Here is a 120959-nt window from a genome sequence, read left to right as displayed (position 1 = left end):
ACAGTTTTATCACAGTTATGATAAAACAATCAAAACAAGGAAGATGAAATAAAATTCAGTTGAATTATATATACATCTGACATATAAAACAATAAATTACACACATATATAAATAAAAAAAAGAAACAATCTCAACAAGATAAAAAAACACGTCAGGGGAAAGCAATGTTAAAAAGATTTGAGGCCCTAAGTCCTTCAGGCAGACTAGAGTCTAGATTGGTTTATTGGTTTATGCGTCTTTTATTTTAAACGACATTGTATTACATTGTTTTTTGTATTTGTGAAGCACTTTGTTGAAAGGAACTAAATAAGTAAAGTCTTTATTGAATGAATTATTAAATAAAGATTTGGATTTTAACAGGGTTTCATCAGGTTTAGTTAAGACCTTTTAAAGGTCAGTGTGTACGATTTAGCTTAAAGAGATCTATTGGCAGAAATAGTTTATGAAATAATCCTTGTAACATTTTCCCTTGTGTGTAATCGTCTAAATTGTACGAATTGTTGTTATCTTTACCCTAGAATGGGTGTTTTATATTTAAATACTTTATATTTACATCAGGAGTGGATCCACGGAGGCCGCCATGTTTTTTACACTATCCCAGACTGGACAAAGTAAACACCTTTAACAACTGAAGGTTACCAAGGGTCGTCTTTCATGTTTGGAAGGCGAGGATGAGGTCAGGGGTATTCAGCTGCAACACGCAACTTCACCACTAGATGTCACTAAATTCTACACACTGAACCTTTAAGACCATAATGACTGAAATTAAAGACCAATATGTCAAGTGTGACACATATGAAGGAATAGCTGATTACTTATCTACTAATTACCACTCTTCATCATCAGTTCCACATTGGTCTTTTTTAACGACTAAACATTGAGACATTAAAACTTTACCCTTCGTACGTACTGAAGCTGAAATACAAACCTGATCAACAGGTGTTTATCGCATCTGTTTGTGAACAAGTTCTGCCCATTGGCCTCTTTTTCTAATAATGACGTTGAGTGCAAAACTCTGGTAAAAGTCCAATCTTTGTTTTATGCCAGAGGTTAATCGACTGTCATATCCTGCATTAGCACTGTAGGAAGCTTGGATCAGTCTGAGTGTGATATAGTTAATCCTTAAAAGCTGCGACCCGAAAAGCAAAGCTCAGCTTCTGGATTTAGGTTTGTCTGAATAATGCGACCAATAACGGATCACATTAGGCCAACAACAAAAAAAAACTTAAGCACGGGCAATAATTCATTCTTCAATCATTTTATAAAATGTTTTATTTTAGTCAAAATCATGATCATGAAATGTTGTAGAACTTTTAATTGCATTTTCTAAACAATAAATGAAACATAACAAATGTTTAAAATATGGCGGCCGCCGTAAATATAAAGTATTAAGATATAAAAGCCCCATTGTAGGGTACAGAAAACCCCAATTTGTACAATTTAGATGAAACACACTTGTGAAAACATAACAAGGATATTTTATATTCACTTTCTGCCAATAGATCTCTCTCACCTAAATCTTACACACTGAACCTTTAAGACCACAAGAAGGTCAGAAAGGCTGTTTCCTCTCAGGGAGACCTCATTACCCAGAGGCCACCTGTTCTGGGCCACTCCCTATCTCAAATGTCACAGGTCGAACCTCCTCTGAATACGCCCTGTCGTCCATACTGAAAAAGGTCACAGGCTATAACAGACGATAATCATTTGCTGCATCCAAAAATATTCTCCTTTTTTTTTCATTATTCAGGCTTGATTTAATCCCAAGTGGAGTGAGCAGGAGTGAGGTGTGTGAGTCTTTGTGTCTGGTACATGTGTGTTTGACCTGTGTAAAGAAAATAACAGTGAAGTTTTATACAGTGGAGTCAAGTAAACACAATCCTGAAAAGATGTTTTTAATCATTTCATGTTTTACTTCACAGCCCTTTTACACTAAATACTATTTAGGGCCCGAGCACCTCCGGTGGGAGGCCCTATTGAAATTGTAAGGATTATTCTGAGCGTAGTGAATGGGCTTTTTGAGGGCTTTCCCATGCTCAAAAACTTTCTAAAGTTTGCAGTAAATTAGTGAGTGGTGAAAATTGACGTATTCTGGAGTCATTTGAAATGGGCGTGGCAAAATAGCTCAACAGCGCCACGTACGGAAAAGCCCCTCATTTAGCATTAACCGAACCTCACGAAAATAAAGACAGTGGTGTATCATGACCAGACGCCCATTTTGGATTTAGTGTCCATTTTGGCCATATTCCATAATTTTACTTTGATGTACTTGTCATAGAGCTTTCATCGGATCAACTTAAAATTTAGATGAGTGTCATCACAACAAGATGGAGATCTAAAGTTATCAAAAAATCAACTTTTCGTCAGAGCGTGTGACCGTGGCCTGGCGTCAAAGTTTGATTAAACGCCATCAAAACACGGGCGTCTGTATCTCGGACATATTTGCTGCCATTAGAGAGATTTGCAGATCAATCAAATAAGTAGATTTAACTCAAATGATGTTGAACTAAAGTGATTTCCAAAAAACAACAAAGCCAGCAAGAAAATCTCATGGTCCTTTAAACACACGTACAACTACTGCACTTCCTGTACATCAGAGAACAGCAGCAATAGTAATGTGTGATTCTAGTTCAGCAGAATTTGACATTTATTTTAAATTTAACACTGCCCCCTGGTGGCATGAGGATGGTATGGATCAGATCTGGGGACACTGACAATAAACCTGCCAAATATCCACACACACCGCACACAGCACAAACTTTCCCCAGTAAAATCTTTACAAACAGAAAAGTCTGAAATCAGAATCATTTCAGGGATGATTTCAGCTCCATGTACATATGTTGGACAGCGACACATGTATATGTGATCCATCTGAGCTCAGTCTGATGAAGGGAGAATCAATGCTATTTATATCATGTGAGCTATAAATACATTGTGCAGTTACCGGATATTACAACAGGAACTCGGCTGGAATTACTAAATATGATAGTTCAGTTAGAGTTATAATAATGAAGGCTTTTTAGGGCATTTTTTTTGTTGCTTTTGTGATATTCTATTTTCCCACCTTTTCTTTAGATGAAATAAATTCGGACACATGCAGTGATATGTAAATAAACTTTGTTCCCTCTTAGAAATAAATCATTAGTCGACCTCAAGGTAACGTTGTAATTCCTACATTTATTGTTTTATTGTACTATTTGTTCCGGTCACACCAAAGTCAGGATGGTCGTTATCTGTGTCTTTCCTCGAGCTGCAGCACCTAAAGCTATTGACCTTATTTAGAGAACAATCCTTCAGTAGATAGACAACTGCAATTATTTGTTTTCAGGATGATGCAATGTTAGGTGAAATGTAACAATGGATAACCTGCATGCATAACCTGCATGCATTATGTATATACCTCAATAAGACAATGCTAACTTTTTATTAATAAAGCAATGATAACAAAGTGCCTTCATCATGGTGTCATTAAAACCACATGGTGATCAATGATTGGTAAATCTATATATATGTAGACCATAGCTCTAATATTATTGTCTATAAAAGTGAATGCATTTGTGCAATATATGCGATATTTTCTGACTTACGGTCGTGAGGTCATGATGATGATTTTAAAAGAGGACATGTCTCTAGTCCAATAGGATACAAAGATACCTGGAAAAAGGAAATTCTGAAATATTACAACCATGACTTCTCCATGACGTCACTGATCATAAGACACCTGACGGGGACATTTCTGATCAATATCAGCTTTAGATCAGGAGAGGTCAGCTCCCAGGTCATTGTTGTCACACAGGACAATGAATTGAAATGAACTGAGGGAAGGAGAGAATGATGGAGAGAGAGAAACAGAGTGAACAAGTGAGAAGAAGCAGCTTATGATCAAGTGACTAATCCTGCAGGATTACATGTCTAAATGGAGAGAGTGAGAGCGAGAGAGAGAGAGAGAGAGAGAGAGAGAGAGAGAGAGAGAGAGAGAGAGAGAGAGGGGACACCATGCAGGAGGCTTATGGGGAGAGAAAAGACATGAAAGACATGAAAGACATGAAAGATGAGAGGTAATTAAATTGTTTTAACATTTATAGATTAGTGATTTCCAACCTGTGGTTCAGGATGAAAAGTTCTGCTTCAGTCGTCATCCCTGTTTTGTTTTAATCTTGAAACCTTGAACCTCTCAGACTTCTGAGGGGGTCGCTTATAGAGACCGCTTCACTATGAACTGAGATAAGTCCGAGAAAGAATGTAAAAAGAAAAGGTAAAAACAAATGGGAGCACGGGACTGAGCATCATGAGAACGCTTTAAATCTGATGTTTTGTCTGAGACTGTTTTGGCCAGCTCTCTCCAACTGGACTTAACTTATACAATAAAGGCTCAAAGTGTCTATACTACATATGAGTTACAGCTGATGATTAAACCACTTAATCTACCAGTTGACGGACTTGTGTACAACCATTTAAACAGGTTGGACTGGTGGAAACGTTTGTCACTTTCTTCTTGCTAAAATCCACCTCTGCCTGAAGCACATTCCAGAACCTTCACAATATTTACATTGAGAACCCTGCGTCTCCCTCCCCCCTCTTCAGATACTGATCATTATTCAGTTATGAAATGGAGCGTTTCCGTGCAGCTGCTTCGGTCGATTATTGTGTTTTGCATCAGCGGCGAAACCTAAATCGAGCTCTTGTTCTTGTTAGACCTCAAAGTTTCAAAACAGACCACAGAGCAAAGCGGCTCCCACTGGTTTGAGGGAAAATAAGAGAGTCTGAGGTCAAGTTGCATCATAAAAACTCTGACTGCTTGAAATCTGATCTGCAGCAAGATCAAAAGAGGATGGGCAAGGGAAAGGTCAAGAAAGAAAGAAGGCGGGCCAGATGTTTAACCTAAACAGTTTGCATATGACGTCTGGTTCATGTGTGATTGTGCACGCTGCAGGATCGGGACAGGAGAGCAGCTCGTGGAGTTTCACTGTTGCTTGCTTTGGTTGCAGGCTTTGAAAGACGTCATCGCTCTCTTCATACAGCCTGCTGTGTGAGTTCAAAGGTTTACTGGAGTTTAGCGAGTGGCGACCTGGGAAGAGATTTGACAGAAAGGTAAGACTTGCAGCCGGCTTGTGCAAATGTTGAGTGGAACTGACTGACCTGTTCATGTATATCTCACTGTGCAGATATTGTGACTTGAACAGAGCAGCACAGGCAGCAGTTAGTGACAAATAACCGACTTTCAAATTGTTTTTGAGTGTTGAGCAATGCACATCTGGGTGACAGATGTGTACAGATGTGCACAACAGTGTCACACTGGCAGCACTAATTGTGCAAAGATTGATATTGAAAAAACAGTTCCATTTATTGTCAGTTTTTTCTTTCATTCAAATTGGAAATGTAAAATGCATTACTCTCCCAATTTAAACAAAAACATTTAACAGAATCTTGTTATAAATCCCAAATAAATTATAAATTATATGAATCAGCAGCATTTGCAGATATAATTAAATTTCTATTAACTATTTAAAACATTGCTGAGAAAAGGGTGTGTGGGGGGGCGCAGTAGCTTCTTCATCAGCATTTGAAAACTCTGGGGGTAAAAGTTTATTTTCTCCTCAGTGATTTACACGTACTGGCTCACATATCAGGCTTCAGTGATTTGATACAGCAACAAATTAATTAACCCTGGGTTGGACATTTTATTAATTTCACCTGTAGCTGTTAAACGTGGGTTCAGGAAGTCGTCTGTGCAGTTACTCACAAATACAAACTGGAGTAACTGCTTTAACCGTGCCTAAACAAAACTCCTGGGAACTGCCAGAACATGTTTGAGACTGAGTCAGCTATTAAATGAAATGACTCACTGACCTGTAATCCCTGACAACCTCTGCACTTGTCACCCTAGTTTCTTAGCAGGAGTCTGGTTTATATGTAGCAGGCTCACATTTTAGACAGGTTAAGATAACTTCACAAATATTAACTTTTGAACTTACAGGCTTGTGCGATATTTCCATGACTGAAAGACAACACAATAATCACCTATCTAATTCTCGGTCAACCAAGTGGACGTTGCGACTGGACTTTGTTTCCTGTAGAATGTGAATTGCTGACCTGCACATTATGGAAACAAAACAACCAGAGCAGAAACAGATGGGATATGAAAGGTTTCTTCAGGTTCTTCATTCCCAACAATCAGAATGGAGAATAAAAGTTGCACTCTTTTTCACATCACAACTTCTCACCATTACTTAAATACTTAAATGTTCAACTTAAACTTAACACAAATTCCCTTTTGCACATTAATGTCCTCTTGCAAGCTTGACTTTTTATCTGTATTGCGTATTCTGTTTATATTATTTCACATGTAAGACTCTTATTGTGAAATTCTCTCAGGCAATTGAAAGTTTAACACTAACAATAGACAGACAGAAAGACAGACAGACGGATAGTTAGATAGATAGATAGACAGACAGACAGACAGAAAGACAGACAGACAGACAGACAGACAGACAGACAGACAGACAGACAGACAGACAGACAGACAGACAGACAGACAGACAGACAGACAGACAGACAGACAGACAGACAGACAGACAGACAGACAGACAGACAGACAGACAGACAGACAGACAGACAGACAGACAGACAGACAGACAGACAGATAATAACACGTCTTCAAGAAACACAAGCATGCCTTATTGCCTATATACACTTGAACAACTCCTGATGAGATTAATCACTTAATAATCTCCTTCTTTTTCTCCGGCTGACAGATGGAGTCTGTGTCTTTACCGCCACTGTCCCGATTTGCCATTTGTGGTGGCACCCACGGAAATGAGTGGACCGGCGTGTATATTTACAGGGAGCTGCAGAAACACAAGGCAAGAGAGGCCGATTCTGTCTCAGTAACCACCGTCCTGTCGAACCCTCGAGCCGTGGAAGCTTGCAGGAGGTACATAGACACAGATCTGAATCGCTGCTTCACAGAAGATTTACTGAGGTAAGTTGAACAACACAATCCTTTGTGGGAGAACTGATTCCCCTGATGGAAGAGAATGTTTATTCATGAGAAAACTCTCTGTCTGGTTTTCAGTTCCCCAGTAACAGATTCGTCAACCTACGAGTTGAGGCGAGCCCAAGAGCTGAATGCTCAGCTCGGGCCCAAAGGAAGTGAAGAGGCCGTGGATCTGGTCTGCGACCTCCACAACACCACTTCCAACATGGGCCTGTGCATCATATTATACTCCTCAGACTGGCTCATCCTGCACATTTACAAATACTTGCAGGTACGATCAGGGACACACGGACCCATGAAAAGATATGAGACCCACACCAGCAACACCAAGTCACTATTTGATGCTTTACTGATGTGGGAATTAATAATAAGGATAAATAATGATTAACTTTCCGTTGCTCCTTTCAAGAGTTACAAGGTGCTTCACAAAATAAAATATAAGAGCAAATTGTAAAAATGCTAGATCATAGTCAGCAATGCAATAAAACAAGACAGATAAAAGAACAACATTAAAACAATAAATAATAACATAAAAAAAATATAAACATAGAAATGCTCTATATAAGTGAATTTTTGAACCGAAGTTCTGATTCTACGAATTTGATGTTGAGGGGGAGTTTTTACAAGTAAAATTTCACTCTAATGGTCAAATTCTTGAATGGACAACTAAAAGTTAACGTTAACAAATAGTATATATTAAATAAAACTTAAATTTACACTAACTGGTTCAATTACTAACTGTTTAAATATTAAGAGAAAGCTATTATTACGTATTCAAATCATCAACAATGTTTAAAAGTATACACACCAAATATATAAACAACCTTAAAAATGTTTTTTGTTTTTTAAATAAATGTTCCTCTCTCTAGTAGACGGTTAGTATTTAAAACCGTTTAATCTTAATATCCATATACCTATATTTAACTGATATAAGATATTAATTTACACTCGAGAAAACACCCACTTTCACGTGTTGGTAAATTATCTGATCTGCAGTTTAAGGGCTGGACTGAACCATTTATATAAATACAGAAGGGGTGGTCAGGTCGGCCGATAAACTGCTTGTCTGGTTGTTTACTTTTGGCCAAACACAATAGAAGAAGAAAACGTTGGAGCCTGTAGACTAAAGAATATTTTGAATGTATGTGAGTTGATAATTTTAGATACGTAGTACATGTGTAGTACGGTGAAGATTGTAATCTTACTTTGAACCGCATCTTCCAGCGAGCGTTGGTGGTATAGTGGTGAGCATAGCTGCCTTCCAAGCAGTTGACCCGGGTTCGATTCCCGGCCAACGCAGTGTTTTTTAATTTTCCCCCAGACTTTTGTGACTCAGATTTTAAAAAGAGATTTGATACTATTAACGAAGATTTAGTGGTGAATGATTCTTTAAAAATCTTTTACCTTTGAATATTTTCAAGTAAAAGTGTCTACAAATGTCAGTATATAATATTTATGTTCATAACAATAATAGGTTATATATATGAAAGATAGACAGATAGATATCAAAACCCTAACCCTTTTCACATCAACACAAATATTTACATCACATTACATATATCTAATAGCTTAAATATCTATTTACTTTTAACTTTTCACTGTATGTATTATTTATTTTCTATTCATCTAACCATATTTTCTTGCATGTATGCATGTTACTTGTTATTACTTCTACTGACCTTTTTTATTTGATCTTATATCATCATATTTTACCTTAAATTTATAAAAAATACTGTAAATGTTAGCATGCTATTATTTAGCAGAACACAAATAGCAGCTCAGGTGTTTGTGTTTGTTTGACCTCCATCATGTAATTATGGTCTCAAGGGGACACAAATCTGTCTCTTTACTTTATCTGCACTTCCACATGTTAAAAGTGTATTGAAACATGCTCTGCTGTAAATAATTGCTGTGTTTGGTTTTCAGAGCAAGATAACCTCAGTGCCTGTGAGAGCCATCCAAATAGATTTACCTCGCTCTCAGGCGTATTCCTTAGATTCCCTCGGCAAACATGGCTTCTGTAAGTGTGTGTATATATATTTGAGTGTTTTTTTCTCTTTGACGGTAATATTTTTTTTCTCTCAATTACTAAAAAACGATTAAAAGACTTTTGGGCTATTTTTGTCATCAGCAATCGAGGTGGGTCCTCAACCCCACGGCGTCCTCAGAGCAGACATCTTTAACGCGATGAAAGAGGCAGTGGATCTCACTATAGAATGGCTGCAGCAGTTCAACTCTGGTAGGAAATTGCCCCTGATGTTTAACATGCTGACATGACTTATCATTACTGACACAGTCCTTTGCCAACAGGGAAAACCTTTGAAGGAGGAGAAGTAGAAACATATACTGCAGACAAGAAACTTGACTACCCGAGGGATCCTACGACCAATGAGATCACTGCCGCCATCCACCCGCAGCTACAGGTACAGGTTATCTGGGGAGAATGCGTCACCTTAAAAGTTTGGGTAGTATGTATATTTTATATCTTTGCAAGAGTTAGATGAATTTATTCAAACCAGTCTAGTGTCAGTTAAGACAAATATGAAGCCAAAGTCAGTTCTTGAGTCTTGGTGTCACTGTAAGGTCGATAGGGACTCTAAAAAAATCCAGAAAATTTTAACTACAAAATGTTACCTCTGTCAAGGTGGCTAGGTCCGTTGGGTTGTTGGTAAACTGGTGGAAGGATGGGACCACAAAAGAACCCGTCAATCCAGGAGCTTATCATTCTTTCCCAGTTTCCTAGGGAATCTTTCATGGATCTTCAAGAAAATAACGATATATATATATAGTGTGGACTGATATCTCTGATAGTGTGAAGTTTAAGGGGACTTTTGGGCCTTGGTGGAGGCATGTGCTCTCCTCAGAGACATTCTTGTTTTTAACAATTGTTCATTAGTCAGCTTTATAGGTGCTGGGAGGTGGATTTCATTACCTGTGAACAGGCAGGCCATTTTTTGGTGAAACAAGACGGACATGAATTATGTCAAACTTCTTATTCAACTATTGGGAATTTTCCCAAACTGTTTAATCATCCCTTTAAACAAGACCAGATTTGCTCTTTTCCCTTGCACGGTTTACACACTGAACCCCACGTTAAATGCCATATTTGCATTAAAAAGCTGCCCTGGTGCATAATGACTCACACTGTTAGTGCTGCCTGTTTTCCTCCAGGATAATGACTTCAAGCTGCTGCGACCTGGCGACCCCATTTTCCTGTCATTTTCTGGGGAGACGGTGAGGCACGAGGGAGAGGAACTCTACCCGTTCTTCGTCAACGAAGGTGCCTACTACGAGAAGGGGACAGCTTTCAATTTAGGTCGCAAAATCACTCAAACAGTCCCGTCCATAAGCCTGAAGAAGGACTGAGGGCAGAGACAGAACGAAGCAGATACTGTTGAGATTTTAAAAGATGGATTAATTTCAATTTAATTTAAACACACACACCAGCTGTATAATGATGTTTTGAATTGTCTCCAAAGATTCATGAACTAATAGACAGAAATAAGCGACGTTTGATTATGCACTGTTCTTCACTAAATGATATTACACAGGTACCAGGGTTACAATCATTTATCCCCTGAATATTGATTAAGTAGGATTATTCTCAGGACATTTGCAATGTGGCCTTAATTCAAAATCAACATGTTGAATAAATGGAAACATGGATCATTTTAAACAGTTGTTGTGTTTTGAGTTGGATCTCTATAAAGTCACAAGCCTTTACAGAAAGTAAATTCTAAGGGACCTGGGGTCTCATTTATGACCGTTGCGTACGCACAAAACAGGGCCTGATTCGTGCGTACACCACTTCTCACGCAAACGTTGGGATTTATAAAAACAAACTTAACAGGAAAATGTGCGTATTTCCACACAAACTCTGACCTGATGCTTACAAACGTTTTGGAGATGGGAAAGTGGCGATGCAGAAGTGAGGTGGTGAACTGAAGCAGATTATTGATCCAATTCATCATTAACATTAAAACCAGCAGCTTAGTTTTGCTCGCACGACATATCTGCTCCACACAAGCCTTTTAATTTAAAAATATATAAAACAAGTACGTTCAGATTTGATTTAAAGGAGACATATTATGCCCATTTACCACAAGTTGATATGGTTCCTTGGGGTCTTAATGAAATGTCTGTTACATATTTTGGTCAAAACACTACAGGGATCATTTAAAACAGCACCCTTTTTACCCTGTCTTAAACAGCCCTCCTCAGATCTGACCTGTTCAGTCTCTCTCTGAACTTATTGAGCAAAGTGTTTTTACAGTCCTTTGAAGTATCCTGAAATGATCTATTTTCTACAGTGAAAATCCAGAAATGATCTATTCCACAGTGAAAATGTGCGACTTTACTTTGTAAAATCTCAAAATCTATCCAGTAAAAATGTTTGCTATTCAGTATGTAGGTAGTCAGAGAGGTCCTGAACACAGGCATATCAGTCTCTCTCTAAACTTATTGAGCAAAGTTTTTTTGCAGTACTTTGAAATATCCAGAAATGATATATTCCAAAGTTGAAATGTTGGACTTTACTTTGAAAAATCTCTTAATCAATTCAGTAAAAATGTTGATCTTCAGTACGTTGAAAGTCAGAGAGGTCCTGAACACAGGCATATCAGTCTCTTTCTGGAATGATTGATCAAAGTGTTTTTACAGTACTTTGAAATATCCAGAAATTAGCTTAAATGTGTGACTTTTATTTTGTAAAATCTCTAAATTAATACAGTAAAAATGCTATTCATAAAAATGACACGTGAGACGATATATACTTCTTGTGAATATAATCCAAACCATTTACTTTTCAATTATGCATTTTGTTTATGCTCCATGTCAACAGTTTATTTTGAAAAAACGCTTTGGATGCGTTTACCATAAATGTCAGTATATGCGCGCAGTAGAATTTCAGTGTCGACTGATGCATGAAGGGGTGGATCTAAGATTAATGTTTCACTTTCCTTGTCTCCTCAGAGAATAACAAATGAATTATGATGAAAAAAACTGGCCCATTAAGGTCTGTCATTCTAGTGTCCTATAATAAGATGACAAATGGTCATACAATGAAGTCAGCAAATTTCAAATTTATTAATACAGAATCCAGAACAGTGTGCATCTGAATACATACAAACATTTACAAAAGCCAGTGTGTACACATTAGATGTGTAACAAAACACTGTGATACAAAAAACATCACAATTTGTCTTCTGCCACTGATACAATGAGTCGTTTTGATATATGATTCACAAAAAAAACAAAGGTAATTTGTTCACTTCCACACACAAACATCCGGGAGTATAAAGTTATAGAATCAGGAGGATTCACACTTGCAAAAGAAGATTTTTGCAGTTGTTCGAAGTCTCAATAAACATTTTAGACTTAACAATTCCTGTAAAACCTGCATTTGTCTGTCGAACCTGGTCAGTTAATTAAAAGTCAAGTAACGGCTGAGACAGCGTGTGTGGGATTAACAGACAAAAGCACTCCATCGATACAAAGGTACAAATGGCAGCAGTTCAGTTTGGGGCTGAAACATTAAAATCTAAATGTTATCTAAGTATCACAGGTTTTTTTTTTCTAGAGTGGCGTCATTTAAATTGTAATCTTTTAAAACGCTAACCGACTTAATAAATATTAGATCTATAAACACGGGTGACAATGGAGGATGAGTGGTTATATTTTTAGTGAGTGACATTTAGTGACATTTAGTCGACGCACACCACAGACAGAAATCGACAAATACCACAGGTGATGGAAATGTCAGCTTTAAAAAGGCATGCACAGCAAAGGCTCCATATTTAACACAATGCTAAATTAGAACAGAACAAAAACCAGCAGAAATAGAAAAAAATAAAAAGTCTGTTATAATATTTTTCATGCACTTTGAGACTAAGATATCCCGACTTATTTAAGAACGGGCGAGTTATTTGTCACAGTGCATGTTATTGTGTTTATTGCTGATATAAGAGCAATGTGGTGAGCAGCGTTAAAATCAATGGCAACTGAAAAGAAGGCAATAAAGTACGGCACAGCAACAACACCAGAAATAACCAATGATCCTCAACTGGGTGTTTAAATACACAGAGCATGCTTTGGGTTCAAATAAAGGTGAGAAAAAAGAACTCATAGATATTACATCCCTATAAAAGACCACTTATGATGATTAGTGGTCTGGTTTACTTTAGGTCTATAAGAAACAGTCAACATCCTTTCTGATATAGACAAAAGAAGTGTAATGACGTCCTCAGACCAGCAGGTTGTGTGAAGGTACTGCACCCTGCTGTTAGAGTAGCCTCACGCTCCTTTATGCGACCCTGTAAGCGGTCATGCGGGTGTAGCTCTTGCGGTGGCTCTTCGCCGCCCACAGGAACAAAGTAGCCGCCATCATCTGAAGAGGGAAGGAGATGAGGGCGAGGTAGAGGGACCAGCCCATCGAGCCCTCTACTCCCTCTGGTGGCACGGACTGCTGGTGGAGCAGATCCATCCCCGCCAAGAAACAGCAGACGGAGCCCAGGGATCCCAGACCTGTACGAGTAGAAGAAGAAACTGCATGACAACCTTCCGCAGGGAGTGATTGTTTGTTTAACCACAATTAGATAAAAAATGAACGGATATTGGCTGAGCCTGCTGGAAGGATGTGGCATAAGAGTCCAAAAAGAACCCATCAGATTTTGGTGCCGATCCGGGTCAGGGGGCTGATCCAGGAACCATGTTCCTTGTTTTCCCAGAGTATGATTCATGGATATTGATGGGAACAATTTTACACTTGGGGAACTGATAACTAGTATGAAATGCAATGCAGATTGGTTAAATTTAAGGAGACTGTTGGGCCTGAGCAAGGTGTCATTCTATTTTTTTATGTTGTGTCAGTTGGATCCAGCAGCACAAACATATAAATAAATAAAAATCTAATTTGCAGCTGGATTCCAAAGAAAGTTTTTATTTTTTAATTACTGTACGTTTCTCTGACTTTCAGTATGATTCCTAAAAAACTACTGAAACAGTTTGCTTGAAAATAAGTGGAGCGGTGGAGCAGATTTGCAAAAATGGACAGATTCAGGAACTTTCTTTCACTTTCTTAAACAAGCCGATATAGGGCATTTGCCTTGGCAGAGGAGTGAGCTCTCCAAAGGGCCCTTAATTACACACTCATTTAATATTAACCACAGACAGGGTCAAACAAATATTAAAAATCTGACAGCACAAATAAGAAATTGTTTGCACTTGCTATCCATTCTATTCTTATTCTCGTTTCTGAGGAGAAGCTGTCACACTATGTGCAGTAATGGTCACTTCTACGTCTTTAGTAATTTATTTGACGAATTACAACGATTAAAAGAAATTCTGTCATTATTATACCAAAGAGCAAACAAAACTCTGCTTCTCTAACACATCCTGTCTGTGATTCCACAATCTTACACATAACTATATGTTTGTAAGGAAGTCTACTGAACTGACAGCTCATTGTGATGGCGGATGTTTGCATAAACCTCGGCACTTTGCCTACATTTGTCTTTACTTGTTTATACAACTGTATAAACTGGGATGAACATCAGGCTAAAACTCAAACAATGGCTGACATGACAACTGACATCTCAATCAATGCTAGTTGAAGGTTTGAATCCTGGATAATAACATGCAGCATTTCTCCCACTCACCTGCGAGGAGATGGAGCACTCCCACTCCAATCGTAGGAGTGAAGCTGCGGCACAGACAAGCGCAGACTCCAACAAGGCCACTGAGGAAAACCAAGCCCAGCGACACCAAAGGCAGGAGAAACTGACATCTCCAGAGATCTGCACAGACAAGACAGTGAGAACCACGGTTTAAAAACATCATCTAATGGTCAAAGATCCTAAAAGACAGTAAAGGGATGAAATGGAGCAAGTGTTCGCCTTTAAGTCTTGTGTAACTGGATGTAAACCAAGATATGATAAACTCAGTGTCTAGGGGGCAGACTCACATGTCCTCAGCAGATCTTCTTCACTGCTGGGGTTTCCAGGGTTTTTGTACTTTGGAGTAAACTGCTGGGGAAGAGTGAAGCTCACACACCGGGTCTCCAACTTGTGTTCTAAAGACAGAGAGCAAAATTTCTAAAGTTAAAAAATGGCTTAATTCAGCCAGTCATTAGTCATTTTCCGATCTTCAGCAGAATTTCAAATAAAATGCTGTGGGAAGAGGAATGTCTGTCAGCACAACAGGACCTTGTAATTACAGCTCATAGGGTCTAAATGATTGAGGATGAGGTTATAACGAATCCATGGATCTCTTTTAAACAATAAATCTTACCAGGTACTTTATACCAGTGAGACGGGCTGGGCACCAGAATGCACCTCCACCACAGGCCCAGGGTGCCGTTCTGCCGGTACATGATGTCACTGTAGGTTTTCTCATCGATCTCTCCATTGCTGAACTCATCTTTGAGCCCAGTGAGGTTGCTGAGCTCTCGTTTCATCGCTGGACTTCTGTACTGGTACCACTGCTGAGTCCCCACCGCCACAGACAGGTACACTGTGGCCAGCAGGCTCAGCACCGTGCCGATCACCAGAGCGGTGGCATATCGGTTATCTACCATAATCGTTTAACAGCAGCTCGTTCTGAGCCTCTCGTCTATAACAGGGAACTGATCGGTGATCTACGAAAAACTAATTTTGCTTGAGTGAAGAAGCCTAGGTGCTGTGGTTAGAAATGATATTTCCTCTTGGTGTGTTGGCACCACGACATGAGTCTGTATCCGGACATTGTACTTTATTCACTCCTTTTGAATTTGGTGCTGCATTTAGAGCCACGTCCCAAACACAGGAGGTCACGACCTGCAGAGAAGAACACACAGACACACGCACACACACACATGTTTAGCTCACATAGACACACATGCTCCACTATAACAGCTTAACTCTACCAACAGCTATTTGATCATTTGATAATTAGCTTCATACAGATACGATCAACAAGCACAGCTTCCTGGTCTGTGACAACGTTAGCATCTTCCCTGCTAGCCGCAGTTAGCCGCAGCTGGCTACGTGCTTACTCAAACATTTAGCTGACAAATAAAGATGAAGTGTTTGAATTAAAGGTCTGTGATTTACCTCATCGCTGGACAACGTGTCCGGACATTAGCGTGGCCAGCTGTGGGGGGGTATAGTGTCCGGACAGCTTCAGCCTCAGCCCCTTTTCCACTGTTGGTAAGTTTCACTCTTCTTCTCGGTTTGATTGACGGTTGGCAGCCCGCCCGCTATGCTCATGACCGCCACCTGCTGGTACAGTGTGGCTCCACCAGATGTCAACTGAATATTGACTTATTTTTATACGTATTTATTTCGTTTAATATGTTTAACTTGTATATTTTCTTTTAGATTATATGTCATTTATTAGTTTTTGCTTTTTTAATTGCATGTTTTTCGCAAAGCACTGAAACAATTGAAATATGAATAAATTAATAAAGCTCTCAACTCTTGACACAAGCAGCTGACACAGTATACATGAGTTTGTTTCTTATATTATGCACGCAGAGGAAATTTAAACCCATTTTACAACTCTTCTGTAGCAATTAAAAAATGATTTTCCATTATTTCTGTCATGTGTCCATTATGTATATTGCTACAAATATGTCCCTCGTAGATTAAATATCAGGAGTATTGCTGACACTTGCTCACTCAATACACTTCATGTTGGTCTAGAAGGTTATGTTTTCATCCTACACAATAGACATAACAGAAATCACAGCATTCATATATATATATATATATATTATTATTTATTAATAACCCCATTTGTGTTATTTCTTAAACCTGCCAGAGTTTAGTCACAAACTAAAATCGTAATAGCCTCCCTGTGAAGTGAAATTTAACTTGATCAAATATTAATCATTTATCTATCTTAAACACAGCACCCACAGACTGAGAGCACCCTGTTTCAAAAAAGGAGGGTTGTGAAGCATCATGAAATACTTTTAGATTTTAATTTCTTTGCTCGTTTCACAATGAATAAATCAGACAGGTAGTAAGAAAAATCTTATCAAATAAAAACATTAGTCCAACAATGCTGCATGATAATAAACTCATTATTTCCCTGATTTGTTTTTCATATAAAAAAATAAAATGTCCTCTGAAACACTGATGGGTGTGTTTTGGCTTGTCTTTGATTGGCAATAATCCCTTTGTGAAGATAAAAAAAAAGAATCAGTAAGTAGAGTAAACTGATTCAGTTTGTTCAGCACTCGGTTCCTCAATCAATCCAGCAAAATCTCTCTAATAAATGGGCCCCAGCGCTGCTTGTAGTGAGCGGGGGCTGTTGCATTTATGATGGGGGTGTCGGTGAACTCCACAGTGCACGGCCCCGAGCTGCAAGGAGCCGCCTCCAGCTCCAGGACCGTCACGTTGTTGGGGGCAGCCGTGCTCAGGAGGCTGGCCGGGACAAAAAGCGTCACCTGGGGGCCTCGGACCGGCCAATAACGTCCCAGGTTGAAGCCGTTAATCCAGATCTGGCCCTGAAAAGACACAAAATTATACAGACAGATTTATTCATTGCTTTACAAGCATGTGCTTTCAGGATACATCATTTTAAATGACAAAACATATCCATTTACATTAAAATTTTAACCATTGGGGGTAACACTAAAGCGTCAGTAGCAGGGTCTTAAAAAGGTCTAAAATTCAATTGTCTGAATTAAAATTGTCTGAATTTAAGATCTTAATAAGTCTTAAATATATTAAGAAGGTCTTGATTTCTTTTGAAATATATGTAGATTGTGTGAGCTGAGACCAAACATCTGCATTGAGTCTGTTTCCATTTTAGAAGCTATAGAACCAGAAAAATATTTATTTTAAACATAAACTGATTCATCAGGAAGATTCCGTCCTCCTGGGACATTACCTTTCTCCATTTGGGCAGTTTGATGTAAGAGTCCTGGGGGAGGTCTGGGATGCCGTCAGGGATGACGAAGCTCCCCCTGTAAAAGGCTGGGAGGGAGAGAGGAGCAGGCGGAGGGGGGGCTGATAGTGGGGGCTCTTTTTCATGGATGAGGTCCTGGTTGATTGCTTCATCTATACTAAGACTGTACATGGTCCAACCAGTAAGGATGTCCTTCCCCAGAGTCAGGTTGGACACCAAACCCTGTGAGAGAAGACAAATAACCCATTCATTCTGATACTTGTACCTCAAACCGACATCCTGAAAACCTTTTACATCACAGACAAATATATAATCAAACTATATAACCATCTTTAGGTAGGCGTTACCAGATGTTCATAAATGATAATTTGTATACGATAATTTTGCCCTCTGTACGACCAGTTATTCCAAAATTGTACAATAATGTAATCATTTAGTGAGAGATTATGAAGATATAACTATCAGCATAGTAAAAAATGGATCTATGTTTACTTTTGACTTTATTCATGAGGCTAGATTTGTAGGCAGTGTCAAATGTTTGTATATCTATAAACTGTGTATGTATTGTTTTCTAAGATATGACTCAATAGTTTCCCCAAACATAAAATAAATATATATAAACCTTGAAATCGTTGATATATCTTCCATAGTTGATTCGTCCCATGTTCTCCACCAGTACGTCCAGCTGACTTCCAGCCTTCCCAGTCACATTGATGCTCAAGACTTTGTCCCTTTCCAGAATCCCAACAGCCACCTGGAGAGGAGATCGGCACAGTTATGAGGACAGACCTTAAAAATTCTAATCACGTATATAACACTTTATCTGTAAAGGATTTTCTATGTGCCTGTGTGTGTGTGTTTGTGCACCTGTGTTAAACTATAGAGTCCAGGCAGACCCACTCACCCCATCGATGGACACATACGCTCGGTCATGGACTCCGTTCAGAGGGGACGACAGGGGAGTGGGTGTGTTGCAGGCGACAGGCAGAGTCGTCCTGTACAGCACAAAGCCAAAAATCTGGAAGGACAGTGCAGAGAAAATGTAAACAAATCAATAAAAGATAAATTATTATTACTGGCTCACACGAAAAGAAAAAGCATTTAAAAAAAAGACACCTTGTTCAGGTCAATGAACGTCAGAGGATAGATGCTTTTGACCGGGCCGGAGAAAGACAGTATTTCTACTGCATCTAGGATCGTCTGGAGCTGCGGTGGGAGAGACAGTTGCTATTATCCGTTCTTGATGTTTTAAACAATGTAGAGAATTGAAATGAACAATATGGAATTTATCGATCAAGTCTTATAACCTCAAATAAGTGGGCACCTACCTTTGTCATTTTAACAGCACCGTATGCATACTTTGGAGTTCTCGGTGGAATCGGTCCGTCTGGTATCTTACGGTACTATTGAGGGAGAACACGTTGTGTCAGCTCAGACATACTCTCTGCTTTTTTTTAAACGTTAAAAGGTGACAAACGCGTAGCTCTGCTCTAGTGAACGCACCATGCTGATGACCTCTCGGATGGCAAAGTACTTGTCCGTGGGGTCTCCTGCCTCTGAGAGCGGGGCGTTGTAGTCGTAGCTGGTGGGCTGCGGGGCGTACGGGGCGTTGGCACCTGACGGCATTGAGAGGCAATTAGAGGATGAGAGAGACACGGGGCGAGTTAGGGGGTGAGTTACTATGAATCAGACCAATGAAGGTAAAACTCACCATTCCAGAATCCGAAAGATGTTCCACCGATGAACATGTACCTGTGAGAGAAGACGTCAACTTCAAACTACAAACAGGAGACACAGGTTTACTTGTTTGTATTTGCTGTGATTACTCCTTATTTTAATTTTGTTGTAAAAAATTATTCTATGTATACAGAGAGATATAACCAAAACAACATATAACACGTGGGAGGTGAGACGGTGGGACACGATCACATGATTACCACAACATGGAGCATCATATTTAGTTACTCTGGAGTAAACCTGAGCTGTAAGGTGAGTCATATTCTCAAAATAATTCAAGCAACAGACTGGAATTACTGCCCCGTGGTTGTATGCCTCCGACAACAAGGGTAGTTTCAGTACAATTTGATTTTTTCCCATACTAATTTTGAGTCTTTGACCTTTAACCATCGGATTTGAATCTATTAATTCATGAGTCTAAGTTAAAATCTATGCCGAATTTGAAAGAATTTTCTCGAGGCGTTCTTAAAATGACATTTTCAGGAAGCCCAAAGGGTTTCACTGGTGCAGAGGCATAAAACGTACAAAGAAAATCATATTCTACTGGAGTGATGGCGTTACAATGTTTTACATCTGGAACTCTTTCCATATATAAGATGTTTTAAAACCTTTATTATCTGTGTTCTAGCAGCATCAAAGAACCAAGTGTAGATCTGCTGATAACAGGATATGGGGAGAGGTTTAAATTCATTTTACTGGTATAAATAGAGTGATATAATGTTCTTGTCCATCTGCAGATATACTGTGTGTTAACTACTAGAGAGTTATTTGTTTTGGATGGGCGGCTGGTACCTAATGCTAGAAGGTAAAACAATACACTCTTCATTACAGTAGCCTACATATTTGTTATTAACTAATGAACTTACAGTGAGAGTCACTGTCTGTTGAGCATGTGTGTCTATCTGTCTGTACAAGAGTTTCTCAACACTCTTCGTGGAATCTCTGTCTGACTCACAGGTTGACGTTTGCTCCCGTGGCCAGGATCTTGTTCAAGTACATGGCCACTCGGGCAGTCGAGACTACGGAGTGCGGGGATCCCCAGTGGTCCAGCCAGCCGGAGTAATACTCAGAGTTCACCTGAGGAACGAGAAGAAGCCCCATAAGCATCTCTTTGTGTTGTTAAAACCAGAGATTACAACCCAGAGTTATTCATTACCAAAGGTCCATGAGGTTCAGCGGATCTCTGTACTTCAAAGGCAGCGGTTACATTTGCACCTAGAAAAAACAAAGACAAACACACATGTATTCATAATATATATAATAATATTTAGACATCACTTATATATACTGTGTAGCATGGAATCCATTACAAGTTTGTCTTTTTTGTAAAAAAAATATGGGTTGGGTTATTTGCTATGAATTGGAGAGAACTGAGCACAAATGAAAATCCTTTGTCAAAGGCAGCTGTCTAGCACAACAGAGCTTCTGACACGTACCAGGCCCAAAGTCCACAGTGGTATACAGTTCTTGTATCGCGCCACATTTCAAATAGGAGACCCCAGCTCCATCTGTGGAGAAGAGCACCACCTCGTTGCCCAGGTGGAAGCGGAACAGCTTAGTCAGGTGACGCAGGTAGTTGTAATCACAAGCGAAGTAACTGCCATATTCATTCTCCACCTACGAAACAAGAGCACGTCAGAAGAGACATGTTACTCCTCACAATAGACTGTTTATATGCATAAATATATGGGTTTTCTTTCATTTATATTTCAGTTACTTTATTGCTTTATATCAGACTTCTTAAAGAAATTAAACAGAACGAATGCGTGAATATAAAGATAGACGACAAATCTACACTTCCTCCCAATATCCAAGAATGAAGCCAAAATATTTCAGATTTGACGATACCATGTTGCTCATTTGGAGCCAGCGTCTGCGCAGTAGTGTTCGGTCCTGAAGCCACGACATCGATATATATACAACCAATCAATCGTGAGTCAGTCTCAGCTGTCAATCATCACGTCTCACTCCATTTTTATACTAAATATGTAAATAGAAACAGACTTTTAAGAACAATGAATACTTGAACAAATATCGTTGTGATAAGAACGACCTAAAAAGGACCAGAGAAAATCATTTTACGTGTACTTTGACGTTTTAGTTTGCTCCCTGTCCCATCCACTAACATGGAGGAGACTGGGTTTATCGAGACACTGTGGCTTCACTTTTGGGGATCCGTCATGTCGTCCATCTTTATATACAGTCTGAATAAAACGCTGCCCTGTTGACCCTCAGTAGCCCCTCACTCACCTGCACAGAGATGATGGGACCACCGTTCTGATACAGATAAGGTTTCATCAGCGGCAGTACCTTCCCCATCCACCGGTCTACTGCTGCGATGTAATCTGAACGCACACAGAAAACAGGGCTGTTCACACTGAGGCACGTAATCCCTGTCACCGTTCATCCTCTTTCACTTTGATTCTCACATGGATCTGAAGACCGCAGCACAATGTCTTTCTTCTTGAGGAGCCAGGCAGGCAGCCCTCCCTGTTGTGAATCACACAAACAATGAGAAGGAAAAGCTACACCACTTTGTCTAAATACAAAATAATCCAAGTTATAATCCAGGTCTGTATATTTAAAATATACAGACCTGTCAGTACTAACATTATACAAAATAAACGTAATGCTCTTTACTGTGTGTTTATTTTTCTGCAGCGTCACTCACCATTTCCCACTCTGCACATATGTATGGCCCCGCCCGGAGGATCACCAGTAAACCAACGTCCTGCGCCACCTTTAGGAAATGTGTCAAATTCCTGTCACCGCTGAAATTGTACTGAAGTGGAGACTCCTCGTGGAAGCCCCACGGAATGTACCTTTAAAACAAACAGCGGTTCAGTGTTATCGTTGATAAAACACAAAACACTGAATGCAGTGACTCTCCGTGCACAATAGGATTTAAACAGAATATTCCACTGCACACCAACATTGGTTTCCTGACAGTTCAGGTTTTATATGTCAAAAACAATAACATAAGTAAGACCCTGCCCAGTGTCCAGAATCCATGGGCTGTAAAGAGAAACGCACCTCTACAAAGACTTCCCTGCTGATCTTGTGTAACCAGTGGGGGTTGCATTTAATTGCTTATGCTAATTGAAGAATTCTGTCTATGATTTACAGTCAATAAAATTAAACATTTACAACAAGTATTTTTGTCTTCTTCATCCTTTATCTCTGATTTAAAAAAAATATAAACTTACATCCTGGTGAATTTCGTTCCTGCAAATACACATGATGCATTTACTGATATTTAATCATCTATGTTTTTAAAGCTCCTCCTTGTCTTTTCTTTTGAAGTCTGTCACGCGATGACACCATCCCAACAGCAGCCTGAGGCTCAAACAACAGACCAGTTCGAGACCTGAGGCAAACCTACGTCTGGACGGCATTCAGCCCCGCCATGTACATCTTGAGCAGCCGATCTTTCCAGTAGACACTGGGAATCCTGGAGTAGTGGATTTCTCCTGATATGTAACGAAACTCCTCCCCATCTTTCCGAAAGCAGTCGTTCTTGTAATCAATGCTGAACGACCGAGGTGCGCTGAGCTGCACGGAAACACAAACAACATGAATCAAAAACTTGATTCTACAGTTCGATAATGTGTCCGTTTATAGAGCGTTTCATTATGTGTTAAGTTTCATTTGTTTTATGGCAAACGGCTGATGCCTCCGTTGATTTGAAGAAGTGACACTTGTTGTAAAATAGACAATCATGGTCCAAAAAAACGTTTTACTTTCACAGCCTGATGCAGTTAATAACACATATACTGTAGAGTCTTACTGACAGGTGAACAATAGCTGCATTAGAAAGTATAGTTAACTCCCACAGAGTTTATTGTGTTGTGTATTTGTCAGTTGGTCTGGATCTGACTGTGGACTCCAATGTTGTGTTTTAAACTATGTATATGGGAGGAGCTTTTAAAAACATTGACTCTACAGCATCGGAAAAATTAGTCATCATGTTTTAATGTCGACGGAATCTGTTTATGGGGGAAAAAAGGACAATGCTATAACTTTTTATTGTAATTACTAATACTTCTACTACCCTACAACTAATAATAATGACAATAATAGAGCACTTTTCAACTCAAAGTAACACAACAACAATACAAATGGATAAAACACACAAAACAAAACAAACAATAGCTGCATATACTATGATTTAGTTACTGTTTGACCTCATATATTTTATATTTGTACTATTTGGTTACTTTCCACACCCTGGGAGGTGCAGCTCTTTGTCTAATTGAGCACATGATGTTTTTGGAACAGCTACATAACAAGAAAAACCCACAAGAGGTCCACTTCCACTTTACTTAAGGGTGTGAGGGGTCGATGATGACAGTTTAAAGATGAATTGTCAGATCATGAAGTTAAAGTTTTGCTGCTGAAACAGTCCTCAAACAATCTGTGTCTGTGCGTTTACATTAAGGAAAAATCAAAAGCATTGAAAAACAAGAAAAACTGGCTCCTTAGACTTTATTAAAAATCGGATGTGCTGCAGAGAAGTGAGGATGGAAAGTGAGAGTCACTCACCGCAGGTCCAAGCAGCAGCAGCAGCAGCAGGAGAGAGGTTCCAGCTCTGAGCAGCGACATGAGGATTCTTCACCTGATCTACAGCCCGAGGAGCAATGTGAGAAAAGCACCTGCCGGTGTTTGTTTCACATGATCAGCTGCGGGACTTCCTGAAAAACACAAACCGTATGGTCACGGGATGCGGAAGTAGAGTCATGTGATGCGGATCTATGTCTGTGGCGCAGAAACGGCTTCTCGTCAGTAGGTGTCAGTGTTGGAGAGTCTGCCAAAGACTTTACATGGAGAATTTATTTGTATTATTTTGTCAATTCTGTGCATGTGAATTTGTTTGGATTTTCATATTTCCTCAATTATTAATAAAATTGGATGACAAAAATTAAGTACTGCCTAATATACATATGTTGTATGACTTAATTTCCCTTTGGGGATGAATAAAGTAATCTATCTATCTATCTATCTATCTATCTATCTATCTATCTATCTATCTATCTATCTATCTATCTATCTAATCTATCTATCTATCTATCTATCTATCTATCTATCTATCTATCTATCTATCTATCTATCTATCTATCTATCTGTAGTAAATGTTTTATATTACACATGCCCACTAAAGCCACCAGATTGTTTTGGGTTTGAAGTGATTTTAGAAAAAACATGAACCTGCTAAATAAATAAAAAAGACACTGCAATGTGTAGGATATAGACTCTTCTTCCTCTTCTATTCATATATTTACGTATATTGTTTTTTTTAAGTGAAATAATGTGGTGCAGATTTTAGAAATACTTTCTCTTGAAATTCATGATTGTCCTCCAAATACTATTAGGATGTTATTAAAATTTTAAAACTAAGACTAGTACAAGTTCAGACTAATACATTTAAGATAAAAGGAAGATACGTTACTTATTTATTAGCCCCACTACAGAGATTGTGTGTCGATGTTACAGCCACAAAGGAATAAACATAAACATTTTTTTTATCATTGGTAAAAATGTAACATGCAATATAAACGCAAAAATAGAAAAAATATATATAGTGCTAAACTGAACAGTGTAAACAAAATTGCACTTGATGTTGAATTCAATCTGTTGTTCAAAATTGCAGACAAGAGAAATTTGTAACTAGTTTTACCTAGTTTAGTGTAATTTATTATTTTCATTTATATTATATTTTTCTTCACATAATAAAAAGATCAGGGCTGAGCTGGATGATCATTTTAACACCTGTGATTCTCCTCCAGACCCGCAGGGGCGGTAGCGAGCTCCACGCGTTGTTTACTATCCGTCGTGACCCGGAAGCAGAGCAGCGCACACATCTCAGGCAGCGGACACACGTGGATCCAGAAGTTTGTTGCGTAGTTGTCAACCTCACTAGACAACATGTCGAGGAGGTTGAGATCTGTTCCCGAAGCTGCCCACACGGAGGTGAAGATGGAGGTAAAAGAGGAGGAGGTGGAGGTGAAGGAGGAGGTGAAGGTGGAGGTGAAGGAGGAAGAGGAGGAAGTCCAGGAGCCGCCGCCGGAGACCAGGAGAACCCGCAGCGGCCGCAGGGTTCGCACTCCGGCCGCCCTGCTGGACTCCGAGGAGCCGCCGAGGACTCCCAGCAGGAGGACCAGGAGGACGGTGCTCCAGGAGCTGCCGGCGGTGGAGGAGACGAACACCGGGGAGCCAGAGCACAAACCCGAGGCTGTGGCCGAGGAGAAGCCCCTCGTTCCCGCTGCCCCGGAGCCCTGCGCCGGGGCAGAAGCAGCCGGAGGAGACGTGCATGTTCCCAGGCCTGCAGCAGCAGCGGAGACGGTCCCAGTCGGCCCAGTGACCGTCCCAGTGACTGTCCCAAAGAAGAAGGCCCCGAGTGTGAAGCAGAATCCGGTCATTCCGCTGGGGAGGCCCAAATCTGGAAGAGTGTGGAAGGACCGCAGCAAACAGAGGTGAAGAGAAACCTGGAGAAAGACTCATCTCACTTCAGATGGTTTTCTTATTTTGGTCTGAGGATTCTGACCAAACTCTTCTGGTTATTACACATTTAAAGGTTGTAGTCTGATAATGGGCACAGATTCAATCAATCGATCGATCAAACTTTATTTAGAAATCACATTCAAACAGGTAAAATGCATTTAAAGTGCTTTATAGGTGATTCAGTATTAAAAAGCAATTAAAATATTCCGATTTGGACACTAACGCATGTGAAACACTGATTAATAGTAACGAAAACAATCAAATAAAGATGAAAGATATAGCAAAATAAAAAATAGGCAGTAAAATAAATTGTACCACATACAATAAATAATAGTGGCTTCATGACTAAAAGCTACTAAACTGCTGCTTATTATTGAATTATTGACTGGTACTGACAGCAGTACAGATCAATAACTTCTATATTGTATTCATTGTAAAGTGCATGTAAGGCAATTTGTGTTACAGCAACACGTGTAGGTTAAAATCAAATTCAAAAAATGTATATACTCATCAAAGTGAGGTAATGTACAATGTATGGATTTAAAACGAATGCATCACTGTCAACTGTAATGACCGTGTCCAGTGAAACGAAGAGAAGATTCTTGCAGCATCAGTTAAAATGGCAGATGTGATTTTATGTTCCTGTTTTCTTTGCCTCCAGGTTCTCTGCGTTGCTCAGGGACAAGCCGCTGTGCACCTCTTGGAAGAGGAAGATGCAGAACAAGCAAGATAAGGACATGGTGAAAAAGTTTACTACGCAGCTCAAAGACGACAAGGCCAAACAGAAGGAGGTGAGCGACATCTGTGTGACGATGCGCTTCTGACCGACCGTCGTGACGTGCAAACCTCGTGACCTATTCTGTGTTTCCCTCCGTCTTACTAGGATAAGAGGAAACGGAGAGAGGACAACTTAAAACGACGCACGGAGAACGAACGCAAATCCGAGATTGTGCAAGTGGTAAGTCAGCTGCTGTTCACGCTCGTGCTGTTCAGTCAAATGGCGAAACGTTGTTGGAGACCCTCACATATCTATTAAACAGATACACATCACTCGTATTGTACGAGTTATGCAAAGAAGTAGATTCGATTCACAGGGTGTCATGATGCACAAGAAGCTTCTAAAAGATCAGAGACAGCTGAGAGACAACATTTAAGAAAACACACATCCCTTCAACAACATCATGTACTGAAGAGATCATAGTAGTTGTAAAATATACTGTGAAGAAGTCTTAGAATGTAGCAACCTCACCTGGCACTTAACACAAGTACTATATAAAATGTTGGTACTGATAGATAGATTACTTTATTCATCCCCAAAGGGAAATTAAGTCGTCATAACAGCCGGTATATTTGAATACAATAGAGGAAAATAAAAAATATGGAGGTAGAAAGAATAAAAACAGAAACACAAGATAAATAGGTAGATAAGGTGCAGTGGCAAGATGATGGTAATAGTACTGATGATATGATGGTAATGTTATTGTTAGACAGTATATAAAAATAGTACAGTATATATAGTATATAATATAACATAATATATATTTATATATGATAGTAATTATACCAATTTAATAGCAGTATATAGTAGTAATGGCAGCAACAGTATATATAATAATAGTAAATATAATAATATGTACACATGTATAAATATGTGTATATACAAGAATATACAAAGAGTATGATATAATATGATATGATATATAGTAGAGGTATAAATATAAGTATTTGACTATACAATAGATAATCTAATATACTATCAGTGTAAGAATATGTAGACAGAGCGTGCAAAAGACAATATTATTGTATAAAATGATATACAATATCAATATGGTTTATATTAACACATATCACATATGATGTGAAGTAATTGTTCCAGTATATGGAGCGGAGTGTTGTACAGGGTACACAGTGCAAGGGGACAGGTATATTTAGTGCAGTTCTGTGATGGTGGCTCTGACAGAGGTAGAGGAGTTGTACAGTCTTATTTCGGTTGGGAGAAACGATTTCCTGTATCGTTCCTTAGAGCAGCAGGGTTGAATGAGTCTGTGGCTGAAGCTGCTCCTTAGCTTGTCCAGTTTTTTGTGGAGGGGGTGAGAGGGATTGTCCATGATTGCCAGCGGTTTTGCCAGCATCCTGTCCTCCACCACCTCCTCCAGGGTGACAAGCTTAGAGCCAACCACAGACTCTGCCTTCCTTTTGAGTTTTTTCAGTCTGTTGGCGTCCTTTGCCTTGATGCCCGCACCCCAGGGCACCACAGCAAAGAAGATGGTGCTCGCCACAACAGACTTGTAGAACATCGCAATATTGCAATATGTGGTTCTGAAAAGTAAATGTTTAATTAATGTGCATGAGCGCATTATCTCTCTTCAATACCAAACTTAGATTTAACACAATTTTTATAAAAACAGGTGACATTTCAAGAAATAAACCACCTTTCATTAACTCAGACTTCAGTTTTTCACAACACAAATAGACAAGATGAAGATTAAAAGCAGTAAACATCAGCACATACAGTCTTTCTGTTGGTTATTTCGCCACCTGTTAATTTCCCCATCCTTGTCACAGATCCGGAACACAGCAAAGATCAAGAGGATGAAGAAGAAGACACTCAGAAAAATCGAGAAAAGAGACACACTGGCTCTGCTGCAGAAGACACAGAAGCAGAGAGTCAAAGCCAAAGAACAAAAGAACCCCGTCAAAGATTTAACCTAAAGACTGAGAAAATAACAATGCACCTGTTCAGCATTTTGTGTAAATGTCTCATATTTGATGTCTGGAAATACAGCAAACGCTATCAGACATATTTCTCAAAAGAGGCTTAATTCTTACATTGACTCAAGAAAGTTTTTTTAAAACACATTTCTTGCAGACAATCCAGTATGTGTGATGTCACCGCTACAAAAGCCTTACACAGACACCAGTTTAAAATCCCAAAAAAGGGGGAAACGGCTGAATATTTTGAAAAAATTAAGATTTGGAAAAAGAAAAAAATGTAAACACGATGTCCTGAAAGAGCTGAATCTGTTGATGGTTGAATGATTACAATTGGTTGAAGTATGCAGGAGGTGATAGTGGATCGTGAGAAGGATCATGTGGCTGCAGTCAGCATTCACACTCAGAAAGTCACAGTCCCAGATAAGAAAACAGTAACAACTACCTTGTAACATGATGTTCAATAGTTATGAATAAACAATCTTTTTGCACGTTAAGTTTCCCTCATTGATGGACCTGATCTGTTTGGTATGATTTGATATTTACTAACATTTGATTTTTATTGTTAATCAAACTTACACACTAATGAACGTAGAGGAAAGCTGCACACAAAGTTTAAAAGGCCACACTACCACCAGCACAACCATTGTGATTAAATCCCTCCATGTTAAGTCGAGGTGCTGTCACACAATACATTCAATGTAAAGCACAACTGATATAAATGTGTTTATGTTAACATTACCTGACATGATCTGTTGTATTCTCAGTTCCAGTGTCTGCTCACAGATCCTGTTTAGATCGGGCTTCAGTTTACTGTTGGTAAATCTCAGTTATTCTCACCAGGGGTCAGTAAAGCACCTTGAGCCTTGAGCTTCTACTTCATTTTGACCTCACTGGTTTTTCTGTGTTGACACTTTGGACTTCCTGTGGTGAGAGAAATTACAAAAAAAATCTTCCGTCTGAAAAACTGGACAGATAAATACACAACAATAATGATTTTTGATAATAATAATACATTTGATTCATAAAGCTCTTTTAACAATGCTCCAAGACACTTTAAATAAGTAAACAAACCAAATTGAAGCTAATAACTAGAAATATAAAAACAACATTGACAACGCATTAAAATAGGACTTGAGAACATGGTTGAATAGTTGACATCGATAATTATCATGATACATAAAGACTCCCGAGTAAGGTTTTTTTTTTTTTTTATCTCGACTTCATGAGAAGACAATGTGAAAGTTTTACAAATTTGAGGTAATTGGATTATATTTTATACCTCCTCACTGTTCTTATACAATGCATAAGCAATATTATATAAGGTATATAGAAATTAAAAATTCTTGATCAATTCTTTTGAAAATCAAACTGAATATTTTGGCTGTTTTTAAATAGTCAAGTTGGCTTCAAGTCACACCCCCACTCTGGTTTACCTTTTATGACAGAACCACCTGTAGTCCTCACGCATCATTCACAATGAATGACGTGTGAGGACAACAGGTTGTATTATGTTTTGTTATTGTTTAAAGGCAGGTTCACATTTGTTCCAAATCTATTATAAAACAAAAGTCAGGTGCTCATGTCCTCATCGAAACAGGTTTTGTTTGTTGTCCTCGTTCCACCTGCTCTTTGTCACTACACATAAAAATTACACTATAATAGGCCCCTTCACAGAAATTGATGTTCAAAAGAATCCACATTACTTAGTCTGAAGAAAAGATATATATTATTATCGCTTATTCTCAGAAAAACAAATTTAGATTCATATTTTTTTTTGGGTTCATTGTCCTTTCTTTTAAGGACACACTTGTCGGGAGAGGCAGTAAAAAGACACACCTTGGCAGAGGCCCAACAGTCCCCTTGTGAAACTACATCAACATTTAAATTCATTAGATCCAGTTTTTGATTTGGCCCCATAAAATGTTTGATTTATTTCATCAAGATCCATGAATTACTCCCTGGGGAAACTGAAAATGTTGAAGTAGCCTAATTCCGCTATGGTGAAGAAGCTGAAAATGTTTTTCTCAAGACCCACTAAGTTTCATAATAATCCGTCCACAGATAATGTGGAGGTATACGCCCTTACTGTTCAGGTATATATCTATAAAGATCATATGAAGAGGATACATTCATTAATTCATTGTTTCTGAAGAAGAGGGATTGTACCACAAACACTGAATTTGCATGTTAATTAGAGAATCACACACGTTCTGGAAATGTGAAGATTTTATATTTTTCTTGGTCGTATAGTAAAATATTTGAGTTTTGAATTGTGGGACAAATCAAGCTGTTTTAAAAGTTTCAACTTGGACTTTCGGGAAACTGTGATATGGACAAAACAATTGATTTATCAAGACGACAATTGGAAGATGAATCAATAGTGAGTGTTATCATGAGTTGCAATCCAAACTTTCAGTGGAGACATGTTTTAGTTTTGTACATCCGTCTGTCCCATTCCTCTGAACACAATATGTGAAGAACACTTTCTGGAAATTTCTCGACATTTGGTAGCAACAGTTGGACAAAAGGAGGAACTGTTTAGACTTTGTTCATCAAAGGCTAAGGTCACTCTGACTTCACAAAGCACATGTTTTGTATTGTGAAAGCAAGAAAACCTCAGGGAATCCGTTCAAATTTGGTACAAATGATCACTAATGAATGAACGGATTAAAATTCAGTGGTCAAAGGTCAAGGTCACTGTGGTCTTGTGAAGACAAGATCTCAAGAGCAGCTTTAACGAATTTCTTCAAATTTTGTATAAACTTTCAGGTCAACTGAAAAGGATTTTATTTTATTTTGGTGGTCAAAGGTGGAGGTCACAGTGACTTCCCAAATCCTTTTTATGCCTTTTGAACGTGTTATCTTATGAATGCCTCTAGAGAACCCTTTCAAACGTGGCACAAACGTTCACTAGGACTCATTGATTGATAAGGGTTGGGTGGTCAATGGTCAAGGTCATGGTGGCCTCATGTATGCTTTTGACTTCTTGAACAAGTCTTCTTTTAAGTAATTTCTTGAAAATTCTGACCATATGTCACCTGGACCGAAAGATTCACAGATATGTAGACGTAGGTTCATAAGTCATAAAACAAACAATAATTAAATTCAGCTGACTCAGATGTTCTGAATGTTTACTTCTGTTGTGACGAGGAGCTGGGTGTTGTGCAAAAGTCTGACGTACCAGCAAGTGAACACTATGACGCAATCCAACCATGACTTGTCACATCAGACGATAGTTATCAGCCAAGTTAAATTAAAGTGCTCACACTCCTATTATAATGTATAAAGTTGACTAAGACCATCACATGAGCATATGAACTGTAATCTATGGTTAAAGTTCATTAATGGAACTCTTACTCTGACCAGAAACACACCGGTGAAGGTCATGACACATGGAGAGCAGGTAGGACACAAAGGCATCCATCTTTTACTCCACCTTTAATCTCAATCCATTAGCTTTACATGGCACATTCTTGTTTTAGGTGCGACCTTCGCATCAGTAATTCTAAATCGTCATTGCAAGGTGAAGTCTTTGTCCCACGCAGCGGAACAACTCCTTCAATTTGTCACCAACATGTTTGCTTTGTTGATCCTTCAAGTTTCAGTGGAATATAATGCAGGGATGGACAAAGCTATTTGTAACTCTGAGGTGACCAATGGGAGCTCTCCCCCACCATTCTTAATGTCAATCGTCAAACATATAAAGGTTGTGGCAAACTGAGGTTAAGTTACATCTGACGGTGAAGTGACATTGGACTGAGGCAGCTTCCATCCCAAGGCAGCTACAGACATACAATTCAGAGAAGCTTTGTAAGTACCATATTTATCTTTGATAGAAAGCGGAAAAACGGTTGATTGTACCGCACAACTTTCATTTTTTTAGTTTTGGAAACTGTTTAAAGGTTTTCTTTGATTAAGTGAGACAATATTTTGCATTTCTTTTAGGCGCAAAAGAGATTAAAGATGCTCCTGATCATCCTGATTCAACTCCTGATCGTCGGTGAGCAAAACCTGTTCTTCTCACAGACAGCAGCACTTTTGGGAAAAAGGAAACTCTTATTAACTGATGTTTTATGTTTTGATCAATAGCATCAGCAAGTGCCGAGACAACCACCACTGCAGCAACTACAACTGCAGCATCCTCCACTGCTGCTACAACTGCAGCACTCTCCACTGTAGCAGGTACAACTGCAGCATCCACCACTGTAGCATCTTCAACTGCAGTACCCACCACGATGACTGCAGCACCCACCACTGTAGCACCTTCAACTGCAGTAACCACCACTGTAGCACCTTCAACTGCAGCATCCACCACTGTAGCAGGTACAACTGCAGCATCCACCACTGTAGCAGGTACAACTGCAGCATCCACTACTGTAGCAGGTACAACTGCAGCATCCACCACTGTAGCACCTTCAACTGCAGCATCCACCACTGTAGCAGGTACAACTGCAGCATCCACTACTGTAGCACCTTCAACTGCAGCATCCACCACTGTAGCAGGTACAACTGCAGCATCCACCACTGTAGCACCTTCAACTGCAGCATCCACCACTGTAGCACCTTCAACTGCAGCATCCACCACTGTAGCAGGTACAACTGCAGCATCCACTACTGTAGCAGGTACAACTGCAGCATCCACCACTGTAGCACCTTCAACTGCAGCATCCACTACTGTAGCAGGTGCAACTGCAGCACTCACCACCACATCGACTGCAGGAACAACAGCTACCACAGCAATAACGACAAACTCGACAAACACCAGCACCACTGCCACTAACACTGCTGCACATGCTGGGATCGTATCCGTGAGCAGTCTGGTGTTCTGTCACTTCAGTGTTGTTCTCTTCATGTCCCTCTGTACAGTGTGAATTGGTTGTACTGTTTTTTTTAAACACATTTATTAGTACTTACAAAGTATGTAATTTATATTTAGATACACACTGGTGTTGATAAGATTAACAATCCATATGATACAAAGTGTTAAAAATAAATTTGTGCCTATTTATTGTCACTGTCAGAGTAAAGTGACTGATAACCTATAAATTCATGGCTGATGAATGACTGTTGAAATTATGTTGACCAAGCTGAGCTGGTATCAGTGTTTTCTACTGTTGGAGCAGTGCTTCATTAAACTTTTCAACTGTTGTTGTCGATAGAACTGTTCTTTTAAAGTGTATTATAATTCATGTGAAGTGATAAATCTACGTTGACGCCAGAATTTGGATGGAATATTTATTTGGGTCATTGATTTGTTATTTTACAGCAGATAAATAAAATGACACAGCAACAAACCTGGAAAAATATCTTATTTTCTTTAGATAAGATCACGTCTGATCTGACTGGAAACTTCTTGTCCTCTGTTTACTCATAGTTTGACTTCTAGCTATGGTTTTACAGATTTCAACATTTATTTCTTTATGTTGAATCAGACAATGAGAAGAGGCTCTGAGCTTAAATGCATCTTAATCCTTGGTGTGGCACCAGGCATCAAAATGACTTTTTAGACTGACATTATTTGCCATAATGGCCTCACCCACAGTTAGAGAAAAAGGCTTAAAAATACCATCATTTTTCATTGTTGCCTCCATCAAAGGAGGTTCTGTTTTCACCCCTATCCGTTTATGTGTTGGCTGGTTTGTTTAAAAGCAAGATTAAAGAAAACTACAAACGCATTTCTGTGAAACGTGGTAGAAGGACGTGGTATGGGTCAGGGAAGCTATGGATATGGACCAGGAGGCAGATCCAGGGTATTTTTAATCTTTAATATTGAAAGATTGGGCTCTTTTCAGTATTTCACAATTTTACAGGGAATTACTCTTTACATGTGTTTTGTGTTGCTTCAGTTAGAGGTGAAACACAGAATAAGAATATAAGGCAACTGAACACATCATAAAGAAATAAGAGTAAAGCATTAAAATATATTTTCATAGATTAAATAATTTAAAACCCGACATGCTGCGCATTTTAAATACTTTTAACTTTTAACATGATGTTCATAGTTATGAATAAACAATCTATTTGCATGTTAAGTTTCCCATCATTGATTTCCCTATTGCCCTGATATGTTTGGTATGATTCGGTATTAACTAACATTCGATTTTTATTGCTAATCAAACTTACACACTAATGAACGTAGAGGAAAGCTGCACACAAAGTTAAAAAGGCCACACTACCACCAGCACAACCATGGTGATTAAATCCCTCCATGTTAAGTTGAGGTGTTGTCACAAAGAACATTCAGCGTAAAGCACAACTGATATAAATGTGTTTATGTTAACATTACCTGACATGATCTGTTGTATTCTCAGTTCCAGTGTCTGCTCACAGATCCTGTTTGGATCGGGCTTCAGTTTACTGTTGGTAAATCTCAGTTACTCTCACCAGGGGTCAGTAAAGCACCTCGAGCATTGAGCTTCTACTTCATTTTGACCTCACTGGTTTTTCTGTGTTGACACTCTGGACTTCCTGTGGTGAGAGAAGCTACAAAAAAATCCTCCGTCTGAAAAACTGTGGACAGATAAATACACAACAATAATGATTATAATAATACATTTGATTCATAAAGCTCTTTTAACAATGCTCCAAGACACTTTAAATAAGTAAACAAACCAAATTGAAGCTAATAACTAGAAATATAAAAAATACATTGCCAACACATTAAAATTGGACTTGAGATCCTGGTTGAATAGTTGACATCGATAATTATCATGATACATAAAGACTCCCGAGTGAAGGTTTTGTTTTTAATCTCGACTTTGAGAAGACAATGTGAAAGTTTAACAAATTTGAGGTTATTGGATTATGTTTTATACCTCCTCACTGTTCTTATACAATGCATAAGCAATATTATATAAGATATATAGAAATTAAAAATTCCTGATCAATTCTTTTGAAAATCAAACTGAATGTTTTGGCTTTTTTTTAATAGTCAAGTTAGCTTCAAGTCACACCCCCACTCTGGTTAACCTTTTACGAATTAACCACCTGTTGTCCTCACGCATCATTCAAAGTGAATGACGTGTGAGGACAACAGGTTGTATTATGTTTTGTTATTGTTTAAAGACAGGTTTACATTTGTTCCAAATCTATAATAAAACAAAAGTCAGGTGCTCATGTCCTCATCGAAACAGGTTTTGCTTGTTGTCCTCGTCCACCTGCTCTTTGTCACTACACATAAAAATTCCACTTTAATAGGCCCCTTCACAGAAATTGATGTTCAAAAAAATCCACATTCCTTAGTCTGTAAAAATATATATTATTATTGGTTATTCTCAGAAGGGGTCATTGTACTTTTTTTTAAGGACACACTTGGAGGTAAAGGCAGTAAAAAGACACACCTTGGCAGAGGACCAACAGTCCCCTTGCGATACTACATTAACATTTAAATTCACTAGATCCAGTTTTTGATTTGGCCCCATAAAATGTTTGATTTATTTCATCATGATCCATGAATTACTCCCTGGCGAAACTGAAAATGTTGAAGTACGCCTAATTCCGCAATGGTGAAGAAGCTGAAAATGTTTTTCTCCAGACCCACTAAGTTTCATAATAATTTGTCTACAGACAATGTGGAGGTATACGCCCTTACTGTTCAGGTATATATCTATAAAGATCATGTGAAGAGGATACATTCATTCATTCATTGTTTCTGAAGAAGAGGGATTGTACCACAAACACGGAATTTGCATGTTAATTTGAGAATAACACACGTTCTGGAAATGTGAAGATTTGATATTTTTCTTTGTCGTATAGTAAAGAGGCTGTTTTAAAAGTTTCAACTTGGACTTTCGGGAAACTGTGATATAGACAAAACAATTGATTTATCAACAACAGTTGGACAAAAGTAGGAACTGTTTAGACTTTGTTCATCAAAGGCTAAGGTCACTCTGACTTAACAAGGCACACATTTTGTATTGTGAAAGCAGGAAGACCTCAGGGAATCCGTTCAAATTTGGTACAAATGATCACTAATGAATGAATCGATTAGAATTCAGTGGTCAAAGGTCAAGGTCACTGTGGTCTTGTGAAGACAAGATCTCAAGAGCAGCTTTAACGCATTTCTTCAAATTTTGTATAAACTTTCAGGTCAACTGAAAAGGATTTTATTTTATTTTGGTGATCAAAGGTGGAGGTCACATTGAATTCCCAAATCCCTTTTTGCCTTTTGAACGTGTTATCTTATGAATGCCTCTAGAGAACCCTTTCAAACGTGGCACGAACGTTCACTAGGACTCATTGATTGATAAGGGTTGGGTGGTCAATGGTCAAGGTCATGGTGGCCTCATGTATGCTTTTGACTTCTTGAACAAGTCTTCTTTTAAGTAATTTCTTGAAAATTCTGACCATTTCTAACCTGGAACGAAAGATTCACAGATATGTAGCCGTATGTTCATTAGTCATAACACAAACAATAATTAAATTCTGATGACTCAAATGTTCTGACTGTTTACTTCTGTTGTGACGAGGAGCTGGGTGTTGTGCAAAAGTCTGACGTACCAGCAAGTGAACACAATGCCGCAATCCAACCATGACCTGTCACATCAGATGATAGTTATCAGCCAAGTTAAATTAAAGTGCTCACACTCATATTATAATGTATAAAGTCGACTAAGATCATCACATCAGCATATGAACTGTGATCTATGGTTGAAGTTCATTAATGGAACTCTTACTCTGACCAGAAACACACCGGTGAAGGTCATGACACATGGAGAGCAGGTAGGACACAAAGGCATCCATCTTTTACTCCACCTTTAATCTCAATCCATTAGCTTTACATGGCACATTCTTGTTTTAGGTGCGACCTTCGCATCAGTAATTCTAAATCGTCATTGCAAGGTGAAGTCTTTGTCCCACGCAGCGGAACAACTCCTTCAATTTGTCACCAACATGTTTGCTTTGTTGATCCTTCAAGTTTCAGTGGAATATAATGCAGGGATGGACAAAGCTATTTGTAACTCTGAGGTGACCAATGGGAGCTCTCCCCCACCATTCTTAATGTCAATCGTCAAACATATAAAGGTTGTGGCAAACTGAGGTTAAGTTACATCTGACGGTGAAGTGACATTGGACTGAGGCAGCTTCCATCCCAAGGCAGCTACAGACATACAATTCAGAGAAGCTTTGTAAGTACCATATTTATCTTTGATAGAAAGCAGAAAAACGGTTGATTGTACAGCACAACTTTCATTGTTTTAGTTTTGGAAACTGTTTAAAGGTTTTCTTTGATTAAGTGAGACAATATTTTGCTTTTTCTTTTAGGCGCAAAAGAGATTAAAGATGCTCCTGATCATCCTGATTCAACTCCTGATCGTCGGTGAGCAAAACCTGTTCTTCTCACAGACAGCAGCACTTTTGGGAAAAAGGAAACTCTTATTAACTGATGTTTTATGTTTTGATCAATAGCATCAGCAAGTGCCGAGACAACCACCACTGCAGCAACTACAACTGCAGCATCCTCCACTGCTGCCACAACTGCAGCACTCTCCACTGTAGCAGGTACAACTGCAGCATCCACCACTGTAGCATCTTCAACTGCAGTACCCACCACGATGACTGCAGCACCCACCACTGTAGCACCTTCAACTGCAGTAACCACCACTGTAGCACCTTCAACTGCAGCATCCACCACTGTAGCAGGTACAACTGCAGCATCCACTACTGTAGCAGGTACAACTGCAGCATCCACCACTGTAGCACCTTCAACTGCAGCATCCACCACTGTAGCAGGTACAACTGCAGCATCCACTACTGTAGCACCTTCAACTGCAGCATCCACCACTGTAGCAGGTACAACTGCAGCATCCACCACTGTAGCACCTTCAACTGCAGCATCCACCACTGTAGCACCTTCAACTGCAGCATCCACCACTGTAGCAGGTACAACTGCAGCATCCACTACTGTAGCAGGTACAACTGCAGCATCCACCACTGTAGCACCTTCAACTGCAGCATCCACTACTGTAGCAGGTGCAACTGCAGCACTCACCACCACATCGACTGCAGGAACAACAGCTACCACAGCAATAACGACAAACTCGACAAACACCAGCACCACTGCCACTAACACTGCTGCACATGCTGGGATCGTATCCGTGAGCAGTCTGGTGTTCTGTCACTTCAGTGTTGTTCTCTTCATGTCCCTCTGTACAGTGTGAATTGGTTGTACTGTTTTTTTTAAACACATTTATTAGTACTTACAAAGTATGTAATTTATATTTAGATACACACTGGTGTTGATAAGATTAACAATCCATATGATACAAAGTGTTAAAAATAAATTTGTGCCTATTTATTGTCACTGTCAGAGTAAAGTGACTGATAACCTATAAATTCATGGCTGATGAATGACTGTTGAAATTATGTTGACCAAGCTGAGCTGGTATCAGTGTTTTCTACTGTTGGAGCAGTGCTTCATTAAACTTTTCAACTGTTGTTGTCGATAGAACTGTTCTTTTAAAGTGTATTATAATTCATGTGAAGTGATAAATCTACGTTGACGCCAGAATTTGGATGGAATATTTATTTGGGTCATTGATTTGTTATTTTACAGCAGATAAATAAAATGACACAGCAACAAACCTGGAAAAATATCTTATTTTCTTTAGATAAGATCACGTCTGATCTGACTGGAAACTTCTTGTCCTCTGTTTACTCATAGTTTGACTTCTAGCTATGGTTTTACAGATTTCAACATTTATTTCTTTATGTTGAATCAGACAATGAGAAGAGGCTCTGAGCTTAAATGCATCTTAATCCTTGGTGTGGCACCAGGCATCAAAATGACTTTTTAGACTGACATTATTTGCCATAATGGCCTCACCCACAGTTAGAGAAAAAGGCTTAAAAATACCATCATTTTTCATTGTTGCCTCCATCAAAGGAGGTTCTGTTTTCACCCCTATCCGTTTATGTGTTGGCTGGTTTGTTTAAAAGCAAGATTAAAGAAAACTACAAACGCATTTCTGTGAAACGTGGTAGAAGGACGTGGTATGGGTCAGGGAAGCTATGGATATGGACCAGGAGGCAGATCCAGGGTATTTTTAATCTTTAATATTGAAAGATTGGGCTCTTTTCAGTATTTCACAATTTTACAGGGAATTACTCTTTACATGTGTTTTGTGTTGCTTCAGTTAGAGGTGAAACACAGAATAAGAATATAAGGCAACTGAACACATCATAAAGAAATAAGAGTAAAGCATTAAAATATATTTTCATAGATTAAATAATTTAAAACCCGACATGCTGCGCATTTTAAATACTTTTAACTTTTAACATGATGTTCATAGTTATGAATAAACAATCTATTTGCATGTTAAGTTTCCCATCATTGATTTCCCTATTGCCCTGATATGTTTGGTATGATTCGGTATTAACTAACATTCGATTTTTATTGCTAATCAAACTTACACACTAATGAACGTAGAGGAAAGCTGCACACAAAGTTAAAAAGGCCACACTACCACCAGCACAACCATGGTGATTAAATCCCTCCATGTTAAGTTGAGGTGTTGTCACAAAGAACATTCAGCGTAAAGCACAACTGATATAAATGTGTTTATGTTAACATTACCTGACATGATCTGTTGTATTCTCAGTTCCAGTGTCTGCTCACAGATCCTGTTTGGATCGGGCTTCAGTTTACTGTTGGTAAATCTCAGTTACTCTCACCAGGGGTCAGTAAAGCACCTCGAGCATTGAGCTTCTACTTCATTTTGACCTCACTGGTTTTTCTGTGTTGACACTCTGGACTTCCTGTGGTGAGAGAAGCTACAAAAAAATCCTCCGTCTGAAAAACTGTGGACAGATAAATACACAACAATAATGATTATAATAATACATTTGATTCATAAAGCTCTTTTAACAATGCTCCAAGACACTTTAAATAAGTAAACAAACCAAATTGAAGCTAATAACTAGAAATATAAAAAATACATTGCCAACACATTAAAATTGGACTTGAGATCCTGGTTGAATAGTTGACATCGATAATTATCATGATACATAAAGACTCCCGAGTGAAGGTTTTGTTTTTAATCTCGACTTTGAGAAGACAATGTGAAAGTTTAACAAATTTGAGGTTATTGGATTATGTTTTATACCTCCTCACTGTTCTTATACAATGCATAAGCAATATTATATAAGATATATAGAAATTAAAAATTCCTGATCAATTCTTTTGAAAATCAAACTGAATGTTTTGGCTTTTTTTTAATAGTCAAGTTAGCTTCAAGTCACACCCCCACTCTGGTTAACCTTTTACGAATTAACCACCTGTTGTCCTCACGCATCATTCAAAGTGAATGACGTGTGAGGACAACAGGTTGTATTATGTTTTGTTATTGTTTAAAGACAGGTTTACATTTGTTCCAAATCTATAATAAAACAAAAGTCAGGTGCTCATGTCCTCATCGAAACAGGTTTTGCTTGTTGTCCTCGTCCACCTGCTCTTTGTCACTACACATAAAAATTCCACTTTAATAGGCCCCTTCACAGAAATTGATGTTCAAAAAAATCCACATTCCTTAGTCTGTAAAAATATATATTATTATTGGTTATTCTCAGAAGGGGTCATTGTACTTTTTTTTAAGGACACACTTGGAGGTAAAGGCAGTAAAAAGACACACCTTGGCAGAGGACCAACAGTCCCCTTGCGATACTACATTAACATTTAAATTCACTAGATCCAGTTTTTGATTTGGCCCCATAAAATGTTTGATTTATTTCATCATGATCCATGAATTACTCCCTGGCGAAACTGAAAATGTTGAAGTCTGCCTAATTCCGCAATGGTGAAGAAGCTGAAAATGTTTTTCTCCAGACCCACTAAGTTTCATAATAATTTGTCTACAGACAATGTGGAGGTATACGCCCTTACTGTTCAGGTATATATCTATAAAGATCTTGTGAAGAGGATACATTCATTCATTCATTGTTTCTGAAGAAGAGGGATTGTACCACAAACACGGAATTTGCATGTTAATTTGAGAATAACACACGTTCTGGAAATGTGAAGATTTGATATTTTTCTTTGTCGTATAGTAAAGAGGCTGTTTTAAAAGTTTCAACTTGGACTTTCGGGAAACTGTGATATAGACAAAACAATTGATTTATCAACAACAGTTGGACAAAAGTAGGAACTGTTTAGACTTTGTTCATCAAAGGCTAAGTTCACTCTGACTTAACAAGGCACACATTTTGTATTGTGAAAGCAGGAAGACCTCAGGGAATCCGTTCAAATTTGGTACAAATGATCACTAATGAATGAATCGATTAGAATTCAGTGATCAAAGGTCAAGGTCACTGTGGTCTTGTGAAGACAAGATCTCAAGAGCAGCTTTAACGTATTTCTTCAAATTTTGTATAAACTTTCAGGTCAACTGAAAAGGATTTTATTTTATTTTGGTGATCAAAGGTGGAGGTCACAGTGAATTCCCAAATCCCTTTTTGCCTTTTGAACGTGTTATCTTATAAATGCCTCTAGAGAACGCTTTCAAACGTGGCACGAACGTTCACTAGGACTCATTGATTGATAAGGGTTGGGTGGTCAATGGTCAAGGTCATAGTGGCCTCATGTATGCTTTTGACTTCTTGAACAAGTCTTCTTTTAAGTAATTTCTTGAAAATTCTGACCATTTCTAACCTGGAACGAAAGATTCACAGATATGTAGCCGTATGTTCATTAGTCATAACACAAACAATAATTAAATTCTGATGACTCAAATGTTCTGACTGTTTACTTCTGTTGTGACGAGGAGCTGGGTGTTGTGCAAAAGTCTGACGTACCAGCAAGTGAACACAATGCCGCAATCCAACCATGACCTGTCACATCAGACGATAGTTATCAGCCAAGTTAAATTAAAGTGCTCACACTCATATTATAATGTATAAAGTCGACTAAGATCATCACATCAGCATATGAACTGTGATCTATGGTTGAAGTTCATTAATGGAACTCTTACTCTGACCAGAAACACACCGGTGAAGGTCATGACACATGGAGAGCAGGTAGGACACAAAGGCATCCATCTTTTACTCCATCTTTAATCTCATTCCATTAGCCTCCATGGCACATTCTTTGTTTAGGTGCCACCTTCGCATCAGTAATTCTAAATCGTCATCGACACTGTGAAGTCTTTGTCCCACGTAGCGGAACAACTCCTTCAATTTGTCACCAACATGTTTGCTTTGTTGATAGACAAAGCTATTTGTTACTCTGAGGTGACCAATGGGAGCTCTCCCCCAACATTCTTAGTGTCAATCGTCAAACATATAAAGGTTGTGGCAAACTGAGGTGAAGATACATCTGACGGTGAAGTGACATTGGACTGAGGCAGCTTCCATCCCAAGGCAGCTACAGACATACAATTCAGAGAAACTTTGTAAGTACAATATTTATCTTTGATAGAAAGTAGAAAAACGGTTGATTGTACCGCACAGCTTTCATTGTTTTAGTTTTGGAAACTGTTTAAAGGTTTTCTTTGATTAAGTGAGACAATATTTTGCTTTTTCTTTTAGGCGCAAAAGAGATTAAAGATGCTCCTGATCATCCTGATTCAACTCCTGATTGTCGGTGAGCAAAACCCTTTCTTCTCACAGACAGCAGCACTTTTGGGAAAAAGGAAACTCTTATTAACTGATGTTTTTGGGTTTTGATCAATAGCATCAGCAAGTGCCCTGACAACCACCACTGCAGCATCTTCAACTGCAGCACCCACCACTGTAGCAGGTACAACTGCAGCATCCACCACTGTAGCATCTTCAACTGCAGTACCCACCACGATGACTGCAGCACCCACCACTGTAGCAAGTACAACTGCAGCATCCACAACTGAAGCACCTTCAACTGCAGTAACCACTACTGTAGCACCTTCAACTGCAGCATCCACCACTGTAGCAGGTACAACTGCAGCATCCACCACTGTAGCACCTTCAACTGCAGCATCCACCACTGTAGCAGGTACAACTGCAGCATCCACCACTGCAGCAGGTGCAACTGCAGCACTCACCACCACATCGACTGCAGGAACAACAGCTACCACAGCAATAACGACAAACTCGACAAACACCAGCACCACTGCCACTAACACTGCTGCACATGCTGGGATCGTATCCGTGAGCAGTCTGGTGTTCTGTCACTTCAGTGTTGTTCTCTTCATGTCCCTCTGTACAGTGTGACTTGGTTGTACTGGTTTTTTTTAACACATTTATTAGTACTTACAAAGTATGTAATTTATATTTAGATACACACTGGTGTTGATAAGATTAACAATCCATATGATACAAAGTGTTAAAAATAAATTTGTGCCTATTTATTGTCACTGTCAGAGTAAAGTGACTGATAACCTATAAATTCATGGCTGATGAATGACTGTTGAAATGATGTTGACCAAGCTGAGCTGGTATCAGTGTTTTCTACTGTTGGAGCATTGCTTCATTAAACTTTTCAACTGTTGTTGTCGATAGAACTGTTCTTTTAAAGTGTATTATAATTCATGTGAAGTGATAAATCTACGTTGACGCCAGAATTTGGATGGAATATTTATTTGGGTCATTGATTTGTTATTTTACAGCAGATAAATAAAATGACACAGCAACAAACCTGGAAAAATATCTTATTTTCTTTAGATAAGATCACGTCTGATCTGACTGGAAACTTCTTGTCCTCTGTTTACTCATAGTTTGAATTCTAGCTATGGTTTTACAGATTTCAACATTTATTTCTTTATGTTGAATCAGGCAACGAGAAGAGGCTCTGAGCTTAAATGCATCTTAATCCTTGGTGTGGCACCAGGCATCAATATGACTTGTTTAGACTGACATTATTTGCCATAATGGCCTCACCCACAGTTAGAGAAAAAGGCTTAAAAATACCATCATTTTTCATTTTTGCCTCCATCAAAGGAGGTTCTGTTTTCACCCCTGTCCGTTTATGTGTTGGCTGGTTTGTTTAAAAGCAAGATTAAAGAAAACTACAAACGCATTTCTGTGAAACGTGGTAGAAGGACGTGGTATGGGTCAGGGAAGCTATGGATATGGACCAGGAGGCAGATCCAGGGTATTTTTAATCTTTATTATTGAAAGATTGGGCTCTTTTCAGTATTTCACAATTTTACAGGGAATTACTCTTTACATGTGTTTTGTGTTGCTTCAGTTAGAGGTGAAACACAAACACAAAATAAGAATATAAGGCAACTGAACACATCATAAAGAAAATAAAGTAAACAATGAAAGTATGTGTTCATAGATTAAATAATTTAAATACTTGTAACTTGTAACATGATGTTCAATAGTTATAAATAAACAATCTTTATGCATGTTAAGTTTCCCATCATTGATTTTCCTATTGTCCTAATATGTTTGGTATGATTCGGTATTAACTAACATTAGATTTTTATTGTTAATCAAACTTACACACTAATGGACGTCGAAGAAAGCTGCACACAAAGTTAAAAAGGCCACACTACCACCAGTACAACCATGGTGATTAAATCCCTCAATGTTTAGTCAAGGTGCTGTCACAAAGAACATTCAGTGTAAAGCACAACTGATATAAATGTGTTTATGTTAATATTACCTGACATGAACTGTTGTATTCTCAGTTCCAGTGTCTTCCTCACAGATCCTGTTTGGATCAGGCTTCAGTTTACTGTTGGTAAGTCTCAGTTATTCTCACCAGGGGTCAGTAAAGCACCTCGAGCCTTGAGCTTCTACTTCATTTTGACCTCACTGTTTTTTCTGTGTTGACACTCTGGACTTCCTGTGGTGAGAGAAGCTACAAAAAAATCGTCCGTCTGAAAAACTGTGGACAGATAAATACACAACAATAATGATTACAATAATAATACATTTTATTTATAAAGCTCTTTTAACAATGCTCCAAGACACTTTAAATAAGTAAACAAACCAAATCGAAGCTAATTACTAAAAATATAAAAACAACATTGATAAAGCATGAAAATTGGACTTGAGAACATGGTTGAATAGTTGACATCGATAATTATCACGATACTTAAAAACTCCTGAGTGAAGGTTTTGTTTTTAATCTCGACTTTATGAGAAGATAATGTGAAAGTTTAACAAATTTGAGGTTATTGGATTATGTTTTATACCTCCTAACTGTTCTTATACAATGCATAAGCAATATTATATAAGATATATAGAAATTAAAAATTCCTGATCAATTCTTTTGAAAATCAAACTGAATGTTTTGGCTTTTTTTTAATAGTCAAGTTAGCTTCAAGTCACACCCCCACTCTGGTTAACCTTTTACGAATGAACCACCTGTTGTCCTCACGCATCATTCAAAGTGAATGACGTGTGAGGACAACAGGTTGTATTATGTTTTTGTTATTGTTTAAAGGCAGGTTTACATTTGTTCCAAATCTATAATAAAACAAAAGTCAGGTGCTCATGTCCTCATCGAAACAGGTTTTGCTTGTTGTCCTCGTTCCACCTGCTCTTTGTCACTACACATAAAAATTCCACTTTAATAGGCCCCTTCACAGAAATTGATGTTCAAAAAAATCCACATTCCTTAGTCTGTAAAAATATATATTATTATTGGTTATTCTCAGAAGGGGTCATTGTACTTTTTTTTAAGGACACACTTGGAGGTAAAGGCAGTAAAAAGACGCAACTTGGCAGAGGCCCAACAGTCCCCTTGCGAAACTACATTAACATTTAAATTCATTAGATCCAGTTTTTGATTTGGCCCCATAAAATGTTTGATTTATTTCATCATGATCCATGAATTACTCCCTGGCGAAACTGAAAATGTTGAAGTACGCCTATTTCCGCAATGGTGAAGAAGCTGAAAATGTTTTTCTCCAGACCCACTAAGTTTCATAATAATCTGTCTACAGACAATGTGGAGGTATACGCCCTTACTGTTCAGGTATATATCTATAAAGATCATGTGAAGAGGATACATTCATTCATTCATTGTTTCTGAAGAAGAGGGATTGTACCACAAACACTGAATTTGCATGTTAATTTGAGAATAACACACGTTCTGGAAATGTGAAGATTTGATATTTTTCTTTGTCGTATAGTAAAGAGGCTGTTTTAAAAGTTTCAACTTGGACTTTCGGGAAACTGTGATATAGACAAAACAATTGATTTATCAACAACAGTTGGACAAAAGTAGGAACTGTTTAGACTTTGTTCATCAAAGGCTAAGGTCACTCTGACTTAACAAGGCACACATTTTGTATTGTGAAGCAGGACGACCTCAGGGAATCCGTTCAAATTTGGTACAAATGATCACTAATGAATGAATCGATTAGAATTCAGTGGTCAAAGGTCAAGGTCACTGTGGTCTTGTGAAGACAAGATCTCAAGAGCAGCTTTAACGCATTTCTTTAAATTTTGTATAAACTTTCAGGTCAACTGAAAAGCATATTATTAAAAAAATAAATAACATATATCAATATCAATAAAAATATGCTATCTATCTATCTATCTATCTATCTAACTATCTATTAGGGATGTCACGAGAACCGATACCTACGATACCTTTCGATACTAACATAACAAAACGATGCCGATGCCCAAGTTTTTGTAGTACCGTAGGCACCGTCAGCTTCGATGCCAGCAGCTGTTAGCAACTTAGCATTAGCATCGGTGCTGCGCCAGTCGACGTTTACATTCTGAAAACCAAGACGGCAACTGCGGCTGCAGCGTTCGCCCCACCTCGACTTGTTTATTAAAAAGGCACAAAGAGTCGTGTATGTATAAGTATTTTGCGTTTGACGCCGGGTTTACACCGGACGCGGAAGCAACGCCGCCGCTCCGCGCTAATCCTTAGCGCGCCGGCACATGGTTGTTTACAACGGAAGCTGAAGCGGCGCATTGGAGTGGATGGGAGCCAGCTGATCTATTTCGACCTCCCTCAGACCGTCACCACGGTCTTAACACGAATGATGTCCTCATCTCCCTATCCTCGAGACCAAATATCAACAATGTCACGTGAGTGACCTTAAGGGGGCTGGGCTCACCGCCCATAAAGCTCCCCGGTGAGCGCGGCCGCCTCCTCTTTTCTTCACTCGCCTCATCCGAGACCGACAGGTAAGTAAGATATTTTGGGACTCCACTTTTATCAATCCGACACTTTTGTGCAGGCGCCTTGTGTCCCTGAGGATTGTTTGTGGTTTTCCCCTTCTCTAAAAGTGAGGCAGAGGGCTACACTGCATGTGTTAAGCTCTGCTCTTTGTTTCAGGCAGCTTAATTAGCTGCACCTGGCACTAACTACTCATGTTCACAGCTTTGGGTAAGTATTGTTTATCTCGTGCTGTTTGTGTCCATACAGAGTTTGTTCTCTTACAGGAGTGAGTAGAAAAGTTGGGAAGCTTAATCAATAAATAATCTATCCCTTAAAACTGATTTGGATCGGGGGTGCCCCCCCCTCCTCACCCGGTAACTCGCTGTCCGCAGGGAGTGGGGTTTCTCCAACTCCCCCTCGTGCGTTCGCGCACAGTGAGTGGAGGTGAGTTAAAGCCAACCTTTTCACGTTTATTTGCCTTTCAAAAATGAATAAATAAACCGTGTTTGGGGCCAGGTAGTGTCCCCTTTTCACCTCTGTGCGCAGCAGGTGGGATTGTTTGCCTGTGTTCCCTGTATAAAATACAGTTGGTTATTGGTTATCACCCTTTGTAGGTGCTATTTTGTTTCCCTTAAAGCCCTGTTCGCAGTGGCTGGGATGTTGTTCTCTCTCCACCCCCCCACCCCCCTTGAAAAATGCACCCCGTAACTCGCTGTCCGCAGGGAGTGGGGTTTCTCCAACTCCCCCTCGTGCGTTCGCGCACAATGAGTGGAGGTGAGTTAAAGCCAACCTTTTCACGTTTATTTGCCTTTCAAAAATGAATAAATAAACCGTGTTTGAGGCCAGGTAGTGTCCCCTTTTCGCCTCTGTGCGCAGCAGGTGGGATTGTTTGCCTGTGTTCCCTGTATAAAATACAGTTGGTTATGGTTATCACCCTTTGTAGGTGCTATTTTGTTTCCCTTAAAGCCCTGTTCGCAGTGGCTGGGATGTTGTTCTCTCTCCACCCCCCCACCCCCCTTGTTTTCTGCCATTGCAGGCATACAGTGGGCATTTTCAGGTGAATTAGTTATTTCACCCCTTCCTTCGTTTTATGTGATATTGGCCAGCTGTGATTAGCCTGTTTATAAGATCCCCTTTACCAGCTATCCGTAGCTGCTGGGCGCTATTGTTTATATATTTATTCTTAAATCACAAAAGTAACACAGAAATGTCCTCACATTTGTGCCATTATTGCCGGGGTATCATGGATCCCCGAGATGGCCACCGTGAATGCCCGACTTGTTTGGGCATGGCACATTTAATGGATGATATTGAGAACCCCTGTGTGGCAGCAGTGGAACTGCCTGTGGAGGAGCGTGTTAAAAGAGCCAGATGGGTGGAGCAGTCTGTTCGTGCTGGGGCCGTGCAGCCTCTACCAGCCAAACTAAATGAAAGGGGACACACCTCAAGGAAAGCCCCCCGAAAACGTGGGCATGAGCACACCCCTGTTCGCAGGCGGGACTCAAGCGAGACACAGGCTCCAAAACCTTCACAGAACCCAGCTGGTCAGCATGATGACACTCAGCTGCAAATCCTAGCGGCCATACGTGGTCTGTCAGACAGGTTGGGTAGAGTTGAGGCCCAGTACCCGGCCACAACAGCTAGGGCATCGAGGCATGGGCACTCCTCCCCGGACAGGTTACCCTCCTATCAGGAGGAGAATGTGGTTCACCCTGACATTCTCTCTCTCTATGCTCAAAATTCCCTTTTTGAAAGTGATGGGCAGTCTGAGGGTGCTGCTGGGCTAAAACAGCCTAAATCCACACAATGTGAGGGGGCGTCCAACCTCAGCAACATGGGTGAAAGTGAGCCTTCACCCATGGACGTCATCTCAAGGGTTTCAAGTGCGGCAAAAAGTGTGGGGCTCAATGTTCCAACTGAGGCTCCTGCTCCAATGGATGGGATTTGGGCCGGCATCACTCAGACCCAGCAATCAGTTACTGTACCTGTGGCTGGTGACTATTTGCACATGCTCAGGAAAGCATGGAACATCCCAAGTGGGGCACCTCAGTTCAATGCAGGTTGCCGGAGACTGACTAAGAATCAGTATGCTCCTGAAACAGGTATGGGGGATATGCCTCCAGTTGAGCGGGAGATGGCAGCCTTAACATCTCTGGGTCCAGAGTGGGTAACCACCAATCCACGCTGTCCCCTGAAAGAGTGTGATAAGTCAGACCGACTGGTGTCTCGGACTTATAATGCAGCCACACGAGCAGCCCGCTCGGGCAATGCACTCGCCATTTTATTGGCAGCTCTTAGGAGAACAGCCAACCCAGAGGACCAGGACACCATGAGCCTGATAGACTCTGCCCTGGTCACTCATTCCCAGTTAACAAGGGACATTGGTGCAGCTATGTCATCTGCCATGGTAGCTCGGAGGCAGATCTGGTTGGCACAGACAACTCTTCCCGAGAATATCAGGAAAGAACTGACCAATATGCCAGTCGTGCCGGCACATGTTTTTCATCCTGACTCCCAGGGTGTGTTAGATAAGGCTGAACAGTCTCGGCGTACCAGAGAGTCAGTACAGCGCACTTTCAGAGGGGCTGCGTCTACCAGGTATAAACTTAGGGGCTCCCAGCCTCCCCACCGATCATCATCCTGGGCCCGTAAGGAGCCATGGGTGAATGACAGGCGACAGGCTACAGGATTCACAGCCTCTGGTGACTCCAAACAGCCTTCACAAAGTCGACGTGGGTTCTATCCCCGTTTTTCGACTAGAGGTGCTCCCCAGAGGAGGCGCCCCCCCAGAGGTCAAGGACCTCGGGGCGGTACAGCCTAGGGGTGGGGGGACACCCGCCGAACTTCATTCTCGGCTATGCCTGGACAGCTGGGAAGAAACTGTGTCAGACCCATGGGTGCTTGCTACAGTATCAAAGGGGTACAGAATTCAGTTTCGGCGGCGGCCCCCCCCTTACTCCAGGATCCGCATGACGATTGTCACGGACCCAGTCCAGGCTCAAATCCTGGCACAGGAAATTTTAACCCTTCTGCAGAAGGATGCAATTATGAAAGTAGATCCAGACGAACAGCTCACTGGCTTCTACTCCACGTATTTCCTCGTGCCGAAAAAAGATGGCGGAATACGTCCCATCTTGGACCTAAGGCGATTAAACGCCTTCATAAAGGTACTTCCTTTCAAGATGCTGACCACGGGTCAGATCTTAGAATCTATCGAAAGAGGAGAGTGGTTCACCTCGATAGACCTGGAAGACGCGTACTTCCATGTGCCCATCTGTCCAAACCACAGACCTTTTCTTCGGTTTGCATTCCAGGGGCAAGCCTATCAGTTCAAGGTCCTGCCATTTGGCCTTTCCCTCTCACCAAGGGTGTTCACCAGAGTGGTTGGGGCGGCCTTGTCTCCTCTCCAGTTGTCAGGAGTAAAAATCCTTCCCTACCTGGACGACTGGCTGATTTGTGCTCCATCTCTTGGCCAAGTTGTAGAGGATACCCAGAGGGTGTTGTCGCATGTACGGTCCTTGGGTTTCAAGGTAAATGTGACGAAAAGCAACCTCGAGCCAAGGCAGCAGGTGATTTTTCTGGGACTTTGCTTGAATTCCCTTACAATGTCTGCATCCCTCACATCTCAGAGGGTGAGGAAGATTCTAGTCTTCCGGAAACGATTCCGTCTCGGCAGGCAGCTACAATTTATCAGCTTTCAGAGGATGCTGGGGATGATTTCAGCCGCAGCAGCTGTTGTTCCTCTGGGCCTCCTCAGGGCCAGGCCAATTCAGACGTGGCTGAATGCCTTCAAGCTCGACCCGAAGCTGGACAGACACGTGAAACTTCGTGTGACACGCACATGTCTCCAAGCCTTACGCCCATGGGCAGACCGGGTGCTCTTGCTCCAAGGAGTCCCCCTTGGGAACATTCCCTCGAGGAGGACAGTGGTGACGACAGATGCTTCCCTCACAGGTTGGGGAGCAGTCTGGGAAGGCAGAATGGTGCGTGGCCCGTGGATACCCCCTTGGGGTGGCGAACACATCAATGTTCTGGAGTTGAGAGCGGTTCACCTTGCTCTGAAGGCTCTCCTTTCCTCCATCCAGGGCAGGCATGTCTTGATAAGGACAGACAGCACTTCAACTGTGTATCATATAAATCACCAGGGAGGCACAAGGTCCCTGCGTTGCCTCCAGGTGGCACAGAAACTTCTGTTTTGGGCTTTTCAGCATCTGGCTTCACTCAAAGCAATCTTTATCCCAGGGATTGTAAATCGAGCAGCAGACCTCTTGTCCAGGACTGGTCCTCTCCCAGGAGAATGGAGACTTCATCCAGAGGTTGTATCCCTCCTATGGAGTCGGTTTGGCACGGCTCAGGCCGATCTATTCGCATCAGCAGAGACAACCCACTGCAGGATGTGGTTCTCTCTGGAAAACCAGGGAGGTCCCCTAGGCCTAGATGCACTATCTCAAGAATGGCCGGAAGGGTTGTTGTACGCTTTTCCTCCATTCCCTCTGATTCCCCAGGTACTCAACCGGGTTGCCTCGGGCCACTACGAGGTGCTGTTAATAGCCCCCAGGTGGCCAGGGAGGCATTGGTTCCCAACGCTCCTTCGCCTGGTTCACGGTCAACCATGGGCCCTGCCAGTCAGGGCAGACCTCCTCTCACAGGCAGAAGCTCAGATATGGCACCCCAGATCAGACATCCTGCAGCTTTGGGCTTGGCCCCTTCTCAGTACCTCTCTCAAAGGTTAGATGAGGCTGTCCTGAGGACCATAGACAATGCCCGGGCTCCCTCCACTCGGGCTAACTATGGCCATAAATGGAGTGTGTTTTCTACATGGTGTCGCAACAGACAGGAAAATCCAGCCGCTTGTCCTATTGAGCTGATTCTCCGTTTCCTTCAGTCACTTTTGGACTCTAACAAGGCACCTAGCACCATTAAGGTATACACTGCCGCAATCTCTTTCTTCCATGAGACAGTGGGAGATGTTACAGTTGGTAGACACCCTCTAGTGTCTCAGTTCATTAAGGGAGCACACTGCCTGCGACCAAGCAGGGCTCCCAGGGCTCCATCGTGGCAACTCCCCTTGGTATTACGGTCCCTGATGCAGTCTCCCTTTGAACCCATAGGGCAATCCAGCCTTAAGTCTCTATCTTACAAAACAGCTTTCCTCCTGGCTATATGCTCTGCCAAAAGGGTGAGTGAATTGCATGCTCTGTCTATAAGTGACGATTGTCTAAGATGGAGGGCAGGTGACTCAGGTGTGTCTCTGTGGCCAAACCCCTCGTTTTTGCCTAAGGTCATAAACCATCAGACGGTAAATCAGGTGATCGAGATCAGCACTTTTCAACCTGATCCGGCTCTACTACAGGAGGAAGCCGGCCTGCCTATGTTGTGCCCAGTAAGGGCACTGAAGGCTTATATTGCACGCACAAAGTCTCTGAGGGGCTCATACTCTCAGTTATTTGTCTGTTTTGGGGGTAAGAAAGTCGGCCACCCTGTGTCTAAACAGTGTTTGTCCCATTGGATCGTTAATACTATCGCTGAGGCCTATTCTGGACAGAACATACCAGTCCCAGATTCCTTGGTAGCTCATTCCACCAGGAGTATGGCCACTTCCTGGGCTGCTTTAAAGGGGGTCCCTCTTTCAGAAATATGTGCAGCAGCAACATGGAGTGCTCCCTGCACATTCTCTAGATTCTACAGGGTCAATGTGGCTTCCCCCACACCAATGGCTTCCGCAGTGCTGCTCTCAGCTGCTGGGCGAGGATGTGAGGCGGTAGAGTCCTCCGTTCTTCGCGACCCTGATGATACTAGTCATCCGTGTTAAGACCGTGGTGACGGTCTGAGGGAGGTCGAAATAGATCGTAAGTTATGACCATAACTATGGATCTATGAGACCGACCGATGACCGTCACCCTCTTTTGTCACTCAGAACGGGCTGAGGCGTTCAGACAAGGAGGAGGCGGCCGCGCTCACCGGGGAGCTTTATGGGCGGTGAGCCCAGCCCCCTTAAGGTCACTCACGTGACATTGTTGATATTTGGTCTCGAGGATAGGGAGATGAGGACATCATTCGTGTTAAGACCGTGGTGACGGTCATCGGTCGGTCTCATAGATCCATAGTTATGGTCATAACTTACGTTACTTAAGGCTTGGTCCTGCGCTTACGAGTCGCTTTGGCGTCGCTTCAGCGTCCGGTGTAAACCCGGCGAGAGGCAGATGTATCATTTAATGCATAACGTGTCTCACAACAAAGCGTCACTCACATGCGACCGCAACTACCGTATAACCGTCAGTATATGCGCAGCGCAAGCACATTGAATTACCGTATATGACATTAACAACATCCAAATAATGCACTTTTTTTTTTACCGTGGTATCGAAATTGGCATCGAGAATCGTGTTATTTTACTGGTATTGGCACCGACTACTGAATTTTTGGTATCATGACACCCCTACTATCTATCTATCTATCTATCTATCTATCTATCTATCTATCTATCTATCTATCTATCTATCTATCTATCTATCTATCTATCTATCTATCTATCTATCTATCTATCTATCTATCTATCTATCTATCTATCTCAGAGGTCTTCAACAGGGGGTCCGCGACCCCTAGGGGGTCCGCGGAGATACTGCAGGGGGGTCGCGAAATCTTTGGTAGATTAGACAATTTTTTATAATTTTTTTTTTTTTTTTTTTTTTCACGAATTTAAATGTCTTTCAATACACATTAACATGCATCCAACATATTGTGAGGCAGTTTTGATTGTGTGCTACCCATCAGGGTCTGACATCTCACTAATGTGGGAGTATGTGTGCCATCCACAGATAGCTTGAGGATTCACTGTCTCTTCTACATGTATGTTTAAAATAAAAACATGAATCTGTGAATTACTTTAATAGCTCAGTGTTGTATGCAAGATGTACAGTGGGTACGGAAAGTATTCAGACCCCTTAAAATATTTCACTCTTTGTTTCATCGCAGCAATTTGCAAAAATCAAAAAAGTTCATTTTATTTCCCATTAATGTACACTCAGCACCCCATCTTGACAGAAAAAAACAGAAATGTAGAAATTTTTGCAAATCTATTAAAAAAGAAAAACTGAAATATCACATGGTCATAAGCATTCCGACCCTTTGCTGTGACACTCATATTTAACTCACATGCTGTCCATTTCTTCTGATCCTCCTTGAGATGGTTCTACTCCTTCATGAGAGTCCAGCTGTGTTTAATTAAACTGATTGGACTTGATTAGGAAAGGCACACACCTGTCTATATAAGACCTTACAGCTCACAGTGCATGTCAGAGCAAATGAGAATCATGAGGTCGAAGGAACTGCCCAAGGGGCTCAGAGACAGAATTGTGGCAAGGCACAGATCTGGCCAAGGTTACAAAAGAATTTCTGCAGCACTCAAGGTTCCTAAGAGCACAGTGGCCTCCATAATCCTTAAATGGAAGAAGTTTGGGACAACCAGAACTCTTTCTAGACCTGGCCGTCCAGCCAAACTGAGCAATCGTGGGAGAAGAGCCTTGGTGAGAGAGGTAAAGAAGAACCCAAAGATCACTGTGGCTGAGCTCCAGAGATGCAGTAGGGAGATGGGAGAAAGTTCCACAAAGTCAACTATCACTGCAGCCCTCCACCAGTCGGGGCTTTATGGCAGAGTGGCCCGACGGAAGCCTCTCCTCAGTGCAAGACATATGAAAGCCTGCATAGAGTTTGCCAAAAAACAAATGAAGGACTCCCAAACTATGAGAAATAATATTCGCAGCATCATGCTATGGGGGTGTTTTTCAGCTGCAGAGACAGGACGACTGGTTGCAATTGAAGGAAAGATGAATGCGGCCAAGTACAGAGATATCCTGGAAGAAAACCTCTTCCAGAGTGCTCTGGACCTCAGATTGGGCCAAAGGTTCACCTCCCAACAAGTCAATGACCCTAAGCAGAGAGACCTGAAAATGGCTGTCCACCAACGCTCACCATTCAACCTGACGGAACTGGAGAGGATCTGCAAGGAAGAATGGCAGAGGATCCCCAAGACTCATGGCTGTACTAGCTCAAAAGGGTGCTTCTACTCAATACTTGCAAAGGGTCTGAATACTTATGACCATGTGATTTCAGTTTTTCTTTTTTAATAAATTTGCAAAAATTTATACATTTCTGTTTTTTTCTGTCAAGATGGGGTGCTGAGTCTACATTGATGGGAAATAAAATGAACTTTTTTGATTTTAGCAAATGGCTGCAATGAAACAGAGTGAACAATTTAAAGGGGTCTGAATTCTTTCCGTACGTATGTTTATAAATGGCAGTGGCATGGCCACCCTGTACCTTGCACATGTTTAAATTAAAAACATGAATATATGAACCCGTGTGATATTTGAATAGCTTAGTATTGAATGCACAATATCAGGGTAGTTATGTTTATACATGGCACTAGGCCCAGTTTAATATAAAACACAATTTTATACAATATATATAGTAGGGGGTCCCTGCTCCATCTCTCCACCTGTTTGGGGGTCCTTGGCCTGAAAAACGTTGAAGACCCCTGATCTATCTATCTATCTATCTATCTATCTATCTATCTATCTATCTATCTATCTATCTATCTATCTATCTATCTATCTATCTATCTATCTATCTATCTATCTATCTATCTATCTATCTATCTATCTATCTATCTATCTATCTATCTATCTATGGTGGTGTAGTTGAGGGCGGCGGTGGCGGGTGGCCCCAACTACCCCTAACCAGTTTTGGGGGGGCCTAGCTTGCAAAAGTTTGAGAACCCCTGCTCTAGAGAACCCTTTCAAACGTGGCACAAACGTTCACTAGGACTCATTGATTGATAAGGGTTGGGTGGTCAATGGTCAAGGTCATAGTGGCCTCATGTATGTTTTTGACTTCTTGACCAAGTCTTCTTTTAAGTAACTTTTTCAAATTCTGACCCTATGTCACCTGGAACGAAAGATTCACAGATATGTAGCCGTAGGTTCATTAGTCATAACACAAACAATAATTAAATTTTGATGACTCAGATGTTCTGACTGTTATCTTCTGTTGTGACGAGGAGCTGGGTGTTGGGCAAAAGGCTGACGTAGCCCCAAGAGCTAGTCTTCTAGCTAGCTAACTTCTTCCAACTGCAGCAAGCCCTTTTCTCCTGAACACCTACCTTTACATCTTCAATCATCCAACATAATTGGTCGATTATCATTGATTATAATAATAATAATAAAATGCTTGTGATAATAATGATGATTATTATAATAAGAAAGCATGCAGGCTCACATAGATGCGTATATTAATAGCCTACTAATAGGCCTACTACTAATGATCATAATCATAATAATAATAATAATAATAATAATAATAATAATAATAATAATAATAATAATAACAATAATAATAATAAATAGTAAAATAGCTAATAATAATTGTCTGTATGGGCCTAACAATAACAATAGCCTAACCTTGACATGTCAGGCCTTTCAATAACAATATGCTATCTATCTATCTATCTATCTATCTATCTATCTATCTATCTATCTATCTATCTATCTATCTATCTATCTATCTATCTATCTATCTATCTATCTATCTATCTATCTATCTATCTATCTATCTATCTATCTATCTATCTATCTATGGTGGTGTAGTTGAGGGCGGCCGTGGCGGGGGGTGGGGGGGCCCCAGCTACCCCTAACCACCTTTGGGGGGGCCCAGCTTGCAAAAGTTTGAGAACCCCTGCTCTAGAGAACCCTTTCAAACGTGGCACAAACGTTCACTAGGACTCATTGATTGATAAGGGTTGGGTGGTCAATGGACAAGTTCATAGTGGACTCATGTATGTTTTTGACTTCTTGAACAAGTCTTCTTTTAAGTAATTTCTTGAAAATTCTGACCATTTCTCACCTGGAACGAAAGAGTCACAGATATGTAGCCGTAGGTTCATAAGTCATAACACAAACAATAATTAAATTCAGCTGACTCAGATGTTCTGAATGTTTACTTCTGTTGTGACGAGGAGCTGGGTGTGGTGCAAAAGGCTGACGTACCAGCAAGTGAACACTATGACGCAATCCAACCATGAACTGTCACATCAGATGATAGTTATCAGCCAAGTTAAATTAAAGTGCTCACACTCATATTATAATGTATAAAGTCGACTAAGATCATCACATGAGCATATGAACTGTGATCTATGGTTAAAGTTCATTAATGGAACTCTTACTCTGGCCAGAAACACACCGGTGAAGGTCATAACACATGGAGAGCAGGTAGGACACAAAGGCATCCATCTTTTCCTCCACCATTATTCTCATTCCATTAGCTTTACATGGCACATACTTGGTTTAGGTGCCACCTTCTCATCAGTAATTCTAAATCGTCATCGACACTGTGAAGTCTTTGTCCCACGTAGCGGAATAACTCCTTCAGTTTGTCACCAACATATTTGCTTTGTTGATAGACAAAGCTTTTTGTTACTCTGAGGTGACCAATGGGAGCTCTCCCCCACCATTCTTATTGTCAATCGTCAAACATATAAAGGTTGTGGCAAACTGAGGTTAAGTTACATCTGAAGGTGAAGTGACATTGGACTGAGGCAGCTTCCATCCCAAGGCAGCTACAGACATACAATTCAGAGAAACTTTGTAAGTACAATATTTATCTTTGATAGAAAGTAGAAAAACGGTTGATTGTACCGCACAACTTTCATTGTTTTAGTTTTAGAAACTGTTTAAAGGTTTTCTTTGATTAAGTGAGACAATATTTTGCTTTTTCTTTTAGGCGCAAAAGAGATAAAAGATGCTCCTGATCATCCTGATTCAACTCCTGATCGTCGGTGAGCAAAACCTGTTCTTCTCACAGACAGCAGCAGTTTTGGGGAAAAGGAAACTCTTATTAACTGATGTTTTATGTTTTGATCAAAAGCATCAGCAAGTGCCGAGACAACCACCACTGTAGTATCTACAACTGCAGCACCCACCATTGAAGCAGCTACAACTGCGGCATCCACCACTGTAGCACCTGCAACCGCAGCATCCACCACTGCAGCAACTACAACTGCAGCATCCACCACTGAAGCAGCTACAACTGCGGCATCCACCACTGAAGCAACTACAACCGCAGCATCCACCACTGTGGCAGCTACAACTGCAGCATCCACCACTGAAGCAACTACAACCGCAGCATCTACCACTGCAGCAGCTACAACTGCAGCATCCACCACTGAAGCAGCTACAACTGCAGCATCCACCACTGTAGCAGTTACAACTGCAGCATCCACCACTGAAGCAACTACAACCGCAGAATCTACCACTGAAGCATCCACCACTGAAGCAGCTACAACTGCAGCATCCACCACTGAAGCAACTACATCTGCAGCATCTACATCTGCAGCATCTACCACTGAAGTAGCTACAACTGCAGCATCCACCACTGAAGCAGCTACAACTGCAGCATCCACCACTGTAGCAACTACATCTGCAGTATCTACAACTGCAGCATCCACCACTGAAGCAGCTTCAACTGCAGCATCTACAACTGCAGCATCCACCACTGAAACAACTACATCTGCAGCATCTACAACTGCAGCATCCACCACTGAAGTAGCTACAACTGCAGCATCCACCACTGAAGAAGCCACAACTGCAGCATCCACCACTGAAGCAACTACATCTGCAGTATCTACAACTGCAGCATCCACCACTGAAGCAGCTTCAACTGCAGCATCCACCACTGAAGCAACTACATCTGCAGCATCCACCACTGAAGCAAGTACAACCGCAGCATCCACCACTGAAGCAGCTACAACTGCAGCATCCACCACTGAAGCAGCTACAACTGCAGCATCCACCACTGAAGCAACTACATCTGCAGTATCTACAACTGCAGCATCCACCACTGAAGCAGCTTCAACTGCAGCATCCACCACTGAAGCAACTACATCAGCAGTATCTACAACTGCAGCATCTTCCACTGAAGCAGCTTCAACTGCAGCATCTACAACTGAAGCAGCTTCAATTGCAGCATCCACCACTGAAGCAACTACATCTGCAGCATCTACAACTGCAGCATCCACCACTGAAGCAACTACATCTGCAGCATCTACATCTGCAGCATCTACCACTGAAGTAGCTACAACTGCAGCATCCACCACTGTAGCAACTACATCTGCAGTATCTACAACTGCAGCATCCACCACTGAAGCAGCTTCAACTGCAGCATCCACCACTGAAGCAACTACATCAGCAGTATCTACAACTGCAGCATCCTCCACTGAAGCAGCTTCAACTGCAGTATCTACAACTGCAGCATCCACCACTGAAGAAGCTACAACTGCAGCATCCACCACTGAAGCAGCTTCAACTGCAGCATCCACCACTGAAGCAACTACATCTGCAGCATCTACAACTGCAGCATCCACCACTGAAGCAACTACATCTGCAGCATCTACAACTGCAGCATCCACCACTGAATCAGCTACAACTGCAGCATCCACCACTGAAGCAGCTACAACTGCAGCATCCACCACTGAAGCAACTACATCTGCAGCATCTACAACTGCAGCATCCTCCACTGAAGCAGCTACAACTGCAGCATCCACCACTGAAGCAGCTACTTCTGCAGCATCCACCACTGAAGCAGCTACTTCTGAAGCATCCACCACTGTAACAGCTGCAACTGCAGCATCTACCACTGCAGCAGCTACAACTGCAGCATCCACCACTGAAGCAGCTACAACTGCAGCATCCACCACTGTAGCAGCTACAACTACAGCATCTACCACTGCAGCAGCTACAACTGCAGCATCCACCACTGTAGCAGCTACAACTGCAGCATCTACCACTGCAGCAGCTACAACTGCAGCATCCACCACTGAAGCAGCTACAACTGCAGCATCCACCACTGAAGCAACTACATCTGCAGCATCTACAACTGCAGCATCCACCACTGAAGCAGCTACAACTGCAGCATCCACCACTGAAGCAACTACATCTGCAGCATCTACAACTGCAGCATCCACCACTGAAGCAGCTACTTCTGCAGCATCCACCACTGTAGCAGCTGCAACTGCAGCATCTACCCCTGTAGCAGCTACAACTGCAGCATCCACCACTGAAGCAGCTACAACTGCAGCATCCATCACTGTAGCAGCTACAACTGCAGCATCCACCACTGAAGCAACTACAACCGCAGCATCTACCACTGCAGAAGCTACAACTGCAGCATCCACCACTGAAGCAGCTACAACTGCAGCATCCACCCCTGAAGCAGCTACAACTGCAGCATCCATCACTGAAGCAACTACATCTGCAGCATCCATCACTGAAGCAAGTACAACTGCAGCATCCACCACTGAAGCAGCTACAACTGCAGCATCCACCACTGAAGCAGCTACAACTGCAGCATCCACCACTGAAGCAACTACATCTGCAGCATCTACCACTGAAGTAGCTACAACTGCAGCAACTACAACGATGACTGCTGGTGCCACCACCACAGCTGCTGGTGCCACCACCACAACGACTGCAGGAACAACAGCTACCACAGCAATAACGACAAACTCTACAAACACTAGCACCACTGCCACTAACACTGCTGCACATGCTGGGATCGTATCCGTGAGCAGTCTGGTGTTCTGTCACTTCAGTGTTGTTCTCTTCATGTCCCTCTGTACAGTGTGACTTGGTTGTACTGTTTTTTTTAAAACACATTTATCAGTACTTACAAAGTATGTAATTTATATTAAGATACACACTGGTGTTGATAAGATTAACAATCCATATGATGCAAAGTGTTAAAAATTAATTTGTGCCTATTTATTGTCACTGTCAGAGTAAAGTGACTGATAACCTATAAATTCATGACTGATGAATGACTGTTGAAATGATGTTAACCAAGCTGAGCTGGTATCAGTGTTTTCTACTGTTGGAGCAGTGCTTCATTAAACTTTTCAACTGTTGTCCATATAACTGTTTTCTTTAAAGTGTATTATAATTCATGTGAAGTAACAAATCTAAGTTGAGGCCAGAATTTGGACGAATTATTTATTTGGGTCATTGATTTGTTATTTTACAGCAGATAAATAAAATGACACAGCAACAAACCTGGAAAAGTAATTTATTTCCTTTAGATAAGATCACATCTGATCTGACTGGAAACTTCTTGTCCTCTGTTTACTCATAGTTTGAATTCTAGCTATGGTTTTACATATTTCAACATTTATTTCTTTATGATGAATCAGGCAATGAGAAGAGGCTCTGAGCTTAAATGCATCTTAATCCTGGGTGTGGCACCATGCATCAAAATAACTTCTTTAGACTGACAATATTTTTTCCCATAATGACCTCACCCACAGTTAGAGAAAAAGGCTTAAAAAGACCATCATATTCATTGTTGCCTCCACCAAGGAGGTTCTGTTTTCACCCCTGTCCGCTAATGTTTTGTCTGGGTGGTTTAAAAGCAAGATTACACAAAACTACAAATGCATTTCTGTGAAACGTGGTGGAAGAATGTGGTATGGGTCAGGGAAGATATGGATATGGACCATTACAATCATGGTGATTAAATCCCTCCATGTTAAGTCAAGGTGCTGTCACACAATACATTCAATGTAAAGCACAACTGATATAAATGTGTTTATATAAACATTACCTGACATGATCTGTTGTATTCTCAGTTCCAGTGTCTTCTCACAGATCCTGTTTAGATCGGGCTTCAGTTTACTGTTGGTAAATCTCAGTTATTCTCACCAGGGGTCAGTAAAGCACCTCGAGCCTTGAGCGTCTACTTCATTTTGACCTCAATGGTTTTTCTGTGTTGACACTCTGGACTTCCTGTGGTGAGAGAAGCTACAAAAAAATCGTCCGTCTGAAAAACTGTGGACAGATAAATACACAACAATAATGATTACAATAATAATACATTTTATTTATAAAGCTCTTTTAACAATGCTCCAAGACACTTAAAATAAGTAAACAAACCAAATCGAAGCTAATAACTACAAATATAAAAACAACATGGATAACGCATGGAAATAGGACTTGAGAACATGGTTGAATAGTTGACATTGATAATTATCACGATACATAAAGACTCCCGAGTGAAGGTTTTGTTTTTAATCTCGACTTCATCAGAAGACAATGTGAAAGATTTACAAATTTGAGGTTATTGGATTATGTTTTATACCTCCTCACATTTCTTATACAATGCATAAGCAATATTTGTAAGGTATATGGAAAACTAAAATTCTTGATCAATTCTTTTGAAAATCAGACACAAAATGTTTGAATTGTTTTTTAATAGTCAAGTTAGCTTCAAGTCACACCCCCACTCTGGTTTACCTTTTACGAATGAACCACCTGTAGTCCTCACACATCATTCACAGTGAATGACGTGTGAGGACAACAGGTTGTATTATGTTTTTGTTATTGTTTAAAGGCAGGTTCACATTTGTTCCAAATCTATTATAAAACAAAAGTCAGGTGCTCATGTCCTCATCGAAACAGGTTTTGCTTGTTGTCCTCGTTCCACCTGCTCTTTGTCACTACACATAAAAATTCCACTTTAATAGGCCACTACACAGAAATTGATGTTCAAAAAAATCCACATTCCTTAGTCTGTAAAAATATATATATTATTATTGCTTATTCTCAGAAAAACTAATTTAGATTCATAATTTTTTTTTGGGGTCATTGTACTTTTTTTTAAGGACACACTTGGAAGGAGAGGCAGTAAAAAGACACACCTTGGCAGAGGCCCAACAGTCCCCCTGTGAAACTACATTAAAATTTAAATTCACTAGATCCAGTTTATGATTTGGCCCCATAAAATGTTTGATTTATTTCATCAAGATCCATGAATTACTCCCTGGGGAAACTGAAAATGTTGAAGTACGCCTAATTCCGCAATGGTGAAGAAGCTGAAAATGTTTTTCTCCAGACCCACTAAGTTTCATAATAATCTGTCTACAGACAATGTGGAGGTATACGCCCTTACTGTTCAAGTATATATCTATAAATATCATGTGAAGAGGATACATTCATTCATTAATTTATTCATTGTTTCTGAAGAAGAGGGATTGTACCGTAAACACTGAATCTGCATGTTAATAAGGGAGTAACACATGTTCTGGAAATGTGAAGATTTGATATTTGTCTTTGTCGAATAGTAAAATATTTGAGTTTTGAACGGTGGGACAAATCAGGCTGTTTTAAAGTGTCAACTTGGACTTTTGGGAAACTGTGATATGGACAAAACAATAGATTTATCAAGAAAACAATCGGCAGATGAATCAAGAGTGAGTGTAATCATGAGATGCATCCCAAACTTTGAGTGGAGGAATTATGTTTTTCGATTTGTCCACCTGTCTGTCCCATCCCTCTGAACACAATATCTCAAGAACACTTTCTGGGAATTTGATTCAGTGGTCATAGGTCAAGATCACTGTGGTCTTGTGAAGACAAGATCTCAAGAGCAGCTTTAAGGCATTTCTTCAAATTTTGTATAAACTTTCAGTTCAACTGAAAAACGTTTTTATTTGATTTTGGTGCTCAAAGGTCGAGATCACAGTGACTTCCCAAATCCCCTTTTTTGCCTTTTGAACGTGTTATCTTATGAATGCCTCTAGAGAACCCTTTCAAACTTTTTCAAATTCTGACCCTATGTCCAGTGCTTAATTTGTAAATCACAAGGTGCCGGAACGCAAAGTACATATTACAGCGCAGGGGTGACGAGACAGGCACAGGTCCCGGAACGCATACAGAAAACGGTGCTGAAAAAAACATGCAAATGCCCACTGACAATGCTGTGGGACTTACAAGCCTTAATTTCAATTAATATCCATGGTATAAATTTTATGACAATAATTAACAATTATTTTAGGCTATACTGCACAGCACAGGCAAATGCCCACATCAACACAGGTGGGATTTACAGTCAGCAATTAATTTCTCAACATAGATCTAACTTAAATAAAAGTTCAAAGCTTACAATAAACCACATAAATCTTCCATTATTGTTATTTAAAGATTGGCACGGCGGCCTATTAGTAGACAGTATGCTCATCATATTTAGTCCAAAACACCCCACATCACGATCATGTCCGGATTCTCCTCCTCCTCCCGTTTCGGGTTTTACTGCGCGTGTCTGTGGCAGTTCTGTGTCCTTTGGCCACCCACGACCTCACGGACTGGATTGAATTTAGCCAGGGGGGGTCCAACAAGATTTAGGAAGAGTAAAGATGATATGGTGGATGTGAGCAGAGAGGTACGGTTGTGAGTCCAAATTAAGTTTATTTGCGAAAATCCGCGCTCACATTCAGCACTCGCAATAGGAATGCTGTTGACAGCAACAAGTCACTCCATCAGTTCATCGAGGATGTCTTTTCCATCCGAGTCTCTGTGTTTTCTGTAGGCCCGTATGACTGCGCGCGGGTTGGCAATGTTAAAGCGCTGGCACAGCGACTCAACCTCAGTCTCTCCATACAGCGCACCTGCGTCCTCGGGCCAGTACTGTGCGTAAAGCACCTTCAGCTCCTCAATTAAATTGTTATATCCAGTTTTATCAGGCAGCCGGCTTCCTTGAGATAACAGACGTTCCTCTAAGTTCTTAGCCACAGTTAGGAAAAACTGCTTCGGGTCGAGTTTTTTGTCACTTGATTTTCCTCCATTCAATGTGACACCATGGAGAGAGTTTTCCTCAATTCCCCTCTGGCTCAGTTCAGTGTAGCGCCCTGGCCGATCCGACATGGCCTCAAGTACCCTGATTTCCCTACAAATTGTCTTGTGTTTATTATAAAACGTCGCATCAGCGGCGGTGTGTCTTTAGCCGCCGCCGCACCCCCGCCCTGGACGATGTAGTGAACCTCGTCCGCGGCGGACCTCTTGTCAGGGGGGGCGCCGGCCCACACTGCCTTCACGATTGACATATTGGCCACTTGTAAGAAATCACATTTTTTTTTGGTGTCAAAAATTGGATGTGTGTCAAACGCCGAAACATGAGAGTTGGCAGCTCTGTTATTAATATTTTTTTCTATACGAGAGGTACCGGATCAGCCCAAATAAGTCCCGGAACACGGGCAGGCCAAAACCAAGAGGTGCCAGATCCTGTTCCGGCATGATCCGGCACAAATTAACCCCTGCCTATGTCACCTGGAACGAAAGATTCACAGATATGTGGCCGTAGGTTCATTAGTCATAACACAAACAATAATTAAATTCTGATGACTCAGATGTTCTGACTGTTTACTTCTGTTGTGACGAGGAGCTGGGTGTTGTGCAAAAGTCTGACGTAGCCCCAAGAGCTAGCCTTTTAGCTAGCTAACTTCTTCCAACTGCAGCTAGCCATTTTCTCGTTAACACCTCCCTGTACATCTTCAATCATCCACCATAATTGTTCGATTATCATTAATTATAATAATAATAATATAATGCTTGTGATAACAATGATGATTATTATAATAAGAAAGCATGCAGGCTCACATAGCTGCTTATATAAATAGCCTACTAATAGGCCTACTACTAATGATCATAATCATAATAATAATAATAAAAATAACAATAACAATAACAATAACAATAATAATAATAATAATAATAAATAGTAAAATAGTTAATAATAATTGTCTGTATGGGCCTAACAATAACAATAGCCTAACCTTGACATGTCAGGCCTATCAATAAAAATATGCTATCTATGTATCTATCTATCTATGTATCTATCTATGTATGTATGTATGTATGTATGTATGTATGTATGTATGTATGTATGTATGTATGTATGTATGTATGTATGTATGTATGTATGTATGTATGTATGTATGTATGTATGTATGTATGTATGTATGTATGTATGTATGTATGTATGTATGTATGTATGTATGTATGTATGTATGTATGTATGTATGTATGTATGTATGTATGTATGTATGTATGTATGTATGTATGTATGTATGTATGTATGTATGTATGTATGTATGTATGTATGTATGTATGTATGTATGTATCTATCTATCTATCTATCTATCTATCTATCTATCTATCTATCTATCTATCTATCTATCTATCTATCTATCTATCTATCTATCTATCTATAAATGGTGGTGCAGTTGAGGGTGGCGGTGGGGGGGTGGGGGGGCCCCAACTACCCCTAACCAGCTTTGGGGGGGCCCAGCTTGCAAAAGTTTGAGTACCCCTGCTCTAGAGAACCCTTTCAAACGTGGCACAAACGTTCACTAGGACTCATTGATTGATAAGGGTTGGGTGGTCAATGGTCAAGGTCATAGTGGCCTCATGTATGTTTTTGACTTCTTGAACGAGTCTTCTTTTAAGTGTTTCTTGAAAATTCTGACCATTTGTCACTTGGAAAGAAAGATTCACAGATATGTAGCCATAGGTTCATAAGTCATAGCACAAACAATAATTAAATTCAGCTGACTCAGATGTTCTGAATGTTTACTTCTGTTGTGACGAGGAGCTGGGTGTGGTGCAAAAGGCTGACGTACCAGCAAGTGAACACAATGACGCAATCCAACCATGAACTATCACATCAGACGATAGTTATCAGCCAAGTTAAATTAAAGTGCTAACACTCATATTATAATGTATAAAGTTGACTAAGACCATCACATGATCATATAAACTGTAATCTATGGTTAAAGTTAATTAATGGAACTCTTACTCTGACCAGAAACACACCGGTGAAGGTCATGACACATGGAGAGCAGGTAGGACACAAAGGCATCCGTCTTTTACTCCACCTTTAATCTCAATCCATTAGCTTGACATGGCACATACTTGGTTTAGGTGCCACCTTCGCATCAGTAATTCTAAATCGTCATCGTCACTGTGACATCTTTGTCCCACGTAGCGGAACAACTCCTTCAGTTCGTCACCAACATGTTTGCTTTGTTGATCCTTCAAGTTTCAGTGGAATATAATACAGGGATGGACAAAGCTATTTGTAACTCTGAGGTGACCAATGGGAGCTGTCCCCCAACATTCTTAATGTCAATCGTAAAACATATAAAGGTTGTGGCAAACTGAGGTTAAGTTACATCTGACGGTGAAGTGACATTGGACTGAGGCAGCTTCCATCCCAAGGCAGCTACATACATACAATTCAGAGAAACTTTGTAAGTACAATATTTATCTTTGATAGAAAGTAGAAAAAAACGGTTGATTGTACCGCACAGCTTTCATTGTTTTAGTTTTGGAAACTGTTTAAAGGTTTTCTTTGATTAAGTGAGACAATATTTTGCTTTTTCTTTTAGGCGCAAAAGAGATTAAAGATGCTCCTGATCATCCTGATTCAACTCCTGATCGTCGGTGAGCAAAACCTGTTCTTCTCACAGACAGCAGCACTTTTGGGAAAAAGGAAACTCTTATTAACTGATGTTTTATGTTTTGATAAATAGCATCAGCAAGTGCCGAGACAACCACCACTGCAGCATCTTCAACTGCAGTACCCACCACGATGACTGCAGCACCCACCACTGCAGCAAGTACAACTGCAGCATCCACCACTGCAGCATCTTCAACTGCAGTACCCACCACGATGACTGCAGCATCCACTACTGAAGCACCTTCAACTGCAGTAACCACCACTGTAGCAGGTACAACTGCAGCATCCACCACTGAAGCACCTTCAACTGCAGTAACCACCACTGTAGCAAGTACAACTGCAGCATCCACCACTGTAGCAACTACAACTGCAGCATCCACCACCGCAGCACCTACAACTGCAGCACCCACCACTGCAGCAACTACAACTGCAGCACCCACCACTGCAGCACCTACAACCGCAGCACCCACCACTGAAGCAGCTTCAACTGCAGCAACCACAGCAATAACGACAAACTCTACAAACACCAGCACCACTGCAACTAACACTGCTGCACATGCTGGGATCGTATCCGTGAGCAGTCTGGTGTTCTGTCACTTCAGTGTTGTTCTCTTCATGTCCCTCTGTACAGTGTGACTTGGTTGTACTGTTTTTTTTTAAAACACATTTATCAGTACTTACAAAGTATGTAATTTATATTTAGATACACATTGGTGTTGATAAGATTAACAATCCATATGATGCAAAGTGTTAAAAATAAATTTGTGCCTATTTATTGTCACTGTCAGAGTAAAGTGACTGATAACTTATAAATTCATGACTGATGAAGGACTGTTGAAATGATGTTGACCAAGCTGAGCTGGTACTAGTGTTTTTTACTGTTGGAGCAGTGCTTCATTAAACTTTTCAACTGTTGTCCATATAACTGTTTTCTTTAAAGTGTATTATAATTCATGTGAAGTAACAAATATAAGTTGTTGCCAGAATTTGGACAAATTATTTATTTGGGTCATTGATTTGTTATTTTACAGCAGATAAATAAAATGACACAGCAACAAACCTGGAAAAATATCTTTATTTCCTTTAGATAAGATCATGTCTGATCTGACTGGAAACTTCTTGTCCTCTGTTTACTCATAGTTTGAATTCTAGCTATGGTTTAACATATTTCAACATTTATTTCTTTATGTTGAATCAGGCAATGAGAACAGGCTCTGACCTTAAATGCATCTTAATCCTGGGTGTGGCACCATGCATAAAAATGACTTGTTTAGACTGACATTATTTGCCATAATGGCCTCACCCACATTTAGAGAAAAAGGCTTAAAAAGACAATCATTTTTCATTGTTGCCTCCACCAAGGAGGTTCTGTTTTCACCCCTGTCTGTTTATGTGTTGGCTGGTTGGTTTAAAAGCAAAATTACACGAATCTACAAACGCATTTCTGTGAACGTGGTGGAAGGACGTGGTATGGGTCAGGGAAGATATGGATATGGATCAGGAGGCAGATCTAGGATGTTTTTAATCTTTAATATTGAAAGGGCGCTTTTCAGTACTTTACAATTTTCCAGGGAATTACTCTTTACATGTGTTTTGTGTTGCTTCAGTTAGAGGTGAAACACAAACACAGAATAAGAATATAAGGCAACTGAACACATCATAAAGAAAATAAAGTAAACCATAAAAGTATATTTTCGTAGATTAAATAATTTAAATCCCGACATGGTGCGCACTTTAAATACTTGTAAATTGTAACATAATATTCAATAGTTATGAATAAACAATCTTTTTGCATGTTATGTTTCCCATCATTGATTTCCCTACAGCCCTAATATGTTTGGTATGATCTGGTATTATCTAACATTAGATATTTATTGTTAATCAAACTTACACACTAATGGACGTAGAGGAAAGATGCACACAAAGTTAAAAAGGCCACACTACCACCAGCTTGAACATTGTGATTAAATCCCTCCATGTTAAGTCAAGGTGCTGTCACACAATACGTTCAATGTAAAGCACAACTGATATAAATGTGTTTATGTTAATATTACCTGACATGAACTGTTGTATTCTCAGTTTCAGTGTCTCCTCACAGTTCCTGTTTGGATCAGGCTTCAGTTTACTGTTGGTAAATCTCAGTCATTCTCACCAGGGGTCATCAAAGCACCTTGAGCCTTGAGCTTCTACTTCATTTTGACCTCACTGGTTTTTCTGTGTTGACACTCTGGACTTCCCGTGGTGAGAGAAGCTACAAAAAAATCCTCCGTCTGAAAAACTGTGGACAGATAAATATACAACAATAATGATTATAATAATACATTTGATTCATAAAGCTCTTATAACAATGCTCCAAGACACTTTGAAGTAAACAAACCAAATCGAAGCTAATAACTACAAATATAAAAACAACATTGATAATCCATGAAAAAAGGACTTGAGAACATGGTTGAATAGTTGACATCGATAATTATCACTATACATAAAGACTCCCGACTGAAGGTTTTGTTTTTAATCTCGACTTTATGAGAAGACAATGTGAAAGATTTACAAATTTGAGGTTATTGGATTATGTTTTATACCTCCTCACTGTTCTTATACAATGCATAAGCAATATTTGTAAGGTATATGGAAAACAAAAATTCTTGATCAATTCTTTTGAAAATCAAACACAGAATGTTTTAATTGTTTTTTAATAGTCAAGTTAGCTTCAAGTCACACCCCTACTCTGGTTAACCTTTTACGAATGAACAACCTGTTGTCCTCACACATCATTCACAGTGAATGACGTGTGAAGACAACAGGTTATATTATGTTTTGTTATTGTTTAAAGGCAGGTTCACATTTGTTCCAAATCTATGATAAAACAAAAGTCAGGTGCTCATGTCCTCTCGAAACAGGTTTTGCTTGTTGTCCTCGTTCCACCTGCTCTTTGTCACTACACATAAAAAATCCACTTTAATAGGCCCCTTCACAGAAATTGATGTTCAAATTTTTGTTTGCTTTTTAAAATTTCATTGTACTTTTTTTTATGGACACACTTGGAGAGATAGGCAGTAAAAAGACACACCTTGGCAAAGCCCCAACAGTCCCCTTGTGAAACTACATTAACATTTAATTTCACTAGATCCAGTTTATTATTTGGCCCCATAATATGTTTGATTTATTTCATAAAGAATCATGAACTACTCCCTGGGGAAATTGAAGGACTAGTGGCAGAAACTTGGACTATGGGCAGGAAAGGTCTCTGGTTCGTCTCTGGTTCGACTCCACGGAGAAACAACAAAAAGACGAACCTGGATTGATCTGTCCAAAAAATCCAAGAGGATTCTCCCTACCCTGTCTAGTGCCCCTGAGCAAGGCACCTTACTCCCCCAACATCTGCTCCCCGGGCGCCGTACACGGCTGCCCACTGCTCTGTGTGTCTGGCACCAGATGGGTTAAAAGCAGATGTTAAATTTCCCCTTGCATGAGTGTGCCTGTGCATGTCTGTGCATGTGTGTGGCATAATAAAATGTATCTTAATCTTAATTAATCCCGCAATGGTGAAGAAACTGAAAATATTTTTCAAGATTTCGTAATAATACGTCCACAGACAATGTGGAGGTGTATGCCCTTACTGTTCAGGTATAAATTTATAAAGATCATATGAAGAGGATACATTCATTCATTCATTCATTGTTTCTGAAAAAGAGGGATTGTACCGTAAACACTGAATCTGCATGTTAATTAGAGACTTACACATGTTCTGGAAATGTGAAGATTTGATATTTGTCTTTGTCGAATAGTAAACTATTTGAGTTTTGAATTGTGGGACAAATCAGGCTGTTTTAAAGTGTCAACTTGGACTTTTGGGAAACTGTGATATGGACAAAACAATAGATTTATCAAGAAGACAATTGCCAGATGAATCAAGAGTGAGTGTTATCATGAGATGCATCCCAAACTTTCAGTGGAGGCCTTATGTTTTCGATTTGTCCATCCGTCTGTCCCATTCCTCTGAACACAATATCTCAAGAACACTTTCTGGGAATTTGATTCAGTGGTCAAAGGTCAAGATCACTGTGGTCTTGTGAAGACAAGATCTCAAGAGCAGCTTTAAGGCATTTCTTCAAATTTTTTATAAACTTTCAGTTCAACTGAAAAACGTTTTTATTAGATTTTGGTGGTCAAAGGTCGAGATCACAGTGACTTCCCAAATCCTTTTTTTGCCTTTTGAACGTGTTATCTTATGAATGCCTCTAGAGAACCCTTTCAAACGTGGCACAAACGCTCACTAGGACTCACTGATTGATAAGGGTTGGGTGGTCAATGGTCAAGGTCATGGTGGCCTCATGTATGTTTTTGATTTCTTGAACAAGTCTTCTTTTAAGTAACTTTTTCAAATTCTGACCCTATGTCACCTGGAACGAAAGATTCACAGATATGTAGCCGTAGGTTCATTAGTCATAACACAAACAATAATTAAATTTTGATGACTCAGATGTTCTGACTGTTATCTTCTGTTGTGACGAGGAGCTGGGTGTTGTGCAAAAGTCTGACGTAGCCCCAAGAGCTAGCCTTTTAGCTAGCTAACTTCTTCCAACTGCAGCTAGCCCTTTTCTCCTGAACACCTACCTTTACATCTTCAATCATCCACCATAATTGGTCGATTATCATTGATTATAATAATAATAATATAATGCTTGTGATAATAATGATGATTATTATAATAAGAAAGCATGCAGGCTCACATAGATGCGTATATTAATAGCCTACTAATAGGCCTACTACTAATGATCATAATCATAATAATAATAATAATAATAATAATAACAATAATAATAATAAATAGTAAAATAGCTAATAATAATTGTCTGTATGGGCCTAACAATAACAATAGCCTAACCTTGACATGTCAGGCCTTTCAATAACAATATGCTATCTATCTATCTATCTATCTATCTATCTATCTATCTATCTATCTATCTATCTATCTATCTATCTATCTATCTATCTATCTATCTATCTATCTATCTATCTATCTATCTATCTATCTATCTATCTATCTATCTATCTATCTATCTATCTATCTATCTATCTATCTATCTATCTATCTATCTATCTATCTATCTATCTATCTATGGTGGTGTAGTTGAGGGCGGCCGTGGCGGGGGGTGGGGGGGCCCCAACTACCCCTAACCACCTTTGGGGGGGCCCAGCTTGCAAAAGTTTGAGAACCCCTGCTCTAGAGAACCCTTTCAAACGTGGCACAAATGTTCACTAGGACTCATTGATTGATAAGGGTTGGGTGGTCAATGGTCAAGTTCATAGTGGACTCATGTATGTTTTTGACTTCTTGAACAAGTCTTCTTTTAAGTGTTTCTTGAAAATTCTGACCATTTCTCACCTAGAACGAAAGATTCACAGATATGTAGCCGTAGGTTCATAAGTCATAACACAAACAATAATTAAATTCAGCTGACTCAGATGTTCTGAATGTTTACTTCTGTTGTGACGAGGAGCTGGGTGTGGTGCAAAAGGCTGACGTACCAGCAAGTGAACACTATGACGCAATCCAACCATGAACTGTCACATCAGATGATAGTTATCAGCCAAGTTAAATTAAAGTGCTCACACTCATATTATAATGTATAAAGTCGACTAAGATCATCACATGAGCATATGAACTGTGATCTATGGTTAAAGTTCATTAATGGAACTCTTACTCTGGCCAGAAACACACCGGTGAAGGTCATAACACATGGAGAGCAGGTAGGACACAAAGGCATCCATCTTTTCCTCCACCATTATTCTCATTCCATTAGCTTTACATGGCACATACTTGGTTTAGGTGCCACCTTCGCATCAGTAATTCTAAATCGTCATCGTCACTGTGACATCTTTGTCCCACGTAGCGGAACAACTCCTTCAGTTTGTCACCAACATGTTTGCTTTGTTGATAGACAAAGCTATTTGTAACTCTGAGGTGACCAATGGGAGCTCTCCCTCACCATTCTTAATGTCAATCGTCAAACATATAAAGGTTGTGGCAAACTGAGGTTAAGTTACATCTGACGGTGAACTGACATTGGACTGAGGCAGCTTCCATCCCAAGGCAGATACAGACATACAATTCAGAGAAACTTTGTAAGTACAATATTTATCTTTGATAGAAAGCAGAAAAACGATTGATTGTACCGCACAACTTTCATTGTTTTTGTTTTGGAAACTGTTTAAAGGTTTTCTTTGATTAAGTGAGACAATATTTTGCTTTTTCTTTTAGGCGCAAAAGAGTATAAAGATGCTCCTGATCATCCTGATTCAACTCCTGATCGTCGGTGAGCAAAACCTGTTCTTCTCACAGACAGCAGCAGTTTTGGGAAAAAGGAAACTCTTATTGACTGATGTTTTATGTTTTGATCAATAGCATCAGCAAGTGCCGAGACAACCACCACTGCAGCAACTACAACTGCAGCATCCTCCACTGTAGCAGGTACAACTGCAGCACCCACCACTGTAGCAGCTACAACTGCAGCACCCTCCACTGTAGCAGCTACATCTGCAGCATCCACCACTGTAGCAGCTACAACTGCAGCATCCACCACTGAAGCAGCTACAACTGCAGCACTCACCACTGCAGCAACTACAACTGCAGCATCCACTACTGAAGCAGCTACAACTGCAGCATCCACCACTGAAGCAGCTACAACTGCAGCACCCACCACTGAAGCAACTACAACTGCAGCATCCACCACTGAAGCAGCTACAACTGCAGCATCCACCACTGTAGCAGCTACAACTGCAGCATCCACCACTGCAGCAGCTACAACTGCAGCATCCACCACTGAAGCAGCTACACCTGCAGCACCCACAACTGTACCAGCTGCAACTGCAGCATCCACCACTGAAGCAGCTACAACTGCAGCATCCACCACTGTAGCAGCTACAACTGCAGCACCCACCACTGTAGCAGCTACAACTGCAGCATCCACCACTGCAGCAGCTACAACTGCAGCATCCACCACTGAAGCAACTACAACTGCAGCACCCACCGCTGTAGCAGCTACAACTGCAGCACCCACAACTGTACCAGCTGCAACTGCAGCATCCACCACTGAAGCAGCTACAACTGCAGCATCCACCACTGTATCAGTTACATCTGCAGCATCCACCACTGTAGTAGCTACAACTGCAGCATCCACCACTGAAGAAACTACATCTGCAGCATCCACCACTGTAGAAGCTACAACTGCAGCATCCACCACTGTAGTAACTACAACTGCAGCATCCACCACTGAAGCAGCTACAACTGCAGCATCCACCACTGTAGTAGCTACAACTGCAGCATCCACCACTGAAGAAACTACATCTGCAGCATCCACCACTGTAGAAGCTACAACTGCAGCATCCACCACTGTAGTAGCTACAACTGCAGCATCCACCACTGAAGCAGCTACAACTGCAGCATCCTCCACTGTAGCAGCTATAACTGCAGCATCCACCACTGAAGCAGCTACAACTGCAGCATCCACCACTGAAGCAGCTACATCTGCAGCACCCACCACTGAAGCAACTACATCTGCAGCATCCACCACTGGAGCAGCTACAACTGCAGCATCCACCAGTGAAGCAGCTACAACTGCAGCATCCACCACTGAAGCAGCTACAACTGCAGCACCCACCACTGAAGCAGCTACAACTGCAGCATCCACCACTGCAGCAGCTACAAATGCAGCATCCACCACTGAAGCAGCTACAACTGCAGCACCCACCACTGAAGCAGCTACACTTGCAGCATCCACCACTGTAGCAGCTACAACTGCACCATCCACCACTGAGGCAGCTACAACTGCAGCATCCACCACTGTAGCAGCTACAACTGCAGCATCCACCACAGCAGTAGGTACAACTGCAGCATCCACCACTGAAGCAACTACATCTGCAGCATCCACAACTGCAGCATCCACCACTGCAGCAGCTACAACTGCAGCATCCACCACTGTAGCAGCTACAACTGCAGCACCCACCACTGAAGCAACTACAACTGCAGCACCCACCACTGTAGCAGCTACAACTGCAGCACCCACCACTGTAGCAGCTACAACTGCAGCACCCACCACTGAAGCAACTACAACTGCAGCACCCACCACTGTAGCAGCTACAACTGCAGCACCCACCACTGTAGCAGCTACAACTGCAGCATCCACCACTGCAGCAGCTACAACTGCAGCATCCACCACTGAAGCAACTACAACTGCAGCACCCACCACTGTAGCAGCTACAACTGCAGCACCCACCACTGTAGCAGCTACAACTGCAGCATCCACCACTGCAGCAGCTACAACTGTAGCATCCACCACTGAAGCAACTACAACTGCAGCATCCACCACTGTAGCAGCTACAACTGCAGCATCCACCACTGCAGCAGCTACAACTGCAGCATCCACCACTGAAGCAGCTACACCTGCAGCACCCACAACTGTACCAGCTACAACTGCAGCACCCACCACTGAAGCAACTACAACTGCAGCACCCACCACTGTAGCAGCTACAACTGCAGCACCCACCACTGTAGCAGCTACAACTGCAGCATCCACCACTGCAGCAGCTACAACTGCAGCATCCACCACTGAAGCAACTACAACTGCAGCATCCACCACTGTAGCAGCTACAACTGCAGCATCCACCACTGCAGCAGCTACAACTGCAGCATCCACCACTGAAGCAGCTACACCTGCAGCACCCACAACTGTACCAGCTGCAACTGCAGCATCCACCACTGAAGCAGCTACAACTGCAGCATCCACCACTGTAGCAGCTACAACTGCAGCATCCACCACTGCAGCAACTACAACTGCAGCATCCACCACGATGACTGCTGGTGCCACCACCACCACTAACTCTGCTGCACGTGCTGGGATCGTATCCGTGAGCAGTCTGGTGTTCTGTCACTTCAGTGTTGTTCTCTTCATGTCCTTCAGTACAATGTGACTTGGTTGTACTGTTTTTTTTTAAACTTATTTATCAGTACTTACGAAGTATGTAATTTATGTTAAGATACACACTGGTGTTGATTAGATTAACAATCATTATGATACAGTGTTAAAAATAAGTGTTTGCCTATTTATTGTCACTGTCAGAGTAAAGTGACTGATAACTTATAAATTCATGACTGATGAATGACTGTTGAAATGATGTTGACCAAGCTGAGCTGGTATCGGTGTTTTCTACTGTTGGAGCAGTGCTTCATTAAACTTTTCAACTGTTGTTGTCGATAGAACTGTTCTCTTTAAAGTGTATTATAATTCATGTGAAGTAACAAATCTAAGTTGAGTCCAGAATTTGGACCGATTATTTATTTGGGTCATTGATTTTTTATTTTACAGCAGATAAATGAAATGACACAGCAACAAACCTGGAAAAATATCTTTATTTCCTTTAGATAAGATCACGTCTGATCTGACTGGAAACTTCTTGTCCTCTGTTTACTCATAGTTTCACTTCTAGCTATGGTTTTACATATTTCAACATTTATTTCTTTATGTTGAATCAGGCAATGAGAAGAGGCTCTGAGCTTAAATGCATCTTAATCCTGGGTGTGGCACCAGGCATCAAATGACTTGTTTAGACTGACATTATTTGCCATAATGGCCTCACCAACAGTTAGAGAAAAAGGCTTAAAAAGAACATAATTTTTCATTGTTGCTGTTTTCACCCCTGTCCGTTAATCTTTTGTTTGGGTGGTTTAAAAGCAAGATTACCCAAAACTACAAATGCATTTCTGTGAAACGTGGTGGAAGGACGTGGTATGGGTCAGGGAAGATATGGATATGGACCAGTACAATCATGGTGATTAAATCCCTCCATGTTAAGTCAAGGTGCTGTCACACAATATATTCAATGTAAAGCACAACTGATATAAATGTGTTTATGTTAACATTACCTGACATGATCTGTTGTATTCTCAGTTCCAGTGTCTTCTCACAGATCCTCTTTGGATCGGGCTTCAGTTTACTCTTGGTAAATCTCAGTTATTCTCACCAGGGGTCAGTAAAGCACCTCGAGCCTTGAGCTTCTACACAACAAATACACAACAATAATGATTACAAAAATAATACATTTCATTTATAAAGCTCTTTTAACAATGCTCCAAGACACGTTAATTAAGGAAACAAACCAAATCGAAGCTTTTAAATAGAAATATAAAAACAACATTGATAACGCATGAAAATAGGACTTGAGAACATGGTTGAATAGTTTACATCGATAATTATCACGATACATAAATACTCCCGAGTGAAGGTTTTGTTTGTAATCTCGATTTTATGAGAAGACAATGTGAAAGTTTTACAAATTTTAGGTTATTGGATTATGTTTTATACCTCCTCACTGTTCTTATACAATGCATAGGCAGTATTCTATAAGGTATATAGAAATTTAAAATTCTTGATCAATTCTTTTGAAAATCAAACATAATGTTTTGGCTGTTTTTTAATAGTCAAGTTGGCTTCAAGTCACAACCCCACTCTGGTTTACCTTTTACGAATGAACCACCTGTTGTCCTCACGCATCATTCACAGTGAATGACGTGTGAGGACAACAGGTTGTATTATGTTTTGTTATTGTTTAAAGGCAGGTTCAGATTTGTTCCAAATCTATAATAAAACAAAAGTCAGGTGCTCATGTCCTCATCGGAACAGGTTTTGCTTTTTGTCCTTGTTCCACCTGCTCATAGTCACTACACATAAAAATTCCACTTTAATAGGCCCCTTCACAGAAATTGATGTTCAAAAAAATCCACATTCCTTAGTCTGTAAAAATATATATTATTATTTGTTATTCTCAGAAGGGGTCATTGTACTTTTTTTTAAGGATACACTTGGAGGGAAAGGCAGTAAAAAGACACAACTTGGCAGAGGCCCAACAGTCCCCTTGCAAAACTACATTAACATTTAAATTCACTAGATCCAGTTTTTGATTTGACCGCATAAAATGTTTGATCTATTTCATCAAGATCCATGAATTACTCCCTGGCGAAACTGAAAATGTTGAAGTATGCTAATTCCGCAATGGTGAAGAAGCTGAAATTGTTTTTCTCCAGACCCACTAAGTTTCATAATAATCTGTCCACAGACAATGTGGAGGTATACGCCCTTACTGTTCAGGTATATATCTATAAAGATCATGTGAAGAGGATACATTCATTCATTCATTTATTCATTGTTTCTGAAGAAGAGGGATTGTATCACAAACACTGAATTTGCATGTTAATTAGAGAATAACACATGTTCTGGAAATGTGAAGATTTGAAATTTTTCTTTGTCCTAACAGTAAAATATTTGAGTTTTGAACTGTGGGACAAATCAGACTGTTTTAAAAGTGTCAACTTGGACTTTTGGGAAACTGTGATATGGACAAAACAACAGATTTATCCAGAAGACAATTGGCAGATGAATCAAGAGTGAGTGTTATCATGAGATGCATCCCAAACTTTCAGTGGAGGCATTATGTTTTCATTTTGTCCACCTGTCTGTCCCATTCCTCTGACCACAATATGTCAAGAACACTTTCAGGAAATTTCTCCACATTTGGTAGCAACAGTTGGACAAAAGGAGGAACTGTTTAGACTTTGTTCATCAAAGGCTAAGGTCGCTCTGACTTCACAAAGCACAGGTTTTGTATTGTGAAAGCACGAAAACCTCAGGGAATCCGTTCAAATTTGGTACAAATGATCACTAATGAATGAACAGATTAAAATTCAGTGGTCAAAGGTCAAGGTCACTGTGGTCTTGTGAAGACAAAATCTCAAGAGCAGCTTTAACGCGTTGCTTCAAATTTTGTATAAACTTTCAGGTCAACTGAAAAGGATATTATTTTATTTTGGTGGTCAAAGGTGGAGTTCACAGAAACTTCCCAAATCCTTTTTTTGCCTTTTGAACGTGTTATCTTATGAATGCCTCTAGAGAACCCTTTCAAACGTGGCACAAACGTTCACTAGGACTCATTGATTGATAAGGGTTGGGTGGTCAATGGTCAAGGTCATGGTGGCCTCATGTATGTTTTTGACTTCTTGAACAAGTCTTCTTTTAAGTAATTTCTTGAAAATTCTGACCATATGTCACCTGGAACGAAAGATTCACAGATATGTAGACGTAGGTTCATAAGTCATAAAACAAACAAGAATTAAATTCAGCTGACTCAGATGTTCTGAATGTTTACTTCTGTTGTGACGAGGAGCTGGGTATTGAGCAAAAGGCTGACGTACCAGCAAGTGAACACTATCCAACCATGAACTGTCACATCAGATGATAGTTATCAGCCAAGTTAAATTAAAGTGCTCACACTCATATTATAATGTATAAAGTTGACTAAGACCATCACATGAGCATATGAACTGTGATCTATGGTTAAAGTTCATTAATGGAACTCTTACTCTGACCAGAAACACACCGGTGAAGGTCATGACACATGGAGAGCAGGTAGGACACAAAGGCATCCATCTTTTCCTCCACCTTTAATCTCATTCCATTAGCTTTACATGGCACATTCTTGGTTTAGGTGCCACCTTCGCATCAGTAATTCTAAATCGTCATCGTCACTGTGAAGTCTTTGTCCCAAGCAGCGGAACAACTCCTTCAATTTGTCACCAACATGTTTGCTTTGTTGATCCTTCAAGTTTCAGTGGAATATAATACAGGGATGGACAAAGCTATTTGTTACTGTGAGGTGACCAATGGGAGCTGTCCCCCAACATTCTTAATGTCAATCGTAAAACATATAAAGGTTGTGGCAAACTGAGGTTAAGTTACATTTGAAGGTGAAGTGACATTGGACTGAGGCAGCTTCCATCCCAAGGCAGCTACAGACATACAATTCAGAGAAACTTTGTAAGTACAATATTTATCTTTGATAGAAAGTAGAAAAACGGTTGATTGTACCGCACAACTTTCATTGTTTTAGTTTTGGAAACTGTTTAAAGGTTTTCTTTGATTAAATGAGACAATATTTTGCTTTTTCTTTTAGGCGCAAAAGAGATTAAAGATGCTCCTGATCATCCTGATTCAACTCCTGATCGTCGGTGAGCAAAACCTGTTCTTCTCACAGACAGCAGCACTTTTGGGAAAAAGGAAACTCTTATTAATTGATGTTTTATGTTTTGATCAATAGCATCAGCAAGTGCCGAGACAACCACCACTGTAGCATCTTCAACTGCAGTACCCACCACTGTAGCACCTACAACTGCAGCACCCACCACTGTAGCACCTACAACTGCAGCACCCACCACTGTAGCACCTTCAACTGCAGCATCCACCACTGTAGCACCTACAACTGCAGCATCCACTACTGCAGCACCTACAACTGCAGCACTCACCACCACATCGACTGCAGGAACAACAGCTACCACAGCAATAATGACAAACTCGACAAACACCAGCACCACTGCCACTAACACTGCTGCACATGCTGGGATCGTATCCGTGATCAGTCTGGTGTTCTGTCACTTCAGTGTTGTTCTCTTCATGTCCCTCTGTACAGTGTGACTTGGTTGTACTGTTTTTTTTTAACACATTTATTAGTACTTACAAAGTATGTAATTTATATTTAGATACACACTGGTGTTGATAAGATTAACAATCCATATGATACAAAGTGTTAAAAATAAATTTGTGCCTATTTATTGTCACTGTCAGAGTAAAGTGACTGATAACTTATAAATTCATGGCTGATGAATGACTGTTGAAATGATGTTGACCAAGCTGAACTGGTATCAATGTTTTGTACTGTTGGAGCAGTGCTTCTTAAACTTTTCAACTGTTGTTGTCGATAGAACTGTTCTTTTAAAGTCCTCTGGAAACAGGTTTTGCTTGTTGTCCTCGTTCCACCTGCTCTTTGTCACTACACATAAAAATTCCACTTTAAGATGCCCCTTCACAGAAATTGATGTTCAAATTTTTGTTTGCTTTTTAAAATTTCATTGTACTTTTTTTTATGGACACACTTGGAGAGATAGGCAGTAAAAAGACACACCTTGGCAAAGCCCCAACAGTCCCCTTGTGAAACTACATTTAATTTCACTAGATCCAGTTTTTTATTTGGCCCCATAATATGTTTGATTTATTTCATAAAGAATCATGAATTACTCCCTGGGGAAATTGAAGGGCTAGTGGCAGAAACTTGGACTATGGTCAGGAAAGGTCTCTGGTTCGTCTCTGGTTCGACTCTACGGAGAAACAACAAAAAGACGAACCTGGATTGATCTGTCCAAAAAATCCAAGAGGATTCTCCCTACCCTGTCTAGTGACCCTGAGCAAGGCACCTTACTCCCCCAACATCTGCTCCCCGGGCGCCGTACACAGCTGTGTCCTGCACCAGATGGGTTAAAAGCAGAGGTTAAATTTCCCCTTGCATGAGTGTGCCTGTGCATGTCTGTGCATGTGTGTGGGATAATAAAATGTATCTTAATCTTAATTAATCCCGCAATGGTGAAGAAACTGAAAATATTTTTCAAGATTTCATAATAATACGTCAACAGACAATGTGGAGGTAAATGCCCTTACTGTTCAGGTATAAATCTATAAAGATCATATGAAGAGGATACATTCATTCATTCATTCATTCATTGTTTCTGAAAAAGAGGGATTGTACTGTAAACACTGAATCTGCATGTTAATAAGGGAGTAACACATGTTCTGGAAATGTGAAGATTTGATATTTGTCTTTGTCGAATAGTAAACTATTTGAGTTTTGAACGGTGGGACAAATCAGGCTGTTTTAAAGTGTCAACTAGGACTTTTGGGAAACTGTGATATGGACAAAACAATAGATTTATCAAGAAGACAATTGCCAGATGAATCAAGAGTGAGTGTTATCATGACATGCATCCCAAACTTTCAGTGGAGGCATTATGTTTTCGATTTGTCCACCTGTCTGTCCCATTCCTCTGAACACAATATCTGAAGAACACTTTCTGGGAATTTGATTCAGTGGTCAAAGGTCAAGTTCACTGTGGTCTTGTGAAGACAAGATCTCAAGAGCAGCTTTAAGGCATTTCTTCAAATTTTTTATAAACTTTCAGTTCAACTGAAAAAACGTTTTTATTAGATTTTGGTGGTCAAAGGTCGAGATCACAGTGACTTCCCAAATCCTTTTTTTGCCTTTTGAACGTGTTATCTTATGAATGCCTCTAGAGAACCCTTTCAAACGTGGTACAAACGCTCACTAGGACTCATTGATTGATAAGGGTTGGGTGGTCAATGGTCAAGGTCATGGTGGCCTCATGTATGTTTTTGACTTCTTGAACAAGTCTTCTTGTAAGTAACTTTTTCAAATTCTGACCCTATGTCACCTGGAACGAAAGATGCACAGATATGTAGCCGTAGGTTCATTAGTCATAACACAAACAATAATTCAATTTTGATGACTCAGATGTTCTGACTGTTTACTTCTGTTGTGACGAGGAGCTGGGTGTGGTGCAAAAGTCTGACGTAGCCCCAAGAGCTAGCCTTCTAGCTAGCTAACTTCTTCCAACTGCAGCTAGCCCTTTTCTCCTGAACACCTCCCTCTACATCTTCAATGATCCAACATAATTGGTCGATTATCATTAATAATAATAATAATAATAATATAATAATCTTGATAATAATGATGATTATTATAATAAGAAAGCATGCAGGCTCACTTAACTGCTTATATTAATAGCCTTTCAATAGGCCTACTACTACTGATCATAATCATAATAATAATAATAATAATAATAATAATAATAATAATAATAATAATAATAATAATAATAATAATAATAATAATAATAACAATAATAATAATAAATACTAAAATAGTAATAATAATTGTCTGTATGGGCCTAACAATAACAAAAGCCGAACCTATTCCCACTGTCCCTACCTACTATCTAGCGAAACCACAGCCAAGGGAACGGGCTTGGCGAGCCGCTGGGAAAGTAGACCCTGTTGAGCTTGACTCTAGTCTGGCACCAACCACTGAACATGTCAGGCCTATCAAAACAATATGCTATCTATCTATCTATCTATCTATCTATCTATCTATCTATCTATCTATCTATCTATCTATCTATCTATCTATCTATCTATCTATCTATCTATCTATCTATCTATCTATCTATCTATCTATCTATCTATCTATCTATCTATCTATCTATCTATCTATCTATCTATCTATCTATCTATCTATCTATCTATCTATCTATCTATCTATCTATCTATCTATCTATCTATCTATCTATCTATAAATGGTGGTGCAGTTGAGGGTGGCAGTGGGGGGGTGGGGGGGCCCCAACTACCCCTAACCAGCTTTGGGGGGGCCCAGCTTGCAAAAGTTTGAGAACCCCTGCTCTAGAGAACCCTTTCAAACGTGGCACAAACGTTCACTAGGACTCATTGATTGATAAGGGTTGGGTGGTCAATGGTCAAGGTAATAGTGGACTCATGTATGTTTTTGACTTCTTGAACAAGTCTTCTTTTAAGTGTTTCTTGAAAATTCTGACCATTTGTCACCTGGAACGAAAGATTCACAGATATGTAGCCGTAGGTTCATAAGTCATAACACAAACAATAATTAAATTCAGCTGACTAAGATGTTCTGAATGTTTACTTCTGTTGTGACGAGGAGCTGGGTGTGGTGCAAAAGGCTGACGTACCAGCAAGTGAACACTATGACGCAATCCAACCATGAAATGTCACATCAGATGATAGTTATAAGCCAAGTTAAATTAAAGTGCTCACACCCATATTATAATGTATAAAGTCGACTAAGATCATCACATGAGCATATGAACTGTGATCTATGGTTAAAGTTCATTAATGGAACTCTTACTCTGACCAGAAACACACCGGTGAAGGTCATAACACATGGAGAGCAGGTAGGACACAAAGGCATCAATCTTTTCCTCCACCATTATTCTCATTCCATTAGCTTTACATGGCACATACTTGGTTTAGGTGCCACCTTCGCATCAGTAATTCTAAATCGTCATCGACACTGTGAAGTCTTTGTCCCACGTAGCGGAACAACTCCTTCAGTTTGTCACCAACATATTTGCTTTGTTGATAGACAAAGCTATTTGTTACTCTGAGGTGACCAATGGGAGCTCTCCCCCACCATTCTTAATGTCAATCGTCAAACATATAAAGGTTGTGGCAAACTGAGGTTAAGTTACATCTGAAGGTGAAGTGACATTGGACTGAGGCAGCTTCCATCCCAAGGCAGCTACAGACATACAATTCAGAGAAGCTTTGTAAGTACAATATTTATCTTAGATAGAAAGCAGAAAAACGGTTGATTGTACTGCACAACTTTCATTGTTTTAGTTTTGGAAACTGTTTAAAGGTTTTCTTTGATTAAGTGAGACAATATTTGTTTTTTTTCTTTTAGGCGCAAAAGAGTATAAAGATGCTCCTGATCATCCTGATTCAACTCCTGATCGTCGGTGAGCAAAACCTGTTCTTCTCACAGACAGCAGCAGTTTTGTGGAAAAGGAAACTCTTATTGACTGATGTTTTATGTTTTGATCAATAGCATCAGCAAGTGCCGAGACAACCACCACTGCAGCAACTACAACTGCAGCATCCACCACTGCAGCTACAACTGCAGCACCCACCACTGTAGCAGCTACAACTGCAGCATCCACCACTGACGCAACTACAACTGCAGCAGCTACAACTGTAGCAGCTTCAACTGCAGCACTCACCACTGTAGCAACTACAACTGCAGCATCCACCACTGCAGCAGCTACAACTGCAGCATCCACCACTGCAGCAGCTACAACTGCAGCATCCACCACTGAAGCAGCTACACCTGTAGCATCCACCACTGAAGCAACAACAACTGCAGCATCCACCACTGCAGCAACTACAACTGCAGCATCCACCACTGTAGCAGCTACAACTGCAGCATCCACCACTGAAGCAGCTACACCTGCAGCATCCACCACTGAAGCAGCTACAACTGCAGCATCCTCCACTGTAGCAGCTACAACTGCAGCATCCTCCACTGTAGCAGCTACAACTGCAGCATCCTCCACTGAAGCAGCTACAACTGCAGCATCCACCACTGTAGCAGCTACAACTGCAGCATCCACCACTGAAGCAGCTACACCTGCAGCATCCACCACTGAAGCAGCTACAACTGCAGCATCCTCCACTGTAGCAGCTACAACTGCAGCATCCTCCACTTTAGCAGCTACAACTACAGCGTCCACCACTGAAGCAACTACAACTGCAGCAACTACAACTGCAGCATCCACCACTGAAGCAGCTACATCTGCAGCATCCACCACTGCAGCAGCTACATCTGCAGGAGCTGCAACTGCAGCATCCACCACTGAAGCAGCTACAACTGCAGCATCCACCACTGTAGCAACTACAACTGCAGCATCCTCCACTGAAGCAACTACATCTGCAGGAGCTGCAACTGCAGCATCCACCACTGAAGCAGCTACAACTGCAGCATCCACCACTGTAGCAACTACAACTGCAGCATCCACCACTGCAGCAGCTACAACTGCAGCATCCACCACTGCAGCAGCTACAACTGCAGCATCCACCACTGTAGCAGCTACAACTGCAGCATCCACCACTGAAGCAGCTACAACTGCAGCATCCTCCACTGAAGCAGCTACAACTGCAGCATCCACCACTGTAGTAGCTACAACTGCAGCATCCTCCACTGAAGCAACTACATCTGCAGCATCTACATCTGCACTATCCACCACTGTAGCAGCTACAACTGCAGCACCCACCACTGTAGCAGCTACAACTGCAGCATCCACCACTGAAGCAACTACATCTGCAGCATCTACAACTGCAGCATCCTCCACTGTAGCAGCTACAACTGCAGCATCCACCGCTGAAGCAGCTACTACTGCAGCATCTACAACTGCAGCAGCTACAACTGCAGCATCCACCACTGAAGCAGCTACAACTGCAGCATCCACCACTGCAGCAACTACAACTGCAGCATCCTCCACTGTAGCAACAACAACTGCAGCATCCACCACTGTAGCAACAACAACTGCAGCATCCTCCACTGTAGCAGCTACAACTGCAGCATCCACCACTGAAGCAACTACATCTGCAGCATCTACAACTGCAGCATCCTCCACTGTAGCAGCTACAACTGCAGCATCCACCGCTGAAGCAGCTACTACTGCAGCATCTACAACTGCAGCAGCTACAACTGCAGCATCCACCACTGAAGCAGCTACAAATGCAGCATCCACCACTGAAGCAACAACAACTGCAGCATCCACCACTGCAGCAACTACAACTGCAGCATCCTCCACTGTAGCAACAACAACTGCAGCATCCACCACTGTAGCAACAACAACTGCAGCATCCACCACTGTAGCAGCTACACCTGCAGCATCCTCCACTGTAGCAGCTACACCTGCAGCATCCACCACTGAAGCAGCTACAACTGCAGGATCCTCCACTGTAACAGCTACACCTGCAGCATCCACCACTGAAGCAGCTACAACTGCAGGATCCTCCACTGTAACAGCTACAACTGCAGCACCCACCACTGAAGCAACTACATCTGCAGCATCTACAACTGCAGCATCCTCCACTGAAGCAACTACATCTGCAGCATCCACCACTGCAGCAGCTACAACTGCAGCATCCACCACTGAAGCAGCTACAACTGCAGCATCCACCACTGAAGCAACTACAACTGCAGCACCAACCACGATGACAGCTGTTGCCACCACCACCACTAACTCTGCTGCACCTGCTGGGATCATATCCGTGAGCAGTCTGGTGTTCTGTGTTCTGTTGTTCTCTTCATGTCCCTCTGTACAATGTGACTTGGTTGTACTGTTTTTTTTTAAACTTATTTTTCAGTACTTACAAAGTATGTAATTTATATTTAGATACACACTGGTGTTGATAAGATTAACAATCCATATGATACAGTGTTAAAAATAAGTGTTTGCCTATTTATTGTCACTGTCAGAGTAAAGTGACTGATAACCTACGAATTCATGACTGATGAATGACTATTGAAATGATGTTGACCAAGCTGAGCTGGTATCAGTGTTTTCTAATGTTGGAGCAGTGCTTCATTACACTTTTCAACTGTTGTTGTCGATAGAACTGTTCTCTTTAAAGTGTATTATAATTCATGTGAAGTAACAAATCTAAGTTGAGTCCAGAATTTGGACAGATTATTTATTTGGGTCATTGATTTTTTATTTTACAGCAGATAAATAAAATGACACAGCAACAAACCTGGAAAAATATCTTTATTTCCTTTAGATAAGATCACGTCTGATCTGACTCGAAACTTCTTGTCCTCTGTTTACTCATAGTTTGACTTCTAGCTATGGTTTTACATATTTCAACATTTATTTCTTTATGTTGAATCAGGCAATGAGAAGAGGCTCTGAGCTTAAATGCATCTTAATCCTGGGTATGGCTCCATGCATCAAAATTACTTGTTAAGATTGACATTATTTGCCATAATGGCCTAACCCACAGTTAGAGAAAAAGGCCTATAAATGACCATCACTTTTCATTGGTGCCTCCACCAAGGAGGTTCTGTTTTCACCCCTGTCTGTTCATGTGTTGGCAGGTTTTTTTAAAACCAAGATTACACAAAACTACAAACGCATTTCTGTGAATGTGGTGGAAGGACGTGGTATGGGTCAGGGAAGATATGGATATGGATCAGGAGGCAGATCTAGGATGTTTTTAATCTTTAATATTGAAAGGGCGCTTTTCAGTATTTTACAATTTTCCAGGGAATTACTCTTTACATGTGTTTTGTGTTGCTTCAGTTAGAGGTGAAACACAAACACAGAATAAGAATATAAGGCAACTGAACACATCATAAAGAAAATAAAGTAAACCATAAGAGTATATTTTCGTAGATTAAAACATTTAAATCCCGACATGGTGCGCATTTTAAATACTTGTAAATTGTAACATAATGTTCAATAGTTATGAATAAACAATATTTTTGCATGTTACGTTTCCCATCATTGATTTCCCTATAGCCCTAATGTGTTTGGTATGATCTGGAATTAACTAACATTAGATATTTATAGTTAATCAAACTTACACACTTATGGTTGTAGAGGAAAGCGGCACACAAAGTTAAAAAGGCCACACTACCACCAGCACGAACATTGTGATTAAATCACTCCATGTTAAGTCAAGGTGCTGTCACACAATACATTAAATGTAAAGCACAACTGATATAAATGTGTTTATGTTAACATTACCTGACATGATCTGTTGTATTCTCAGTTCCAGTGTCCGCTCACAGTTCCTGTTTGGATCGGGCTTCAGTTTACTGTTGGTAAATCTCAGTTATTCTCACCAGGGGTCAGTAAAGCACCTCGAGCCTTGAACTTCTACTTCATTTTGACCTCACTGGTTTTTCTGTGTTGACACGCTGGACTTCCTGTGGTGAGAGAAGCTACAAAAAAATCCTCCGTCTGAAAAACTGTGGACAGATAAATACATAACAATAATGATTATAAAAATAATTTTATTTATAAAGCTCTTTTAACAATGCTCCAAGACACGTTAATTAAGTAAACAAACCAAATCGAAGCTTGTAAATAGAAATATAAAAACAACATTGACAACGCATTAAAATAGGACTTGAGAACATGGTTGAATAGTTGACATCGATAATTATCACGATACATAAAGACTCCTGAGTGAAGGTTTTGTTTTTAATCTCGAATTCATAAGAAGACAATGTGAAAGTTTTACAAATCTGAGGTTATTGGATTATGTTTGATACCTCCTCACTGTTCTTATACAATGCATAGGCAATATTCTATAAGGTATATAGAAATAAAAATTCTTGATCAATTCTTTTGAAAATAAAACAGAATGTTTTGGCTGATTTTTAATAGTCAAGTTGACGTCAGGTCACACCCCCACTCTGGTTTACCTTTTACGAATGAACCACCTGTTGTCCTCACGCACCATTCACAGTGAATGACGTGTGAGGACAACAGGTTGTATTATGTTTTGTTATTGTTTAAAGGCAGGTTTACATTTTTTCTATTATAAAACAAAAGTCAGGTGCTCATGTCCTCATCTAAACAGGTTTTGCTTGTTGTCCTCGTTCCACCTGCTCTTAGTCACTACACATAAAATATCCACTTTAATAGGCCCCTTCACAGAAATTGATGTTCAGAAAAATCCACATTCCTTAGTCTGTAAAAATATATATATTTTTATCGCTTATTCTAGATAAAACTAATTTAGATTTTTTTTTTTTTTGGGGTCATTGTACTTTTTTTTACGGACACACTTGGAGGAAGAGGCAGTAAATAGACACACCTTGGCAGAGGCCCAACAGTCCCCTTGTGAAACTACATTTAAATTTAAATTCACTAGATCCAGTTTTTTATTTGGCCCCATAATATATTTGATTTATTTCATAAAGATCCATGAATTACTCCCTGGAGAAATGAAAATGTGGAAATACGCCTAATCCCGCAATGGTGAAGAAACTGAAAATATTTTTCTAGATTTCATAATAATACATGCACAGACAATGTGGAGGTATACGCCCTTACTGTTTAGGTATATATCTATAAAGATCATATAAAGAGGATACATTCATTCATTCATTGTTTCTGAAGAAGAGAGATTGTAACTTAAACACTGAATTTGCATGTTAGTTAGAGAGTAACACATGTCCTGGAAATGTGAAGATTTGATATTTGTCTTTGTCGAATAGTAAAATATTTGAGTTTTGAATTGTGGGACAAATCAGGCTGTTTTAAAGTGTCAACTTGGACTTTTGGGAAACTGTGATATGGACAAAACAATAGATTTATCAAGAAGACAATTGGCAAATGAATCAAGATTGAGTGTTATTATGAGATGCATCCCAAACTTTCAGTGGAGACATGTTTTCGATTTGTCCACCTGTCTGTCACATTCCTCTGAACACAGTATCTCAAGAACACTTCCTGGGAATTTGATTCAGTGGTCAAAGGTCAAGATCACAGTGACTTACCAAATCCCCTTTTTTGCCTTTTGAACGTGTTATCTTATGAATGCCTCGAGAGAACCCTTTCAAACGTGGCACAAACGTTCACTAGGACTCATTGATTAATAATGGTTGGGTGGTCAATGGTCAAGGTCATAGTGGCCTCGTGTATGTTTTTGACTTCTTGAACAAGTCTTCTTTTAAGTAACTTTTTCAAATTCTGACCCTATGTCACTTGGAACGAAAGATTCACAGATATGTAGCCGTAGGTTCATAAGTCATAACACGAACAATAATTAAATTCAGCTGACTCAGATGTAGCAGCTGCAACTGCAGCATCCACCACTGAGGCAACTACAACTGCAGCACCAACCACGATGACTGCCAGGGCCACCACCACCACTAACACTGCTGCACATGCTGGGATTGTATCCGTGAGCAGTTTGGTGTTCTGTCACTTCAGTGTTGTTCTCTTCATGTCCCTCTGTACAGTGTGACTTGGTTGTACTGTTTTTTTTTAAACTTATTTATCAGTACTTACAAAGTATTTAATTTATGTTTAGACACACACTGGTGTTGATAAGATTAACAATCCATATGATACAGTGTTAAAAATAAGGGTTTGCCTATTTATTGTCACTGTCAGAGTAAAGTGACTGATAACCTATAAATTCATGACTGATGAATGACTGTTGAAATGATGTTGACCAAGCTGAGCTGGTATCAGTGTTTTCTACTGTTGGAGCAGTGCTTCATTAAACTTTTTAACTGTTGTTGTCGATAGAACTGTTTTCTTTAAAGTGTATTATAATTCATGTGAAGTAACAAATCTAAGTTGAGATCAGAATTTGGACGAATTATTTATTTGGGTCATTGATTTGTTATTTTACAGCAGATAAATAAAATGACACAGCAACAAACCTGGAAAAATATCTTTATTTCCTTTAGATAAGATCACGTCTGATCTGACGTGAAATTCTTTATGTTGAATCAGGCATTGAGAACAGGCTCTGAGCTTAAATGCATCTTAATCCTGGGTGTGGCACCATGCATCAAAATTACTTGTTTAGATTGACATTATTTGCCATTCTGACCTCACCCACAGTTAGAGAAAAAGGCCTATAAATGACCATCATTTTTCATTGGTGCCTCCACAAAGGAGGTTCTGTTTACACCCCTGTCCATTTATGTGTTGGCTGGTTGGTTTAAAAGCAAGATTACACAAAACTACAAACGCATTTCTGTGAAATGTGGTGGAAGGACGTGGTATGGGTCAGGGAAGATATGGATATGGATCAGGAGGCAGATTTAGGATGTTTTTAATCTTTAATATTGAAAGATAGGGCTCTTTTCAGTATTTTACAATTTTCCAGGGAATTACTCTTTACATGTGTTTTGCGTTGCATCAGTTAGAGGGGAAACACAAACACAGAATAAGAATATAAGGCAACTGAACACATCATAAAGAAAATAAAGTAAACCATAAAAATATATGTTAAAATAATTTAAAGCCCGACATGCTGTGCACTTTAATACTTGGAACTAGAAGTCTTATATTTATTTACCAGGAGTCACTGATGTCAGTCATACCTTCAATGATCCCTGAGTGATTCACACTGAGGGAACAGCCAAGAGGATTTAAATAGTCCTCTATATCTTAAAGGGGAGTTTCAAGTCTGTTAATAGCCACCACCACTGCATGTGTAGAAAAAATAATTCTTCAGAGCAGCTGCACAAAATCTGATATAAGCATTAGTTATCGGAGAAGACTGCAAGTTTGAAAAAGTTTGAAATTCTGGGGATGAGTTTGACTACAGAAATAACCTCAACCAGGGTTTATGCAGTTTTCAATTTAAAGGCCATGTCAGAGAGACTCCCATTTCGCTTGTGACGATAGAAGCATACGGAAGCTCAGTCAGTCACTCAAGCATGACGTTTCTGACTTAGAGAAACCAAAAATAATCGCGGGAGTTGTTTTTTTCCAAGGTTTTTTTGGGAGGGTAGACATGCCAGATACCCAAATTAACGTGTAGAAGCACTACAAAAGTGGAAATTTTATAATATGACCCCTTTAACAAACTGGTATTATCTTTAGATCATGATCAGGGACACAGCTTTAAATAAATACATTATGAACACACATGAGAGTAAAAACTCACATCTTTCCAAAACCTGGAAATTTATTTACAGTTCAAGTCAGTCACATGCAAATTTTTTCCTAAAATGAATAAACATGAAATTAGCAAAAAATAAGAAAAGAAAAAAACAACATTATTTTCTACGAAAAAAAACACATATACAAAAATAGAGCTTACAAATACTGTACAGCAATTATCTCTAAAAATATTCTGCTGCAGAATTTTTAGTTTTACAAACAATGTCTGTGAGAGTCCACAAACATAATCAGTGTTAACAAAAAACAACAACAGGGAAGGTGAGGGCAGAGGGAGGACAGGGTTTGTTTGGACAAATTGTGTGTGTGTGTGTGGGGGGGGGGGATTTGTGAATTGGCAGGGCACCACAAGAGTAACAGAGGAATAAATAACACGATACAAACAAGAAAGTTCACTTCAGGGAGGCAGTGATAGAGAATCCTACATGCTCTGGATGCTGGAAGTATATTGTACCAACTGCGTATTGTTTGTTTATAAATCAGCCCGTCCCTTTCTACCCAGAGTACCAGTCAGGTTTTCATGTGGAGTGACGGAACTATCTGATCTCTTTATAATGGAGTTAGTGGAGTCAGAGCAAGCACTGACATTAATGGTGATTTTACTGGTGGGAGGCCTTTTTTTACTATATTCACCACTGGCTCAGCTTGCTTTTCTTTTTTTGGCTAAAGCCGTACAGACTCCCCTCCTGTTATTTTCATACTGCAGGACCTTCTCTCTCATTGGCATTGACAACACTTAATTTTTAGTTGGCACTCCGTTTTGACTTAAGATTGCCTAAATGGCAGGAAGTGTTCGGCTGCCATTTTGTTCAGATGAAGGCGCCTTTCCTGTGCACAAACACACAACTATTGACACTACTGTCAACATACACTTAACAATGGTATTATCAGTGGCGACTTAACAATGCAAAGTAGCATGCTCACACATTGAATGTCCTCGTGTTCGTTTTCTTTCTCTCGTGAGCCGTACATTCAAAGACGAAACACTTAGCAGGAACGTAGCTTTAAGACTTCTGTAATTAGCACTGAGCTAAGAAATGTGTCAGGGTTTGGGAACAAGTGGCAGAATTGTTAACTTATGTACAGTTTCGAGGAATAATGTAGGACCAGTCCCTGTTTGCTGTGAGAGGTTAAGTTTTATGAAACAGTCCCAGCCTCTTCATAACCAAAGACTGAGAAGGGAGAAGGAAACGAATGAAAATTCTCACAAGAGAAGGACTTTATGTTACATATTTTGTTCAACATAAAACCACAACCTTTCCAGTGATCAAGACACATTCAATTAAAGAGGTTGGGATATAGCCAATTAACAAAGCCCTGGTCTTTTGTCTGGTAATTGAGGCAGTTTTGGTTCAAATAAGGCTAATGTGGGCAACATCGATCATATTTTGTATGTAGGCGTCAATATTTTTCTCATCAGTAGAGGGCGTAGTAAAGCAGAATGTATGAGGATCTTTCGGGTGGATGATAACTATCAACTGAAATGCTTCACACAGCACAAAGAAGTCCTGTTATTGCTCTGATCTGATGTTGACATTTTCACTTCACCGCGCGCTCTGACCCCGTCACGAAGGTTGTCGCATTCGGGTGTGGGCCGACACTCAAACCACAGAGGTGAGAGCAACAGGGCTTCTCTGCCACAGATGGTGAAGGCGTTGTCACTTGTTAAAGCGCTAACATGATGGGAACCTGTGCAGATATGTCCATAAAAGTATTTGGTGTTGGAGAATATAATCTTATTGGGCATGTTTTGTTATTAAAGACACAATCAGTATATATTATAATGTTTGAGCCGTAGAGTTTTAGTTATCTCATTCAAGGAGGTTGTGTTTTCATCCTTGTTTGTTTATTAATTAGCAGGATTATGCAAAAACTACTGGGATGGGGAATGACCAAAGTAAGAAGCCATTGAACTTTGTTGCAGATCAGGGTTAGATCCAGGAATATATTTTCACTTTCTTTAAAATTGCAAGATTAAAAATGTCAACATTTTCGCTGATTTCTTATAGAATAATCTATGAAATAATAATAATAACCGGTCATCATGAAATGAATAAGACATGTTTAGGGGACTGGTTTGATTTCAGATAGAAATTTGGATCTAATCAATTGAAATGTGGTTTCATAAGGCTACTGTTGGCCCTTGGTGGAGGTAATTACATTTTGGAGTAGGAGTGTAGTTCTGATTTGTTGTTAATTTCAACAACACAAACTTCTAACAGCTTCAGAATTAACATTTGTTTACAAATGTGTCTAATGTATTTCATTGCCGATTTCCTTTTTCAGTCAGTGGGACTATTTTTTCATATACCCTCAGATCATTGATTGTACCTGTAAATATAATATTTGATTATCTCATCACAGGTTATTGATAATCTCCAACTTATCTTAGGTTCATCACTGTGGAGTGAGGTTGTTTTAAGCTGCCTTTCACATCAGCGCTTTACCCCACTACACATTTACTAAATGCTTCTAAAAAGAGATGAGGTAAAAAAACAAAAACATACACAATAGCCAGGCTCAGGGTTCCTGTGTTTGTGGCACGAAACAAAAAGCTTCCCTGCACTGTACAGAAAGAGAGAGGGAGAAAGCACCAGAAAACTGCAGCCAGAAAAGCTGAACTGTGTGTGTGTGTGTGTGTGTGTGTGTGTGTATGTGTGTGTGTGTAGGTGCTGCTTCATTACAATCTGCTGACAACTGACTCTCTTGTAGCCCATGTGAATTGTGTGTGTGTGTGTGTGTGTGTGAGTATGAGGGGGGGAGGCTGCCTCTTCCTTGGTGAATCTGTCTGTATTTTACACAGCAGTGTGTATCTTAAGCAAACGGATATAATGATGATTGGCCGAGCGCAGGTGTCAAATCATCCAACTCAATTTAGCTGTACCAAGAAATTGTAATAAACTGAAAAAATTTAAATAAATAGAAATACTGCACTGAAGGGTAGAAGCAAAGAGGGGGTTCCTTCTGATCCCTTCCTAAAACTAACTGTCAGTACATTTCAAGCAGGATATGTGACGCTAGTTTAATATATATCAAAATAAAAATTCGACATTTGTTGCTTTATTTTGGTAAGAGTGTTAACTGTCAAGCCATCGTTATATTCACGCAGCTCTGCTTCCATAAAACAAAGCAATGCAGCAGCAGAGCAAAAACAAACCTAAAACGTTTATGTAATATAATTGATTTTGTTTAATATTGCCTCGTTACTGGTGTTTGTTCTGTTCAACTGGTTTATGCACAAAGCACAAGGTTGTTCAGATGAATACTGCTCAGATAATCACAGATTTTCTGTCGGAAAAGGTCCTGAATTGTGTTTTGAGTGTTTATCTTCCAGGTAAATTTGTTTAGTGAGATGAAAATGTGTTCACTGTATCACCATTGTGTTTAGGCAGTAAGATAACAAAAGGATTATCACAATGCAAACATTGTTGTGAATGACAAACAGAGTGTTAGTGTTCGTGTTTGTAAAATTGTGGGTTTCCACATTCACATTTAGTCAGACGTAAAGTCTCGAGGTTGATTTCAGGTTATTGTCTTGTGTGTGCAACTCGAAAAGAAACCTAACGTCCAAATTTCCTGACATCTACCGGTGTAAATATTGTTGTCCCTTTCAAAATAGTTATTTTTATTAAGATTTTGTTAAAAAAAATCAATGTTTACGAATTAAAATTAAAAAAACAATTTGCACTCGGCACAGAAATAATAGTTAATGGTAAAATACAAAAACATGACCTTTCTACTACGATCACAAGAAATTAAGTTTTGACTTCTTGTAAAGTGCTTGTTTAATAAAAAAAAGAAGGAAAATATATATATATATATATTTAAGCGTAGTGTAGTTCTTGGCTTTTGTGTTTTTCTTCATCCAGGTCTTTAGCTGGTGTTCCCAGAAAAGTGCTTTGGTTGTGAAAAAGTTATTGACCACATCATGGCCGAGAAAGAAGCTCCTTCTCGATCAACTCTTCTTCATTGTCCGCAAAAAAGAAAAACATGAAAACAGTTGATTATCAGTCCGAGCTGATAACAGGAAATCCTCTTGTGAACCAATGGAAAGACAACAGAGGTTGACTCTAACCCATGGCCGCCACTGTAACTCCAGTTTCTCCTGTCTGTCCGCCATCTCATATCAAAGTGTACCTGTGCAGGTGAGAGTATGACTGATGGGATGTGCGTTTGTGTGTCTGTGGTGTACTGTCAGACAGGATGTGAGTCTGCTACACCAGGTTCTCGATGCCGGGCAGAGGCTGCTGTATTGGCACGGCGGGATCCATGCTGCCGGCCTGCTGCGCGAGCTGCAACACGGGCATGTTGCACAGTGGACACACTTTCCTCACCTCCAACCATTTAATGAGGCACCTGGGAGTGAGAGGGCACAACAGGGACAGAGTTCAAGTGGGGAAGACAGACACGAGCAGAGGAAACAAAATGTAACCTTGACTTAGTTTGTTGTTTAATTGAACATATATTGCTATGTCATACTGCATTTTTATAATCATCAATATTGGCACCAAGCTATAAAATATTTAGCTTCTTACGACCAGAACAGTAATGTAGCTGTCAATGTGAGCTCTTGAAAGTTGAGTAGTGATTTTCAAAAGCACATGTAGAGTGAGCTTTATGTGACATTATAAATTATTCATGAAAGTATGAGAAGCCAGAATGCTCTTCACTGCTTGTCACTGTAAAACAACAAGGCTTTACACACGCACGTTTGTACAGCTTTCTTAGTGAGGACCCTTATCTGCATTATGCATTCCCTGGCCCCTTACCCTAACCATCCAAACTAAATGCCTAACCCTAACCCTAAACCTCACCTTAACCTAATTCTAACCCTAAAATCAAGTCTTAACCCCCAAACAGTCCATTAAAGGGGGGTCACAAAGTGAGGACCGGCAAAAAGGTCCTTACTTTCCCAAAATGTCCTCCGTAAGTTGTAGACTCAAATCGGTCCCCACAAAAATAGCTGTACAAGAGCACACTCACACACACACTAAAAGCAGTGTTTATACAGTAGATTCATCGAGCAGTGACCAGTCTTGCCGCGACTGGGGGGAAAAAAACTAGGTCAAGGGGGGTGTCGTGCTGACATAAACAACTCAGTTGAAACGATTGGGACACAGGGGGAGGTGTGCGAGGAAGTTGGCTCGGGCAATCTATCATGTGTAGTTTCTACCATACACACATTAACTTTTTGTCATAGCTTGACATTGTTTTGGCAGAAAGGTTATTTTCCTCACATCGTTTCAATGTGGGTTGCAATTTGTCCTTCACTCTCCTTCTTACTCTGTGTGTGTGTGTGTGTGTGTGTGTGCATGTACATGAAAGTCAACAAAACCTTATACTTACTTCCTATGAAAGGCATGTTTACATGGACAAATCCCCAGCTCATCTTTCTGTTTGAACTCCTCCAAGCACACCGCACATATCTGAAAGGGAGACGGGAGTCAGAGATATTTTCAGAAGGCGTTGCAACATCTTTAAATACGTTGGCTCCTCTCTGATGCTTGTCACTCTCAGTCTTAATCTTAGTTTTGTGTTGATGCGTTGGAAACAAATGATCCAAATAGCAAAGGTCAAGCACACACGGAAGAAGACAATAGGCCAACATGCACAAAAGTAAAAACAAACAACAAAGCAAAATCTTTACATGAAACTTCATGGTCACATAGACTGTGGGTACTTTGAGCACTAGGTGCAAAGCTGAGTGGAACTGAGAGACTAATTCACGCTTCTACAACTAGCAGGTCAGACAACTCTCTCCTCTCTCCTAAAACAAAGACAAAAATTAATCAACTGCAATTTATTCAAAACTCTGCCACACGACAGCTGACTAATATGGAGAGCACAACTCAGACCAATTTTAAAATCTTCACATATCAGTCTATATAGGCATAGACAAAAGCATGGCCTTCGTGATTCACCACTGAGTTAGGAGATAGATAGAGCATCGCTGTTACAGATGATGTTCAAGACTTATTACATTATATTGAAAAACAACTGGAGGTTGTTTGTAACATATATTGACAATGTCAACATAACTAGATAAGGGTCATACAATTCCTATGTCAACAGCAGATATCCAGGCCAAGCCTCTTCGTACACTCTTTAGAGTCCAAGTCTTATTACACTAGTCAAATATTTCTCTACACAAAACACAAACAGTGATACTTAATAGGGAAGATCTCCATTAACAGCCAACTGCGTATGAATGCAGGTTATTAAAAAAAACGTTAGCCAATGCAGTTCGGTCAATGTTTAGCGGCAGCCATCCAAAGCCTGCTCCAACATGAAAGGTCAAAACCCCTAAGCCCCAAAAATTTGTCTGATGAATATTCACATGCAGAGTCTGTTTATCGAGATTAAGGGTCATATAGTCAAATGTTTTATTTCTGTAATCGCTTCCTCTTGCTGAGTCATGGTGAAGTTTTCATTATTGTTGCTCCCCTGGTGACTCGTTGGTAGATAACAAAGGGAGCATATATCTGACTACACTCTCTCCACAATATATTTATATTGTATTATATTATACTAGAGTGTGTAGTAACGATGAGAGTGTGTTACTTTATGTACAAGGATCTAGATATTTGAATTTGTGAGAAAGGAGACAATAATCCGCCGAATTCAGGAAATCTCCTCACATTAAACTTTATCCAGTCAGGGGAAGGGGGGGGGGGGGGGGGGGGGTTTCATGACAGACCTTTTAATTTGGCAAACAGGTTTTTGTGGCTGTCTAACTCTGCAACAATAACCCCTTTTAGCCACAGAGATTTTCTTTTTCTTAGCTCTGTTTAATGGGGAGTGGATGGACAAGTGAGGATAAAAAGCGCAGCATGTGGGCTCCTAGCTTTCTATCCCGAGGACTTTTGGACACAGAGCGATCCTCTGTAAAGACTTTTAAAGACTTCTGCTTTGCTGTCTTTATTGGTGAATAGATCCGTGTTTTGTTCAGTGCCTTGTCTGCGGTGAGTTGAGATCCGGGACCCGTTGCCAACTTTTGACTGAAACTCTTTCCCCATGATTAAATCAATTAATCCTGTAAGCTTTAGTCGAAGACTCCATGCAAAAAACATGAGCTTAATTTTGTGGATAATTGTTACCAGATCACGAACTTGATCAAAGTAAAAATGTTAACCTATGCCCATATGTAAGATTCAAGGTTCAGAGGAACAAATGTTTTCTGTGTCAAGCACCAAACACGATTTACAAGTTAGTAACTAAACAAATGTTGAGAAGAAAAAGCTTTAAAGTAACAGTCTTAAAAAATGGATGATCGAAATTGAGCTGAGCAACAGAGCAAGAGTGAAAAGATGAGAAGAGTAAAGGGCTCAGAATAATTCTCATAAAAAAGAAGTGTTCAGAATAGATGCTAGTTAACCAATGTGTGTTCAGACCAATGCGTCCTCTCCCTCTGCATCTCGAATGATGAGGACATCATTACCTGGCTCCATGGCAACACCTCTATATCAGTCACACTCACTTTCATATTACTCTCTTTTCCATAAAGAATAATTACCAGGTAAATTACTACTCATTGCTTCTCATTTTCGTCTGTCTACATCTGCATGTTTGCTTCCATGTTTTTCTTTCCACACACTTATATTTCTGCCTAGAGAACATTTATGTAACTCGGTCTTACAGAACTGGTTAAGCTCCTGAAATATTTGGAACACACTCACGAAGCTGCACTGAACTTACGTTCTGGTCTCCAATGCATACATTCAAAATGCCACAAGTCTGACGAGGTTGGGAAATAAACACTGAGCAACAGCAGACAGACTATTGACCAAAATCCCTTTAGAAGTTTTCACAATCAAAGTAATACATTCTTCACTAATGTCCGGCTGTAAAAAACGACAGACCTATAATCTAATACAAATAAAACTGACAACACTGACCCAGTGACATTACAGTTTCACTTGACTTTCACTTAACTTGAGTATGGATTATTGTCCTGGTGTGTTGTATTTTTGCGAGTTATCTTTTATGTGTCATTCTACATCAGTAGAATCCATCCATGTCTTCATGCTCAAAATTACAGAAGTTTGTCAAAGTAGCTGATTAATAATGACCTGCTGACTATAGGTAATACAGACATTGATTGCACTACAATTGTCAGAGGAGACTAAATGAGAGGATGGAAAATGCCCAGCTCCTTTATTGGGCACATCACCATCAGTGGAATATTACTGTAATTCTGTTTCCTGATTGTTCGAGGGCTCTGGTGTTTGAGTATCTGCTGCATGTGCCGACTGTTTACACACATGTACGCTTGTAACCAAGACTGTGAAAAACTGCAATGAGTAACTACTGTAAACTCTGAAACCATTTTTTACGACATGAATTATTTATGAGAGTATTCATTGCACAAACCCTATGAGTGAGTTGAAGGAGGACAGGGGTCTAACTCAAACTAAAAAAAGATCAGTGATCTCATAACTCCTGACTGCTCAGGTTACACTTCAACTTGAACATGACTCCCCTTCTACATACTCCTGTAAAAGACTGAATCTGTGCAGATCCTTTGGTATGGGAGTCTTTAAAACTGGGTCATGCGGCCACGTGGGTGTGTGTATGTTATTGTCTTTAAAAAAAGCACAGCTTGGCTATTCTGTCACAGCCTTACCTCACATGACTCCCTCTGATGCTTTCTACCAGTTACAAGTAACATAAATAATAAAAAGCCTGAAGGGACACTGAGAAATTGCAACACTGCTGTTGATAATCTGCGATTCACCCTGTGCAAGAGAAGGCATGAAGATGCTATCGGTGACATTTCATTTGCACTGCCGTGTTAAATTGGATCGTGCTCTTGGCTGGCGATGACAATTGCTAAGCTGCGGAATCAGCGCTGTTGCTTTACACGCTGTTTTCTTGCTTGATATTTTCCAACCAAGCTGAGCTGACACACAGCATTATGTAAGTGTAACAGAAACGGTAGGGAGGACGCTCATGACTTTAACCACAAGATGCTTGCTTTCACATGACACTGTGTCAATGCAAATTTGCTCAACATTAAATGAGAGATTTTGTGCATGTTCTTTCTTTTGCAAAACAAGATAAAGCCAAAGAAACAGAGGCCCACACAATCGCAGAAACCATGAGGTTTATAGAGCTGCACGGATTGCGCAAACAGTTTTGTACCTTGAGATGTTCACACATGACACATATGTCCCTTCTGATGCAAACTACTAAACAGTGATTTGTACCTTTTAGAGGCTTTTATTGTCCACCTTGAGGCTCATGACCTTCATGGTCACGATACATAAACTGCCCCTTCAGAGTCTCAGGCCAAAGAACTGTATTTGAAATTCTTCAAGGGCAGAGTACATTATGGGTCTCCTTGTAATTTAGGCAACAAAGAAAGGATGACCTACATTAAGTGTATTGTATATTAAGACTGAAGCATTATTCAAATTATGTAACACATGACCAGTTAGTCCGAAATTGGGTGATAAAGCAGTACGGCCTGTACTTGTCAAGCTGCATTACAGTACGTTCACCCCTCTAGATATTCTCTGTGGAACAATTTTTGCAATTCGAGTGTCATCAACTGATAATAACTAAACAAAGAAGATAAGTGCTTACCTCATGCAAATTTGGCTCTTTGACTTTTTCCTTCTGAATGACCTGAGAGGGATAATGAGAGACAGGGACAGATTAGCAACTAACAGAGAGAACAAGTGTGTGATGATAAATCCACCAGTCAGGCCAAATAAAGGATACAAAAGAAGATAAGATTTAGCATAACATACTGGAGCTTCTATCAAGTGTGTGTGTACTACATGAGCTTGATGGTCTTATGTAACTCACAGAGGATTTGGACGAGTTTATGTTTCTAGCTTGCAGGTAATAATTTATGCAACGAAAAAATTTTTTTTTAGTTATAGCACTTGGCGATGACTCTGGCACCTACCATGCCAGTTTGTGCAATGTGTGTGTGCACGCACACGTGACAAACTCTGAAATGCTTGGGTGGCTTTGCATGCTGGTATTACGTAATTGCAGGATATGAGAATCGTCCGTCCCTCTTTTCAGGCTATACCCCCAGCTCTGAAACACCTCCAGTGAAGTGTGAATTGCACTTTTCCGGCACAGCCACTTGCTTCCCTTCAGCTCAAGTGTAATTGAGAATATTTGGTATTACAGATATGCTTGCCAAATAGCGCTAATGGTTTTTGAAATAGTTTAAGCAGCTGAACCCTGGAAAATACCTGCAGCTGCCAGAAGATTCAACAAATGAATTACTGCAAGAGCTGAACAGACCTTTTGGGACCAGAGAACAATATAGACTCCACACAAGTTCATATACATCACTCTCTCACTTCATCTCTACTCGACTATAAGTCATCCATCATATGCTTGTTTGTGTGTGTGTGCGTGTGTGCGCGAGTTTGTCACTGGAGCTCTTACTTGTTTGTATGCATATAGCTCTTTGTGCGCCTGGTGCCGTAACCTTGGGAAACGTAAAAACAAAAACATATTTTGGATTATTGAGTGACCATCTCCAGCAGACACCATAACAGAGACAATCTATCCATACGTCCTGGGAAAAAAGTGAGAAACGACATACACTGATGTCATCTCCTTATAAATACTTGCCTTTAGACACCAGTATACGAATGGGCATTAAAATCTAGAAGTCCATACAGAGTATCATATATATATATATATATATATATATATGTATATACCCCTATATCTAACAAAGACATATTCTGCCTCAGACATACTTCAGGCAAAACAACCTTAAGCCAATGATGAACAAATATTGACTGGATTAACTAATCGCAGAAAGAAGTAAAACACAACAATAAAATTAGACTTAGACTTAAACTTTTAAATTTTTTTTGCTCAATCATGCAATAGTGAGCCAAGATACATATTAACTGGCATCATTCTGGGATTGCATAAGGACTTGAATTCTTGTCAAAACAAACACTGACCTGAAGTGTAAAACATTAACTCACAATATCTCCCAAAACACACTGGATCAGATTTTAAAAGTGAAGTTTAGAGTTAACATCAAGCTCTTGAGCAAAAGCAAAATAACTTAAATGAATGAAGGGGAAAACAGGAAGATTCTAGGTACTGAGGATGAGAATAAAATATATACAGAGAAAAGGAAAGAAAACAAGAGCAAGACAGATAAAAGAAATTCATAGGTTTGTAAGATTTACCTCCATAACAAGTAACCTTAACCTCTCGCAGCAGAGTGAGAGGGATCTGTAAAACAAGCAGCACAGTCTAGGAGAGAAACTAACATTTTGAAAGAGGTCAGCAGGTAAAGGTGCAGGGACTCCCAAGGGTCGGTAGGAATACAGGTGGACAAGAGTGAGGGGGATCGTGGATTAATGGTGCGAGTGTTGCAAACTGGCCCTTTTTCTAAATGGGTGAAGATTTGAGCCTGCTGAAAATTTAAAACAGGCTTCCAAATTGACCTCCCTCTCTAAACCATCATGTTCATGATTTGACAATAGTCAATGAAAAATACAAAATGAAAAAAGTCAGTCACCATTACAGTCTGTGTTATGTTGGTGTATTCATGAACACATAACATGTTACACGAAAAGCAATGACTATATTAGGTGACTGATTCAGCAACTGCTCTGCAACTCTTAACAATACACATTTATAACGGGTTTATGTGGTTTTCTGCTCCCTCAAGACAGAAGTGCTCAGGAAAAACCCGTCACTCCTTCTGCCTGCTGCATTGCATATTTCACACATGTGTGTGTGTGGCCTGAGGACTCACTGATAGAGGTGGTTGCGTATTTCTGTGAGCGACTTCCCTCTGTCAACCCCTGTGTGCATATTTGTCTTTGTCAACCTAACAACCCATCACATGTCAACTCTAATATGTTAAGTCCTCGTTCCCTTCAATCACCCATCCTTGGGAAAAAAAGCAGTGATGATTACTGTTTTAAAAAGTACGACGTCTACTTTCAGGTGATCAATGAAGTTTTAACTGATCAAATGTTTATTTAGCCGCCAGTCTTGCTAATTGTTTAAACCAATAAATCAGTAACGAGTCTTGTATGTCTTAATGCCTGATGGGACATATGATTAAAGTAATTTGGGGCGTGTTCCTTTGGGAGACTACATCTTTAGATGCCTTGTGTCTTTCACCTTTAATACCTAAAAAGCAATGTTGACTTTAAGTACTGAATCATGGTACTGCATCAAAGCATCTCTCAGTTTGAGGGAATTGTGGTAACACAGTATATAATATATAATGTAGGAATATGGTGAGGAAAATTAGCGAGGTAAAGTGGCACTTGGGGAAAAAGAAAAAAAAGGGTTATTACATTTTTCTTTGACGTCAAGTACCATGACCATGATAATGTCGACAAGCTTTGAATCTCAGCATATTAATGTTTTTACTATCAATTCAGGTTATTTAGTATAGTCGTATCGTAGCTACCATCTCCAAACTGTGCTGTTGAAACATTTTCCTTTATGTGAAAGAACCATAAGAAAACACATACAAAAAAAGACATTTCTAAAAAGAATAACAGAAAAGGCTTTTAGTTGAGACTCAGCTAAAAGCCAAGTGTCATACAGTGGTTTGTATAGAAAATATTTTGATGTTTAGATATTTAATAAAACTGGTCGTGTTCAGACTTGTTTAGTGCCGATCTTCACTGCAGGGTTTCTGATAAATACTACAAGATACTGAATTCTCATTAATAAAAGAAATTACATGAAGAACCTGAAAATGTATCCTGTTTATGCATAAATAGAAATAACCCTCCAGTAGCTGGTCAAATAATACACAAGGACACTTTTGAATGAATAATACATTAACCCACATCACCTGAAATGTAAATGTACTGTTATGAGGACTGTTGCATAATAACAGTGTGTGAGAATAAACATTCAGTTCTCATTATAATTTTCAGGTCTCACGTAAATATTTGTACTGACAGCCTGGTCATCAGAAGAGGTCAGACTGCACAAACACATGTGAATTGTAATTTCACACGTAAATTTTGTACTTTTATAAACAGGTGAGAAATGAGGGTAAATACATTTGGGGGAAAAAAAACCTTTATGACACTTTTCCACTAGCCCACACAAAAAAGCAACGCAAAAAAGTGTAAGCTTAATTCAAAGCTGCATGGTATTACCTTATTAAGTAGCAGCAGAAGAGGAGGCTGAGGATGAAGACAAAGATGGCTGTCCCAAACACCACAATGTAGATATTAAGGGGAAGGTTCTGGAACCCTATATTTGGCATCCTGAAACTGTAGTGTGGGAAATCGGAGCTCATGGATATTCTGGATGGAGGGAGACAAATGACAAACAGCACATAAGTATCTCAACACAATAAATTAAACAAAAATGATTAAATGACAGAGGTCAACTGTAAAATTTCTCCATATTAATCTTAATTTCAACATAACAGGTACAGGGCTTTTTTCGGTTTCGCTCTCATTTTCGCTTTTCTCTGAACCCGTCTCATCTCAGGCAGATTTTTATGTAGTTGATTAACTAATTAAACGTGAAGCTTATGGTCGACTATCTGTCAGAGAACATCAGGTAGCTCAGCAACATTTCTCACAGAGTCATTTCAACCCATGACAGTAACGGTGCCCATGCACAAAGGACACTTTGGCAACAGCTTCCGTGAGACAGCTACGAAGACTGAAGAGTGAAAGATCAACTGCATTGCAGCCGTGTTTTCATTATGGACGGTAAAAACCTTATGGACCATAACTTGAGCATGCAGTAGCTCGATCAACCGGTAGTGCAACAGTTCAAGCCAGCGTTCAGAAAAAAGTGCTGCACATACCAGGATAGAAATCTCTCATGTTATTATGAGAAGTGTAAAAATAAGTTTTGGTCCATAATGAAACTGTGGCGAGACAAATTAGGATATGGCAGGCCGCCAGATTCTAGATCCTCAACAGGAAACATTGTTACTTAGCAGTGAGCAGAAAGTTAAACAGTTACTGGTTGATGTTAATCATGAGGATTTACTCACTGTGACAAACTGACAAATTCCAAACTAACAACATGTTTACTTGTGGATGCCAACAGGCTAATGGGCTAGCTCCTGCAGAAACCGTTAGATGCTATCTGTTATTGCACAATCTCAGTATAAATAATAAATAAAATATCTATTGAGAGACCAGCATGACAATTCTAAACTGGTTAAAAAAACAAAAGTACTGTGTTACTGAAGTTAATCAGTCTTTGTGCCACCTCTAATCACGAGACATGGGGAGGAGAGTAACAACTTTTATCTGGTAACCCCCTCTTGTGCCCCTCCCATTCCAAAACACCAAGAGCTTAACTCCTCTTCACTCTGCTGGACAGTGGAAAGTTTTGTGGGTTTTGCCATGGCCACAATCCCCTCCTGCTCACGATTGCATCATGCTTCTATCACAGTGACCCAAAACTTTGCTCTCAGTTATATAAGGGAGGTGTCTCACAATGGGAAACAGGACACTCTCTGAAAATTATCCTCAAAAGCCTCAATATCACTCCCGCTGATATTGGCAGTCATGACGGGCGCATCAATGTGGAGCCACTGGTCTCCCTAAAAGGAGTTGGCACGATGTCATTAGGTCATTTAAGATCTACTGGATTCTGTCTTACTTTACACAAGGACAGCGTTCTTGGTCAAACAGCTGGCTCGTGATATCAGACACCAGGGACGACAGCAGTTGTAATTCATCTAAGTTCTCTTTAGTGTCTCACTAAGACTTTCGTTTAACAGATTGCTTTCATTTACTTTTTTTATATGTTACATACAAAGAGCTCCCAATGCACAGAACAAATGCAGTCACTGGTAAACAGAAGAGAAAGAATATGAGGGGCCAAAAAATGGTTTGGCGCAGTTCAAATAAAGCACAGTGTGCATGCACTGAATGTAAATATCACTGGTATGTTTTGCTGATGTTGGAGCCAAAATCAACAGTCAAAAGACAGAACCATCACATCCATGAGGTTCATGTGGAGGCAGGAAGACTGTGTTTATACACAGCTTGGAGCTAATGTGCGACTTTCACAAATCAGCAAACAAGAGGTGGCTAAACACACAAATAAATAGGATTGCTGCTGTGTCTTAACAGTGGTAATGAATAAGCCCAGTATATCTCCTTTAACTTAATTAAAAATATAAATGAATCCCAATCCTGTTCAAGATTTATATATTTGAAATACCATTTTATGTATTGAATCAAAGTGTGATTTACCAAGAGGTTCCCGTCCATAGAATTATGCAATGACATAAAAATGTCAACACTTCATACTGAAATCAAGTCGGTGTCATTCCTCCTAACACGACGACACCCTCTCCCTGTCCTCATCTGAACTCACTGTTAAATGGAGCAAAATGTATCTCACACTAACTAACATTCACTGTGGCTAATCAAGTAATCTTGTAGACTTAAGTCAATGTATTAACAATGTATTTACTCTTCTCTAGCTACTTTAAAAACACAAAGATTGGTGTCTACCTCAAAAAAGTAGCAACTACTACTTGTATCTAATACCTGAGCGGTGCCTTCATGCTCAAGAGTAGAAAAGTGAATAGATCTATCACACAGACCTTTGAGTGACATGACTAGTTCTTGAGAGCCTTGTCAGGGGATTGGCTCTTGTATTTGGACATGTTTGGACCAAAGCCTTTCTCTGTCCTGTTCATAAGGCTCCATCTACGGACTAGGCAGAAAGAATATGTGTCATTTCTATTACTTTATACATAAGAAAGTTTAATTATCAATGTATACTATGTAGATTTTAGTTCCAATAAAATCAAATAGTAGGGTTACTTTTCTAACCTTTTGCTCATTATTTCTATAATCACTGCGGCCGAACCACTGATGTAAGCAAATCGCTGGTCTACATTGCGATATAACAAGTTTCAGTTATGTAGCGTCTACATTTAAATACCATGTACAGGTATGCAAGTTTACTCCACAACAAAATCACAGTTAGCCTGAAGGACAGGTGTTTCGCTGGTTACTTAGCAACAGTAAAAAAGGACACAAGCTGAAACTCACTGCACTGCAGTTTTTCCTTTATGTGTAGGCTTCAACAAAGAGGCCAGTGCGATATGCGCCTGATATTTTGCAGGTTAGAAGCTCTGTCTGTTCGGGGCCTTACACTGATCTGTGGCTGTCTGAAAAATATTTTGGTCAGTACATTTTTTCAGGTTTTCTACCAAATGGCAGATAGACCAGAAAGTTAGTTTTGGACCCTGCATGGACATAACGTAGCAAATAATCCAAAGGCTAAAACAGAGCAATCCTTCACAGACATTGCTCTCTATCATACAAGAATATAAACTGAATCATTTTACATACATGCGTGTTCATGGACTGCTTCATACAGCGTTTTTTTCTATTTAGTCATTGACTACTCAAAGCACTTTACACTACAAGTCTCATTTACCCATTCACTACAGCAACTATATGGTGCACTTTACTATCACACATTCACACAGACTAGTAGTTAAGAGTTCGGTGTCTTGCCCTATGACACTTAGGTATGGAGTGAATGTTAGTGGACAACCCACTGTACCTCATAAAACACAGTCAACCTTGTGTATACATACATGCGTATATTGAATGCATCATAAGGCCTCATGATCTTTGACAGATCCATAAATTGTTGGAGTGGTGCTATTACATTCGACAGGTTGACTCTATGCTGAGCAATAACTCAGCTCCTACATCCGAAGCAGCTACAGCAGACACGGGTGGTATAACAGTCCTGCATAAATCCTATGGGATAGACATCTGGGTCAATCAGGTGCTAAGTGTTAGGGATGTATTAGTATGTAATAGCAGGTTAGACTGAAGGACAGATTTAAAAAGTCTTCTCCCCTGCAGCACCCATATAGTATCAAGATTCGCTGACCTAGAGTATGTTGGGTTCATCAAGCAATCCATCCTGTTTGCAGTAAACAACCCACATACCGCAAAGAGTTACAAGATGAACCCATGTGTTCTGCCAAACTGTGGCTGCAAAAGGATACGAAAAATTCAGCAGCAAGAACAGAGTCATTAGGATAATAAGATATTTAAATTCTTGTAGTAACTGTTGTGGAACAATTACAAACGAGAGATGACAAACAATGCCTGCATGAGTTTGTGAAGAAACACAATTAAAGCAGATAAAAATATACAGGCCACAAGGGGTCACTGAATGGTTTGGCAAGATGTAAACAATGTGAACCACATGCTGTGGCTATGCCAAGACCCATTGAAGGCAGATATGAGGCTGAGCTTACTTTAACTTGTCACCAATTTTTTTTATAAGGCTATAAGTGCAAAAACCAGGCATTAAAATTGCATAGCACAATGGACAATCTGATGATATTGTGAAGGTGTATCACAGGGAGGATAATACAGGATTATGAATCAATGTGATGACTTGGCAACAAACAGCGCCCTGTGGTTGAAAAATGGTAGGCGTGACTTTCATCTGTTCTCCTCATCCAACTATTTTTTGCAACCATCTGCCTTTATCATCCATTTTCACATGGGCTCACCCAATTACATAACCAGCAACAACACCAGTCACAGCACATCATTAATGAAAAGGGAGTGAGGGGGTGAATCACTCTTCACATTAACTTTGCACTGTTTCCTGTAAAATGAAAAAAAGGACATCTTGAAAGGACAAATCTAGCTTGTACTAACACGGAAAACCTATGACTCACCAGGGAAAGATGCAGAAAATAAATATTTCAAGTGCTTTTTATGCTATTGCATATCAAGGTAATGCTAGTTTTTCGTACATCTGGACATGACAAATAAATCACACTATATACAAATGCATGTAAAAGCAGCTCTTAGGCAACACCAAGAAGCCTACAAATGAATATCTAGAATCATATTTTGTAAAGATGAGATCGATTGAGTCAGTGCGGCAGGATACAGAAGATACACAACATCCCTCATACTTTGCCACTTGTTTTTTGAGGTCACTGAACTTATAATAATATACCTCACCCTGCTACCTGAGGTTTAGAAACAGACTAACATACAAATTATATAGTGTTTAGGTCAAGAGACACCTTCATGTGCTGCTGGTGTCCATGTGAACTCTGAGCTGTGAAAGTAAAGACAACGACCCAGTATTATTCCATTCCATCTGTTTGCTGCTAGTAGTTTCACTTTCCTTATGTTTTACTATCTCTGACTGCAACCTTAAACACTTTATGACCTTTCCCTGTGAGTCATTACCGATTTGTGTAAGAGATAGGTTTCGATTTGACATGTTGGTATGCAGGCTTTCGTTTTCAAAGATAAATTAACATCCCAGTTCAGTGATGATATCAGCATCAAGTCAAACTATGTAGATAAATATAGAGCGTATAAAACCCCATGTTTGGACACTCAACTTTAACAAAGCATACTTTGGTAGATGTAGAGTTGCAAAAATATGGTTATAAATCTATTCATCCATAAAAGGAATAAAAGGATTGGTAAATTTTCAAACAAATATGCCATAATTATGATGGCTTCGGCTTCTGAAAAGTCAGTATTTGCTGCTGTTATTTGTCAAACATTACGGTAAATTGAATAAACTGAAAATATTTTTTGGGTTTGAATTGTTGGTCGGGCAAAAGAAGACCTTTCCTATAATTTTTGGGGTTCCTAAGTGCTTGTCAACAATTTCTTTGGGAAATAGTGACAACATTTCATGATGTCATGTCTTTCTTTTGACTTATATACAATTGAATTGATTAAGAAACCAATCAGCAGATTGTTCCAAAATAATCATTAGTTGCCCAAAATGTGTAGGTGGAAAGGTTTATATATAACCATCCTTTCCAGACAGAACATCTGAGCTTTCATGTGACATCTATCATGGGTTTTGTGAGTAATTTCCCTACTACACATTAGCCAGTACGAATGTAGTCAGGGTCGACAAAAATTCGACCTATGCGGATCATTACACAGCCATTCAAACACTGAGACCTACATACACGACGGCTAGACACAATTGTATAACACTCAATACTTTCAACAAGCTACTCAACAATAATTCTTTAACATCATATCAAAGGAAACTCCTTTTTCTCCTTGCTCAGCATTACATGACACATGCATCATACAGGGTGAGGACTGTGGAGCTTAATCAAACACAACAAGCATGCTGTTCATCCACCCATCATCCTCTTCAGGAGTCGTCTACACTGTGATCATCACCAATAATGGCTTGACCATTGCTAAACACTCACATTATCAAATGATGACCTCTGAATCTTTTTGTCTTGTGAGAAAATGGGTTTCCGGTCGCTGCTGAGGAACACTGCAGGAACAAGTAGCTTCTGTCCATTTGTATTTTCTATATTGGATTCTCCAATAGAGTTCATTTCCCAATCCAAAAATATCTGCTCTGTTGAGAATTCCCACGTGATCAGCCCTCAACATCAAATTCACAAGATGCAGTCAGAATAAGAAGTGGAAATTTCCACTAGGAACCAGGGCTGGCCTTGAGATTTGCACATCTGAAACTTAATATGCCAAAGGGTAGCAACAAACACCAGGGCCTCAGAGGCAGAGTAAGAGACTCCTCAAAATGGGCTGGCTGTGGGAACTGAAATTTCCATATTCATGAGAGTGACTCACATAGCAAATTTTCAGCACAGCAACATAGTTTTCACTTCGTACATCTCAGCCTATGCTATACAAGCTATCTGGTGATATTCTTAGATGAATAATTATGATGATATTGATGATCACGCACTCCATTACTTACTGTATGAAAGTAGCTGGCAGTGTCTGCACTTCAAGCCCTGAAATATGCATTACAAAAAGCTTGTTTTCCAGGGCCAATCTCTACAGTAAGTAGGTCGCTGTAAGTATGACTGCAGTTTTGGAGATGTGGGAGACACATGACTTGAGTAGAGCTGACCTTGGTCAACTTAATGTCAGCTGCTTATAGAATTCTAATTACCTGATGTACATTCATTATCACTCAATGTACTGTCCAGCACATGCATTGGCGTATAATAAATGGTACATGTTATCATGACTTTACTGGGAAATTTATTTATTAAAAAGCTTTTACTGAATGCACTGGTCTTTTTTAATAAGTGTCACATTAACGTTATCAGTAACTGGTTATTCCATACATACAACCTGCCTTTAATAACAATATATTAACAATATTTGTGTACTTCTCAAATTCAAAGGGACAACGTTAGCAAAGGACCTGATGTTTTGCAGGCTCGTGGTCATAGCGACCGCAGACAAACAGGAGTGTGAATCATCATTTAAGTCTGCTGTGTGGGAATACGGACGACGGACATAAACGAGTGGATCGTACAAAAGCCTTATGCCAACATTGCAAAAATGCTATCAGAACTGTAGCTACATCAAACATGCCGACTCCTTAGAAACGGCATCACCAGAGTTATGTCCACTAACATTGGAAATAACACTAGTTGTAACATTAGTAGTAATAACATTAGTTGGATAAGTAAAAAACAAGTTCCGTGCCAACCCAGCTCCCCACGGCATTAAAGCTGCCGCTTGCAAATAATTCAGACCGTGTCAAAGCAATAACGAGCAACATGGGTGTTTTTACAGCAGCGAATATGCGACCGTTCTCTGTTGTTGAAAAAGCAGGTTGTTGTTTCTACTGTAACGAAAAAAATACCGTAAAACGTACCAAAACGTGACCTCAAAACTGAGGTACGTGCCGAACCATGATTTCTGTGCACCGTTACACCCCTGATCAAAGGCTTAGGTTATCAGTTTGATCGTTTAATATAGTTCCAGACTAACCCTGACCTAACCCTGTTCTGCAAATATAGTCAGTAAATTATAGTTTTGAATTGTCTCTTAATCTATGCTGATCTCCCAGTAAGCAGGTACTTCCAGTCTGACTAGACTTGTTAGGTTGTTAGAATACATTTATGTAGCTATATGTAATCAGTCCCTACCTGGCTGGATATGTTAACTTCTAACATAAATTATAAACTGTCAAACCATAAATCAAACAGCTCACTAAAACATACAGACTGTGAAAGAGGAGAGGATCGATCATCAACTAAATTCACCTAAATAGAAACAAGAAGAAAAGCTTTTCTGAATTTGCTCTTTCTCCCTCCCCCTTGAAGCCCAAGTGGACTGACAGTAACACAAGCTGACACAAACAAGAGAAACTGACACACACAGCTGTCCCACAGCACTCTTGTCTCCCGTTCCCAGTGCTATGCTTTATTCTTAAGGTTTTTTCCTACTTTCAATGCTCCACGTCACCTCATGAACTCTCACTATCTGAATGTTCGGCCTTTAATTTCTTTTCTTCTTAATTTTCTGTCTCAGGGTTTGTCTGAAATTTAAAATAAGAGTACTGAATGATTTAATTTGAAAATATAAAAGCATTCCAAACTGTATCACGTCAGAAAATGATACTCAAATTGTAACTAGCCTTATACAGTGTCTTTTTAAGGCTACCTGAGAAACAGGACCCCCTGTCTACAACGTCCAGGGTCAAAGTCACTAAAAATAAAACCTGTAGTCATGTGAGGGTGAGTAAGTCAAGCTGAAGCATGAAAACAACCCGCACCCACTACAAGTCATATCAGTTCTTTGGCTTATCTGTTACTGACTGGCAGGACATAAACAAATAGTCTAACCCAGCCAAAACAGACATATAATTCACACACTTTGACTAAATCTGAAATTATTCTATCATCTACTCTCAGAAAGTTTGAGGTGACCATGTGTTTTGTGCTCTGGGCAAAGAGCAAAAACCTAAGGAATAGTGGATCCGTTTCTTTTATTCACATTAGCTGCCACCCACAGTCACGGCATGTCACAGCTCAAGCTGACAAAGTAAAAGATGTCATCACTAAGGGGCTTTAGTGGTGAGTCACTGTGGATGGTTATCATGAAAATCTACTTGGACCACACCTAAGCAAATTGCATGTTCAGCAATGGTTAACCCCCGAAAGTTAAAGCCTGACCGACCAAATAACAACACAAAGGGTAATTTGATTTGTTATGGGTTTACAGCTCGACCAACATGGGTTGAGTGAGCTGTAAACCCATTAAGCCACCAATGACCTGGCACCTAACCTAAAGGCAAAACTGCATTTCATAGATAACTCGAATGGCACTGAGTAAGGCACGTACCTCCGCAAAGACCCCACACACCAAATTACACATACTCATCAAGATCCGTGAGCAATTCCATGAGAAATCTGTGAAAATTTAAAAAAATGCCATTTCTCCAAATGCAGAAGGAAGTGATGAAGATTCCTGGAACTGCCCCCTGATCCAGATCCCGGCCAAAATTTAGAGGGAGCTTTCTTAGTCCATATCCCACCAGGTTTCATAAATCCGTTCAATAATTTTTGCTTAATAACGGACAGAAGCAAAAACATATCCTCCATGAAGAAGATTAAAATCTCCTCATGCTCTTCCCCACTCTTGCTAATTGTGCATAATGTATTTTAATTATATGCAAGCACTGGCTGTACTGAAAGAGTTTGAGGAGGCAGAAGGAGCACTCTTGGACCACCCATGTCTCAAGTATAATGTGTATTTGGAACATGTTCGATCAAGACAGTTTAAAAAGATGCTAAACTCTGTGGACTGTGGCACTTGAATATTTGGACTCTGCCTTCAATGTGACACACAAGTGCTCTTAAGTAAGATCCTGAAACATCATGAGTGTTCAGTAGTGCACATTTCCTGTAAGGTGGAAAATGACACAACTAGTATTAACAAAGAAGTAGTATGAAGTTACATCCGCTAAGCTGTAGATGACTAGTTCTCTTTGTAAGTGGATGTTCACAAGCTGTTTACCAGCAAGATAATCTTACTATAAATAATCCTCTCACCCACAGGAGGGCGGTTATACATTTGGTAATATTGGGTGTCAAGAAAGACAGCTGATCCCTAGGATATCCACAGACGTTTAGCTGGAGTCTCCTAAATACCAGAACAACCATTAACAATCTTCTGTTAGAAAAACTGTCAAGTCAGAGGACAACCAGCACCATACTGTCACAGAAACCATCGGGTGGGTTGCTGTCTGCTGTGGAAAGTTTTGGACTGACAGATAGGGCAAGTAGACGTGATCCAGAATCCTTTTTCAGATGGTCCGACACCTTTCTTATGCGAGAATGGGGATTGGGGAGTTCTGACCATTTCTGGAAGTTTTGGAAAACCAGCAATTCCGACACTTCACTCTGTCTTTATGTTTGGCCGTTTGGATCAGGTATTCAGCACATTTGAGAAAAAAGTAGGGTTGCATTCGTTCATTTATATTCTCTCTGTGCTTCTTTGCAAGTCATGCTGTGAATAATTACCTCTGCTTTGACAAGACCTGCATGAATAAAGTCTGCTGGCTTCGCTTATTGAGCTCAGGAAATTCAGGCAGATTACCAGTTAATATTTTCTCAGTTTTCAGTGGCATCACTGTTTTTGCAGTGCTGTCTTCCATAAACTCTACAGGGCTCTAATCATATAAACGCCCTTCAATACAAGTTCAATTCATTTATATAGTCAAAAATCTAAAATCGGTATGAAGCACGAAACCCTGTATCCTCAGACCTTTGATGAACGTAAACATAATCATGCCACATGTGTTCCTGTGAGTCATCCTTCTGACAACCTGTGCACTGCCCGGTTCATCCACAGTTCATTAGTAACACCACTGATCCATATTTCATCCCAGTCTGGATATCGAGTCGTGTGTCCGAGCGCGTTTTCCAGCTAGTTCCATGTAGACATTCTCTGAGTGCTCGATAACATATTGATAGAAAACACCACTCTGTTTGTGCTGCATTGGGAACGTTTGTACGGCTGTGTGTACAGAGCCGCCCCTGGTATCGCACTCAGAGGCCAATGTGCAGAAAGTTGGACAGATTTGAACTTTTGGTGGAGGCCAGCGTCTGCCATGTACAGTCAACAATCCCCCCTCGCCTCTATCAGAAATCCGAGAGCAGGGATTTGCCTTCAACAGCTTCATGATCCGTTTTACGATCTGGCAGAAGATTCAATTGTGTCTTTACATATATTCTGTTTATAGATGGGGTTAGAATGAAGTATTTGGGGGAAGGACTCCCTCTACTCTGCATCTGCTTCCAAAGGACAACCATCATCGAGGCTGCACCTAACACCACTTGCATCCCACAGACCACAGTCATTCTCATCCCAGACCAGCACATGGTTGGTGGGTGCCATACAATAGAAAGTTTCACACATTCAACGTGAACAGACTCACACCTGCACTGCTGCAGACCACTGCCAAATGAGGATTAGCGTGTCGGGCTGTGGCGTTGTTGAAGCTCACACAATGCTGTCAGTGTTGACGAGGGAAACCCAGTGAAAGACCCACTGTCTCCCTCTCCGCTGGTCGAGCACTGGTTTGAACCACAGCGACCGCATGTCACCCATAACCAAGGGATGTGCGGTTTGGGACCATGACAGCCACCGCACCATCAATCAATTAAAATGTTATTTGTATATCCCATATTCACAAATCACAATTTGTCTCATAGGGCTTTAACATGGTGTGAAATCCTCTGTCCTTAACCCTCAGCAAGAGTAAGGACAAAACTACTAAAAACCCTTTTAACAGGTTAAAAATAGGTAGAAACCTCAGAGAGAGCATCATGTGAGGGATCCCTCTCCCAGGAAGGACAGAAGTGTAGGAAAACATCACAACACAAGATAATATAAAGGTTTTAGCAGCATTGATGAGGGTAAACATTTTGAAGGATAACTTCAATACTATATGTCAAGCAGTCCTGCTGCAATCAGAGTCTATGGTCAGCAGCCAGCAAGATCCTGATCATCATCGATTCACGGTTATAATCGGGCACTAATTGCATTGATTGCCCCTCCTGTGGTTGTGTCTCTCTGGGATGGTTCGGTCGGTGGGTTCGCTGCAGGATGATGGAGCGCCGGCTGGGCGTGGGCTCGGCAGCTAGCAGCTCCGGGGGCTAACCCCTGTGGGCTAACCCTAGCTGCGACTTGCATAGCTTCACTCAACGTTAACTAGTGGAGGAGCAAGTTAGATGAGATCATGAGTGGAGATGAGATCAAACGAACCTTTTAAGAGGTGAAGTTCACGCACGGACAGCCGCACCCCCCCTCCCTCCAATGATATCTGTGGACTCGAGGGGTTGAATAGTTTCTACATGACACGTTTAACCGATGTGTGATAGCGTCAAGTATCAAGTTCGTCAATTAACAGCGATGGTTGAACGGAGGTGAAGAGAGACAGAGAAGCAAGCATCCACTCACCGGCGGTTCCTCAGCCCCAGCAGCAGCTTCGTGGTCCTGCGGGGTTTCTCTTCACTCGCCCGGGCTGACGCCGAGCACCGTCCCGCTGGCAAAACCCGAAAACAGTCGCTTTATCTTGAGGTTCCCGAACCGCTGCTGCAGGGCCACCTCATCACACAGCTCCGCCGGGACCGGGGACGATGGTGGCGGGGGTCCGGGGGGGTTTGTCGCGGGGGTCTGGAGCGGAGTTACCAGGCAGAGAGAACAACACACGACGGTGTGGCGGATGAAATGTGAGCCGGTGCCCGGGAGAGAGAGTGGGCTTCTGTTGTCGTGACTTCCCCCTGCTGAATTATAAAACACAGCACTAATGGTTCCTCCTCGCTGTTTATCTGCTGCTGCTCCTGCTCCTGCTGCTTCTGCAGCTGCTCCTGCTGCTCCTGCTGCTCCTGCTCCTGCTGCTCCTGCACGGTCCGCACGTAAACGTCTGCAGCCAGCCCACGACCACCAGAGGCTAGATGTCACCTCCTCCTCCTCCTTCTCCGGGTCAGCCCCTCGTACACACAGGCCGAAGCGGGTAAGAATGCAGCGTGTACGTGGAGGGTGATGCTGGCCAGTACGAGAGAGAGAGAGGGAGTGAGGGAGAGAGAGAGATAGAGTGAGGGAGAGGCAGGGGGAGAGAAAGAGAGAGAGGGGGGGGAGAGAGGCAGTAGGAGGGAGGAGGGGGAGAGAAATAGAGAGAGGGAGGGGCAGGAGGAGAGAGGGAGAGGCAGGAGAAGAGAGAGAGGGAGAGGCAGGAGGAGAGAGCGAGAGAGATTCAGTAGGAGAGAGAGGGAGAGGCTGGAGGAGAGAGAGAGGGAGATGGAGAGAGAGAGTGGAGGAGAGAGGGGGAGAGGGAGGGAGAGGCAGGAGGAGAGCGAGAGAGGGAGAGGCAGGAGGAGAGCGAGAGAGGGAGAGGCAGGAGGAGAGAGAGGGAGGGAGCGGCAGGTGGAGGGAGAGAGAGAGGAGGAGGAGAGAGGGAGGGGGGGTGTCCATGGTAGCTGATTGTAAGAGTTCCTTAAAAATAATGGTTCAAGTTTAGAAACAATAGTGATTCCAAACAAAAGCTTTAAAACAAAATGCATCGATCTTGGATATTATGTATTTTCTTTAATTTTTTATCAACATATAAAAGCTGTTTACATCGTATTTTTAAGGTCTGCTCCACGATCACATGATCTCAAACTGAGACTAACATCTTCATCAGGTTACTAAATGCTATGAGTTGTTGATCGTTGTTGATCTGGTCACAGGCATGTTGTCCGGTTGTGTTTCATTTATTCTTATGTGTTGACATTAATAGGCTGCACAGTGTAACCAATTGCCCTTCTGGGATTAATTAAGTTGTCTGTTTGAATCTGAAAAGTTGTTGTGTGAAAATGCATGGACACATATTGATATTATAAATGCATTGTACTTGATCTGCAAGGGCAATTTTGATATATTTTCACTCTAACATTAGATTAAAAAACGAATATTTTATGATAAAAAACACTAAAAATAACTATCAATGACAAACATCAACAAACAAATAACCTAATTGTGGTAAAAGTGGGACTTAAGAGGGTTTGTGGTGGTTGCTTGAAAAAAAAAGTATTGTTGCATGTATTTCAAGCACCAAACACAAAAAGGATTAAGGTTATTTTTAGGAACCAACTTTGGTTCTAAATTGAACATTTGAGGGGTAGTGGTTGAAATAGCAGAAGCAGTGTTTTATTCAAGCTTGTCTGCTGAACGCTGTTTTTATTTCTCAATAATGACGACGCTGATTCTCGTGTCACTCAGATATGTCTGAGATTGAGAAGCATGCAAAGCACCAATATCTGCAAAGTCCCTCATTCAATATGTCTGGATGTCACAGCTATTTTAGAGCTTTTATTCCAAGTGATGAAGTAGGTTACTTTGCAATAAAAGCAGTGCCATTTTCTTTTGAAACATGTCATGTGACATCATGGAATAGACCATAATAAGCCTGCGTTTCAAAAATATACACCAGGGTTTCAAATAAACTGAATGGAGTTCCGGATAATTTTAGCAAGGAATTCAGACTCCAGTTTGGGATTTCCTTTGCAGCTATGAGACCTCAGGAGACATTTGTAGGTCTGGCACTCAGAGACCTTACAACACCATTTCCCAGAATGAGGAACATTCATTATTAGTCTCTATATCTTCAACCTCGGGTGACCTATGTTACCTATGTTCTAACCCTAACCCTAAATTGCAGATCTCTGTATTTGCTCTGTTTTCCTGTTTTGTACTAGATTAGATTTGTTTATTAAGTTAAAATTATATTGAGTGCCTAAAATAGACAACTGTAACACTCTCCTTTCATTAAAACCCAA

At 40.3% G+C, this 120959-nt stretch overlaps 6 protein-coding genes and 1 non-coding gene across 9 annotated transcripts; 4 read left to right on the top strand and 3 right to left on the bottom strand.

Moving 5' to 3' along the window:
• Positions 1 to 4806: 4806 nt before the first annotated feature.
• LOC133023844 (N-acyl-aromatic-L-amino acid amidohydrolase (carboxylate-forming) B-like) lies at positions 4807 to 10674 on the top strand. The gene is made up of 7 exons (XM_061090919.1): positions 4807 to 5092; positions 6757 to 6983; positions 7077 to 7269; positions 8925 to 9018; positions 9130 to 9237; positions 9309 to 9421; positions 10170 to 10674. Exons 2-7 carry the CDS (start codon positions 6757 to 6759, stop codon positions 10362 to 10364), a joined length of 930 nt encoding a protein of 309 aa, XP_060946902.1. The 5' UTR covers positions 4807 to 5092; the 3' UTR covers positions 10365 to 10674.
• Positions 8226 to 8297, top strand: trnag-ucc (transfer RNA glycine (anticodon UCC)). The gene has a single exon. It is a non-coding gene; the product is annotated as a tRNA-Gly (tRNA).
• A 1389-nt stretch (positions 10675 to 12063) lies between the features above and the next one.
• On the bottom strand, positions 12064 to 16191 carry cldnd1b (claudin domain containing 1b). The gene is made up of 5 exons (XM_061084180.1): positions 16085 to 16191; positions 15285 to 15808; positions 14959 to 15066; positions 14654 to 14791; positions 12064 to 13520 (listed from the first exon to the last, which is right to left on the bottom strand). Exons 2-5 carry the CDS (start codon positions 15568 to 15570, stop codon positions 13300 to 13302), a joined length of 753 nt encoding a protein of 250 aa, XP_060940163.1. The 5' UTR covers positions 15571 to 15808; positions 16085 to 16191; the 3' UTR covers positions 12064 to 13299.
• Positions 16192 to 16937: 746 nt separating this feature from the next.
• On the bottom strand, positions 16938 to 24332 carry glb1 (galactosidase, beta 1). The gene is made up of 16 exons (XM_061089307.1): positions 24168 to 24332; positions 23008 to 23177; positions 22297 to 22447; positions 22055 to 22115; positions 21876 to 21970; positions 21062 to 21242; positions 20782 to 20840; positions 20581 to 20702; positions 19600 to 19640; positions 19392 to 19504; positions 19217 to 19291; positions 19005 to 19094; positions 18793 to 18906; positions 18511 to 18642; positions 17871 to 18110; positions 16938 to 17484 (listed from the first exon to the last, which is right to left on the bottom strand). Exons 1-16 carry the CDS (start codon positions 24225 to 24227, stop codon positions 17227 to 17229), a joined length of 1962 nt encoding a protein of 653 aa, XP_060945290.1. The 5' UTR covers positions 24228 to 24332; the 3' UTR covers positions 16938 to 17226.
• Positions 24333 to 25482: 1150 nt separating this feature from the next.
• On the top strand, positions 25483 to 29332 carry ccdc86 (coiled-coil domain containing 86). The gene is made up of 4 exons (XM_061089308.1): positions 25483 to 26095; positions 26785 to 26914; positions 27007 to 27081; positions 28689 to 29332. The coding sequence occupies exons 1-4, from the start codon at positions 25548 to 25550 to the stop codon at positions 28833 to 28835; spliced, it is 900 nt and encodes a 299-aa protein (XP_060945291.1). The 5' UTR covers positions 25483 to 25547; the 3' UTR covers positions 28836 to 29332.
• A 2898-nt stretch (positions 29333 to 32230) lies between these two features.
• LOC133018174 (cyclic nucleotide phosphodiesterase inhibitor-like) lies at positions 32231 to 68453 on the top strand. The gene is made up of 6 exons (XM_061084492.1): positions 32231 to 32241; positions 32928 to 33112; positions 38103 to 38157; positions 38247 to 38431; positions 68147 to 68201; positions 68291 to 68453. The coding sequence occupies exons 1-6, from the start codon at positions 32231 to 32233 to the stop codon at positions 68451 to 68453; spliced, it is 654 nt and encodes a 217-aa protein (XP_060940475.1).
• A 24048-nt stretch (positions 68454 to 92501) lies between these two features.
• rnf24 (ring finger protein 24) lies at positions 92502 to 119197 on the bottom strand. 3 transcript variants are annotated; one of them, XM_061067339.1, is made up of 6 exons: positions 118600 to 119197; positions 106495 to 106644; positions 103778 to 103820; positions 102953 to 102994; positions 98714 to 98793; positions 92502 to 97723 (listed from the first exon to the last, which is right to left on the bottom strand). In XM_061067339.1, exons 2-6 carry the CDS (start codon positions 106635 to 106637, stop codon positions 97582 to 97584), a joined length of 450 nt encoding a protein of 149 aa, XP_060923322.1. In that variant the 5' UTR covers positions 106638 to 106644; positions 118600 to 119197; the 3' UTR covers positions 92502 to 97581. The 3 variants fall into 3 exon arrangements, with proteins under 3 accessions (XP_060923322.1, XP_060923316.1, XP_060923330.1); XM_061067333.1 differs by lacking the exon at positions 118600 to 119197 and adding an exon at positions 116963 to 117095; XM_061067347.1 differs by lacking the exon at positions 118600 to 119197 and adding an exon at positions 107352 to 107515.
• Between the last annotated feature and the right edge of the window lie 1762 nt (positions 119198 to 120959).

The sequence above is a fragment of the Limanda limanda genome, chromosome 2 (genome assembly GCF_963576545.1).
Source record: "Limanda limanda chromosome 2, fLimLim1.1, whole genome shotgun sequence".
NCBI lineage: Eukaryota > Metazoa > Chordata > Actinopteri > Pleuronectiformes > Pleuronectidae > Limanda > Limanda limanda.
The sequence above is the reverse complement of the archived record's forward strand: the minus strand, read 5'-3'. Positions and strand labels throughout refer to the sequence as shown.

Bases quoted from the DNA above. Each gene is read 5' to 3' on its own strand.
- ccdc86 (XM_061089308.1), top strand. From the start codon at position 25,548: ATGTCGAGGAGGTTGAGATCTGTTCCCGAAGCTGCCCACACGGAGGTG. The intron at 26,096-26,784 runs GTGAAGAGAAAC...CTTTGCCTCCAG, and splicing joins AAGGACCGCAGCAAACAGAG to GTTCTCTGCGTTGCTCAGGG. The intron at 26,915-27,006 runs GTGAGCGACATC...CCGTCTTACTAG, and splicing joins ACAAGGCCAAACAGAAGGAG to GATAAGAGGAAACGGAGAGA.
- rnf24 (XM_061067333.1), bottom strand. From the start codon at position 116,982: ATGAACCGGGCAGTGCACAG. The intron at 103,821-106,494 runs GTAATACCATGC...ACGTTTCCCAAG, and splicing joins TTCTGCTGCTACTTAATAAG to GTTACGGCACCAGGCGCACA. The intron at 98,794-102,952 runs GTAAGCACTTAT...TCTCCCTTTCAG, and splicing joins AAGAGCCAAATTTGCATGAG to ATATGTGCGGTGTGCTTGGA.
- cldnd1b (XM_061084180.1), bottom strand. From the start codon at position 15,570: ATGGTAGATAACCGATATGCCACCGCTCTGGTGATCGGCACGGTGCTG. The intron at 15,067-15,284 runs GTAAGATTTATT...CTCTGTCTTTAG, and splicing joins TCACTGGTATAAAGTACCTG to AACACAAGTTGGAGACCCGG. The intron at 14,792-14,958 runs GTGAGTCTGCCC...TTGTCTGTGCAG, and splicing joins AGAAGATCTGCTGAGGACAT to ATCTCTGGAGATGTCAGTTT.
- LOC133018174 (XM_061084492.1), top strand. The intron at 38,158-38,246 runs GTGAGCAAAACC...TTTGATCAATAG, and splicing joins GATTCAACTCCTGATCGTCG to CATCAGCAAGTGCCGAGACA. The intron at 68,202-68,290 runs GTGAGCAAAACC...TTTGATAAATAG, and splicing joins GATTCAACTCCTGATCGTCG to CATCAGCAAGTGCCGAGACA.
- LOC133023844 (XM_061090919.1), top strand. From the start codon at position 6,757: ATGGAGTCTGTGTCTTTACCGCCACTGTCCCGATTTGCCATTTGTGGT. The intron at 6,984-7,076 runs GTAAGTTGAACA...TCTGGTTTTCAG, and splicing joins TTCACAGAAGATTTACTGAG to TTCCCCAGTAACAGATTCGT. The intron at 9,019-9,129 runs GTAAGTGTGTGT...TTTTGTCATCAG, and splicing joins CCTCGGCAAACATGGCTTCT to CAATCGAGGTGGGTCCTCAA.
- glb1 (XM_061089307.1), bottom strand. From the start codon at position 24,227: ATGTCGCTGCTCAGAGCTGGAACCTCTCTCCTGCTGCTGCTGCTGCTG. The intron at 20,703-20,781 runs GTAATGAATAAC...CTCGTTCCTCAG, and splicing joins CTGAACCTCATGGACCTTTG to GTGAACTCTGAGTATTACTC. The intron at 19,641-20,580 runs GTGAGTCAGACA...CTTCTCTCACAG, and splicing joins ACGGGAGCAAACGTCAACCT to GTACATGTTCATCGGTGGAA.